General features: G+C 41.3%; 1 protein-coding gene across 2 annotated transcripts; it reads left to right on the top strand.

Moving 5' to 3' along the window:
• Nucleotides 1-52,425: 52,425 nt before the first annotated feature.
• On the top strand, nt 52,426-114,975 carry SLC44A1 (solute carrier family 44 member 1). 2 transcript variants are annotated; one of them, XM_075137853.1, is made up of 16 exons: nt 52,426-52,651; nt 69,529-69,618; nt 72,081-72,223; nt 80,295-80,431; nt 91,495-91,588; nt 95,910-96,079; nt 97,963-98,052; nt 100,078-100,205; nt 101,093-101,279; nt 103,261-103,426; nt 105,434-105,590; nt 105,845-105,928; nt 106,982-107,119; nt 108,440-108,676; nt 110,204-110,284; nt 112,409-114,975. In XM_075137853.1, the coding sequence occupies exons 1-16, from the start codon at nt 52,625-52,627 to the stop codon at nt 112,430-112,432; spliced, it is 1,953 nt and encodes a 650-aa protein (XP_074993954.1). In that variant the 5' UTR covers nt 52,426-52,624; the 3' UTR covers nt 112,433-114,975. The 2 variants fall into 2 exon arrangements, with proteins under 2 accessions (XP_074993954.1, XP_074993953.1); XM_075137852.1 differs by lacking the exon at nt 112,409-114,975 and having other exon boundaries at nt 110,204-110,869.
• The last annotated feature ends 20,668 nt before the right edge of the window (nt 114,976-135,643 follow it).

Raw genomic sequence — 135,643 nt, forward strand, 5'->3', positions numbered from 1 at the left:
GTTGGTTGGTTTTGTTGTTGGGTTTTTGTTTTTTGTTGGGTTTTTTTCCCTTGAGATAGCAAACTAATTCCCTTTTATATAAGACCTAAGTATAATTTTGGAGGTAGCTCACTCTGGTCAAAAGGCATCCTGGATAAGACAGCATCAGGTCTGCCATATATAATCTTCTAGTCATATCCCAGAAGGTTTTGCACCCTCAAAACACACGCCCTCTACATGCCCTCATATTACAGCCTAAGGCATGCCACATACCATTTCAGTTTCATGCTAAAAAAATGTTACGCTGCCAGGCTGGAAAAACGCTGACCACCGTGGAAAACAGTTTCTGCCTTATGCCCTCAGGGAAGCAGTACACCAAGTGCTTATGCAGTGTCCATGTGACCCCCGTGGTTTAGAGTCCCCAGCAACTGTGGACATCACTTGAGCTGAAGGCCAGGAGCTGGATGCAGCCAGCCAGGATATAGAGCCAAAAACTCTTCCCATTATCAACTGACTTGACACTTCATCAAGCTTATCTTAATATTGAAGTTGAGCAGTAACCTCAAATGCTTTTGAAATAAAGCTCAGTAGAAGACTGAGCTATGTGTTGTGCTGTTGCATCTGCTTGAAGAGGAAGTGAAAGTCTCTGAGCACTTGAACTGTATCCTGGATAAGACAATATCAGGTCTCACCACAATCCTATGCAGGGAAAGAGAAAGGGAAGTTGGTCTCCAGTTTTACACCGGGCCTTGTTTACTGCAGCAAAGTGAAAGCAGTAAGACTCAAAGGGAATTTCTTGTTAGTAACTTTTCTCTTGGTGTGGTATTTCCACGCTTATCAAGGTGGTAAATACTGAGATGCAGACCACAGCTGCTACTGTCAAGGTTTTTATGTATATATCCTCCCAGTCCTGTTAGCTTTAGCTCAGTGTGGAATGACCTAGTGTATTGGTTTGGTCAGCAGATGGTTTATTCCAGCGACAAGTAAGTAAAATGTAACTGGTGATTTGCCATTGTGCCATAATTTTCAGAGCAGGACTTTGAAGGTCTCCAAGTCTGTGTGTTAACAGAAGAACAACAGGATGGTTGCACCAGTCAGACCAGAGCTCTGTCTCCCTCGGTGTCCAGAGGGCAGTAGCAGGCACCTAAAGATGAATATAAAAAGAGAGCAAGCATATAGTGGTATTTCCCTGGCATAACCTCTCGGTCTCCAGTGACCGAAACTCAGGGATGTCAGGGTCCCTTTAAGTTTTAAAAAGGAAAAAAAAAAAAAGTTTTAAATTAATGCTTTAAAAACAGAAGATCCTCACTGGCATGATGGCTGAGTTTGAAACCTGCCCGGGACTGTACTACTGATAGCATACGCTGCAGTAATAATTCCTACCTATCTACTTTGGCTTCTACAGGAGGAATTCGGTCTTCTTCTGTGGGGATTTATGGACTACAGCTGTAGCATTAAGGAGAAGAGGCCTTGGAGTGGAGTTTAGTGGTTATAAAGAGTGTTAAAAAAAAGCATATTTACATGAAGGTGAAAGAGTATGTCAGGTCTGGTTTGAAGGCTTGGGCTGTATAAAGGTTCTTTATCAGCTCTCTGATAGCTCCTTTGCGAAGTGGGAGGATGGCTTATGTATGGCTGCCTTCCACAACTCTGGCTCGTGCGCTGGTCTACAATAAGGGGTGTGAAGTTCATTTGAATGAAAGTGACCGTCTAGAGAGGCAGATCCTGCTTTGAGGTGCAGGGCAACAGGATGAGACAGGATGTAATGGGCACGAGCTGCAACTTGAGAAACTCTAATATGGTATTAGGAAAAATGTTTCATTATGAGGGTGGTCAGCCCCTGGAACAGGGGCCCAGAGAGGCCTGTTGGGGATCTCCATTCTTCAAAACTCAACTGGGTAACGTCCCGAGCAACCTGATGTAGTTGACCTGCTTTGAGCAAGCAATGAGACCAGAGACCTCCAGAGCTTCCTTTCCACCTCAGTAACTCTAGGAATCAATGATTCTTTCAAGTTTGTGGAAACTTCAATGAGAAAATGTGGTTCACTGGGAAAAGAAGAACACACTATTCTCTCTCAATCAAACCAATTTGCATCAAAGCACCAAGAAAAAATATAATTGCAATCTCTCCATGATTTATTTTTACTTTTTAAAAGGATTATTAACAAAGTATTGATTAACCATATCGGCAGAGACACACCCAGCAAGACTGTAGCTATTGATGTGCACTTTACCAGTTTTTTTGGTTTCTGAGATTTTCAATTATATTTGGTTCATAGACTCTAAAGCCTTCTCCATCAGAAGAGTTGGAAATACCTTCAGAAAAAGTAAGAGTGAAAACTGTGATTGCCAGTCACAAGAATCCTATTCTTCCTTTGATGATAACATACAATCTAGATCTCCTCCAGTGTTCTTCATCCATGTATCTCAAAGCGTTTTATAAAAGATACTGTAAACATTGCCTTCATTTTATAAAAAGAGAGGTGAATACGGAAGGAAGTGTTCAAGGTCACACTGAAAAGTACTGGTAGGAACTGAGGTAGGAACTGAACCTGTCTCTCCTAATTCAGAGTAAACAAATACTGAACTTTCTATTTGACGATCACACCAACAGCTGGGGAAGTAATCACTCTGGTTCAACCCAAACCAAAAGATATGTTGGTAAATTATCAAATTAGTGCTGAAATGCAAAGTACAAGTTACAACATTTCCCACTGTTTTTCTAGCCAAAACATTTTCTTGAACTCAACCCAGATTTGGAACTGTTGTCCGTTTTCTACTTGGTGACTGTAATTATTTTTGCTAGTACTAGGTGAGAGCTCCAGTTCAGAGTGTTACTTGGCCACAAATATCCCCAACACAGTACAAGTGTAACATCATAGAGACAGATGCTAAAAGAGAAGCCTGAACTTCTTTCTCTTTCAAAGGACAATCAGTAAAAAATGCTAGATATTAAAATAATCTGATAAATAACCTGAAAAACAGAGCATTATTTTCTTTTGCCTAGAATAGTTTCTGAGGTACAAAGAGAAAGTGGACTAGATCTTCCATCTGTGCAACTTTTCTGGAAAGGTCAGAAGAACAAGAAAGGTGCCAAAAGAGCACAATGCATTCGAAGTTGTTGTCTAAAGAAACCATAATGAAAATTGCACCACTACAAGAGATGCAAGATGTCAACAACAATCCGACTCTGTCATATATCAACTTCTAGGTTGACAGCTACAAATATGAGATAGACCAAATGCCCATTGATTCAGTATCTTGCCTCAGACAAGAGCCAAAGACAAGAGTTTAGGAAAAAAAATACAATAATAGGACAAGCATATAGAAATATTTTCCCTGATACACTGTCATCGTTCAGTGGTTTGAGATTAGGGAGAAACTATATCCTCACCTTTGTGTTTATTAGCTCGTGATGGACTTCCATTAATTCATCTAATGAAATTTAAACCATTGCCATCAGGGGTGATGCAGCATGACCATCATGTGTAATGTAAGAACACACACTGCACTGGCAAACATTCATATGGAGAAGGGCTAACACTACTACAATCCCTTGTAAATCTGGACCTGGTGCTAGACATACCTTTACAAATAAAGGCATCACCCATTTTGCTGATAATGTTCCAAAGCTGGGCTTTGGCTAGTTGTTCTTGTTTTCAAAACAACTGACCAACACAGTGACATACCTTTGTGACCTATGTTTCGAGTAACACATGAAGAGTATTGAAAGAGTATTGTCATAAGAGGTGTTGGAAGCTACTGATCTGCGCCTACAGCCTTTTGCTGTGAACACTTCCTCTCCCCCCGCCCCGCCCGGACAGAAGACGGCTGTCATCTCCTCAGCTAAACTAAGAATTATCTGGGAACACTGAATTATCACTACCCTTTGATGTGGGTGCTGCCTTAGTCATTTCTGGCGTTGAATCCCTGCCTTTACAATGAAGCCTCTACAGGCAATACTCTGCAAGTGTTAATAAACTCTCTACAAAAAAAAGGCCAAAACAATTAAAGCAAGGAACAAATACTTACCAGCTCAGTAATTCACTTGCATACCTTCAACAATCTGTCTTTCGATGGGAAACACTGTCTACAACTGCAGGGACACTCATCTGTCCTTGGACTATGCAAATGTTGGAAGAAAAGATTAGTCTAATCTCCTGTACACAAGACTCTTGTTTAATCCAGGATGTGGCTGATACCGTTCACACTGAATTTACGTAATGCCGGAAACAAAGGGTGAGCAAACCCAGCTGCCATGCTTTCTCTCTCTTTCTTGTACATAAGTTATTACATGAGATGACCGACCAAATTTTTAAATCCTTTAAAGGGTTTTAGGGGCCTGGTTCTTTTTTTTTATTATTGTTATAAATTTTAAGCTAAGGCATTGCAAACAGCAAACATTTTCATACAAATTGCTCGTGTTCCTAATTCAGCACTTTGGACAATGTTTTATTGGAAGGGAGGAGCAGGAAGGGGGAAGGATTTCAGCCAGATGCACCATTAAGTTTAGATGCTACTGACCCAAATACTGTATTCAAAGATACTGAACGTTGCATGAACATATCTGATTTGTGTGGTTAAGTATAAGGACATACATATAGTGTAAATATAAAGTCTTTTTTAAAACTCTCACTATATGACAGATTTCCAGAGCTGGTGTCACATGTAGCTGTCACTAGCCTCCTTGGGAAATGTACATACACAGCATCTGGAAATCAGACTACTTTTGTTAATTTTTTCAGCTTCAGGTCCTGGACACTAGAGTTTTGCTCATTGTTCTATATGTATGAGGAACACAGAATGGTAAAGCTAAGAAAGAGAAAAGAAACTAAAAAGCCAAGCTATCACTGTGGGGGTTTTTTTAACTCAAGTAATTTCTAGTCAGTCATGAAGTCCATTTTCTCTTGTTCAGCTTTAGTAACGTTGTCAACTCTTAATTTTCCAGGAAAACACAAACAATTTTGTGGTCAGTGAAATATACCCCAGTGAGTTCACCTCCTATTGCCAGGAAGTACTTTATTAAAGTAAGAGAACTGAGATTTTGAACGACATATTCATTATAATGAAAGGGCTGGGGATCCTGAAAGGGTGGAACAACACCAGAAAGAAGACATCTCTTTTGTCTGTCAATTATTTTGTTGTAAACAGGATGACTCAGGGCATGAGCCACAATAAAAGCTGACAATACAGAGGAAGATGTTCTACTTCCCTGCTGGCTACTGGCTAATCTTTCAGTGCCTAGGAAAGGATGGAGCTTTCATCCTGTGCCACTTGCTGTTTTTTTCAATGTTGTCTTTGGAGAATGACTCAGCACTGTCTGTTACTCTTTCAGTGCTTGTAAAATTCCCATCCCACAAATAAAATGACCAGCAGCGATATTTGTTTCTTGCCTGCCTGCTGATCAACAAGCAGGTCTGGGTCAGCCTTACTTTGAATATAAACATCCATTTGCCGTTCAATAATTTGTATTCAAAAATCAGTGTCAAGGGCTCTGTGCAAACTTGCAGGAGATGTATGTTATAAAAGCTTTGTTTAAAATAAAAGTGTGGCTTTCCCCAGTTGTGCATGAGATGTCGGAATTGTGTGGTCAGAGCTGTGTACCTGTGATGGTTCCTGCTTACCATTGTTAAACAAGGCTACCACCTGGCTGGGGTTGGTAGCTGTGGGCGTATTCTGATTGTTGCTAATACTACAAGCCATAAGCACCTAATAAACTCCAGTTCTGAAGCAGTTTGAACATACAAACCAACAGGGAAATCCTGTCTCTTTCAAAGCAAAGGAGAGGGGAGGAGGCCCATTAGCACCTCTGGTATTTATCCACAGCCTAACCTGTATGTTACAAGTTGGCAGATCTCAGCCAGTTAGCTTGTGGAATAATTTATATCTGCAGACATGACTCTCAAAGAAAATTCTCCACATCACTCCGCTCTCACCTTGCACCATCATAAGATGTCCTCACAGAAAGTTTCTTCTGAGAGCCATCCCATTTCTGCTTGCAGCCAGAGGTAATGTATAGGTTGCTTTTACTGCTGGTTGTGGTCACTTTCCTTCTAGCCTTAGTCGGAGCTTGTCCACTCCATTTATATTTGGGGTTTGCTGCTGGAGTGGTTTTCTCTTTTTATAATGAGCCAAGTCAGTTCATAAAGGCTGTGTCACTGCCTGTGCCGGCGCAAGGGGAAACTGCAGGAGTGTGCAGTCAGCAATAGGAAGAGGAAAGATGGGAAGGGGAAGTAATATTATAATAGTAATAGTATATTATTACCTACTCTTTCTAGAACTTTCCTTGTCTCCCCTAGTCTTGGTTACCTTAAATAATTCTGTGTTCTCAGCAGGTTTTGCTGCTTTAATTAGAAAGAGACTTTTAATTTCTAACCAGTAACCAATTTCTAATCCTTCTCAAAGCTTTCTCAGCCTGTGGATTTCAGCCTTTCTTAATAGCTTCTAACAAGGCACTTCAAAAAAGCTATTTAGAAAACTTCACTTCTTTACCATGAATGGTTTGTTTCATCCCCCCTCAGCCTATGTAGGTTGGCCATACACCACTGAAGTCAGGGGACTCTGCTGTTCCATATTTGTTGGGAACCTAGCAGCCAAGAATCTGCCCACTAGTCTTCCTAAGAAATTTACTTCAGAAGCTTGATTTATAAAGGCAGGACTATTTCAACCTCTATTATACTGTTCTCATCACAATGCTATGTAATTCCATGTCTAGTGATTTGCTTCAGAATATTTCCTTCTAACAGTTTTTCTCAGAAGAGTAGTGTAACATGGGTGACTCTCCAGCCAAGCAGCTGTTCTGAACGATAAAGAGCATAATTTTTTGTCACCAGCATAGCTATTTTATTCCTTGGTTCCTTAGGAATTCCCAGGCAAACATCATCCAACCCTGGCAAACACCAATTCCTACAGTTTTTGTGTCACATTTCTTTTTAATGCCTCTCCCTATGACAATGCTCCATCAGCAGACAAGTATCAGCGTATCTTTTCCCTTGTTGTGAGGACCACAGCAAAATGCTCATTTTGCCCCTGCCTTTTGATGTTCTCCCTTGACAGAAAATGTGTACTTTGTCTGGATTCTATTTATTTTTCCTTAGAGGATACAATAAAGAAATAACAAATGTAATGTCCAGAGAAGGAGTCCCTCTCTCTATTTCCATACTATAAGGACAGTGCCAAGGAGAGGGGGAACTACAGCCCTGGCTATGGATGGATATACAACAAATGCCAACAGTTCAGATTATCATTTAATGTAATTTACAATCAGGCAGCCCCATTGATTCCCACTCAGAATCAGAGCCTTATTATGCAAGGTACTGCCAAAGAATTAACCAAGAAGAGAGCTTATGGAGCTTATTCATACCTAGAGAGCTTATGTAATTTCTGGCATTTCCTGTTTCCAGCTGGACTATAAACAATGTTAAACATTTACATCTTCAACGTTTTAATTGCTTTCCGTAGGAATCCGAATGAGATATGTGCTATACCTATTATTATCCATGTTTATGAGCCACAGGAGACAGGAATGGTGAGTTATATAAACACTGATGAGAAGTTCCTGGCATCTACCTGTAAAAGAGGCCACTAGATCTTCTCTCAACATCTGCCTTCTCTCAGCTGCATCGCCTATTCCACCTGCACTAGGAAATGAATGAAGGATGTAATCACATTTTGAGGGTGTAAATATTCATTCACAGGTGGGCTAAAAAGATACCTTCCACTTAAAAATCATCTGGAAAATTACCTGGAATCTCATTACAACCAAATATGTTCAAGATGCCCTTCCCTCTCCTTACATTCTTGTCCGGTATCTTTGCCAGCATACCTGCTGCATGGGCATAATGACAACTTCATGAGGAGGCTCCTGCAGACTGAGTCTGGTGTGCCTGTTCTGCTTGGAAATATATACACGCAGATACCAAGGACTCCCAAGAGTTTTCCTTCTAGAAGCAGCAGCAAAGTTGTGACCAAAGAGCCCGCAAACAGGCAGGTTGTGCAAAGTGGTGGGGAAAGGATGGGTGAGTTTCACCAGCACGCAAGTCCAGAGCACACTGCAGAGTCTACCAGGAGCAGATCAAGGAATGGATGTGGAGCACTGGAAAGACAATGAAATCCTGGGCTGAAGCTGGAAGCATGCCCAAATGCAAAGTATGCCACTTTAGAGTAGAAAACCCTGTTTGCCCATCTGTTGGTCTATGTATCCTGGTGGTGTCCTATGGGAAACCAAGTTTAAGCAGTCACAGGCTGCAGATGTGTGTGTTTTCATTAATAACTTTTGAACCCATAGTCCAATTACAGCCAAATCTAAAGCAATCACAAAGATACAGAATTCCTTCACGTTTTAGAAAATAGGTGAATGGGTGGCACGGTGACTCTATCAGCATGCTCACTAAGGGAAAGGCTGCACTAAACACTGATTAACAGCAAAGGACACACATGAGACAGAGATGCTACCAGTTCCCCAACCACTGGAAAGCTCTAATCAGAGCCATACTTAACTGACCAGAAACACTCACTCTGCAGTCTGTTTACTGATGTCTAATAAGGAGTGAGTTGACAAAGCAGCTTTGATATAACTGTTAAAAAATCAAGCAACTATAAGATGCACGTCCAAAGAAACCAGGATTTATGAACTAATTATTTTGATTCAAGAAATAGGATCTAAAGGGGGCAGCATCACATGTTCACATTTTTATATCTATTCAGTAAATTACCTCAATTCAATGTATAAAAGCACAAGCAGTTAACCTATCCTTGTTCACTTTTCTAGTCCCAAGAACAAAAATTTTAAAAAGACCTAAGCATCTTAGGAGCAAAAGTCACTAAAATGCCCTGGATTTCAGATTTTCAGTCTTCTGTTTCCTGAGTACACCTACAGGCATTTTTTTAAATGTTTGAGACTTACATGAACATAACAAGGGCTGTGTTGTGCCCCTTGCATGGAGCCTTGGAAATTAAAGGGCTAAGATAAAATGTTATGTGAACAACATAACATGACTCCAGAGACTCTGATGAACTTTTCAGGAGATAGTTAACAAGACCAGCCTTGCTATTCCCATTCCATTTCCATTTCCATTTCCATTTCCATTTCCATTACCATTCCCATTCCCATTCCCATTCCCATTCCCATCTAACAGAATTTCTCAGGCTACCACTGACCTTTAGGTTCCTACCTGAACTGTGCTGGCTGTCAATTACTTCCAGAAGTTTTTGAAAAGATCTAGGTCCTGATCTGGAGTGTAGTTTCTCCATTCAGGTAGGCAACATGCAGTCTTTGCTATGGATTCTCTGATTCATTAGTGCTTTAATACCTTACAAATGTAAAACCCCACAATATCTTTCACTCTCCACATTATTATGATCTGATTTTCATTCTACATTTAGCAAAGGTACTCAAGAGGTGTCTGTTCTATTTTTGATCTGCTTTTCCCTATTTGAATCCCAAACTGGAGAGAAATACAGAAAGAGCATCTTTGAATTCTCAGCCTGATAAGCCGATGTTTAATGAGTTAGATTTTTAAAAGAAATATCTTCCTAAGGGAATATTGAAAATATATAAATACAGATTAAAATAAATTCAGCAAGTACTTTTCAAACCTTCTGTGTCTAAAAAGAAACCATAGACTACCATGGCAGAAGTGTCCAAGATAGTTGTATTTCCCTGCCCAGTCTGCAAAAGAATCCTTTGGATGGGCCTTGCCCCAGCACTGCCTTCCTTGTCTCCATGCAGATCATCTGAGGCAGCCAGGAAAGAGGAACCCTACCTGCCTGCATCTTTGCAATGGTCTATCGGTGTGACCCAATGCCAGTAAGGTGACTGTGCCACCAGCTCATAGTCTTTCTGGAGTCTTTCTCCCTTTGAGGCAAGTGTTTCCCCCTGACCTCAACCCTTGTCTAGAGTGCTGTGGATAAATGGTACAATTCAGTTTTCTGATTATTATGAGCCAATGAATGAGAAAAAGTATTTGGGATTAGCGAGTCAACACATGCTGAACATTTTAATCCATCTATTTCTATCATGTTTTTGCCATCCTACAGCTCTGCAGCATGATATGAGAGAAAAAAATATGCAGGATAATGCAGGCCTTAAATAAACTTTCCGTATTTTAAGTCTGATTTCCTAAGAAAATCCAGCTAATACTAAACCACTGGCTATCCATCTGCTTATTCCTACTGGGATGAAACTTTAAAAATGAGCTGATTGACTTGTGGTCTAAGTCCCTAAATATAAAGACCACAGAATGGTCTAGTTGGCAAGGAGAATAGTGCCGTCTGCCTATAAGATGTTCACACTTCTTTCTCAAAAAGCAAACTTATTTAGTACTTACATATCCACAATGAGAAAGGAGAGGAGGGGTTGGATTCATTTGTTGTGCAGATGCTGACTCCGCCAAGTTGAAAATAGCTTGTGATGGGCCAGCATGCTGCACTGGAGGACTGGAGCATCACTGCGGTATGCAAGGCAGAGGCAGTGAAGATCATGGACAAGGGCTTGAGTGGCTGGCATTTCCAGACCCTCACACTTACTACCTCAGAAACAGGAAACTGCAGCGTCAGCAAACAAATTTGCCTGCCTCTTGTTACACCTGAAGAAAGCCAAAAGGGAGGTTGCAAACAAGAAGTAATATTGAGCAATACTCCTGACTCCCTCGAGTGCAGAGCCAGCTCCTCTTCTGTAAGAGAATTGTGCTTTCTGCCTATAAGATGTTTACACTGCTTTTGCATTTCAAAAGTTGAGTGCCAAGCAGCTGGATCTTTCCGCTGTCTTACTTCTGCCAGCTTGTGGGTGAGTCTTCCACATGCCAGTAACGTGTCAGGCAGGATGCAGTCACGAGGAAGCTGGAGGAGAGGGAGAGAGCTTTCTCAGAAAGCTTTCGTACTTTTTAGATTCAGACTGAGCAGGGAGTGGAAGCTTTATTCTGTGCAGTGATGCTGACACTGCCAAACTGGAAACACCTCATGATAACTGGGCCGAAGTGCTGCCATGGAGGATCTTGAGCACCATCTCCTCCACAACCTCTTTAGGTTTTTAATTTCCCAATGGAGGCATAACTAGTATAAAAATGTAACTTGTCCTATACACATCTAAGTAGTATAAAAAACCTGCAAGGAGAAGAAGCTCTACAAAAGAAGCTCTACAGTCCTAAACAACCTCAATAAAGCGTGTTCTCTATTCTCTGTTTGAATAACCTGAAAAAGTAAAAACCATTCAGCTATAGACTGCCAGACAATAGCTGCCAAACTTCATTTGCCAGACCATCAGTGATGGCCTGAACTACAGAGAGAACTAGTGAGGAAATGTTAACCTGTGTATGAGACCAGACAGCTTACAAGGAGGCTTTGTGCCCACTCTAATGCTGCAGTTCAGACACAAAATTTATTTTGGTTTCCTTATTTGACCTTTCTAAATTGACTGCCTTTGGTAAAATATTGTAGTCAGGATTCTGGAGTCACTGGATTCTTCCTTGAATTCCTTCCTGAGATTTATACAGATTGATATGCTATGTTCATAGAACAAGTTAACGCTGGAGAGAATTTTTATTGCAAGCCAGCGCTGGTGTTAACCTGCTGACGTGTTTCGTTTGGTAGTTGTATTACTTTAATCTTAAACAAGTATTATCAAAAGCAGTATAGCTTTGAAGAAATGTTTTCTTGATTTTATAGTTAATAATTTGCATACAATTGGTCCTGAGTTTCCTTTTTTCATGTAAGCAACCGTGAGTCAAGGCATTATAGGCACTTGTAGAGGACATCAGTGATTTAATGTAAAAGCCTCACCAGCACTCCTGATTGGTCTCAGGATCTTACTCTGTCTTTTAAAAAATGCTATCTGTGTCATTAATGCCTATAATTAAGGAGGAATATGACTCCAAAGAAATTATTTATTGTCAAAAATAACGACTAGCTGTGCTATGAGATAAAATACACTTCAGCTCCCCATGATTACGCCATCGGCAAAAGGTGGGGAGAAAAGACATATTCTCCCTAGGCAAATGCAAAGCCTCAAAGGCAATAAGAGCCTGTCAACCTGCTAATCTCAAGTGGTACCAGAATTGGAACTGCCAGGAAGCACTAAATACTTCCCTAATAAATGTTTTTCCACAGTAGACAAAATACCATTGAAAAAACAAAATACTCCACATTAAAAAAAACCAACCACCCACAGCACGATTATTCAGTACAATGCAAATTGAATTCCATGCTTGCCATCTCACTCTTCATTTACTTATGTTAGTGATTATATTCCACTATACAGTGAGCACAAAAGGAAGATTATATGTTGAAGTGTGAGGACATCTTTCAGTCAACATCACTTAATCATACAATAACAGAATAATTCAGATTGGAAGGGACCTCAGGAGCTCTTGAGTTCAACCTCTTTTTCAGAGTTGATGCTAACCAAGAAAGCAAACCAGAATATATGACAATGGGTGGGGAAACTGGCCCAAGTCACTCTTGAGTTAACCTGTCTTTTCAAGTCAACAGAGCAGCACATTATGCTCAAGTAATGGGTAGTAATTAGGCAGAGGGCTTTCTTTAGCTGTAACGGCAGTATGTAGCAAGCAAGAGTTGTACCAGTCTTGTAGCAGGGGGTTACATGTGGAAGGCATTAGGAAGGGGAAGTGGAAGAATAAGGAAGTATTCTCCTTCACTTGATGGAAAGCAACAGAGTTTGCTGGGTTGCATGGTGTGGCCCGTGAAAGGACATGTGGTCGCCCGGTAAAACAGGAAGCAGTGAAATCTGCTGACCTTTGGTTACTGAGGTAGTAAATTACAGAAAAGGGGCAAAGAAGTTGCCATTCTTGCCTCAGGCTAAGTCAGTAAGAAAAGTTCACTGAAGAAAGTCATGCTGCGATGAGTTATCCCAAAATCTCACCTGTGGGATACGTATTTTTCATCCAACTGTGAAGAAGTTAAATTCAAGACAACTTCTAAATTCTTGTTTTGTCCCCAGCTCTTCCCAAAGAAAGGTCTACAAAAAAAATAGCAAGGTCGGTATAGGACAGGGTGACATGGAGAATGAAAGCAAAGGCCAAGGAAGGCATGTTCTAAAGCAACAAACGTGTATAATAACTACAGATAAAGACAGGTAGGTGAGTCATGATGCTTTTGTGGATGCCATAGTTTCACCATTATCTTCTCTGCCACATCTGTCACGCTCCACTCCCACAAAAATTAGTAATGAAACCATGAAGGACCAGAGAACCTACCCAAGTGTACACCAACTGAACATCTGAGCCAAAAGTCAAATATTTGATATCAACTTTGGTAAACTGTTACTTCCCATCAGGTTGGATTTAGTGTTGTTTATCCCCAGGAACACCCATCATACATTGTTTGTATTAGGATAGGCTCAAGAAGAGGAGTGAAACCATGTCAGAATCTCAATCTCTGTGATTATTCTTACCATAAATAGAAAAGAAAGTTTCACAGTAAAGAGCAACAGACATTCTGTGTACAACCTTGCAAACTGGATTTGGTTAAAATCAGAAGCCTTTAATTTCTTTCAAAACAACTCTTGTATCAGTGAACCTAAATAATATGTGAACCTAAATAATAAGTGAACCTAAAGAAATAAAGGTTTTGGGTAAAATCTCTGTCATCTTTTACAGAGCCATAGAAATGGTGCCTGTGACTTTATGAAACCTATGGCCCCTATGTTGACAGCCCATGTTTTATAACAACCAGAGGATGGCTGTTTCACATGACAGGATGAACAGCCAGATAATCCTGTAAGGCAGAACACCTTCCATCTCACTTGGAAGGCATCCTCTAAATGCAGATAACAGCTATTTATCCTACAATGTTCTCCTGTTCATTTGGCAGCAAAAGCGCTGTGAGAATTGAGTAATCCATGCTTTCTGCAGGCCTTTGGTGAACTCTAGTAACCCTTCTGCCTGCCACTACTCACTTGTCATGGACTATACAGGCAGGTTCAAAAATTCCTTGTAGGCTGGCACTGCTCAGAGCCACAATTTTGCAAACAGTTGTTGATCTGGGTGTCTTCCATTGCACTAGAATAACCCCAGGACTGGGACAAAAACACCTATTGATAAATGCCCTCCCAGAGAGACCACATACACAACAATAGCATATGTTCTGCATTTAATTATGATTTTGCAAACATGCACTAGTAGTAAACACATCAGCTAAGCAATAACTATGCATGCAAGTGCAGGCAATGCGGGAGTCCTGTTAAACAAAGAACATCTACTGAAAATTGCACCTACTAACTTAGTGCTTGCTTCCAGCTAATTACTGCAAGTTCCAGGGGATGCTGGCACATGTTAAATCAGTGATTTCTGTTTGTGGTTTTTTAATTGCCATTATTCAAATACAATCTACATGAAATACCATCTTTATCTTTTTTGGTCAAATATGCAAACTGGGCACAATAAGAGGCAACAGGCACCAACAGTGTAACTCAGATTCAACTCCAGTCCCTCTAGCAGTTAGACAATATACCATCAATACAATTACATTGAGAAATGGTTCAGCTAGATCTACTGTCGAGGTTAGAGCAGCCAATACACCAAGCAGCTGAAAGACTTGTACTAGTGTGACCCTTGTTAAAAAAATTTAATATAATATGTACATATATATATATATATATCTGCATATTTAACTGTGCTTTTTAACACAGAAGTATCACCAAAATGTTGAAGACAGCCTAAAAGGAATTCCCAAGAAGGTCATGGGATCATGGGATAATCTAGGTTGGAAGGGAACACTGGAGGTCTCTAGTCCAACCTCCTACTCACAGCAGGGTCAGCCATGAGATTAGTCCAGGGTGCTCAGTTCTTTGTCCAGTCACATTCTGAAATCCTCCAAGGATGGAGACAGCACAACCTCTCTGAGCAGCTTGCTCCACTGCCTGGCTGTCCTATGGTGGTACAGTTTCTCCTTATATCAATCTGGACCTCTCCTGTTTCAAATTATGCTTGTTTCCCGCCCTCTTGCCCTGCATTGCTGTCATCTCATTCAAGTTGCAAAAATCAACACTAGGACTCTGACATTAAACCTTTGTCAATTTGGAGACTCTATTTTTCCAGTGAAAGTACAGATCCCTGTATGGTAAATTTAAGCCTTCTGAACCAGTACTGATATTCTGTAGTCCACTGACAAGTTGTTGAGGACCACCAGCCGTAAAGCACTGTCAAGATACGTTCCAATTAAAGGAGAGAATGGCTTGTCAAGTTTCAGCATGGAAGACTGGGGAGCAGAAGGGTAGAGCACCAGTCTAAGTGGAAAGATGAGACTTGGGAGCAGATGGCTAGCAATGGAGAAACCTTAACATAGCAGATGAAGTAATTTTATTAAGCTGGAGAGGAAAAAGGTATAATAGAGAGAACATAATCTCTGTTCACTAATGAGAAAGAGCTGGCACCCAGACTGCTATAAATCAGTTGAGCTCTAGTTCATTCAGTGGAGATACATGCCTCTTATACCACCTCAGAATTAGGTCTGAAGTATCTTATTCCTTAAGGAGCTATTCCTTGTCTCATTCTATGTATCATCTTCCATGTGCTGGCACATTACACACCAGCAGGGAGTTGCTTGTTACATCTTTACGGTGCTGCACTGCATGGTAATTCATTGCTCACTGACATGTCAGAAATTTTTTTAATAATGTGCCTCTGCTCCAAAATAGGGTGAACTCTGAATATTAAGTTTTATTTACATTCAGCATTCATTTAGATCATGTGGAAAATCCAACAACCTCATGGCATAGCTCAAAATCCTTTTGCCACATTTCTGCTGTTTGAACAAATAATCATTATTCATTTTTCCTTCTTTGGCACAAGTCAAAGGTGGAAAAGTCATTACAAGGACAAACAGTTCTGACAAAACGTTTGTAGGTTGCTAGAAGGAGCACAGGCAGTCTACTTGTGCCGCTGTTTAGTGAGATTGAATGAAGGATACATTAAACAGCTCTTACTTGTCTGCAGAATGGAAGGAAAAATTTGAAGGATCACGTTCAGGTTTAAAATAAGAGCTATCCCAGGGATATGGCAGTGTGTATTTACATTCTAAGTCATGCTGAATTTGCAATCTGATGCAATTCTGGTATCAGTCACTGAGTCAAAAGTCATTCCATGATATCGCTCTAGATCTTTAATTACATCCCCTGTCTAGGCAGGTACTTAAGTACATCTTAAACTCTCACTTCAACAGGTTCACTCACATGCTTCCAAGTTAAGACACATCCTTGACTGAGTGTCTTGCTTAATCGTGGCGGAGCTTGATTAATTTCTAAGTCAAACTAAGTAAAGATTGTGACAGATTAAATGGAGTTTAGATGGGCCCCTCAAACTAGGTAGGCACCAGGATTAAATAGAAGCATGACACAACATGATCACATCGTATTGATTTTTAATGAGGCTGTTAGGTAGATCGTCCACTGATGTAAATCAGCATAGCACCATCAAAGTTGACAAAACAATGCTGATATGCAATTGCTCAGATTTACTAGCCGAACAGTAGGATGGCAAAATGAGGACCACAGAGGTCCAGTATCCCAAGGCTGCACACCAGCTCTCAGCTCTGCCGCCTAATGCCACTGCGGTGCAATTGCAATACAATCTTCAACACTATAATACCTACTCACAAATTCTCTGCATAGCAAATGACAAAGATGAACTACATTAACTGTTATGCTAGCGCTCCTGGTGTAACCTTTCCTCATTCATCAGCATAATATCCGATCCACCTGCTGGACACCAAATGAGTCCAGGTTTCCTAGTGATGTCTCAGTTAATACACACACAGTCAAGCAATTGTCAAGGCATGCAATTTAAATCTGTATGATCTGGCTAAACGAAACTTTTTTGGATTTTTTCCATTGAGCCTAATGGATTATCTCCACTCCAGATTTCAGGTTTCCAGTGTTTCCTGCTGAGATGCTTTAGTCTACTCATAAAAAAATACGCCTTTCTTTATAAACATAAAAGCTAGAAAAAAAGTCTATCCATTGCACCAAACTGTTTCTGCTCAAACTTCCTAAAATAATCCTCTTTCAAGCAGAGTCCAGGTTCAGAACACCTCAGCTCTATAAAAAAAATGAAGCAATCATCATTTTTTTGGAAAAAGATCTTTAGATCAGAAACAATTCGCTTTAATTATAACTTACTTTAGGTTTCAGCTATACCCATTTATAATATTGTAAATCTTAAAGCACTTCAGGAGCATTATAAACCATTTGATAAAGCATTATCAACTGTTTTCCCATTATTTTACAACTAATCAGAAGAATGCATAATCACTGTACAATCAATAAAAGTAAATCACAAATTAATTCCATGCTTACAGCATTGGCTTTGTCTCAAGTATTCCAATTCCACTGTAATGAGATTTGGGATGTGAAATGTTGGGGGTTTTTTGAGGAAGCCAGTATTGAAAGGAAATAAAAATGCTTAGAGAAAATGCTTAGAGAAAAATATTAGAATGTTGCTGTAAGTGACAAACCTGTGCTCTCCCTTATAAACTGTCTCTCCAATACGAAAAAAATATAAATCAGTTATAAGCCCTTGAGATATATGTGAAACTTATCTGGTGTGAGATGCAAAAAATATATCTATTTATATCAAGAATAAAAAGGGAAAAGCGAAGTTCATGCTAAAGCTACATGAATTCATGACAGATATACAGATAATATGCTTTAACCACCCTGCTCTTTTCTCAATTGTCGTAAACAGGAGTCACCACTGTCTGTAAGGCAGGAAGAGATAAAAATGCATTTTAGTATAGCTGATGCTTGGTGCTTACATTCATGAAACATTTATGATAACAAGGGCTTAACAAAATCTCCCAAAAGACCATACATCGACAAACCGGCACAGACTTGCAAATATTTCAAACTAAAAGCTATAACCAGCAGGAATTTGGCTCTGAAGGAGGAGGTAAGCTCCTGTTAACTCTTGTGTGTCTGGACCTCCATATGCATTTTCATCACTGACCATTAAAAAGAGGACTTGCCCAAGAGAGCTAATGAAGACTCCTGGAGTCACCTTAAAGAACTGACACCATTTTAAATTTCCTCCTCCTTAATCCCCCTGCCGTTATGTGGTGTTCATCTTCCTTCCCTCAGCCCACATGAACACAGAATCTCCATAGTTTTAACACCAAATAGAAAGTTAAATTGTATGGAATAGTTATTTTTAGGAAAGCATAAACGCACACAGTGAAACACAAATAAGAAAAGGGCATGTCCCTTGTCTCCAACAAAGGTGGAAACAAAAAGTCCAGTTTTCACCTTTTTTCCACACCTGGTGTAGGAATTGTCACGGAATAAACACACAGTCTACTTTGTGGACTCAGGTCAGACAGAAGCAGTTTATAGCTATAGGAGAGAACGCAGAGCAACAGAGTTCAGCCTTCTATCTATATGAACTCTGATTTAAAAGAAAGTACTAAGGCTTATATAAATTAGAACACATATAAATTGCTCCATGAAGGGGCCTGATAAGGCAGAGCAGCATCTGCATAGAAGGGAAGTTTGTTCCAGCGGATATACCTGTGTGGGTCTGATAACTCAGAATCTGCAGCCTGGCGGCCTTGACATACCTCTGTTCAGCTGGTCCATCTCTCCTTTGTGATGCTGTTGTGTCCTTGACTAGCTTTCAGGCCTAGCAAGGCTTCCACACAATTTATTATCTGAAAAATAACAGTGTTTCAGGCGTCAAAAGATGCTTATTTTGCTTCTCCTGTTGCCAACTAATTTATGAAGACTTACCAATAATTCAAGCCTTTCATATTGTTTTCCTGGCATATGGTATCCAAAGCAGTAGGGGATTTATGGCTTCAGATGTTACTGATGGAGTACAATAGAGCAGTGTTGGTTGTTCCTTACTAAATTCTACTTCTCTTCACTGGTTTTGTAGTTATACAAGCTATTCCCCATCTGACCTGCTTCAGGGACCACTCACCCCAATGCCTACGAGGCAATTCGGTGAATGGAGCCTGCAGGCTGACACAGTACAGTCCTCTTCCCACTTGGCAATCATTTCTGGCATCACCAAGTATCTTCTCTCTAAACTGCTTTCGTTAAATAACTCGCTAATGTAGCAAAGTTAAACTAAAAAGCACATGATCCTCCAGCATGGTAACCCACCTACTGATGTAATGATGCACAAGCCCTCCCCAGCCTCCCACCCGCACACGTTCAGACACCCCATTTTAACTTTCAACAGCCAAGCAATGCCACTTGCCTGAGAGAGAGAGAGCAGGAACAGCCCAAGAACAGCAGGTGGAAAGCTGTACCAGTGCAATGCTGATTTACCTGCAGAGTGACAAGAGGAAAAAGTTAAACATTTCTGTCTTCGGGAATTAAAATGACTGTCTTACTGCTTCGTCTCTGTGTGTGAAGAGCAGCTCATTGGGAAGCTGCAGCTCCCACTGAAGGAGCTGCCCAGCAAGCTTCCAGATGACAGCTGGAGCTGCAAATGGAGGAGCTGCAGCTTAGCAAGAGAACAGGCTGTCTTCAGCTGGTTTTGGAGGCTACAACATCCTGCCATATCTACAAAAATAGGAGGCAAATCCTCAAGTGGTGTAAATCGCGGCGTCAATAACTCCAAAGGATTGGTGCAAGTTTATATAAGAGGACGAGTAATCTCAGGTTTGGCAGACACCCATAAAGGTCTTACAGCAGTAACCATCACTTTGTCCTCTATTTGTACGACTCGAACCACAGTGGTACTTTGGCCCACGTGTGGCCCTTAAGCTGCTAGGGCAACTAGTAACAGTAGTAACTAACAGTTCTCACAAAACACTACACAACACCAAGCAAGCAAAGGGTAAATTAAATGAAAAATTACAGCTTTACCATCCCGTTTGCCCTACAAGACCTACAGAGCAAGGCGTATTGGCAAAGCTATTAATATTTCAGCCACAGACTGCTATATTGATACAGTTATTCAGCTTTTACTTCATATTAGTTTTCCTTCTGCTTTACACGAGATGGTTGCTGTAGCTTAGATGGCCTCAATCAAGTTTTATGCTCTCTGGAAATCTGAGTTCATTTAGAAAACAAAGAAAGATAAGCCAGACTCTCTTTTACATGGTGTTTATAATTCAGCATGCAAAATGATCTCTTGAAATATGTGTATGTATATACTTTCATACCTTTTTTCCTTAACTTTTACCCAATGCAGAGCTCTGATCTATTTAAGACATTTATGCCAGCACAAGAGTCAGGCAGGAAACAGAAAACAGAGAGAGGAGGGAGAATACCAGAACTGGGGCCTGGGAAGGGGAGGGAAGCTTGCAATATCACAGAAATCAAACTGTTTATGGAATAGGTTTTGGGTTTTTTGCTGGCACCAGTCTAAAGCGCTTGTGATATCCTAGCCTAAGTCTCAGCATACCAAATTCTACACCATGAAAAGCAGTCAAAATGCAGAAATGCCATGCCATGCACAGAAAATTCTGGTATTTCAGAATTATTTTCTTCCCAAGTAGCAACAGTGTTGGTAGACTATTTTCTGTAAAAAAAATCTGTAAAAAATCCTTTCTGGAATTACCCGTATCTGACTAGGTTGAAGTGCTTTGTTTAATCTCTGTCGTCTGACATGTTACGCATTGCAGCATGGCATGGCATAACACATTAAACAATGTTTGAAATGTCAAAAAATTAAATGAAAGTTTCTTAAATCATCCAATCCCCCAAACATTTCATTTCTTGCTCCCAGTAACATTGGTTAAATGTTTCTGACTTTGCTGAACTAAGACAACATTGCCATTAAAAATCCTGCTAAGAAGTTTTTATTCTGCTTTGCCTTCTAGTTTTCCTAATCATTCTCAAACGCGTAAAGAGGTGATAAATATGTTTTATATGCTCTGAAACTAGAGTGGAATTATTTTATGCCCTGTTCACCCAGGTGTGAAGGACAGTACAAGGTCCAAGTAGAAGGCCTGGCGAGCCAGGCCTTCAATGAGCTGATGGTGCTTAAAAGGGAGCAGGAGGCAGTACACTCTTGCAACGTGCCGCCACCAGAGCAGCTATTAGTCTGCCGAAAACTGAAATGGCATAGTGATAGAAAAAGCAAATTAGAAACATGCTCAGGTATTGAGTTTTGACCCTCTGTTTGCAAGTCTGATTTAATAAAAGTTCATGTTTTTATTATATCTGGATAGGTTGCAGTTACGTTAAGACAGGTGTAGGAAGTTACGTTGCTCTGATTCTTTCTGGCTCATTTCTTAGCTAGTATTAATACTTGTTAGCTTTTGACAGCTATGGGCAAATTTGTGCCTAGTTCTCCAAGAAGCATTGTCAGTAGTGTGGACTGGACTGCTCACGAAAAGAACTTAATTCATTTTGTCATAGATGAAGCTTGCAATATTACAGAAGTCAAACTGCTTATGCAGCGGCCTTGATCTGGGATACTTTCTGTGCATCTTTCATTATCACGCTGTTTTCCAAAATGAATGAGTAGTCCAGCCTGCAGAATTGATGTTCAGCTTTAATTGCTTAGTGCTGTATCTTTTGCCTTATCACAGACAAACATTCCCATATATTTTAGCCTTGAATTAGTTCAAGTTTCTTTTCATCTGCTGTTAATTCAAAGGCTTTGTTCCAATAGTCACTTTCATTCTCTTTCTCTTTCATCACCTGCCGCTTCCGCTCTTTCTCACTGTCAGTCTTTACCCTATCTCCTAACTGCAGGAAAAAAGAAAACCAACCTCCTCCATGCCAGGGAGGAACACATTTTGAATGACCTACATATTTCCACCTTATCTTGCAATATCTGTTTCTGCGGTGACTGTAATAAATACACACACAAATCATGCAGCCATTTTTTTCACTTTACTTTTCTGTTTTCTGGAGGTGATGAATTTTAATGTGTATGGCTCCAAGAGACCCACAACAATGTCAGGTCACAGCATGGGATCAGGAGAGACAAACACTATCCCAGCTGCTCTACTTACTGCAGTTCTTGCTGTACCAGAAGCTGAGCCTCAGAGACTGGGAGCAGTGCTCCGTGGTATTCAGGCTCTGACTAGGATTTGGGTGTTCCCACACATTGAAAGGTTTCAGTCCCAAACTCTGACATCAGTTTCCTATGTTATCTTGGGAAGTCACCGAACTTCTCTATGCCTTTGTAATGGGAAGTAATAATTCTTCCCTGTCCACTGAAGCATCTTTGAGATGGCAATAATTTTTTATTTTTATTATTAGTCTCTACAATGCCAAACACAACAGAACACTTATCTAGATCTGCAGGAGTGACTGTATCACAAACACTGGGAATATTAGGAATAGCCAGTAATACTGTTTTGTGTTGTGGCTCATGTCAAGTAGTTTCTATTAATTTGTTGGGACTACACAAAGATGGACCACATTGGGATCAGAAAGCAGATATCCTAAACTGTAAGCACAGTAAGAAGATGGCTTCACCTAAATTCCCAGTGAGGTTTTCAATTTCTGAAAATATTAAGTACAAACAAAAGACCTGGGGCATGCTAGGGATTGAGTTTATATGCATCCTATGCTCTGCTGTTAACAGTGCTTTGCAGGGAGCCATACCTACACAGTGGAAATTAAAACAGACAAGGCTGGGACTGTTGATTTACCAGGCTGGTACTTCTGCTGAGGACAGCTGTGTAAATCAACTTGGCAGCTACTCAACTAAGCTAAAGCAGCAAATTTCCCTAGTATAACCCACTGACCAGGTAAGGATGTGAGTCTTTCACAGCCTTGTAGTGTGGAGACTGGCTGTGTAGTGCAGGCTGTAGAGATTGAGAGGAAATGCCTCACTTAATCCCTCGCAGCAGCCATCACATCATCAAAGATTAACCAGCAGCTATCTACATCTTCTAGCAGCTGCCTTTCTTTCAGAAGCAAATAACTCACTCAACAAATTCTCACCAACAGTAGCTGCTAGAAATATTGAGTCCTTTTAAGACAACTTAGAAAAAAAATTAGCCAACAAACAAGCAGTCCAAAATACCACAGCAGGTATTTCATGAAAAGTGGGAGCACTTCCCACATTGAGGATTTAGTTCTGTGAACTCCACTCATCCTGTTCATGATACAGAGTACATGAAGTTACAGTGGCAGATTATGAAAATGTTGGTCAAGTTAATATGCTGGCAACAGCCTCCTCCCATCAATGTTGCATCCTGTGCAAATAAATCTACCACTTAGATCTCTGAAAGTTCAGCTGACTTGAAAGAGCAGATGGCTCCTGTTGGGGAGGACTAAGGCAGCCTGCATAAGGAAGCACTTTGAATAATTCACCATTCACCATCTACTTCCTAGGGGGTTATATGGTCTGTATTATGCAAACACCATGCAGTCTTCCTATTCCAGTGAAGCAGTGGCCTGAGACACTGCTCAATTTATCAGTTTATCTATCAAATATCAAGAAACAAACAATTTGCCAAAGTCACACAGTAAAGCTGATATTAACTAGCTGAATCCTTTCTCTTCCTAACTATTGCAAGGTGCTCCTATGAGGTGCTCTCCCCTTTTGTTGAAAGGCTGACAGTTGTACTATTTTTCTTCTTTCCTTACTCAAATGGCCATTCCCTGATGACCAGCAAGAAGCCACACCCATCCTGTCAGAGTCAGGCTGAGCTACACTGACCCGGCGCTTTTGACTGCCAAGTCTAAATAGCATCAACTGTTATGCCTAACTACAGAACAGATGCCCTTTAAAACAGTCACAGCTGGTTTACTATGCAGCAGGCCATCTGCTCGTGCAAGACAGATGGCTAAGAACAGAGCAGGTCTGGGCTTTGCTCTTTTCCCTGGCTCCAGGTCAAAATGAGATGAGAGTTTTGATCTTCATATTATCAGAGAGATGACCTCCCTCTGACTGAGGAAGGCTTCTGCAACACGTGGGACAGTGCCACGGTCAGCACGGAGAACTGGCAGAGCAGCTGCAGAACGCTCCGGGGGCTGCTCCAGCTACCTGGGACGTTCTCCCAGAGGAGATGAAGATGTCCACACAGCACACCACTCCTCTAAGCACATGCACAGATACAGAAACAAAGAGCTTCCAGGGACCCTCATGTCCTCAGATGTAAGGAGAAAGAAATCTTTTTATGATGACACTTTACAAAATCATGAAACACTCAGATACCACAGCAGTGTCTAAGAGGAGAAAGAGATTCAAAAAAAGAAGCAAGCTGTGAAAATAATGAAAAAAATCTGGCTTGAAGAAAAGTACAGACTATGCCTAAGTCTAGGCTTTACACACTTACACCTCTCATACCTCTCTTTTCACTCATCTGAGATGTATTTAGCTGACTGTGTTGCACTGTTTTATATTCTGAGGCTCCTATTCAGAAACCTAGAGAGTTTGAGCAAGCTTAAAATTTGGTGTCAAGTCCATGGATAATCCAGCTGAAGTAAAAATGGTTACTTACATGCCTAAAGTGAAGCACATGCATAAATGCCTTGCTGAATAGGGATTAAAGTAATCAAGACAATTTCTACCCACAGGTGAAAGATTTGCCACTGATACACATGCATAATGTTCCTGAAGCACACAGCAACATGTGAATTTTACTTCCAGCTTTACAAAAACGCAGCAACTGACAATGACATACAAAATGGATATATGCAAGATAGCTGTTCAGTGGCTAGAAAAAACAGTGAATATGTGCTAAATCTTTAGCATTCTCATTCAAAAATAACCTCATCGTTGGTGTGAGGTAATTACACACAAAGCTGAACATGTACACTTTGCTGAAGTTCCTCCTATTAATGTATGAGGCCTACTGAGATCCTATAAAGACCAAAAAATGCAAGTAGTGGCAGGAAGAATGTTTCTTATTTAAAAACCTGGTGTCTGACTTAGGCCTGGGTCTTAAAGAGTTGCCTGGAGCTCTATATGAACTGAGATAAAACTACATTAATTAGAATTTGAAGGGAACGGGAAGGGTAGGGATACAGCAAAGAACCATGCTCCCAATTCCTGTTGTAAATGGCAAGCAGCGCTGAGATTATTACTCATCTTCACATGAACCCTATTTGCTAGAATAGTGACTTCAGTGTGTTCAATTATCATTTCACTTAAATGGGTAAAGCAACATAACTTACGAGAAATTAATGACTTTGTCTTACACTTCAAAAATGCATCCACAGAGTAGAGTTAACCTGGAATTCACTCTCTGACTTTGATTTCCTAAACCTCAGCATGAGGCAGAATGATGAGCTACAAGTTGAGACTTTGCCAGTGCTTTACAAGAGAATGTCCTCTCTTGCTCCATTCAGGTGAATTTGGGGTCTGGATTGTTTATTCTCAGCACCCTCTATGTTCTGCACATCTTCACAAGTGTCCCTCAGCTCACTCTGAATCAATTTTAATTTCCCCCAGATCACTGTCAGCTTCTGACTTCAGCTGCAGCAAACCAAACAGTCTCAATTCAAAGCCAAAGCAACACTGCAGGTGATTGAAATGAGTAGAAACAGTTCTGCAGAGCATACACAGAGAGAACACCTCCCATTGGCTTTCACTCAGCCAAGACCAGAAGCCCCTTGAGAAATGGCTGACAAAATCTTCAATCTAGTAGTCTAGAAGGCATCTGCTTCTTTTTGTTACCATAGCATGTCAGCATTTCCCATACTTGAACACACATGTCCATGCCACTCCTTAGGAGGTGAGCATGAGTTCTGGAAATTGAGAATTTTCTTGGAACACAGGCATTTTGAAGCTTTAAAAACACTTGCAGCACTTTCATGCTTTGGCTGAGCCTGTCTCTCATTTCCTTGTCTGTTTCTGAGAAGCTGGTGTAAGTCCCTCCACTCTCAAGCCATGTGCACAGTATCAGAGCAGAAGGTCACACAACTCTGACACAGTGAGATTACTAGTAAGTAATCTCCCTCTCTAATGGCCAACAAAGATCTCGTCACTCATTCTGCACTTATCACACATAGCATTCTTACTGGTGTCACTTTATTCTGCATCTAAACTTTCCTGGAAAAATGACTGGAATGCAAAACACGCAAAGACAGCAAAATCAAAATTACAATTACGAGTCAAAACACAGAGAGACTGAAGCCCAAGGCTGCTTACTCTTTTACCATGGAGCTTGTCTGGATTTGCTCCATATAATCAAAGGCAATGTCTAGACAAACGGGACAGTGACTAGAAAAAGAACCAGCACAATGAGAAAGGAAAAAAAAAAATCATACCTGTGAATTTTAGCCTAACTTTCAAGTAACACTTCACAGTTGTTGCCTGTACACAGATGCAGTGATACATTCAACTTCACAGATGCACATGTTCTGTGAAACACTCTCAGGTGAAATTCTCTTATCTAACGAAGTTGTCATTATAACAGTATCCTGGGAACAAGAAGAAGGATAAATGAGATTTACAGTTCCCACTGTGATATTTAATAACACGACAAAAAGTTGATTGGCTAGTTGTTAGTTTAGTAGCAGCTCTCTGCTGCTGGACATTGATCATTCTTTGGGTGACTTGGATTCATGACATTTCCACTCAGTGTTACGTAGCTTGCAGCTCCCAAAACCAAGCTGTTCTCCAGCTGCAAATCCCTGTGCTTTGGGCCTTTAACTGTTTATATTTGCTCACAGGCAAGAACTGATAGAACTATGAAGTCATGCTGCACCTGCTGGCCAGTGTTACGCATATGAATCTTGTTAGGTAAATCTTGTCCAGTGCATAAAGGACCCTGTACAGATAAACTGCTGGCTCTCAATAGCATTTTTCACTGTAGTCTAAGAAGATACTATTTTATAGAAACTCCCTAGTTTCAGGAATTTGCTCTTCCTTAAAAATACAAATGAGAATAGGTCTAGGGTGCTTTTTTTACAAATAGGATCTCAAAAAGGTTTCCTTTGCTGTCTCCTTGAGTTAATGTATATCGTTTTGAATAAAAAGTCCTTTAGGAAATGAGTGGAGACTCTTAACATGGTACTATTAGGAAACATTATGGTACTATGAGAAATGCAGGGACAAGACTATCAACTGAGTCTCCAACTTGAGACTAAACTTGTTCTTTTATATTTCAGATCAGCGACCTAGACAAAAGCAGTGAGATGTAACGCCCTGATGCCTTTCAATTCTGTTCTTCAAAGAGGAGACAGTCCCCACTCCTCCTTCTCTGCTAGACCAAGCTATATGTTTTTGCTATGGCAAGAGATAACAGTTGTTGCTGTTGTTGTGCTCTTACTGTCTTAATTCGGTACTCTGGTGCTGAAATAGAGCTAATTCCTACTCTGTGCGGGTGTTTCTCAAAGACTCTTTCTTCTAAAACTTCAGAGTGCTTCAGGTACTAAATTATTTGCTCCAGCTGAATATTTAATGAAATCTCAAAGTTTTGGACATGAAGAAAACAAGGTCACATTCATGTCTAATGTGGTGGGATGAGAGAAGAACACTAACTGATATTACGCGCACAGTAACATTTGACTGACTACTGGCAAGTAGGCTTGGCAGAATCCCATAGGCATGCACATGGGAGGCAGGATGCACAATTCAGGTCAGCACTTACACTGCCCGAACTGGGACTGGCAAACAATACTTGACAAATTATGAGGCGTTCAGTGGCAGACACGTGTTTGCATGATAAACTGGCAAGTGGCACTAAAAATATATATGTTGCTTAGTTTATTTGAACACAGCTGCCTTCTGAGAATGACATTCTGCTTTGCCTGCTTTCCATTTGAGTCTATAGTTGGAAAGCCAAAGCTTGCTTTCTGAACACTGCTACCATTAAGCAGTGAAGAGAAAGTGGGATTCAGAGTAGCCAGCACTATACTGGCTGGATTGCACCTCTGCAAGACTGCAAAAGAGAAGCTATGAGTTGCAAGAGCATGTTGACTCAGTGGGCAAGTGGGCATATTTGGCACTAGCAGAAGCTTGGAAGCGCTCGTCGAAGTCAGTTCTGTTCAGTTCATAAAACTGAAGTACAGTTTTATGTCTACAGCCAAGATTGGGCATAAATGAAAAGAGGTAATAACTGGCATTTTCAGGTTGTAGAAGAGCTTACAGAAGAGGTTATAAATCCAGATATTTGAGCTTCATAAGATGCAATGAGATTCACTGTTTTTAAGGATACACTTGTAGATATTCCTACTGAATTCATAATGACAATACTTGGTATAGCCAAAGACTGTGGTAAAAACAGGTAGAAACAAGTAGAAATGGGTAGAAAAAGGAAACGTGGAAACAGCCATCCCACTCATGGACATGTCCCCTTCAGCCATCTGGAAGAAATGTTGCTCTCCTACTAACTATCCAACCAGTAAGTATCTCCATCAAGTAATTGGTCAATGACAGGCATACATCGCTTTGAAAAAGACTGGGAAAGCAACGGCAGGTGGATGCTTTCAAAAATGAAATGCCTAGATGGATGCTCTAATCCATCTCTCGTGCAGGTGTTAGTGGCTGCATTCTGTTCCCAGATGCCCATTTCTAATGGAAACTTTACAGAAGAGTCATATGCCTTGTTTCTTCACTTTCATTAAAGCACTGGGCAGGACACAGGAGGCCTTCAGCTGTGTTATGCCACATTAATCTATGCAGAGATTGATGACCAAGAAGAGCAAAGTCGTCAGGCATGACTCAAGGCAAAAAAAAAAATCGGTTCTTTTTTTCTTTTTGTGGTACTACTTCTCTTCCTGCTGCCTGAATCCACAGAGCTGATCAACAGCTCTGAAGCAATTCATATTTTCTGCAGTTTGCTTATCCGATATTGGCTAGTCAAACCTTGCTGTTGCTTGTACTTCATCCCATGACTTCATGGGGTACAAGTAATTAATTTTCCACCTACCTGTTGTAGATGAGAAGCCAGAATTATACACTCAAAAGCGAGCCTGATTATAATTTTAGCATTGCAATTCCAAGCCAAGGCCAATGTCTCTCTACTATCTCCCTGGGAATGGTTTGCAGTTCTTTCTTTGCAGTGCTATGACTAGCTCTTTATATCTTCCTATTCATTTCCTCTTTCAGCTCTTCATCGCCAACTGCATGTGAGACTTTTCAGTACAAGGTTATGAATGCTTTAACTGGACTTCTTGTCTCATTGTTTTTGAAACTGTGCAGCGAGCAGGATATGCTTCTGTTTCAATAAAGTGAACATTCAGTCTTGGTCTAAATGCCAGCAAAGTGAACTAGGGAAAAGAACAATAAGCCAAAACACCCAGAGACAATAAAGTTAAAAGTAGGCTGTCACATTCAGATCTTTGTTGCATACTTCTCTTCATCAAGAACTTTGAATCATGAATCTTAAGCAGGGCAGGGGACGTGTCTAGCATTATTTTCATGGCACTGATGCATGAGCTCATTCAAGATGGGGGGAAAGTAAATATTATGATGCTTGGCACTGGATCCCTATAGCTTTGATGTTCTTTGAAGTTTCATACTGCTTCAAAGCAGGAGGAGTAGTTACTTGTGCTGTTCAGATTACAAAGGCCTGTCAACAGGGGCGTAGCTCACATACTGGTCTATCGAGGTCCTGAGTGGCACTGTCATCTGGCACTCAAGATTCTGCTTCATTTGTTCTCATGCTCACCTTAATAAAAAAGCACTATTGACACTTTTGGGAACTTGTTCATCCAGGGACTGCAAAACACTTTGCAAAAGGTTAGTAAAAATATTGACAACATGTTAATGAGTGCAGAAGTCATCCACAATTTAAAGGGCTTTCTCATAATACTTCAAGGTATTCATTGTATACAATGAGCCCACTGAATTCTCACCAGTCAGCTTTATGGGCTTTTGCATTTTTGCATTGTTATAATATGCTGACAGCTAGCTAGAATAGCCTAGCTATAAAAACACCATCTTCCAAAAAATTAAAGAGTGTGTCACAGAACAGCCATCACAACAATCTAACGGAGACATTGCTATTTTGCTCTCACTGGAGCTCTCCATCGACTATTGCGAAATGGCTTCTCCTTCTTAGTATTTTGTTGGCATCTTAGTTTACCAGCGAACAAAGACGACTGTATACTAAGCCATCTGTTAGGGAAGTCCTTGATTTGAGCAGAGATACATTTATACAGCTAAAGTCATTGTTTGGTACTGCTGGAATGACACAGATTTAATCTCAGGTGAATATTATGCAAGTAGCATTTCAGTGACAGGCAGGCGAGCTGGTACAGATGAGTTTGGGTGCATGTGGACAGAAGAAGAAAAAGTGGATATGAAAACAGGGGAAATAAAGCTGGATTATATAATAATAATAATAATAATAATAATAATAATAATAATAATGCTGAGAAACAATGCTTTTTCATCTGAAACAAACAGCACAAAATATTGAGCAAAGCTCTCAAGGAAAGTTGTTTAGAGAAAGAGAAAACCTTTACCATGAACTGAAACAGCACGTATGTCATTGGTAGGAAAACAGTTAAATGCGAAGATCTCTCCTAACTCCACACAGTCACCTCTTCAATGAGTCAAACTGATGACTTTCTGAAATCAGTGTAATAATAACAAAGTCAAACCTGACCCACTGAGTTTAACCTTAGCTGTCAACTTTAAACAGTGGAAACAGGAGATTAAAGTATGCAAAACATCTCAAAGTCAGAGCTGCTGAAATACATATCTTTCTACTGCAACTGCCTCTCGAGACCTTGTCTGAGCTCCTCAGTGCCAAGCATTATGTAAAAACATTTCCTTTACTGTAGAGTTAACAGTCAAAATCAAGGAAGAGACAAGAATGGGAATGGAGAGAGGACAAGCACATTTCTGAACACCCAATCTTCTTCACAGCCACTATGCAGTATTGTCTGCTTTGTGGATTGTTGTGTAGTTAGTATCAGATTTATTGGAAGACAGAAAATCCGGTAACAGACCATCTTCAGTCTGAATAACACTACATGAAAAGCCAGAGTGTTGCCTGAAAAAAGAATCATATACCCAGTCCTCAGCTTTCACTGATGAAATAATCTCTGACACAGCCTGCCAGAATTAATTGCATCTAATAAACTGAGTGAAAACACAATGGAATCTGTTATAACTGGGTCAGCTTAGACAATTTCAGTTTGATCATTCTGTGCAAATGATCCCTACATCCTGATACACAAAACAAACTCCCCAAATCAGAAACTAAATGCAGTTTGGTGCTGGCTAAGTTCCTCTGTGCTGAGAAGGACCAGCCACATGCTGATGGATTGTAAGTAGGACGCTGAGAAGTTGCAAGACTTTTAGGCTTGCAGCCAGTGGGTAACCAAAAAGATGGGGAACCCTTTCCCTCTTTTGGAATCCTTCCAACATTACTTCAGAGCTGGGAGCTACCACAAGTGCTCTCACTGGCACAGGAGCTGTATCAGCTGAATACACTACGGAAAGACCTGCACAATTGGTGGGCAAGCGAAAGGAGGGAGGAGAGGAATTCTCCCAGGCCTCTGTCCCAGTGTCCTGCAGTCAGAGCCTACAGGAGCACCACAAGCCTGCATTTCTGCTTTCCACAGTGACACTCTTAGAAGAGCACACCCTGCCCACAGCAGCCCCCGCAGAAGGAAATAATGGAAAGACAAGGTGTCTTTGGTGCTCCCCTTTTCCCCACAGTCTGTCCTCAATAACTCTGGCCACTTCCGGAAGAGGTAAATGCTACATGTGCTGTGAAACAGGAGAAATGGGCCTAAAAAATGCCTGCAAGTTCGCTACACAACAATCTACTGACATCAGTGGAGCTAGCTCGCTTCCAGAGTGACTCTCTCCCCACTTCAAAAGCAAGGAGGGGTTTAGAGGCCGTTTAAAGAATCACCGTCAAAGAAACTAGCAGAAAGTGATTTTAATAGAGATTTATAAAGGTGCGACCTAACAGAATTCGATGGCAAGGTTGACTCTATTACTTATTACATGGATGAAACATATAAAGGAAAATCATCTGAGGGTTTATATTTCAGGCACAGTCTAGGGTTCATTCACAATTTAGCAACACTTAATTATCAACTAATCATTTACAAACTTTAGTAACGCTTAATCATTAACTAATACAATATTTGCAAAGTGAGTTAGTAAGTCTACTACAATCACAACTTAATTACAGATTATGCTTACTATCAGTTCACACATACAGACAAACATATATATATAAAAAAATATACAGAAGGTACCTGTTAAAAATTCCCCTCGATTTCAGTGAAGAAATATTCACGTCGAATGTCTAGGCATTCCCTCTCAACGGGCAAAAGGGCTGAGCTTCCAAGGGGACTCTGCCCAGGACCCAGTGGTCCTCCGAATATCGCAGTCCCGAAAGATCGCAAGCTCTGAGAGGCTCCCACTCAGAGGGAGATGCTGGGCGCAGCCGCTGCGGTCCAGGAGAGCTCAAAGGGTCTCACTTAGGACCACTGTTTATAGGTTCGCAAGATGGTTGGCTTTAGTGATCCATAAATTTCCATCCTGGCCACAGTCCCAGGTGGTGATTACTACAAAATTCTCAGGGTTTCGGTGTTGTTCTACTGGGCACCTGGGCAGGCAGTAGGAGGATGTTCCCAGCCTCAGCTGTGCAGAGTTTCTGGTACAGTCAAGGAGCGCTCCACTGCCAGACTTCAATACACCAAGGCCGAGGTTTCATGGAAATTTCTGAGATCAACAAGCGGCCCAGATCAACAAGTGGCCTTGTTGTGTACTGACAACCCATTTCTCCGTCACAGTGTGTTGTTTGTAGCCATTTTTTATGGGTAGTATATAATCTGGTATCCTAAAATAATTTAAGAATATGGCTGTATAAATGATAAAATTCAGCAAACCTATCCCTGAAAGATTGATTTGCCTTTGAAATATCACTTTTCTTTTACATCTCCCCAGCCTTTACTGCCTGAATATTCTTCAGACTTTTTGAACATACTCACATTTGCTTTCAAATGTAACAACTTCCACGCCAAATTATACTTCAAGACAAAAAGGCAGAGCTTACTAATGGAAACAGGTTGCAAGGTGAAAGGCGAAGAGGTTACTTTTTTTCCATTATGCTCTGCGTAGGTGCTTTTACGATATCTATCATATAATGGGAAGCCTTCACAAATGTTCAGTATTTCCAATTCCAAATATTAAAAAATGAACTTGACTCAAATATCATGACACTTTAAAAATGTTGGTTCTATTCATCTGCCTTGTAGTTTTAAGTTTTTAAGTGTTTTCTTTTTCTCCCATTAGGGCCAGAAGTACTTTTACATTCAAAACAAAGGTATTCCTTTGTTTTGAATGTAAAAGGACTCCAGAAAGTCCTTTAAAAAGTAAAAGTAAAAGGACTCCAGAAAGTCCTTGCTCAGCACCTACAGGGACCACATCCCAATTTAGGGAGGTTTTTGAGTCCCAGCAGCAGCAGCCTCCTTGCTTTCCTTGAAACACAGGTAGCCTAACTTCTGCATTTTCTCCTCTCTGCTGCGATGAGGCAAAAGTTGTAAGCTGGCTCTACCCAGCAGCAGAAATAACTCAGGCCACACAGAAAACACAGAGTAGTTAAAGATCTGTAGGAGAAAAATCCCAGAGGCCACATCAATGTCAGCAGAATCTAGGGGACTATTTAAAGATGTTACTGCATCCTTGCTCTGTTCTTAAACTTCTCCCTGAACACTGTTTTGGCTTATGTTGGAGAAAGGGACCTGGGGTCTGACCAAATATGTCTCTCCTCATGCTCTTACAGAATACGACAGGAGGAGAGAAATGCTGTGGTCTCTCTTTGTGAAAGGGCGGACTGGTCACTGATTTAAAATACTCACTTTTTGACCCACTTGCGCATATTGGTGTATTCATACAGGGGTATGGAGTGCTGCTTTCTTCTGCCATAATGGCTTGGAGACATGTCTCCTTTCTTTAGCACACTGTCATCTATTTACTTGCTTGGAGAGGAGAAGAAGATTCTCTTCATTGCTGACTTCATTGCATGCCAACTCCTTGCCCATCCGGCACTGCTCCACTCAACTAAACACATGCAAATAGTTTCTATGTGCTGACTTGCAAAAGCATTGCAAAATACAGGAAGGAAGGGAAAGGCAATGTTATTATGCTGACTGGACAGGGAAAGCAGAGCCATCAGTCCTGTCCATGAGAGCTACACTAATATGCGTGGCAACTGCATGCTAACAATGCAGTAAAACTGCTTTTACTGAGCTGCTTATCTTCCAGTCCTGTCATGTTAAGCAGCATTATTTTCAGGTAAAATAATGGCAACTAGCAGGAAGCAGGAATCCTGACAAACAGTTCAGTGGCTATCTGCAGTAGGGTCCTTCCAGAGACAAATTCCCTCCTCAGAGAAGGCGGGCTTGAGTTATCTCTTTCACTGATATTATAAGGTTAATTCCATCTATCCCAAGTGGTATCAACTCTACTCATGCATTCTGAGATTATCTATTTGACAGGATGTTCCAATTCAAAAACAACCATTGCGCCCAGAAGTAGCCCAATAGCTGGTCCTCAAAGTACCAGGTCAGCAATGCACCAGCCAGACAGTTAACATTACACATGTGCTTAAAGTTAATCATCATTCAGCGAAGCAGTTAAGCACATGGTTGAAATTATCTGCCTGTGTAAAGTGCTTTGCTAGACCAGATCCTAACATCCACCAAGATCTGAGACTGAGTTCTCCTACTAAGATGCCAGACAGGCCTGCAGGAAGGTATAGTGGGAAGCCTTTCTCTTGAAGTTACTTAATTACGTATTAGATAAAGCCACCACGTGTGGAGAGAAAAAAAAAAACCAGAAGCCTGTGGGCATTAATTTTTGGCAATGATCACCTCTGAAAAGTCATCAAAAGTTCTGAAGCATCCTGTTGTCTTCAAAAGCCCAGCAATCAAACAAACCAAGTCTTGTATCACTATATCCTAAACTGGAAAACCTGCCCTGCAAGAACAGAGAAAATACTGGGATATGAAAACTTTGTCATTGCAAAACTATTTTTAATACAGTAGTTAACAACATTTCTGCTGACATCCAAATGCTGGATGTTAAAAATACTTTCCGTCTTCATTCTAGTGCAGAATTTTGGTATGGACAAAGAAAAAGCTTCTGTCTTCTTCGAACACAGAACAGGTCTGACTTCTAAGGCTAGACACTGAAAAAAGGTGGAATCCCTGGGCTGTGAGCGTACTCTTTTATTCTAAGTTAGATATGCAGTTACTGCAGCTGTGTGGCAAATCAGGTCTTTGAATGTTCAAAATGGCAAGATGGCCATCTCACTGCAAATTCCAGATGAGGGTAAGTAGTATTTTTAGAAACTGTACAAATACATTGACCACAGTGTTGTAAGGGACCCTTCCATCCTCTTGAAGATAAAGTATCATAACATTTGAATAGTGAAATGATACTTAAAATATTTTCTCGTGTTAAGCAACAATACTTATAAAATGCACTTATTCCCATAGACAGCAGAAATGGAACAATTGGATCCTCCAGTATTTCAGCCAAACAGCTTGTCTTCAGCAGCTTCCATATATGTCAGAGTCAAACTTGCTTCCATTTCAAATGCATAGGGAGATGCTATTCCTGGTTCCTATCTACAGGCACAATCACAGTATGACTTGAAGCACAAAGATTCTTGCCTATCTTGATGGAGAGAAGAGCAAACTTACTATAAGCCTATAACTATAAGGTTTTCCTTACTCTCAGGTTTTCTTTCTGTACCACTCCCTCCCTTCCAATAACCAGCAGTGATGGCCAGGAATACGAACACAGAAGCTTTGCCTTTGGCTCCTTGATCAGAACATGTAGAAGTCTGACTATTGGGACACAATCCAAGTTCCTGGTGGTGGAAGGCAAGCAGAACTGATGTCTGATGTGATTAGAGTTTGGATTTCATCTTTTGCTATGCACGTTTTGAATTTGAGGGAGGAAAAATGCCGTGCTTTTTTTGTGACTTCTCTTAATATATGTCAGAGATGCCACTTCCATAGAATCATAGAATAGAATCATAGAATCATTTAGGTTGGAAAAGACCCTTAAGAACATCGAGTCCAACTGTAAACCTAATACTACCAAGTCCACCGCTAAACCATGTCCCTAAGGACCACATCTACACGTCTTTTAAATACCTCTAGGGATGGTGACACAACTACTTCCCTGGGCAGCCTGTTCCAAGGCCTGACCACTCTTTCAGTGAAGAAATTTTTCCTAATATCCTAATTGCACCAATATCCACTCCCTTGGTGCAACTTGAGGCCATTTCCTCTCATTCTGTCACTTGCTACTTGGGAGAAGAGACTGACACCCACCTTGCTACAACCTCCTTTCAGTGAGTTAGAGAGAGCGGTAAGGTCTCCCCTCAACCTTCTTTCCTCCAGGCTAAACAGTCCCAGCTCCCTCAGCCACTCCTCATAAAGCTTGTGCTCTAGACCCTTCACCAGCTTCGTTGCCCTTCTTTGGACACACTCCAGCACCTCAATATCTTTCTTTTAGTGAGGGGCCCAAAAAACTGAACGCAGTATTCGAGGTGCGGCCTCACCAGTGCCGAGTACAGGGTGACAATCACTTCCCTAGTCCTGCTGGCCACACTATTTCTCATACAAGTCAGGATGCTATTGGCCTTCTTGGCCACCTGGGCACACTGCTGGCACATATTCAGCCAGCTGTTGACCAACACCCCTAGGTCCTTTTCCTCTGGGCAGCTTTCCAGCCACTCTTCCCCAAGCCTGTAGCGTTGCATGAGGTTGTTGTGACCCAAGTGCAGGACCCGGCACTTGGCCTTGTTGAACCTCATACAGTTGGCCTCAGCCCATCGATCCAGCCTGTCCAGGTCCCTCTGCAGAGCCTTCCTACCCTCCAGCAGATCAACACTCCCGCCCAACTTGGTGTTGTCTGCAAACTTACTGAGGGAGCGCTCGATCCCCTCATCCAGATCGTTGATAAAGATATTGAACAGAACTGGCCCCAATACTGAGCCCTGGGGAACACAGCTCGTGACCGGCCACCAACTGGATTTAACTCCCTTCACCACAACTCTTTGGGTCCGGCCATCCAGCAAGTTTTTTATGCAGTGAAGAATACACCCGTCCAAGCCATGAGCAGCCAGCTTCTCCAGGAGAATGCTGTGGGAAACGGTGTCAAAGGCTTTACTAAAGTCCAGGTAGACCACATCCACAGCCTTTCCCTCATCCACTAAGCAGGTCATCTTGTCATAGAAGGAAATCAGGTTAGTCAAGCAGGACCTGCCTTTCATAAACCCATGCTGACTGGGCCTGATCACCTGGTTGTCCCTTATGTGCCATGTGATGGCACTCAGGATGGCCAGCTCCATAAGCTTCCCTGGCACTGAGGTCAGACTGACAGGCGTGTAGTTCCCTGGATCCTCCTTCCGGCCCTTCTCGTAGATGGGTGTCACATTTGCTAACCTCCAGTCAACTGGGACCTCCCTGGTTAGCCAGGACTGCTGATAAATGATGGAAAGGGCTTGGTGAGCACTTCAGCCAGCTCCCTCAGTACCTTTGGGTGCATCCATCCAGCCCCATAGACTTGTGTGTGTCTAAGTGTTGTAGCAGGTCGCTAACCATTTTCCCTTGGATTATGGGGCCTTCGTTCTGCTCCCCTTCCCTGTCTTCCAGCGCAGCGGGCTGGGTGCCCAGAGAACAACCTGTCTTACTGTTAAAGACTTAGGCAAAGCGGACATTAAGTACCTAAGTATTATACTTTCACATATAATAAATCCTCTTTCTTTTTGCTAAAAAAAAAGAGAAAAAACCTCACTAGAGAAGAATGGTAATAACACATTTGAGTACAAAGACCCAAGGGAAGCAGGAAGAAAATATAAAATTACTTGAATCACCACAGCAAACCAATTTCCTTCAGAGCCTTCAATACTCCTAGCCAGGGGGAATACAGCTGATGAAGGTTAAAAGCATTGAATTGTGCATGCAGCATAATTCTCAGTGGGCTCAAGGCACAGAGTTGGCATCGGGTTTCAAGTCTGAAGACACTGAGATCTGGGAACATGGTTCAGAAGATTATGAAGCTTGTGAAATGCAAAACTGGAGCCAGTTAATACCATAACTTGTTATTGCAGTTGAATTCCCCTCAAGATCCAAAGATTTTGGTTCAAAATCTCGAAATTTCACACAACCTCTGGGAAAGCTTGAAAGGAGTTCTCGTACTAGCAAGCTCTCCTCAAAGGCTGCTACTAGTTTGATGGCTGCTTATTTGGAATGAAATGCAAGGTCAGACAGACATTCCTTGATCAATCCGTATACTGAAATATTATGCTTCCTTGTGGACAGCCAGAAACTTAAGTCAATGGGCAAGTTGTACTCATTCCTCCTCCATTCTATTGGGAGAATTATGGAAGAGTCTCTCTCTCCAAAATGTACAGGACAGCAAAATATGCCAATTACAGGATTAAGGAAGGTGGCAAGAGTGGTTTTTTCTCTATGCTGCATGATAGCCCTAGTGCAGAACAGCTCTTTACTCTGTCCTTCAGACAGCAGTATTTCCAGATCTACCAGGACAGGAAACAGCAGTCTTATTCCAGATTGGGAGATCTTGTTCTCCCCATTTGCTGCTCGTTTTGACCAACCCTTGCTATGGCCAAACACAGAAGAAACAGCAGCTTCAAGATTAATTTATCAAACTAGAAGCTGATTTGATCTGGAGCTGCTTCATGTATCATTATGTTTACCTTTTCTGTAACATATCCAGACTTGGTAAGTTTAAAATCTCTCTGTAAAATCACATTCCTGTTATACATGTTTCTTGGACATTCTCCATTTATCAGAAAGGTGCTTGGAATTAAAAACGTTATTTAAATGTTCTCCCTATATTGTGTGGCCTAAAGATCCAAATCAACCTAAAACACTTTGGCAGAAAGAGGTTAAAGTAAAAAAGCTCTCCAAACCTGAATTTTCCAAGTGCTGTAGCTTAGCGTAAAAAATATATCCCCTATGATCTCGTGTGATGTAGTGTGAGCTTAGATTTCCACTAGTTAAGTTAGCTAAAAGCACTACAGGACATGTCTCAGAGACAGATTCCTCTTGATAAAAAGTGTAAATATTGTTCAGCAAATAGAAGAGTCCCCTGGAATAAGCATTGAACCTCTGTTGACACCAGACCGGCAAATCAAAGCCCGAAAGATTGCATTAACAGGAGAACCTGTCAAATTTGCCCGTCTCTTGTATCCAGCATAATGCAAATGACCCATCAGCTGCAGGACAGATCATATCCTTGAGAGGGAGTCCTGCTTGTTCCTTTCACACAGCTCCCTCTATCAGGACTTAGCAATTCATTTTCAGGGAAAGAGCTGAAGTCGTTTGTAAGCATTGAAAAAAATCCTGCGTGGTTTAATAACGCCAATTCTGCCACCTAGTGACCAAGGAAAATTAACCTAGAGTTTATGAACAGGCTGAGGGAAGATTAGCTCAAACTGCTACAACTGTGCCATAGCTGGCAGATGGGCACTGCCGTAACGCCATCAGTACCCAGGGTTCAGATGCACACTCAGAGCATAAAAGGGAATGAGTGCATGCTGCTCAGCAGTGCATGAGAAGGATGACCAGGCCAGTATGTATAAGCCCAGTCTCAAGGTTCATTTATGAGCGCACATTGGAACTGCTGATGACTAGACCTTGTCTTCAGGGAGCTCAGTAAGTAGTTCAGCTATTGCCTGCACAGAAGCACAACACTGGCAGAGGAGAAGGCAGCAGACACTGATGTTCTTTCCCAGTCCTTTGGCTTACTGGACAGTGAGATTGATTTGGACCCCAATCTCCAGTGTATGGGTGGTGGTTCAGCAGGACCCTCCTGTGTTCAGAATTCAGACAGGAAACTCTTAAAAGTACCTGCTCAGAGTGAAGCTTCACAGACCATTCTCCAGATGAACTGCCAGCAATCAGCACTCTCCATCTCTAAAGCATGTTGGCCATCAATGCAATTTCCTAAATGTAAGATGGAGTCTTCTGAGCTGAGCCATACGTGAAAAGGACAGCATCTGCATCCAGCGGAAATGTACATGCTCTTCTCTGCCCAGGATCTTGTGACCTTATTTTCTTTGTCCAATGCCACGTGCACAGGTTCTAGGAGGAGATAAACCATTTAGGGTGGAAAGTTGCTGTGCCTGCTGTTATGAAGGGAAATGGCAAATAGCATGGTGTTTAGAAATGTGTTTTCAGAGCAAAATCATGTGGGTTAAAACAACTAGCTTCTACACATCTGCCTTGGAAGCATTCCTAGGCTAGATAGGTGTAAACTCATTGCTACCTGCTGCATTTCTCAGTGCTTACCTACAGCAAAACACTCTTCAAGCTTTTATAAAGGGGATGGCAAGTGGATAGAAAACTGCAGTTGAAAGACTTAATGTGCAAAAGTTGAGCTGCTTACAGGCCTGTATTACTAATTAATAAAGTCTGCTACTAATCATTAAAAACTTGGCAGGGCCAGAGCTGCAAATAAAATCTAGGCTTGCCATGTCCATCTTCCTTGCTCTAACAACGTGAAAATCCTTTGTCTCTAGATAGTTTTACATCCTTAGTAACACTGCTATAAAAAAAGCTACTGGAAGTAAAGCTAGCTACAGGGCTTTGGTTTCAGGCAGCTGGTTTGTTCTTCCTTATACATTTGTAACTCAGAAAATTTCATGAGAATCCGTGGAACCAAAACAAGGTGAGAGGAGAGCCCAGTCCAGTGTCTCCAGAATCCTATATCTCATACATCTATTCAGCCTTGTCCCAGGAAAATAAAGGTAGCTATTCAGGAAGGCATTTCTATTGCACTTCAGTATACGCTGGTTGAAGCTATAGCATTTAAGCAGAGCTTTTTCAACTGTGAGCTGGAAAAAAAAAGGGAAGTAAAACAAAAAGTATTTACTCTCTCTGATGAGTGACAGACTTTGTGTCATGCAGCAATTTCTAAAATCTTTGGAAGGCATTCCCTCCTTTTGTACAGCATGTATTTACCACATGAAATCCAAGGCACCTACAATTATCACAGCGATACTGTAAAATATATGTAAATCAACAGCCACTTAGGTTTTTTTCTTCTCTCTACTGTCACGCAAACTAGAAATGCTACATTCTTTGTGATTAAACCATGTATTAGAAGAACTAAACACAAAAAGATTCTGGTAGGAGACAGAAGGATGCCAGATTCTTATTCCACAGTATACATATTTTATCTCCCAGCTCCATCTGGTTTCTCAGCCTGTCCTGTTTTGTTCGGGGAATAGGAAATTCTAGCTACTATTTAAAAGCAGAATCACTAAGGCAGTGTTTGTTTCAGTAACAAATTGGACTCAGAAAATAATGGGGAGGGAAAAGTGGAAAGTTACACAGATACCAGATGAGATCCAAAAAATGTTTTGATTTTTATCTTCTTCTAAGGAACTGAACGGTGCACACATTACTGAAGACAGCAGCTATTTCTTAGGGGCACAGTGGAGCGGGTGTAGAGATTTCTTAAGTGGTCCATCTAAAAGTTCAACTCAGGTAAATGTCTATTATATGTCTCTACTGATACGAATGTGTAGGCAACTTTGGTTTTTTGAACCATACTGTCCTACATCTCCAATTGAAGGATCAAAAATTCTACAGTTAGCCTGGATGAAGATTCCTGGATCTATATGGCAGATGATCCCTAAATAACTCATGATACTGATTCTCCATCCTGAGGTGCCGTTAAGAGATTTGATTTTCAGAGGTCTTACTACGTCTTGCATGCGTATGCATGGTGGCAGTGGTGGTGGTTGTTCATTTTAAATAGAAGTGAACCAAAACACAGATGCCTCTAGAAAGCATGCAGTGAAAAGTCTTATACACAGCTTGACGTTCACTGTGTATTAGTACCACAGTTAAAGCATTTGTAGTTCTTCATACGTCAGAAGAGTCACTAGGCCACAACTCAGAACTGGGTACAACTTTCCTACTCCAGAGCAGTGAGGTGCACTGGAACAGACACAGATATTTTCCTCCCAGAATTCCTTTTTTTTGTCTGATAGAAAGGGGACAAAACACTCCTTTGCAGATGTCACAGTCAGCTCTGCATAAAGTATCACTGAAATGGCTACGATATAAAACAACTATTACCATAACAAACAAGTGCTAATGACTGATACTTCATGCCCACCTACAAACGCACAGGGAGGAACAACTGCTGCCAAGAGGTATTTAGTCAGACCCAGGTAAAAGAACACACAAAACCAGCAGGGGCCAATATCCTCTCTACTTAGAGCAAGGGTTGCTCATCTGCCTCTCCTTTACCAATGTATCACACACAGTGTTTGACACCTGCTTAATGACTTCCATGATGACTCACAGAACAAACCCTCCTCACAACAGAATGAATCTGCACTATAAACGTGGTCCCTCCTGCAAGCTCAGTAGCTGAGGTGGAGGTTATTATTTCTCCAAGCCTGAGAATATGTAGAAATATCACAGGAAAATACTCCATGGGCAATCCACTACCACAGAAGAGTTGTTCTAAAGAAGGACCAAATGCAGTCAGCTCTCCTAATTCTTTCCTAGGTTAGCCTCCCACATGGAAAAAAGTAGATCCACTCATTAGAGGGGTGGAAGAAGTCCCCTCTTGCTGTACCCAGCCACCAGTGCTAAGCAGCAGAATGTGTGCTTTGGAGATGCTGTGGAATTGGTGGCTCTGATCAGAGAAAAACTTCACGGTAGGATGACATTTATTCTAGGAAAGCCTCTAAGGTTGAGCTGTTTGGCAAACGTGATGGAATAAAAGCTGAAAAGGAGGGTAAGTCTCTCGATCATAATTGAAGCTCTTTAAGACTTTTACTTTACCATCACTTCTACTGCAATTGAGTTCTCTTGTTGTTTTAAGAAATATTTTGACTAAGCAGTTTCTCATTGAAAACCGCAAGTTCTTTGAAACTGAAACTTCTTGTGGCAATGCATGAATCTAGCCCTAAATCTGTCAGAAATTAATTCTGCTACCTGAATTACAATGTCTGATCTATACTAGAGTACACCCTTGGTCATTAACCCAAAGATAACCACCTGTTCAAGGATTGAGGCATTAATTTGAAAAACAAGTAAATGGCAGCACCGTACTTCCAACAGCATCTGCAATACCTTAGTAATTAGCTGATCAACTCAAAAAGCAGCTTTTTTATTATTTAAAAAGAGAAAATGTGGAGTCAATTCCTTTTTTTCACACTGCAGAACAAACAGCTACTGAAATCTGTTTTTGTGGGATGGTCACCATTTACCACTGATAAGGAGCTTTTATTGTGTAAAGTCCAACGTCTAATGTATGTAGTCTGAGTCAGAGAACCTGTGTTTTCTCTATTTACTCACAAACCTACCTGCCTTTCGCTGTTTTCATTCATTCATTGCTCCTGTTTTGCCATACCCCCAACCTGTCTCAAATGCACAGTGCATCAGGAAGCCGTGAGGGGAGCAGCTGCTCCGCAAGGAAGGTGAGCTTGTAGCCAGGGGCCTTGTTATGGCTCCCGTGAGCAGGGACCTCACCAAGGAGCCAGGATGCAGAGCAGCAAATCCAGGTCAGGATCAGGGCCAGAGACAGTGATCAGGGTCAGACAGACTAGAGACAAAGCAGTCTGATGCCAAGCCAGGCAGCCCAGCCAGTGGGTCTGGGTCAAGGTGAAGACCAGGTGCTGACCCATCTAATTACACAGCTGTGATGTGGCATAGCAGTAGAACCTCAGCATAAGAGCAGCTCTGAAGGGAGCCTCTGGCCTTCTGTACAACGATTCTTACCAGTGAAGGAGCTGACCTTGAGCTCAGACAGCTAAATTTATCCCAGCCAACTAAACTCCTGGAAGGTGGAGGTGCTCTGGGCTCTACATAATGAAACAAAGAAGTTCCTGACAAACTCTCTAAGACTCAATTTGGAGTTTTATAAAGCAGGTATTCTTTATTGCGACATCGGATGCACAGGGGACCGCTCCACCTAGTGAGCGTACCAAATCACTCAATCATAAAAGTTATATACAATTAGAGTATACATATTCATTACATTTCCGAGAAATAATCTAAATATTCATGTTATTTCCCGTCTTTGATGCATGCGCCCTTGTGTTCATTGGTGGTCTTTCAGGATCTCCCTGTGGTCTTTTAGGGTCCTCTGGTAGTCGTCGATAGTCTTCCTCACAGTGTCCTTTAGTTGAACTCAGCCTTTATGCATGCTCAGTTTTAACTCTTGGCTTAATTAGTACAATTCTCATTATCACAAACTAGCCCTACCCCCTTATCTATTTTACTCAAGATACAAGGTTAGCTTCTTTTTCTATTTTATGCAGAATACTAAGTTTCAAGGCCTTTTTATCTACTGGATGTCCGGCCTGTCTATTCACGAAGCATTACTAACCATCTGCAAAATTTCGACCAAAGAACCGTATGTCTCTTCACTGTTCCTTTGTATTTGGTATCAATCCCTATCATAATGAAGATCTGAAGCAAGAAGGGAGAGGTTTCCTCATCTACCTGTAAAACTTGCAAGAGGCTTTCTGGTAATGAGCTATTACAAGCATCCACCTTGGATAGACTTGGTGGATAGACTCCACCTCTCTTAAGTATACAACATTCCCATAGCACTTTAAAAAAATGTTTTCCATCTTTCAGCTTGAAAACTGTCTCACCAAATCTTTTGAATTTCAAAGTGACACATTTTTCACTCTTCCCCAATCCCTCCTACCAGAAACAGCTACAAGAGCATCCCTACCAGACACTGCATCCTGCCCTGGGGTTTTTCCAGTGTGCCATGGAAACCGATAAAGCTGCACTGTTTGTACCCAGGATCCGTTGGAGACTCTGTGGTCAACACCTTAGTAGCTGCCTTGGTCAGATTTCTGGAATCTAATCAGCAAGGTAACAGGGACAGGAGAAATAAAGAAAACCTCTTCAGTCAGTTATTAGCACTCATCCCATCTTCCCCCATGTTCTTAGCCTGCTGCCTGAGTCCATTCACCCCAATATCTCAGTTCTGTGTCAATAATCACATGCTCATTAGTCCTGCAACAGAAGTTACACGCTTCCGCTTGTCTGCCGCAACTGTGATGATGTCACAGCTAAAGAGCTATTTCTCAGTGTCACCTGCTCAACAGTGTCATGGTTTAACCCCAGCCAGCAAATAAACCCCACGCAGCCGGTCGCTCACCCCCCACCTCCGGTGGGATGGGGGAGAGAATCAGGAGGGCAAAAGTAGGAAAACTCGCGGGTTGAGGTAAAAACAGTTTAATAATGGAAATAAAACGAAGTAGAACAGTAATAATAACAATGATAACAACAACAATAGCAGAATATACAAAGCAGGCAATGCACAATGCAACTGCTCACCGACTGCTGACCGCGTGTCACAAACAGGAACGAGCCCCCACCCCAACCCCCACCCCACCCCTGGTTTTTGTACTGAGCATGACATCACATGGTATAGAATACCCCATTGGCCAGCTGGGTCAATCATCCCGGCTATGATCCCCCCCTGCCCCCCACAGCTTCCCCTGCACTTGGCAGGGCATGGGAGGCCGAAAAGGTGCAAGCACCACCCAGCAACAGCCAAAGCGTCAATGGGCCATCAACGCTCCTCTCATACCAAACCCACAACACAGCACACCCCCCAAGCTACTGGGAAGAAAGTTAACTCTGTCCCAGCCAGAACCAGGACAAACAGTGATGTATCTTCAAGTGAAGCAACAACATGTTTGGCATGTCAGCCTACTATCTACAGGCAAACTGTTTCTGCTTCTATTTTCCAAGTATTCTCCCACATGGGAACTTAAAACAACTGTTGACGGAAGCATTAATAGCAGGAAAAACTGGTGCAGGTGACTAGAGGCTGGAGTTTGAATGGTGTCAGGAAGAAGCAAAGAGCAACCGGAACATCCTGGAGTTAAGTTTAGTTAATGGTTATGGGAAAGGCAGAGAAAAAAAACTCCCGCAGATAAATCCCGGCTTTCTACACATTATAAAACAATTTACTTGGTGGGTATTATTCCAGTATTTAGGGGAATACTTTGCCAAATGAAACAGATGTAGCCAGAACAAACCAAACCAAACCAAACCTAAAAAAACATTGACTGATTGTGTTCCTGTAAAATACTTCTGAGTTTGAATGAACAATCAGAAGCAACTGTATCTTCTGCAGGCGAACCAGGGCCTCCAGGTAATCAAAGACCTGGTAATCAAAGATAAAGTGCTGACAAAAAATCCTTGAAGAAGTTAATAGGACTTACTCTTCTCAAGAATACTGTCAACCAATGTTTCTTCTTTGGCGTTTATACCACAGTGAGTATGAGGCCGTATCAGCCAGCACAAGCCTGATCAAGGGACACAGGGAGCCTGATATCTGATACTGCTGAGAAGATGCAACCTACATCTACTAGAGCACATACGTTGTTCACAGTACCATCCAGCTGTCCAGGACCAGTAAGGATGGAAACTCTCCAGCTAGACCAGCTAGGTCACACAACCTCTAACACTTGCAAAGTTTAAATTATTTTCTTAAATAAGCAATGAGCTTTTTTTCAAAAAGGAAGTCAAGATTAACAGGAACTGATGGATGCACAGAACTTCTGAAAGTCTCCATCTCTTCTGCGAGCCAGAAAAATTAACATAACACCAGATTTTCAACCATTCTTATTATCACTCACAGGCTTTCACTAAGCAAAGCACTTTTTATGAGTTTAAAGTTAAGCATGTCTACATGTGTAGGAAACATGCAAATTGAGATCCTCAATCTCAAATAAATCGTGATGCTTCTTTATATATATGTATACTTATTTTTGTAATTGGAGTGGTGGGCATTGTACAAAAAGAAATTGCTTTTCAAATTTTTTAATTCACCTCATTTTAAAGGTGAACATGAGTGACTCAAAGAATAACGAAGGCTGGGACCTTTAAAACCCATCCTAGAAGGAAAACGTCCAGTGAAATTCAGTGTGAAGCCCCTCATCTCTTCTCCTGTTAGCTGTCACTGCCAGCTGCATTGGCTGTATGTATACTGCCAACTGTAGTATGGAGCTGAATTACGCTGAGGCCTGTGACAGTCCCATCCCTCTATCCACCCTGCTGGTTTAACTCAGCCTCAAAGTTTCAAAGGAATACTTTCAAGGACTCACGCACAGGATAGCCACCAATATTTTGAGCTCCATCAGTGTCTATTCACTTACATTGAGGATATGAATGCTTTACCCATGATAAAGCACTGTTTGGTCTTAAGTCCGCATCTGAGTTGAATGCCAGTTCTGAGCCCACTGTAGATGTTCTCCACAACCAATAGTCCAGTGCCAGTCTAAGCAACCTCTAGTTGACCATTACTATAACTTAGCTATAAAATCCATCACAGCCTAAGTCACCCTTTGGAGAGTCATGTGTCTACTCCTTCTCTCTCATACAAAATACTATTCAGAAAGCCAGAGGACACAACACATTGAATATTGCCGTGTCTCCTTTCTTGTCTTACTCTGAGAAAAAGCTGAATCTTCCTCGATGAATGCTTCCTTGCATAATGTTAAGGAGCGTAGAATGGAATAGCACGTCCCTGCACAGCCTCTTTTCCCATCTTCCCTAAGAAAACAAATGGCAGGTCCCTTTAGCATAGTTTTTTTTAGGTAATGACTTTTCTCCAAGAGATTTACTGCAGCAGCCTTACAAGAGATTTGTAGCAGGCAGTCCTCCATCTGTAGTCTTACATTTTCACTGAGAGCGCCATAATTCTCCCAGAGTGAAATGACAGGAGATCATAATGGCTAATCATGTAATATGATGATACTGTCTCTACAGGAAGGATTGCACTTGGCTTTCTGTGTCTCCTTTGGGCAACACAAAACTTTCTTACCAAGCTGAAATAAATTACATTTTTCTGGTTGCTACTGTGACATCAGTTGGACACTCCACCCTCCCACATGCAACAGCACTGTCCCAGCTATTTTAAAGAACATTTTCTGAAAAGTGGATTTCTCAGATGTTTGGATACTGGATATGGAACACTTCAGCTGCAAATTGCTAGCATGACTCTGGCTCAGGCTGATAACAATGTAAAAGTGTGACGGGTGTTTCACTTGCGTGAAATGATCTATTCATACAGTTCTTCATGCACAGGTGTCCAACATGAGAATGAAGTCCAACAAGTATTAAGTAGTGCAAAGCAACATGTTTTAATACAGAAAGGACATCTACTTTATTTTCATTATGGCATGAATGGACTACTATAGGCATAAAACATACGCTTAGAATGCCATTTTGCCAACACACCAAAATATTATTCTTCTAATGAGTCTTGACATTTTTGATAGCCACCAACGGACAGGACCTCCACTGTACACCTCTGTCCTCTCACCAAAAAGTTACATCAGTACAACGGAACAAAATTTTGATTTACAACTGGGAAAAGAAGATTTCACTCTCCCAATTCATTCAAAAAACTCTCTGCTGCTTTCTCTTTCCCTGGAGTCTCCGGTTCTTAAATTGAAAGAGACCTAACGTGACCAATTTATGGGGCTGCAGCGCAAAGTAGAATCACAGCAGGTTTTTTGACTTTCCCAGTAAGTTCACTGAATTGACCTGTTCCTCTGTGGTCAGACAAGGCAGCAAGAAGAAAATCTTAGCTTTAACTTGTGAGAGCTCAGACTTACTGAGCAATATGCAACTTTTCTTTTTTGGAGATGAAAAAGTCTGCATGAATCCTGCCATTCTAACTGCAAAGCAGGATCACTTGAATGCTTTTGCCATGACTGACGAGAATTCATAACTGATATTATCTTTGGTGTACAAGCTGGAGTTTGTAAGTTACAATTACAGAGTTACAATTCTCTGCTTTGTAACTGGTGTCCTATGTGACTTGACAAAAGCACCCATCCTGTAATTCCGCAGCAGTAAAAAAGTGCAATGGCATAGCTGAACTTTTCAGGAAGACAATTGGTTTCAGGTGGATTCTGAGATATACAAGATAATGGGGCCACAAGGCTCTGAGTGGGTCAGTGACTTTATCCCCCCATTGCTCATAGCGGTGGGATGACATCCTATTTGCCATGTGTTTGCTGGAATGCTTTCTCATGTTTTACTTTCATTAGTATTCTGTTGAAAACAGCAGAATCGCTCCTAATCCTGCACTGATACACATGTATGAAAGCTAACAGTTTGTTCACTGGGCACACTATGGAGGGAATGTGTGTGATTCTGGATTTAAATAGATTAAAAAAACAAAACAAAACAAAACAGGAATATTGAGGCTAAGCACACAGGATAGGATTTTTAAAAATGCAGAGTGGTTGCCAAGCATTCATAGGTGCAGATTTATGGGTAGGTGGAAGAAGCCAGCAGAATGAGAAGAAGCTGAGTTTGTCTATTAGAAGAGGGACATGAACACACGGACTGTAACAACACTTTGCTGGTACAATACTCAATTTTTAGTCTGCATGATGCAACTCTTCCCTTTCATTATCAGCAAGGCCAGGTTTGGACTACCTCTTGATTGAGCAGTCAGCCCAGTACTAAACCTGTTTGAAAACTCCATCCTAAACCTCATACTGAAGAACATATCCAAATGGTCTGAATTTTATCTACTGCTATTTTAAAGGTATTTCTCTCATTAATATGGAACAAAAGCTATAGATTGTTTTGTACCTTGGAAAATCCCTAGGTGTTTAAACATGGGTGCCTAAGCTCAGGATCTACACCTAGTGAGAAAAGGTAAATATTATCACACAATTCATTGTTTCTGGAATGTTTCCTTTTTTTTTTTTTTTTTTGTCCTCCCCACACTTCCCAGAGCGGAAGCAGCCTGGATACAACTTACAATTTACTGAACTCAAGTAATAAAGGCATTTTTGTCATTTTAGGGCCTTCTCTCTGTTGCTGTCTCTCAGTATCAGATGGTACTTCAAAAACTCTAACCTGTCATTCTGAGTCTAGCAATGAAATGAAAATAGAGATAAAAGCTCATCCTTTTTGGCTGAGAGGAGAAGGGCAGACTCAAATCTGTATAGAAAAAAAGCTAGATTCTTATTAACACGAAATCTGGGCACTTCAGCACTTTAGCAAATCTGGGCATAGATTTGCACTTTAGCAGCTTGTGATGTAACCATGCCTTAGAGCAGATTAAGATCAGCGTCAGAAAGGAATCCATAAAGCACAATTCAAAAAATGCACTTAGGCATATGCTTAAAGTTCAACTTCTGTATTACTGAATTAATATTCAGCAATTCCCATTTCAATCCCTTCCAGTTTCTTCCTGAAATACTAATCTGAATAAATATAAAAGTAAGTACAATCATGAATAAGCAAGAACCTTTTAACTTTTCCTCTCCTTTGTGTGACTGGCCAAACAAAGCACAGTTAAACTAATGAAAGCCAGACATCTACCGCTGCTGCTATTACCGCATCCCTGTCAAAAACGCAACTAATTTCCTCAGGCCAGAAGCAGAGATAAGGGCAATTACTCTGGAGATTATTTCTAACACTTAGATTTGTCCAAATACTTTCTAGAGTTGTCACATACTTACACTAAATGCCAGTTACCTATGCTACAGCCGGTATGTCTTTACAAGCTTTTCCATAAAGGCTCCCCAGCCAACGAAGGACTGGCATTTTCTAATCACTATGAAGCTACCATTCCTCCTACGCAGCTGCACAAAGCTTTTAATTATTGGCTAGAATGCCTTTTTTTTTTTTTTTAGAGAGTCCACAAATTTGGGGGGCAGAGACTGTGTTTTAATCCATTACTATCTTCTGATAATCGTACTGAATGTGTTTAGTCTACATGCAAAAAGTAGGAGGCAGTATTTAATTAGTATGACAATACTCTGAGGTCCTAAACTAAACTATTGAAATAAAAGTCCTAAATGAAGGAGCTATTTCAAAAAATTAAATTTGGTCTATTTAACAGACTGACTAAATCACATCTATGGCACAGACATCATGCTGTTGTTACCCAAGCAAGCTAAAAACACAAACACTGGAATAAAAGTCAATTTTAGAAATGGCAAAACTGAGGAACAGAGAAAATGAAGTGACATGTCCAAAGTTACACAAGAATTGACTACGGATTTCTTGTTAACTGTTCTTGTGTCAATCCCAAAAGAAACATGCCTTCTAGACAGTGTTCCTGCAAAACAGTTCTTTGATGGTCACACCTGTGTATACAACAGAAATATTTGGACAGGATAAGGTGGAACAATAAGAAGTAACAGCAATGTACATATAAGCAGTAAAAAGGTATTTTAACCAGGTGTTAGAAAATATGAAAATTGTGAGAAGTGATGTTACTTGCCATTAAACCAAGAAGAGCTAAAAAAAAAAGTATGATTCACAATTCACCCACACGCCAGTTCTTGTTCTATTTTGGAAGCCTAACGAGACTCCTCCTCTAGTCACAAGGCCTCTTGTGCCTCATTCTGCCTGTTAAAGGATCATTTTAAACTTCAGTCATTGCGGTATTATTTCTAATCATGGATATTCTATTATATTGATAGAATTAAACCTGCTACAGAGTTAAGATTCAGCAAAAAATATCTTAACTTAGAGTATCACTTAATACGTTTAGGCCATGTTCAAACACAACTACTGGGCCAGTACACTTACCTTAAGAGGGACTCCCAGTTTCCAAAGAGAACTCTTTCATTCTGAAAAAAATGCCTTTGTGGCCAATAATGACTACAAAATGCAGCCATGTAGTAACTTCACTAGTTCAGAAGTTCTGAGGCATTTGTTGCTACTTGCATGGCTTAGGAACATGGTCCAGCCAATGGTTCTGAGACTGGACTTGTATCAGTTAACTACACAGCAAGCATCATTCTGATGGTTCATGAAGCCCGTTTTTTGTAGTTATTGAGGCACACACCTCAAAAGAATGACACCTACATTTGTGCCTCTGGGAAGGCTACAAAACTTGCCAAAGCCAGCTGCAAAAATATAGCAATCAGCTGTGAATCCAGGGGACAGATTCACATCTTTTGCAATCACTCAAGGGTACCATTTCAGATGACTGGGTACTCCACACGTTGCACCACTCATAGGAGCTAGTTTGAAGAATTGGATAAACCACAGTAAAGGCAGCATAAGACACAGGCCTGGCAGGCTGTGGATTTCTCCAGCATCTCTCACTGGCAAGAAGAGGCACCTAAGTCCCCTCTCACGCCTGCAAGTACTGCAGGGCCACGCAAGCAGCTCTCTTCTCCCTTTCAGGGAGTACCAGCCACTTGGAAACTACCCTGACCGGAGCACGGCCTTCCCACGCAGCTATCTCCCATGCTGTCCCCGCACTAGGCAGTGCCCCCTCCTCCGGGGGGTCGAGGAGAAAAAGAGGGAGGAACGTCTGACCACGTCGAGCTCCGGAAAGGCGGCAGCCAGGGCCGCCGGGCCGGGCCGGGCCGGGCCGGGCCGGGCCGGGCCGGGCCTGCCGCCAGCCGCCCGCCACCAGCCCTACCGTCGCCTTAGCGACCGGGCAAAAGCGATTGCGCAGCGGAAGCAACCCGCGGCGCGCGGGGCAGGGCGGGGCGGAAGCGGGGGGCGGTGCCACCCGGCCGGGCAGGTACCCCCCGCGCTGCAGTACCCTGGCCCCGCCCCCGAAGGCTCCGCCCGCCGCAGGCCCCGCCCCCTTCCCCTCAGTCGCGGCCGCCGCCGCCGCGGGGGGAGGATGAGGGGGCGTCGCGGCGGGGTTGGTGCTGCAGCCGCGCTCGCCTGATCGGGCCCGGCGGTTCCCCGGCGCTCCTCCGCGCCGCCTCGCACCTCGCCGCCGCCGGGGCGGTACGTCGCGGCGAGTGGATGCCCAGCGCCTGCCCGCCGCCGGGCGCCTAGCGGGCACCGCCAGGGCAGAGACCCGCGGACGCCATGGGCTGCTGCAGCTCTGCCGCGCAGGTGAGCGGCCCGCGCCAGCCGCGGGGCCCTGCAGCCCCCCCTCCCTTCTCCTGCCCTCCCCTCCCCTGGCCCTGCTGCCCCCCGCTGCCGGGCCCTGTTACACCCGCCTGCAGGCCTACTGTCCCCCACGGCAGTGCCCCCCCACCCCTTCCGCCGTCCCTGGCTCTGCCTCTCATGCTGTCCCATGGCTGTGCACCCGCTTGTTCCCCCTATAGCCGTGCTCTTCGGTGGCCGTGCATCCCCTTTTACCCCTCATAGCCCCGCTCTCCCATGGCTGTGCACCGCTTTCCTCCCTCCCACCACCGCAGCCCGCTATCCTATGGCTGTGCATCCCCTTGCCACACCTGTAGCCCCGCTCTCCCATGGCTGCGCACTTGCTTGCATCCCCTGTAACCATACTCTCCCATGGCTGTGAACCCCTTGCTTTCCCTTCCCCCCTCACGCCCCGCCAACAGCTCTGCTCTCCCATGGCTGTGAACCCATTGCTCTCCCCTCCCATAGTCCTGCTCTCTCGTGGCTGTGAACCCCTTTACACACACCCCCCCGCCCCTCCCAAGCTTTGATGCACATAACTGTGCAGCATTTTGCTCCCCCCTGTAGCTCTGCTCTTCCCTCTTATGGCTGTGCACCCCTTGTTCACCTCTCATAGCCTTGCTTCCATCATGCTACGCACTTCCACCCTCTGCATTGCTCTGCACACTGTTCTGTGCACTGCTTTCCCTGTGGATCAGCATCATCTTGTCCCTTCTTCCCTCAGCCGTGCTATGGCTTTACAATCTTTGCCATACTCTGCTCCAGTCCCCCGCCAAGGCTGCAGCTGCGTACCTTCAGCTCTCCCCTGCCATCCCCATACTGCCTTGCACCCCTGTCCTATGGCTCTGCACTCCCTCCTTCCCTCTGCCATGCCTTGATGCGACCCACTATATAGCTCTGCACTCCTTCCCCTTCCGTGCAGCTTTTCCTTTGGGGTCCCTGCTGCCCCACCCGAGAGACAGTAGCCACCTCATGGTAGGAAACTTGCCATGTCCAGGGCCTCCCCCAGGTCCACTGCCTCTGGAAAGGGAGATGGTCCTGATCCCAGCCCCCTTCCCCACTCCATGGCCAAGGGTTCAGGTGCCTCCCTGCATTCTTTTCCCTCTGTGTGCTTGGCCCCATGCACATCTCTTATTTCCGAGCTCGGTTTTCCTTTCTTCCCCCTCCCCCTTTGCTCTGCTTTGCCCTTACTGACTCCTTTTTTTTCCCCCAGAGTGGTGCTGCCAAGCAAGGCACAATCGTGAGCTCCACCCAGCGCTCCAGTTTGCAGCTCTGCTTCCCGTTTTAACTTTCCCTTTGAACAACATGACCAGGGCTATACTGTTTTTTGCTTAATTCCTTTCTGAACGCTGTAGGACAAGCGATCATGACTAACGCTATGGCTGTGCTTTGCTTGCTTGTAAATGTTCATTTCCTTTGGCTGTGTCACTTGCGGTGGCTGAATCCAGCTTCCAGCAGACTGCTTATGTGGGAAAGTCCGTCTCTGCTGTCCCAGATGACTCATCACAGAGATGAGTTTTTGTTCAGGCAGACTTTTTTTTTTTTTTAATAAGGGCTCTGTCCTTCCAATGCAAAACACTGCAGAGAGCTGTCCAGTTGCAATAGGGAACATCCTTTCCACAAAGCAAATTTTGCTGCAAAGAGGAAGGCAATCAGCTTTATGGTGCATGAAGAAATGGTTTGATTTCAGAGAGGGAGATATATGCCAAATGTTATGGGAAGATTTTAAAATTGTTTGGTCACTGCAGTAGACTCCAGGAGAGATTGTGGACTCTGTATTTTTTGAGGTTTGCTAAAAAACATGTTAGATAAACATCTGTCAGGAATGGCTTAAGGGGAGCTGATACAGACTTGGAGCACTGAGAGTGAAGTTGATGTTTTGAAGTAATGTTTTGAAGTCTTTTCCAACCTTATTTTCTGTGATTCCTACCGAAATTGCTTTTCTTAAGTGTTTAATAGTTCCTTTCTAGCTCTTCTTTATGAATTTGAATTGCTGTTCACTGTTATGTTCTTTTCTTAAACGAAAATGCAGGCCTATTTGTAGGTATCATTAGACCAAAAGCAGAAGAAATAAGAGGATCAGATGGTTTAAATGTCTGGCTTGTTCATAGGTTTCAACTAACTGATCTTGTTTTTCAGTGAAATTTGTGTTCCGCTGTCAGGGCGCATGATGTTAATAGTATGCTACTGAACCTTTCGTTTGCTTTTCTTATGTGTGGCATGATATGGTACAGTAATTAAGCTTTGTACCCCATATATATAACTGAAGTATAAAGAATGTTGTTTGTTTAATTTTTTAGCCATGAGCAATTGTGTGTCTCAGGAAATCCAAATCAAAGGCTAGTTGCTGAATATTTTATCAGCAACAGTTTTGTCTGGTATATCGGTTGCAGAAACCTTGCTACCAACAATACAGCATTGCATTAGAGCCTAATGTCTGTCTTATCTTCCCTTTTATCATTTACAATAAATGTTGTGTTCCTCATCTACCATTGTCTTTATACTTCCCCCTCCGTTATTTCCTCTTAAGCTTTCCTTGAGCAGGGGTCCATCAGACCCCTTCATGTTGCCTCACTTACTTCTTGCTTCTCCCTGTGTAGCTTCATCTTAGTCTTTGACATACAGTCTCTCCTCTTATCATGGACTCTTTACCCTTATTTCTTCTGACTTTGTTTTTCAAGTTGATTTCTCATTAAGTTTATTCTTCAGCTCTCTAGCCTATTTGATGTTCATCTGCTAATCCCCATTTCTGTTTCTGAGAGAAGTGATTACTTCTGTTTTGATTTTGCCAGCCCTCTGATTACTGCACCTCCAAGTCCCTTTCTCGTGACTGCCACCTCCTCATCTCATTTATGATAATGCACCTACCTGTGACTGGTTGTTGATTTGACATCTTCTTCCTAACTCTTATTTCATACTCAATTATCCTTTTTTTTTTTCCCCCTGAATGCATTTCCCAGTTCCTTTGCTTTGCAGGCAAAGAGCTCTGCCTTAGGCTTTTCCCTGTATTGCTTCCCCTGCAGAATCTAAAGGTTTCCAGAGCAAAACTGATTAGAATTGGCATGTTTACCTTTGCTCAGCACTCTTGCCTGCTACTTACAGTGATGGATTTTCGTGTTTGCTCTCTGCTTTTTCTGCCTTTACCTGCTTAGCCTGACCCCAAAGCCCCATTCATTCAATTTTTCTATTTTAATTCCAAATTTCTGTTTTTTACCTCTTGCTGCCATCTTATTCCCTTCCTAATTTCATTCGGAGTTCCTATCCTCCATCATTAAAGCTGACAGTCAACTCTAGTCTTCTTCCCTTCTTTTCCAAGCTCCTGGAATAGAAAAATTTACATTTGTTGTTGTACATTCTCTCCCCTTTCTTCGTACTAAATTCATTCCAATCCAGGTTCTGTGCTTTGCTGAAATTGCCTTCATTAAGATCTCCACAGGCTCCTTCTGGCTAAGTTGCAAGGATTCCCCTCCTTTCTTACTCTCCTTGATCTCTGCTGCTTTAAATACTGTTTGTAATCCCTACCACTTGATGTCTTATTCTCCCTGAGCTTCTGTAATATTGTCCTCTTGTTATCCTTCGCTGCCTTCTACCTTCTGATTATTATTTCTTCTTCTTTACTGCTGTCTGTGCTTGTACTTCTGGTCTTTTTTCCCCCCTTTCGTTAATTTACCTCCTATTCTACCAAATTTTTCAACTTGAACTGCTACGAATGATGTTAACTTAAACTTAATACAACCATACCAGGCTTTCTTCCAGCGGTACTCATTCTTTCCTGTTGTTCCACTGCTGTTTTACCTGTTTAGGTGCTTCAGTCTGGAGTACTTCTTTCCAGTGTATTTTTTTTTTCCATTTTGGTCTTATTCCATGCTTGCACGAAGTTCTTTTACTTGCCCTGATGTATCTTCTGTGATCTGCACTTGTTCTTTATTGTCACAACCAGAGTTCTTGTTTACCTGTTGTTCCTTTTCGGTGATACAACTGTGTCATCCTCTTTGTTTCTTTAGCAGCTCATGCTACTCTCTACTTATTTAGCTGGTCTTCGCTGTATTTTTTTGTGCTTGCTGTCTCTTGACTCTCACCATCTTGAAGCTTGAGCTTAGGAAAACCTTGTGCAATGTCAGCTACACCTTACAGTTGTTGTCTTAGAGCAGTCTATGTACTCTTCATTAATTATCATGACCAGATCCTCCTAACACTTCTTTGGACTGTAGTCATTTGGCCTATATGAGATGAAAACCTTGTAAAGGACAGGAGCAAAAAAAACCACCTCAGTGTATCTCCTGTCTTGCTTTTGGTTGTCGGTGCCGTCATGTGATTTCAGCCCACTGTCCTCCCTTGCCATATCTTTATCATGAGCTTTTCAGGATGGATCATTCTGTCTAGGGGCATCTCTTTCATCATGGATCTGCTGTGCAATAAAGCTTAAAAAGTTTTTACTCATTTTTGATACAGGTAGTTTTTTTGTTGTGCTGTTTTGGAATTGATCTTCTCTTCCTAAATGTTGGGATCTTTTGAGCAAATCGTGCTGAAGCTCTGAGTTGATAGAATAATCAAATTTTTTTCAAATCTTTAGTTTCATTAAAGAAGAAAAATGAATCTGCAGTCAAGTGGCAATACTCTCTTCCCTTTCTTTTCATTCTTCTTTCGTTAGTCCATTATAAAACTGGATTTGCAAGAGGTGGTTGTTGGAGTTCATTGCTTCCATGCCACTTTAACCGTTAGACTGCTGTAAATCTGTCTGATTGAAGTAATCCATACAGGTTTTTGGTTTTTTTTGGTGTGGTTTTTTTTTTTAGGCAAGCAAACTTACTTTACGGTGTAACTCATATTGCTCCGCTGATCTGGTTTATAGCACAGCTCCGCAAAGGTTGCATTGTTGTATCTGAGGGGACAGAAATTCGTAGTTCATGAAAGGGAATAAACTGTGGGGAGAATAGAATCATAGAATCATAGAATCATACAGGTTGGAAAAGACCTCTAAGATCATCGTGTCCAACCGTCAACCCAACACCACCATGCCCACTACACCATGTCCCTAAGGGCCTCATCTACACGTCTTTTAAATACCTCCAGGGATGGTGACTCCACCACTTCCCTGGGCAGCCTGTTCCAAGGCCTGACCACTCTTTCAGTAAAGAAATTTTTCCTAATGTTCAATCTAAACCTCCCTTGGCGCAACTTGAGGCCATTTCCTCTTGTCCTATCACTAGTTACTTGGCAGAAGAGACCAACACCCACCTCGCTACAACCTCCTTTCAGGCAGTTGTAGAGCACAATGAGGTCTCCCCTCAGCCTCCTCTTCTCCAGGCTAAACAACCCCAGTTCCCTCAGCCGCTCCTCATAAGGCTTGTGCTCCAGGCCCTTCACCAGCTTCGTTGCCCTCCTCTGGACACGAAGTGGACCTTAAGCTGCTTTCTCTTGGAATAGTTGTGATACAGAATCCATTCTCCCTTCCTGCTCTTCTGCAGTTGAATTGAAGTGGCTGATTGTAGTTAAAAGGCATTTGCTCTGGCTAGGTGTTATAGGAAATAAGGCAACTTATTGAGATCTTGGTCTTTGTTTTGGGACTGGGAAATACTGTGTGTGTTTGTTTATTTTATCCTTACAGCTTTGTATGTTAGTGGCTGAATCTAAGATACGTGTGAGAGAAGCTTGAAATCTTGCTGGAAATTGGAGGCATGACTGGGATAAACAAAGCATGTGTTATTCTTGGTGATTTTAGTGGTGGCCTTGGTTTTTACAAGACTAAAAGAACTTCCCATTATAAGAGGAGATGAATACAGATCATCCATTAGCTTTCCCTTAAGCATCTGCTGTCAAAGCAACACAGAATAAATCTGGAGTTCCTAACTTTTAAAAACATTTCGTAGTTCTGATGAATGTCTCTTCTGAGCTGTTATGGACAATGCAGAGATTCTTGCAGTCCAGTGTCTGAATATAGGGGGCATCAAAACATGCCTGTTTCATTATGGGCGTGGGTATGATCACAGAAGACCGGCTGAATAACGGTGTTGATGGGCACAAACAGAATGAGTTGTGAATTCTACTTCCAGGTGCGAGGAAGCTTGATTTCCCTTTTAACACATTGACAATAGATGAAGCTTCCATTTTAGCCTCTGGCAAGCAGATATAGTATGAAGGGTGAAGCGTACAAGCAGGATCCAAGAACACTGCTAAGGAGTCAGGCGTCCCATGAAGTTGTTGACTACTTTTCTGTATTTCTGGTCTGTGAGCTGTGTTCATTTCCTGTGAAGCATGAGTTGTCCTTTCACAAATGCTGTCACAAGCAACTGCACAACCTGTGCAAATAATTCCTTTTAATCTTAATGTAGAAAGAAATATTTCAACTACATAGATACTTGTAAGTACTCTTTCAAATTCATTGACTTTTTCCCACTGAGGATTAGCTCCTTCTGAAGTTTAGACTATCTTTCAGTTGTATCTCATCTTAAGTTCTAAGTAGCACATTATTTCCTTTACTTTGTCAGGTGACTCAAAGATTGACTCTTGTTTTTTTTAAATGCTTCAAGAAATTGGATTAAGAACAAGCATGGGACATTGCATCCTTACAAGACTTTTTTGTTTGTAAAGTGAGAATAGTTTGAAAAAGATTGATTATCTTGCATTGTTAATAGTGAATGCTAAATCCAGAGCTTATGTTATTGTAATCTAATTGGCATCTAGAATGCTGTCAGCCATCAGACACTTAGGTTAGTAATTGTGAGGATATATTGACTATCATCCAACTGACTGCTTTTATTTTTCATTATGAAGAAATGGCAGTGTTTGTTATGTAGTGGAGTTGTCAGCTGTCTTTATGCTATTTAGTCTAAAGGCGACCTTTGCCCTAAATATGCGTATCTTGTTCTCCTTTGGGTTGACTATAATTTTTGTTCCTTTGAACTTATCTCAGTGGTTTCTTTTGTGAAAATCAAAACTTGCAAACCAACTTGACAGAAACTGTCTTTGTTATTTTGTATTTGAATCTTTCTCACTTGAAGGAGCTGTTAGAATATTGTGTAAATCTTAGGCTTTGCTTCTAAAACACAGTTATGCAGTGTTGCTGGGTGACTTCTACCCGCTGACTAAACTCATTGCTAATTTTTACCTCTCTTTGATGAAACTATACTGAGAGCTGTTTTGTGTATAAATTTAGAGAACAAGTCTGTGTTGGTGAATTTGTAACAGGATTCTTTTAGGTCTTCAAGTCACTAAAGTTTCACAGATTTATGAAGTAAATAAATTTCATTGCATTGATTGGCCTCCTGTCCCTAGGCCAACTCTTTTTTTGTTGGGTTTTTTTTGTTTGTTTGCTTGTTTTTAGTTTGGGGGGGGGTTGTTTGTTTGTTTTGGGTTTTTTTTTGTTTATTTTTTTAAATCTTCTAGGCAAGCAAATTTCTAATGTGGAATGAATGTTTTCTGTTGATTCTTTTAAAAGGGAAAATAATCGTGGATCTGCATGGACCATAAAAATGCTACTTGAAGGCCAAATGGAATACGTCCTTTGTATATGTGTAAAGTATAGTGCTTTATGGAACTGGGGGGGAGAAGCGAATCTCTCCATTGAGTCCATTCAGCAGCAGCATTGTGAAAAGTGTACAATTGTATGACAACAGCCTCAAGAACTTGTGTATACGAATTTAAGAAGAGAGAAGAGTCAACTTCATTTTGAAGTTCAGCTTTACCTAAGATTAATTTTCTCTGCTTTAATATGATTTCAACACCCAGTGTGCAATGCACTGCAAGAATAGGAAATGATTGCAGTATATAGGAAAGCTGAGATTCCATACTGCATTTTACATGCTAGTTTCTAGCTGTCACTATTTTAACCAGTAGTATTGCTAGAATATGGTGGAGGGTCATGGTGAGCAGAACATGGTGACTTGTGCCTGATATCCTCTCTTAACAGATGTGATGTAGTTAAGCAACTGTTTACAGCAGAAATGAACTCTGGCCTGTTTTGGTTTTGGTTTAAATTGAAACCACTCTTGCTGCTCTGCAGATACATTATTTGACTGAGGAAGAGACCTCTGAATATCTTACACAGATCCGCAGAAACAAAACAGGAAACCCATTGAAGTATTTTGTTCAAGGTCAGGATAACCATGTCCTGGGAATGCTTTGTCAGACTCCCCCTAGTTTGCGATGAAAAACTGCAAAATAATTGCCTAGTTATAAGGAAGTATGCTTATGTAATAAGCTAACAGCTTGACACGTTATTTCCCTTTCCCTTCTCCTCCCACTCTTTCTTCCATAAATCAGATAGAGCCTTCTTAGTGTTGGTTCCTGTTAATCTAATACGCTGTCAATGTCCTCAAGTACTGCCCTCTTACTGTAATCCTGAGTGGTTTTCTTTCTTGGCATACCAAAATTTTGGAACTGTAAGTCAGGATTTTGTATTTAAGAAGCTATGTAAGCTTTTCCCTGCTTCCCCCTCCCCCTAATGTAAGATTTAAGTTTTTCTGATTTTCATTAGAGGAAATGGGGAAAAAAGGTCTGTGAAGTTTTTATTGTGCTGACATCCTTTAAATGTGACTGAATATGGCTATTGGGTTCTCCATTTCCAATATAGGTCTGTCTTCCGGCTTTGGTACACAGTGATATGAAAGAATGTATGTGGCCAATGTATGCAACAGTGAGTTCATAGTGTTCAGCGTGGTGCTACAAGGACCACGTTTGTATTGACACAAATGTGCAAATATGAGCCTCTAACCGCGCCGAACCCTCTGCCAAGTAGGCCTTTGCCTTCAAAAGGTCGGAAGTTCTTCTGCAAGGATTGTAAATGCAATACAAAAATACATGATTCTACGATTTTCAGTTGACAAACCCGTTTGAATGTAGGATGCATTTTGAAAGAATACTTAGCAAACTGCTATGAATGTCTCTAGTAAGTGGCAACATGGTTATTTTTCACAGCAGTACTGTGCAGGCCACGAGTTCTTAAAGAGCTGTCATGTTGGTCTTGAATTCTGGCTTTAGACACTTCAAAAGGGTGAAGAAATTCTTTTAGAGAAAATTACTCATCACACATGAAGAGAGGGCAAATAACAGGGGCAGCGTTTTCTGTGGAATGTCCTTCATCTTCTGTGGAGACCACTAATTGGGGAGTTCTGCTGTGGTTTTTCTTCTTCTACTAATGTCATATTGTGATAAAGCTAACACATTTGGAAGCAAAGCGTGTATTATAGTTGGACAATGTTTTACTAGTCCGAAGTTTGAAAATATTTTGTAATTTGGGACTTGCAGTCTCGTAGTAAGAATAAAATCTGAGAATCTGTTAAACAGATTGATGTACAAGTAGAAAATTCAATGTAATGAAGTAACTTGGTAGGTGCAAAGTATCTTCAAAAGTGAAATGTTGGTTTGTTTGGGTTTTTTTTTTTGGCGTGACTGCTTTTTTTAAATAATTAAGAACGATGGAGGTACCAAACATGCATTGAAATGGAAATTTTAATCCCCTGAAAAATATTACTGTGATATTTGTAAAGTGTCCTTATTTATTGCTGCTTTCAGAGAAGTACATAACAACTTGTAATGAAGAAAAGAAACAATAACTAAATACTTTGAGGGTTAAAAACTGGGCTTTTATCTGCAGATGGCCTTATTTCTAAACTTCAAAATCTCAGCAGGTGTGCTGATCATGTCAGCTCTTCATTTAATCAGCTGTGTTATGTTTCAAGATAAATATTTAAGTTGTAGACTGTGGTCGAAGCATGTAATAAAGGAGTTTTAGAAGCAATGTTTAATATGAGTTGACTGAAAAGATGAGTGGAAGATGATATACAACACTGCATATGCCAGATTCATCAGCGAAATCTCCATGTATGAGTTTTCAGGGTAAACATCTTTATATTACACCATCAATAATGGTCTAAGTGCTGTCTTACGTGCTCTCAATTTTGTTTACATTATGATGAAAACTCATAAATACTGTGTGTGGAGTATGAGAACATTAGTGAAGTAGCAGGTGTGGACACCTTGAATTGGTGGTATGCTTAGTCTCTGAAGAGAAGCAACGTATAAATTCATTACCCTTTGGCGGATAACTTTAAAGCAATGTTACACGGTCAGAAAACTTTCAGGAGTTTCATTCTTACAAAGAGCAGATACATCTTTTCAGTGGACAAGGCATCCGCGAACAAGTGGCGATGTGGAGTTACTAGGCAAATAAGGATGTGGGAGCTTACTAGCATGCAGTTCTCAGTAAAATCCAAAAGCATGACGAACGTCTGCTTTGCAGTAAATTGAAAAATAAAGTGCTTTGGAATGAGTTTGAAGTAGAAATTCCACAAAAACGGGCATTGGACACCACCATGATTTGCATGTTCTGTAATGCAGTCCCTTTTGGAATTGCCCAGAGGCGTTTGGGCTTATTATCCAGAGGACAGTGTCATCATGGAGGGCACTTGCAGGGAACAGTGTGTATTGTTTTCCTTTCTTTCTAGAAACGACTGCACTTGTAGCTGTAGTATGTAGCTGTATTACAGTCAAAAGCTCACTTGCCCCTGGAACTGGGAGACCTAGCTTTGGTTCTGTAAGTTTGAGGGAATTCAAGCCTTTGCCGCTCACGAGAATGCTACCATCAGCAGGCTCTTTGGGCGAGGAGCAATACACTGCTCTTCCCCAGAGGTGGATCCAGGACAAGTCTACACTAAGAATTTTTTTGGTGTGTTTATGAAGATATTTTTGTTGATACAGCATGGTTCATTCTTCCATGGAGCTGGTGTAGTTTAGTAAAAAAGGTTTGCTGGTGCATGTTCCTCGTCTAGTAACGGAGGCATACCAATAATTTGCTATATAATAAATCAGTTTTATTGTGAACCTGAGAGAATAATCTGAATTCGTGATAAACTGTAGTAAGGTACTGCTTGGTGGTTTATCTGAACATCTGTAGGTCATGCACTTTAAGTCTGTAGGTAATGGTGAGCATTTTAACTAGGGCAACTTCGCACAGTGTTGTTATGCTTCATGGTGCAGTAAACTAAGGTTTTTCTATTAAAAAAATTGTAAGATAGTTGATGAAGTCATGAACCGAAGATCGTTTTTAACACATCAAGGCTTTGCTTTGGACACTTAAACAGAGGGTGTTCACCACGTGAAGATTTTCTATAGAGAGCTAGTGTACTTGAGTTGCTACTTTTGTTCTCAGAAGTGTACTTGTGTGGGGAAGCCAGTGTGGTTTTTTGGGGGCTTTAGGTTTTTGGGCTTCTTTAGGAACAGTGTCATCCAATCTTCAGAGTAATAGAAGATCCTAGAATAATTATAGACTTCGTTCTCCCTAGAGGTAAGAAACACAGACCTTTACATTGGCATGGTCAGGGACTCTAGGCTCTGTTTATTTGTGAGGGTATTAGAAAATGTCCATGTCTTTTCCCTCCCTCTCGGTATGAATTCCTTTGTGCAGTGTCTTTAACAGGTTAAAAGTTGCCTAATGCCTTTGCTTGAAAATGTGAAACAACTTGCTAGATTTTAATTTTATATTCTGATGTTTTACACACTTGTTCAGATCAGTCATTATCTACTCAGTTGGCTGTGTATGCGGAGAAGTGCTCTGGTTTTCCTGATTCATGTTTATAGTGAGACACACTTAGTCTACACCTATAATTGGTATCACGTATGTTTTAACCACTTTGTGGTCAAAATGTAGTTCAGATGCAGTATACTGGTCATCTTATTCACTGCAGTTTAACATTCATAATGAAAGGAGAGGAATGGCTGGTAACTTCATTTGAGGTCAAAACGGCTGCAGCTGCTTATGGAATAGGAGACTTATGTCTTGGTTTTAGGCTTCAGGTTAGAGAGATCTAGAAACATCCTAAACTGTTCATGCTTGAGATCAGGACTCATTTCCTCTTCCTCTTTAGGCTCCAGAATTAAGATCTGTTCAGAGGTGGAAGAAGTTTAATTAGGACAACATTCAGTTGCTGCTAGTTCTTCTCTTAAGCACCTGAATAGTGTAGAAAGCTGTGCCATGTCTTGGACAGAAAAATGCCATGCTCTCTGATAAACTGGAGAACTACATTCTTGCGTTGGAAACATTTTGGTAAACTAGTAAATTATGGTTCCTCTTTTTCATATGTGGTATGCTTCATGGTAAAGGCCAGCATGTGACTGGGACTGTTCTTCAGCTTGTAAAGATATGTAAAATGAGTAGAGAATCAGCTCCTTAAATGGTCCTTAGGAAACCAATGTTTCAAGACAAATGTTTCAAGAATTGTCTTTTTTTGGCAATGTGGGGATGTTTCAATAGCATGTGAAGTTGTTGTTTTAAACTTAGCTTGCAGGACAACTTCTGGACTGGATGACTTTTTGGTAGCAACCTCTTTTAACCTGGGGCCCATTTCGCAGGCGGGACTCAAGCATGGACCATGCCTTACCTTTCATTTTGTGGTGTGCACAGTATTGCGAATGGACCCACCGATTCTGAAGCATCGAACTTGCATTGTAGGTGTAAAATGACTGTATTATTTACTCACTGGGCTATTGGAATAAACTGAATGCTATTCATACAATCAGTTGAATCTCCGGCACTTTATCAGAACCAACCTTCCTTCTAGGAAAGGTAGGTTCTGCAGGACTCAGTGGCAGTTTCCCACAAAAGATCCCGGTCAGGATGAGTATCCTTTTTTTGTCCTTAACTACCTGAATGAAGCTATGACTGAATTCTTACAACCTATGTGTTCATATGCAAATCAAAATAGTCGTATACTCTCCAGTTGCTAGCTTAAGCTCACTAGCCGAAATAAAGTGTGGAATCTGGCCTCTCCCTGCATCTCCTTTTCATCCAGTGCATCTTACTCAGGCCAGTTACTCACTGGGTTGTCCTTAATTCAGCCCATCTGTCTCAGTAGTAGCTTCATTTTCTTCTTCCTGAAACATACGATCTGATCACCACAAGATTCTAGGATTTCCACTGCCTTTCTCATGATGTTGCAACATCCTCTGTTGATGGCAAATTCCATCCTTATCCTGATGTTATTCATATCTTTGCTACTTACCCACAGCTTGATTATCCATATATATAATACTGCAGATGTTCTTTACTCGGCTTCTTGCTTCAGTCACGTAACTCACAAATTGTACATTGCATGAGACATTTTGTGTTTAAAAAAAATTCCCTGTAACTCCTTGCATCTGTAGTTTCCTGCTGATATGCCACATTTTTTACACTTTTTTGTGCCCTCATGTGTGTGTTGCGCTCTGGTTGGGGCAGGTGAGTGCTTGTATGGTAGCATCCTGTACAGCTATTACAGTTAACAGTGAAAGTGGTAACCATTGGTTTTGTGCTATGCTGATACCTGTAAAGAAGTATGTTACAGTACGCATAAGAGATGTAAATTCAGACCTGCTATTGGTGCTGCAAAGGTATATTTTGCAAGTGGCAGGGGGAAAGAAATCTGGGGGGGAAGGGGTTCTATGTTTCTTCCGAAGTGATTGGATGCAATGAATACCAAGAAAATAACCCCTTTTTATTTTGCATTTGCGTACAAGTACTTGCTGTCTTGAGACCATGTAGCTCTGAATTCAACTAGAAGAGCCAACAGCTAATGTGGTGGCATTCTTGATACTTCTCTTCAGCAAGAGAAAGCCTAACTTTAAACATCCAACTTTCTAGGTGTGGAATTAAGACGTAATTGTAAAATTGTGCTGCGCCCAACAGTTCTGATTTGTTTTTGAGAAGCATTAAGTTTGCTAAATCTTCTGCAAAATAGACAGATGTAAACTTCTGAACACACTCATTTGGCCTCTTGAGTAAATAACACAAAATCAGTGCAGAAGAGCTGTGATGGGCCGGAAGAGTGTTCCCAACCTGCAAGTCTGTCTTGGAGAGACAGGCTCTTTTGCCTGCTTTCCACTCTTGACTGATAGTGCTTCTGATTCGCTGTGCTGTCATAACAGTGCACAGGTGCTTTGTTAATGGCAAGAATGTCCATAGAGAGCATAGCAAAAATTATGAAAGCTCTGTTTTAAGAGAAAACTTAAGATTAATCAAATAATTTCAAAATATTTTCTTCTTCCTCTAGGTTATCTAGCTTTTTTGCATCAGCAAATCCTGAAGGCTCTTAATCTGTCTGGAGGAAAGACTGAAATCAGTAGAAGCGCTGATTTAGGATTGCAGGCAAAGCATATCTGCTAAAATTTTATGGTATTTCAGTTACAGCGGAGACAAAGCATAGTTTCCAGACTGCAGAACAAACAACATTTGTTAGACCTTATGTTGACCATAGATTAGCAATTTGTGTTGCCCAACCATGAATATCACGGTCTGAGTAAATGTCTACGGGTGTACAGTGGACAGGGAGCAGTCACTAGAGAGACAGACACCAACATCAAAGATGAGGATGAAGGGCTGTGAAGCTATGGAGGAAGATTCAGTGGGAATCCAGAACACAAGGAAGCAACTGAGAAGTAAACAGGTAGATAATGGCAGCTAGCTTGGGTTGTAGCAAGGTCTGGAGAGAAGAAAGATTGGACATGCTACTAGAGAAGGGTGTTGTTCTAAAGATGTATAATTTCACACCATGTTAGTGTGCTAGGTAGTGAAATGCAGTGTTGGTAAGTACTTAGTGCGTTTTGAGTTGCCTCCAAGCATACTTTTCGTTTAAAATACCTTTCTTTTTTGTGTGGTTTTGTTTGTTTGTTTGTTTGTTTGTTTTTTAATATTATGTTTTGGAGCAGAGTAAAGACTATGGGCACAGAATTCCTCTGTGTAATCTTCTAATTAGGTGCCTCACCATGGCATTTCAAGCTTCTTTTTGACATATAAATTGCAGTTCACTTAGTAAATAAAATGGATTACTTATGATAACTGTGACTGGTCAGACAACGTAAATCTTTCCCTGAGCTATTCCAGAGCATGTCCAGTGGCTTTTAAAAATCCTATTAAAAGATTTTGTTTGCAGATGGTACAGAAAGGATAAAAAAACCCAACAAAACAAACAAACCACACTATGTGGTCCATCTTACTGCTCCCTCTTTTGTCAAGGGCAGCTTACTCCTAAGATGCAGCTATAGCTGAACTTTATCTCTGCTGTTTGTAAATAAAAGTAAATCTCTAAAGAATCCAGAGTTCTTGAGTGGATTTAGGAATAGGAAGTATGAAGCTTTACATATTTTATGCAATTATGATTATGCTAATTATAACAATATAAATGTCACAATCTTGTTGTAAATGTTAAGTTTGAATAGTGTGTTAGTTTTAAGTGTGAACTGCCAGGATCAGAACACAGTTTTGTTGAATGAGTGTAGTAGAGTGCATAATGTGACCTTTTCGTACCTCTCACTACTGATTATTGAGTAAAATAAAAAGAAGTTTGACTGTTCAGAACTCACAGCGAATTTGCACAGTTTGAATTACAAATATAAATATAACATCTGCGAGTGGAACTTCCTTAATACAAGACTGCAAAAGTAGTGAGGAATTCCCTAATGCAAAGCCAGACTACTTAGAAAACTGTGCTTTTTGAAGCGTGGTGCATGCAGGATTTCATTTATATTGTACCCAGTTTATAGGTTTCTAATGGTAGTATTTGAAAAGGTTGCTTTGTGCTTGTGAATTAGCAAAAACCAAAGTAATGAATACCAAAAAAGCCACCTTGCTAATATCACGAGTTACATGCTATAGCTTTTTTGGATAAAAATCTGCAAAAATACATACTGGAGATAAAAGCTGTTGACATTTCATGCAACCGTTCTGTTTTAATTCAGTACTGACATGGGCTGCCTTGTCAACAAAGTCCTGAAGATGCTTCAGAGTCTTGAGAGGAAAAAGGTTCAAAATTTGAATAGGTTACCCCTTTTGCTCTGTCTCTGAAGAGCGCTGTTCTGTATTCTCACTGTATCAATCTCCTTTTCTTCCTCAAGTATGAAAACGTGTGCATTTTTGGGGTTTTAGTAGACATATGTGAACAGTTAGTATTTGGGAGCTAATTGAAAAAGCTTGTCTGTGTAACTGTGTATTTTTAGAAGTAGCTATAATAAACATTTTTGTTACAATAAATTTTGATACAGTGGTTAGTTTTGTGCTACAGCCAATGCTCATTCTTTTCTTAAAATCATTCTTTTCTTAAAAACATTTTGTCTAGATGGCAAAATGACTGGTTTTAACAGACTTTAATTATCTTAGCAGTGTATACACACTTGAGAAATTTTACCTCATGAGCAGCAAACTATTTGAATTGCTTACAACTGCCTCTTTATATTTTGCAATAGAGCCTCCATCATTGAGTATTTCAACCTTCAAGTACATGACTTTCCTTTCTGGCACCTGGGCAATACTGACTAGGAATTTCTTTGTTGAAATGTTAAGCTCAGCTGCCTCTTGGCAGGTAGAGAACTATTCCTTTAACAGCAATTTATTACCTCCTTTCTACATGCGCTGTACTTGTTAAACCTGCCAATAGTGTTTTAAAACTTTGGAGCTTTGGAAAAGTTTAACCTTTTATCCTTCTTGGAAAGCAGATTACTGGAAGGTAGCTGTGGAAAACTGCAATAGCAGATATTGTTGATTCCATGTCGTTAGCTTCTCTTTTCTGTTAATAAAAAAATAAATGAAAATAACCTGTTTTGTGGACAAATACCTGTAAATTGCTGGGTAAATCACCTGTTTTCTGGATAAATAATTCTTTGTTGATCTAGCTTCCAGTGGGGGCACTTCTTTTGAAGTGTCTTTCATGCGCTTACCATTTAAGTTTTTTGACCAAGCTGTTTCACTTATATCGGAGTTTAAAGATAACTCCTACTGTATGTTCATGCCCTGGAGAATCGTTTTCTGCCTTTTTCTATTATGAGCAGAAGACAATTTAAAAAGTGTTGTTAACCTCATCTCTCTCTTCTCACACAAGAGCTCTAAACGAGAGTGGAAGCCTCTGGAGGACCACAGCTGCACCGATGTACCATGGCTGCTTTTATTCATCCTCTTCTGCGTAGGAATGGTGAGTAAAACTCAAAGGATTCTGTGAACATGGAGTTGAAGAGTTTGCATTCATTAGAAAGAAGTTTTAAAACCCTTCAGTAATGTAGTCACTGGGTAAGGTCAGGGTATACTGGCATGGAAACCATCAGCTGTAGAACAGAAATCAGTAGTAAGGACATATTCAAGGCCTTTGGTAGGGATCCATAATTTATTGTTTGTGCCAGTTCTTGCTCCAGCTCCTCTTCCTCTGAAACTCCAGTTTCATTTGTAAGTGATTTTCAGCACGGTGAGGTATCACTTGACTCACGTTCCTTATGGGACTGTGGATGTCCCAGAAATGATAGCTTTGAGTCTGGTAAACGATTCTGTGAATCACAGTAAACTTTTTGCTGAGAAACAAAGATTCTGAATATCAAACAATTGTTTTTTTCTTGGATGCTTAGTTACTAATGGTAACATCTTTCTTTCCAAGTTATCCCAGCTTTGTCCTGTGTGATGAAACTGTCACCTTCCTGAAGACAGCCTCACAACACTGTGCACTTTATGTTAAAAAAACAAACCTCCAAGAGCTACAGATTAGTGAAAACTAGAAATACACTTCTTTTCCTCTTGTTTTGTTTCATGGACCTACATATGCTGTTCTTCCTAAACACAGAATGTCTGTCACTGTCTTGTACTGCTGTGTTCCAAGCAGTAGCCCTTAGGAGTTTGGGACTTCTGTGCTGTCAGCTTTCTTTTCTACTGTCCCTTGATCTCTGGTCTTTGGAATTATTCCATTGAAAAGTTTCTTTTTCTTTCCCCAAAGCGTTTGTCATTGGCTGTGCTTCAAATGCAAAGTTGATAATGTTTTGTTTAAATCATATGAATAATATCCTTACTGTAATGTGAATATCTTGAAGTCGTAATGTGAATATCTTAAAGTTGTAAAAAGCACAGTACTTCCTGAAACAAGCAGCTCTTTTTTGTGGTTGTTTTTTTCCTGCCTTTGTTGATGTTCCCTGGTTACTCAGTCTACACCTACCTGTTCCCCCAATTATAAATTAGTCTGCTGTGGGTGAGTGTCCCAGATTTTCCTGTCTAAGCAATATGATACACAGAGCAATTATCCTCTTGGGTCAAATACCCTGTTAGTTACTGTTCTAGGGGACTTCACTTGAAGAGTCAGGTACCATGATGGGTCAGGAGGGCATCCCTGCACTGTTGTAAATTTGCTTAGATGGGGGAGGAATTGCATGATTTCCCTTACCCTGTGTATAGGGGAAAAATTCTTGAACCAGCCAAGAACTGAGTACTATTGTATGTAAAATGCATGCTAGTATGTCCTTTGCAGAATAGTAAGGGATCCGAGAAATTGGAAGTGAGTGCTGGAAATCAGCTTTAATTATTACTTGTGATAGCCTTTTGCTCACTTTGCCCTTGTTTTCACTTTGAGTATTAAGTCTATAAGTGCATTAGTGCATTGGCAAGAGAAAGATACTGACAGGCTTGCTGTCTGGAATTTCTCTATAGTGATAGCCTGTCCGTCAGAGAAGGTGACTCTCCTTTATCTTCAGACCTTTAAAACCACCCACATTTTAACTGTTCCATGCCGACTTCATTACCTGTTGTCATCGCCTCATCTGATCCTCTTGCTGCCATCTGATGCTCCGCGCATTTGTCTCAGCTGTTTACTCTGCTTCCCCTTCTCAAATCTTAGCCTGTAAAAAAACAGTTCATTGATGGTAGTGGAGCGAGCCAATGGTTCACTCCTCCCTGTCAGCCGTGTTGCTAGAGAGCTAATGATTCCTTTGGGCCAGTCTCCTGTTTGCATAATCACCACTTGATCTTGGTTTTGCTAGTGAAATATCTCTGAAAGTTCATAGCAAGACCTGCCTGACATTGGGTATTTTCCACATTACTCTGTGTGAGCCATTTTGCATTCTCTTGCTCTCTCTGTTGCTTTCCTGCATTTGAACCCAGCACCTGGAAGCATAGTGGCCATGACCTGGTCACTTGTTTAAGAGGATTTCCTTAACAGGGACTTATGTCAGATAGGCCTCTTCATTCTAGTTCACCTTTGAAAGCACATAATTTGAAGGAGAAAAAAAAGCTTAAAGCAAGAAAATCTGGACTGTCTGGAGTCCTCTAAGATGCATACTAACCCTTAACAACTCCAGCTCTGCTTGTAGCTCTCCATCACTTCCTGCCCTTGGCCTCCCTTCTGCTTCATGCACCACTTGCTGACAATATGACTCCCAAAAAAACACCTACAAGATTCTTAACTATGCTTGGATAATGTGCAGTGTTAGATGCCTGAACCCTCTTTTGGCTTGCGTTCCATTTTATAATTGCACAGCAGTTCTCTGTGGATGGTCCTTGTCTTTCCTTTTTCAGTCTGAGAGAATTTTTAAAGAACCTCTGCTTAGAAACAAATGAATTAAACTGACTTTGCCCAGCCGTCAAACAGAGTATTACTAAACTGTGGGGTTTTTTCTCCTCCAGGGTTTTATCTGTGGCTTTTCAATAGCTACAGGAGCAGCTGCAAGACTGCTTTCAGGATATGATAGTTATGGAAATATTTGTGGACAGAAAAACGTCAAGGTGGAGGGAATAGTCAACAGTGGTCTGGACCTCACACACAAGAAGTGAGTATGTGATTCAATCGCTTCATTCTGTAAACCAGGAAAAGCAAAACCTTTATTTCTTTGAGAGTGATTTTCACTAAAATGGGAAACGGGATATTTTAACTCATTCCTACTTGTCCTTCTCCACTCTTCTCCCCTAGAGAACAACAATCTTTTGTAACCATGAGCAGTAGTACCTGGAGAGTGTATGTTGGCAGATGTGCAATATGAGTACAGCTAAGACATTGAGGATTTTTCCTTTCTTAGCATCCACTTCGTGTAGGAGATTGTATAGGGCCACCAAAGGATCTTGTTAGAGTTTTAGGTATGACAAATCTCCAGATTTGAGAGCAGACCTTTGATATCTATGTAGAAATGGTTTGCTTTTGATGTTGTATACTCAGTGTCTGCCACTGAGTTTAGGGGGAGATGGGATATGTCCGACGCATTAAAATGAGACTTCAAAATTTAAACTGTAAGCAGAATATATAGAAGTGGCTTGTGGAGAAAATGCACAAAACTATTAAGCAGCATACAGCTCTTATTAAGCAGTGTCATGTTAAAACACATACAGGTCAGAATCAGCACAAGTATTTTCTACCTATTGTGCAGAAAAACATCATACATACAGTTGAGTAACAAGAATTCTGGGCTGATAGATTGAAAACTGTGAACGTCTGTTGAGGTCTGTCTGACAGTCAGTGCTCAGAGTGCATTTGTACAATTTGGGTGACTTTAGAAAGTAAACTATTTAGTCTAACCTTAGAACAGTGGTATTAATTGACAAAAACTATGTTTCTTTCACTGTTGATTACTTCAAAGAACTAAAAAGTCTTTAATTTCTGAGTATAATAGCCTTTTACTTCACACTTTACTTTCAGACTAACAGAAAGTCCATAATTTGCATGAATTATTTTGGAAGGATGCTTTCCTACGATCTGCTTTTTTTGAGTTGCTATACTAAAGATTTCTAAATACCTGATTTAAGATTTAATGTGGCTAGGTAATTGGTGTGTTACCAGAAGAAGTTATGTTAAATAAAATAGCCTGAAACTTTTTACAGATTTCTTCTGTAAAAAGAATAATTTCTTAATCTAGTCGTAGCTTTCAGGAGGGTTGAAGGGCTTAAAACTTACGCAGCATAATCTTCCTACTTTTTTATATAAATAATTTAGTGTTTTCTAAAATCAGGTGTATTCAGTACAAAATTGTCATTCTTGTGTTGCGAGAGAAAATACAATTTTAAAATTATAATTTTAAACTTACCTTTAGAAAGAAATGGTGTCTGAATTTGTGTGAAGGTGGAGAAACTCAGACAGCTTATTGAAATGTAACGATTAAAAGTGTAATAGTCTCCTACATGTGACAGAAATCAGGCCATCATGAGGAGAAACATCTATGACTGCTAAGTGATCTCCTCTTGTAAAGGCAAGATCAAAAGACAGCAAATAAAAATAGAGACTATTTTTAATACAGTTAATAGACAGAGCCCATTGCTTGTCAAAGTCTTAATAAGGTTCAAAAGCATTATGTTTTTCTAATAAAGGTGTCGTGGCTTGAGGCATGACCTAAGCAAATGAATGGATACACTCATATGGGATATCATCATCTCTCTTTGGTTGAGAGTGAGAGAAAAACTTCTACCGAGGCTGATTATTCTGTAACTGTTCACAGTGAAGTGCCTGATAGAGTCCAGGGTACACAGCTTTGGAAGAGGCCAGTTCTTTTATAAGCGAGTGATCCTTCCCGCTCTTTTTTCAGAAGAAACTATCTGCTTTGCATCTGTCTCTAGCAGAATGAATTCCTGCAGTGTCTGAGGTGCAGTTCACGGGAGTATTTCATGCTATTTTATAGGGTACTTTTCAGACAGATTGTAAAAATAAACTCTTCTGCCTGCCTGTACATTTCAGTTTGTATAGGGAAAGAAAAGGCTTTAAACTCTACAAATGTGGTTCTGGAAACATGAAGTTACTCTCTTTTCATTCTGCTTGTAGGCTAATTCTGTCTTCATTTCCCAGTCCAAGGCAGAAAAGCTGAATCATCTGTAAAAATAACATCTTCTTCCTTGTAAATGACAGCAACCCATAGGCACTGTAATGAGGAAATGAAATGGATGTGGGCTGTGTGGACATGGAAATCTGGGTGGTAAGGGTGAGGAGCAGAATCCTCACAGGGATATGATTTGATCCGTGTGCATCAGATATGCTGAAACCAGCAAGATGAAATGTTGGAAAGGAGGATTTTACAGCCTGGTCTTGTCAACAAAGAGTGAATCAGGCATCCTCTTATTTTTGCAAGGGAAACACAGTACAGCTTTAATAGGCTGTGCTCTAGAGTCAGAGATGGGATTATAGACTAGTCCTGGCAGTGAATTCTCATTAAAACTATCTGCTTCAAATAAGCTCCTTGCTTTTCAAGTTCTGGCAGTTTTAAGGGAGTTTAAAAATGACCTTTTATTTGCAAATAAATAATGACCATGGCAACCAAATAAAAGTCCCTGAAATGCTAGTTCAGTCTTGTTTTTGATCACCAATACTTTGCTGCTTGGACAGAATTCAGTTTGTGCTGTTCACTCAAGTACAAGAAGATGTGCATGTGCTGCTATAGGGAAGAGTTAGGGTGGCATTCCACCTTAATAAATGACTTTGACTCAAGAAAATGCTTAGGGTTTAGGTAGTGAGAAAACCCAGGGAGGGTTTGTAGCACGCATACAGAGAATTTGGTTGAGTGAAACTGTGTATGCCTTATCCATAATTTGTTTAGAGCAGGCGTGATCACTTAATTCACTTCTCCATTATTGTGATAAGATGCTTGTAGATCACAGCAAACAGTTGTTCTGTAAAGTACTCATTTCCCTACAAAGAGATGCCTTGAGGGCTGACAGAAAATCAGTGACACTGGCAAATGTAAGAGTGTACAAAATACTTGAAGGTAGGACAGGCTTGTTCATATGATTTGCCACAGTGCTTCCAGAATCAAGGTGTAGTATACAAAATGATGATGCTTTGTCTTCCTGTTTTTGCAAGGAGGGAGAAGACTGCTGTATTTCTGATGGGCATGAATAGGTAATAGGACATTTGTCTAGTAAGCTACTAGTCCGAAGCCAAAATTGTTGATGGCTTTTTGTTTTTTTAACCTCTGGTCATTTTGAAATTGTATTTTTAATTACTTGCCTAGAAATCTGGATTTTTCTTTGAGAAAAAAGAAACACATTGCAATATAAGCTCAAAATGGTAGTAAAGTATAAGGAAGGTTATCCTATAGATCTGTAAAAAAAAAATGTTATGATGCATTTTGAAAAGTTGTACTGAAGTTCATTTTGAATGACATGCCTCAGGGTGGACAACTTGACCTTATTTTCAGACACCTTGGCTTTTGAAAGGTTAAATAAACTCCTTCCTTATTTTCCTTTATGTATAGGAATCAGCTTAAAATTAAAGATGAGCTTAAAATTTTTATTTTTATTACGGTGACAGGAGGTAGACGTATTAAAAATTACATGCAGTTATTTTTACTCAAGTAACTTTTTTATCATGCCATATTTCAGAGGTTCTTTTAACAAACTTAGATTTTCAGAAAAGTGGATTGTTAAGATCAAAGAATCATAAAACCATAGAATGATTTGGGTTTGAAGGGATCTTTAAAGATCCAACCCCCAACCAACTTTGAAGTCCAACTCCGCTGCCATGGGCAAAGACATCTTCAACTAGATCAGGTTGTTCAAAGCCCTGTCCAACCTGACCATGAATGCTTCCAGGCAACTTCTCTGGGCAGCCTGGTCCAGTGTCTCACCACCTTCATAGTAAAGAATTTCTTCCTTATATCTAATTTAAATCTACCCTCTTTTAGTTTAAAACTGTTACTCCTTGTACTACCACTACAGGCCTTTGTAAAAAGCCCCTCTGCATCTTTTCTATAAGCCCCCTTTAAGTACTGGAAGGCCACAATAAGGTCTTCCCAGAGCCTTCTCTTCTCCAGGCTGAACAAGCCCAACTCTCTCAGCCTTTCTTCATAGGAGAGGTCTTCTATCCCTCTGATCATTTTCATAGACTTCCTCTGGACCCGCTCCAACAGGTCGATGTCTTATCTGTACTGTGGACCCCAGAGCTGAACGCAGTACTCCAGGTGGTGTCCCATGAGAGCGGCGTGGAGGGGGAGTATTCACATCCCTTGCCTTGCAGCCCATGCTTCTTTTGATGCAGCCCAGGATATGGTTGGCTTTCTCAGCTGCAAGCACATATTGCCAGCTCATGTCTGGCAATTTTTCATCCACCAGTACCCCCAAGTCCTTCTCTGAAGGGCTGATACTTGATAAAGATGCATAAAGATGCTTCCTAGGTTGTAAATCTGATATAGTGAACTTCCTATAGCAAACTACTTTCATTGTTGAAGCATCTCTAACAATATGATTATTTTGTTTATTTCACTCTTTGTATTGCTGATCTAACTTACGTTCTTATCAACAAATTAGTCTATTGTTAATTCTAAATAACTGACATTGCAGCACAAAGCATGTAAGTACATTCTTCTAGTGAGAAACAAAACCTGTTCTAAGGTGACACAGTATGGAATTTTCTGCAGTAAAATCACTTACTTTCAATAAGTAAGCTTTAAAAACAAAAACCAAAATGCTGGTGCCTAGCATTTTGATTCTTGTTTTAGCTGCTAGAAATAAAAAAAAAAAATCTTCCTTCTGTCTTCCTAGACCATGGATTGAAGCCACAAATTTGATAGCTTGAAGTTTGCTTTGCAGCTGCCTTATTGCTGTCAGAACTGTCTCTGAACCATGCAATGCGGTGTTTGAATTTATATGTATCTGTTGAAGGGTACGCCGACACAGCACACTTTTGTCAAAACTGCATTGTATTTTGTAAATTTCCAGGCTTGAGTTAAAATTGTAGTGTTTATTTTACAAAATACTGTAATTCTTCTGGCCACTAATATTGTAGCTTGGCTCTTGAGTTTAAATCACTGTAGAAATGGGCTGGATTCTAGCTTGTTAATGCCGACATTCCTGACTTGGTTTTCTTAGGTAATATGTGTTAAGGGACATTCGGAGGACCCTCCTGTCCGGCCACTGGAGCCCAGCCCAGTACAGCCCAGGACCCAGGGTCTCTGCCTGGGCTGAGGGATGTGGATGGACAGACAGGCATGGGACACTGACACAGCTGGTTACACAGACTGGCACTGACAAGGCGCTGCCTTCAACAGTGCCCACAATGCGGGATTTAAATAAACACAAGCATAGACAGCCACATCCCCTCTTCCTTCTCGGCTGGCAGACAGAAGGTCACTAGTGCAGGCACACAGATGACACTCTCCAGGTTCACAAGCACGTGCATGTTACGGATCCCCCCAGGTACCAGCACAGCCCCTCTGCCCACCCGGCACCTCTGCCCTGATCCCAGGCCCCCTTACCTACCCCATGGGTTCCCCCTACTCGGCAGCTGGTCCAGCTTGGTGCTCACTAACAAACACTCACACACTTATCCAACAGGCACTCCACGCTCACAGGTCCCCCCCAATACCAGCACAGACCCTCCACCCACTTGACACCTCTGCCTGGACTCAGAGCCTCCTACTCACCAACTGGTACAGCTTGGAGTTTACTGGCAAGTTACACATGCACACACCGGCTTTGGGGAAGGTACAGGCGCTCAGCCCCTGCCAACAGCCAGCACCACATGTGCTGTGACCCACAGTCCTGCTCCACCCGCCTACGCTGAGCCCTTCACCTCTGCAGATGTTTTTTTTTGGACACACATTGTTCCCACCCCAGCGGCTGGTGGACAAGACCCCTCCCTGCCCCAGTCATTGGCACTGAGACCCCACTCACGTTGGTAGCTGACACCACAGGCTTGGGGCACCCCTTGGTCTGACTCCAGTTGCTGGCACCAAATCCACCACTCCAGTCCCCCCAGGACCTGGCACTTAGTCCTTGCAGCACTTGCAGCATCTGTGCACATGGGATAGAGACTGGAATTATGCAGAGAGAGAGAGTTAAGAAAGGATTTAGTAAAAGGGTAGGACAGACTGCAGTGATCAGGCACCAGGCTCGGTCAGACCAGTGTACTGACCAACATTGGCTTACATGCCGCCATCCCCTTTTACACCCCCTTCTGTCTGCTCTCCCTCTTTGTTTCTCCCTGAATCCTGTCCCATGCACATTCCCTCAGTAGCTGGCACAGCCCCACTGACCCCTCCAGCATCCTGCACTTTCGGGTTTGCATCCTCGTCAGTTGCAAAGTCCCTGCCTGCAGTTTCTTGATAGCCTACCAATTATTGTGGTTGACCGAGTTTGTTTCTGGTTATTGTTTTCATTAACACTAATTGTTCAAGTTCCGTGTCTGAGTGTCTCCCTCCTTCTCCTTATCATCACAACTTGGCAAGGTGCTTAGCCAAATAACCCTACTGAAAGATAAGTATTCTCACACTCCACATATCCTTACCAATTAGTGCGACTGACCAGGTTCGTTCCCATCACAACCTCCCTTACCACGCGTCGGTCAGATTTGACTCTGTAGATTCTTTTTTGTAGCTCCTTTGACCAGATACCCTCAAAGGAGCAGACGCTCTCCTTCCACGTACCCTTACGGTGTGGAATGGCAACTGCAGGAACTTGCCCTTATGAAGAGGAACCTATAACAGGAGTGTCCAGTTGACATAAGTATTGTATGTCTTGGTATCAATGAAATAAAAGAAAACTGTGTAATTGGTGGCTTGTTGCTCAGATGCAGTTACTTTGGCTGTATCTCCAGGACAGAAGTTTTCATGTTTGCACTTACTTCTTAGACCTTCATGATCTATGTCCTGAGATATGTAGTATGTATTAAGTAAAAAACAGAAGTAGTACTGGGTAATTTTCATAGAGGTGTGGACAAGGACAGAGAATGTTTTAAGAATGCAGGTAGTGTATTACCACATTACAGTTGATACAGATGACATGGGCTTTGATGGACTTTCAGGAAGTAAGACTGTACTAAGTACAAATAATTCTTGTATACTGAGACTGGATAACAGAACTATCTTTCTGTGGGGGAAAGTTAGACAGCAGTTGGCGTATAGACTGGAAGTGTTCAGGCAGGACCTAAATGCTTTCTAGGGGCAGAAGGGATTTTTATTGATTACCCATGAATAAATTCCCATCGTGAGGACTGCAAAAATAGAAATGAGATTTTATATGGCGGTTTGGTGTTGTTTTCTTATAATGATGTTAGATAATATGAAGGGAGTATTTCAATGCATAGTATGTCTCTAGCATTGTAGGAATTTGAAAGACTTGTTCACCTTCAGAATGGAAAAACATTCTGCATCTGTATTATACCATGAATAGACAATATTGTAGGGTTAGTGTTTGTGACGAAATGTGTATAGCCAGGAGAAGATGTTAGCTAGGAAGCTGTAATACATACGTCACGCATTGGGTTTTTAAATGACTGTGATTCATCATGGAAAGTTAGCAAATAGAATCTCTTTAAAATACTGCACTTGAACATTAGATAGTTCTACTTGAAATATCCGAACAATTTTTATTTCAAAATAAATGCTGAAGTAATCCGCTCAGTCATATGGACCAGTGGTGTGGAAAATCAATCTAAACCAAAAAGCTGTTCTTATTTACTGGTATTATATGTGTTCATTAAAATAGCCGTGGACTTTGTCCTTTTTGCAGCGTAAGTATAACCTTATGGGGTTTGTTGCGTCTTTTTGGAAAAAGTTGGAAATCTTGAAGTCAAGTTTAGTGTTGGAGTGAAGCTTTGTTTGTGAATGTTTAGACTCGTATCTGTGAAGAGGCATGGTAGAAGTGCTGCTGTTTTTATGAACAGCACCATTTGAATGGACTTGAATCTGGTAGAGTTAAACATCCTTTCTGGGTGATGCAGACATATATAAATATCCATATATTTGTGATGCATATGTTGAGTACATGCATTCTTTTGACCCACGCAGTTATGGTAATATCAAATTTCCTGTGTTTCTGGGTAGAATGAAGGTTAGTCTTGGCTGAATACTTTGGTTTGAAATGAAATTGATTTTGTTCAGTGTAATTGTTAATTAAAATAGAAGTAATTTACCTTTTTTTCTTTCCTAGGTATGTGTTCTTCTTGGATCCATGCAACATTGATCTAGTACATCAGAGGATCAAGTCTCTTGCTTTGTGTGTATCAGCTTGCCCAAGGAAAGAACTAAAAACTCTGGCTGATATTCAGAAATTCGCAGAAACTAACGGTATGCAAAAAGCATGTCTCTTTTTGTTCATGTACAGATACTTTCATAGGCTTAAGAAAGACTAGTGCATTAGCTGAACTAAAAATGAAATATGTATTAATAAGTATCAATAGAAATAATGTGATATTTTTGTTAATATGTATTAATATGCTCCTGTGCAGCTCCACACATGCTGTATTAATATGCTCCTCTCTGTCATGTCTTGGACAGTTTTGAAAGCTCATTGTTAGAACAGTAGTACGAAGTGTAAACAAGAATTTGAGGGAATGTCTGACTATAGGGTATGTTTTCAAATCCTATGGAAATGTTTTGGCATTGCTGCTCAACATAATGCTGTTGAAGTGTCCTCATGTATATGGGGTTAGTGAGAGCAATGCTGCTACTGAACGGCACTTACTGCACAGAGTATGTCTGTGGATGTGAAAATATTCCTGCTTTCATTCAGTGCTACAGTGCAGTTCCTGTTTTTTTTGCTTTCTTACACTTTTCTTTTTTAAAGAAATGTAAAGGAAACTAACTGTATTAACAAATGAAATATTGTACCCCATGTCCCCTAAGAGCAGTACTTTTTCTTTGTAGTAATAATACTGATTATTACTCAATTCATTGCTCAATTCATATTTTAACACTGTATGGAATAAAATGCATGAAAGGTAACCAACTTTGGACTTTCCAAAAGAAAGAAAGATAAGAACTTAATTTGAGGAAATTTCAGGGGTTTTCAGCTATTCAAGTGGGATCCTAAACTTTCCTACTTTATCTTTTAAAATGCTGCAGTAAGATTTCTTTGCAAGATACTTGGCTAATGATGAATCAGTCTGGGTGACCAAGTTCAAAGCAGTAAAACTGATTACTTTTCACAGAAGGAAATGAAATGTTGATTTCCTGTTCTGGAACAGGTTATGGGAGCACCTCTTGTTTGAAAGCAGAGCGAGTTGAAGTGCCCTTGGGTCTCCCACTGCATTGTGCCTGCACACCTGGGTGTCTGACAGCCTGAATCGGGGAGCTGAACTATCACTTGGCATTACAGCATGCGTGGAGCTGCACAAACAGCTGTGCCAGCACAGTGCAGTGGCTGGTCTGAGAATGGCGGCTTCCTCACGTGATCTGTGCACTGTTGTCAAATGCAAGCCCGCAGTGAAACTAGCCAGTATCTACAGTTTTACTCTTTACCCCTTATCTAAGCATGCTGTGTTTTTCTTAACTAATGCAGGCCAGTTATTTGTTGGTGTGAAGTCAAGGTCATTAGTAGTGGAGTTTCCTAAATACGTCTTGAAATAATGAAATGCAGCCATGCCCTGTTTTACCACAAACATTGTTTCTATGTTTATAAGTCAAGTCTCGTATTAACTGTGCCTGACACATGCTCAGTATAACCATCTTTTAAAGTACACCAACATACACTCTTCCTGAAACATCCTATGCCTTGTCCTCATGATTCTCCATTCTAACTGTATCTCCCTAAGTGTTTTAGATTTTAAAACCTAAAGATAATTTTTTAAAAAAAAATTAATATCACAGCCAATTGTTTCAGTTTAGAGAAGCTTGGTCAAAAATATGAAACCTGGTGTTACAGTAGGACAGAATCATCGAGTTCAATTCCTAATTTTCATTATATGATATTTGGCTTATCAGAAACAGGTGCTAAACTAAACTGAGTTTTCCTTTTGTAGATGAACTCTGTGCAAGACTGGAATCACACAGTCAGAGAAATATTGTCATCCTCATGGTTTATGTTTCTGCTTAAATGTTCACCAACCTGTACAGGTTCCAAAAAGTGATAGTTTGCAGCAAATGAACAGCTTAAGTATTGATCCCCTTAAGTGTTGCATATGTATAGTAAAAGTTCAAGCGGGATTCAATCTTGCAATAGAGCAAGAACAGTGAATTAGTACCAAAACTGTAGTATTCAGTAAACGGAATCATTTTTCTGAGAGCCACTTTGTAACCATGAGAATGGGTTTAAATTAATTAATACTAGGATTATGTTTGGCAGTCTGTTTCAAGTGACCATAGACTCCACTGTAAAAAGGATAATAAGGAAATTTGGGGACTTTGAACATGACTGCACAGAGCTTAATTGCAATTTCTATGTTTGTGATGATATCTAGTTAGAATTTAGAGTTCAGCTGTCAAGTTCTGAAAAAGAAGGAGGGCAAGATATATGTGTTTGGTTTCGTGTGATAATCAATGCTGAATTTTCCCAGGCTTGCAACCTCTAACACTCAACAAGAAAATCACCTTAATGTTTTAAATTTATGGGTAGAGAATGCAGTCAACTCTTAATTTTGTTCTGCTGAGTCTTTCTGAAAGCTTTAACTCTTCCTGCAACCTGAAAATTGCAATTGTGCTGGAGATAGTCTCTGTGTAGGTTGTTGCATGTGCAATTGAAGAGTTAGCCATTTTCACCTGGCTCACATGCCATCCCTGAAATCACCTTACTTGTCCACGCACCTTGGAATTCTTTCATAAATTACTGTTTAAGAACCCTTCCATCCCAAAGAAAGTGCATCATTATTGATACAAGCTGTCCCACTTTGGGAAAGTGTCCCACTTTTGGGACAGGCACTTGATTGCCTGTACACAACATGGCAGAACGGCCAACCCCTAAGGTTCAGAGCAATTATGGCAGAGCTCTTAACTTATTGTGCAGTACAGCTTGTATTTTTCTGTAAGCAAGATTATAAATAAGCATTTAGGGCAGGGAAAATGCTTGCATGAGGCATGAACATCATTTCATGACAAAGCAGCCTTTTGGCTTCCTGAATCAGTAATGATGCACTTGCTATTCTGCTGTAATTTGGGAAAAGGAGCTGATTTGGTGAATAATGCTGCACCATTTCAGGACAGTAACTTCACTCCCACCCCCACCCCACTTGCTTTTCCACAGTCAGGTCGTGCATTTGCAGTCTCTTCCCATCTAAGAAGAGGAGACGTCTGTTCCTCACAAAGCCTAGCTGATTTTAGAACACAGGAAAGCGTGCGCCTTTCATGTGTTCAGAATAATTGACACCCGCAACACTGGGAACCAGTTGGGACCTTTTACAAGAGGAGGAAAAAGGGAAAGAAAAAGCGGGGCAGTTCACCGCTCAGATCTTCAGCCTGTGCAAATGTGCAAGTTGTAAAATACAGGAATGTTCTGGAGCAACTCCTGGAGGTGATGCAGAAAGGTGCAGTGTTGGCTGAGAACATGTTCAGCCATGCTGATACTTGAGTTTGTAGAGCTATGGATTGGACACAACTGAGAAAGTTGTATATTGTGAACTGACTGCTAGTGGTCTACCCAGGATTTTCTCACCCAGCAGAACACCTTAGGCAGGGAGTACTTGGGATTCAATGTTTTTGTTGGTCTTGGCACTTAAAAAACAATGTGTTTTGAGTAATGTGACTGAAAGATGTTTTTTCCAGAAAGCTGATCGATGCTTCAAAACTTAATGTCCATAAAATATTGCAGTGCTGCTTTCAAGGACTTGCCAAAGCATTTAGAAATATCCTTGAAGATATAATTCATATATGACTGTGCCAAATGAATAATAAAATGGCATTATTAAAAAGAAACACTAAATAGGTGGCCATAATTTCTGTCATGTTTAATTCAGTGATAGCTATACTGACAGGACATTGTGGGAACTAATGTTCCTATCTGTTGTGTAAATGACTGGATGCAGATTTAGGAACCTAAAATGAAATTTCTATTTTACAACGTGTTGGCAGACATCTTGGTTGTCAGAATTCTGTAGCTAGGCCAGGCTAGTTGAGGTCCAGGTGGACTTAGAGCCAGAGGTAAAGCTACATTAAGTCTGCTACAGAGACTGACCTGAAAGAAATCAATAAAGGAAATCCATCTGGCTAAGTCAGAGCTCGTCATCTTTCTGAGCTATGGGAAGGAACCATAGGGGAGACAAAAAGGATTTTTCTTTTGTCTGAAGGTAATGACATCTTCATGTATAGTAATCAAAGTACGTCTTTGTAGTTACCGTTGGTACTTGCCTTAGAAATAGCAGTTACATCGGTTGCTGCCAGCTTCTGACATTTTTCTTCTGTTCCCGTTCCCCACACACTTTGTTTTTAGTGAAAGTGTGCTGGTTAAAACTTAATCCTTTGCTCGTGATTTTCCTGAAGCCTGTCGTACCATATTAGTTATAGACATCTTATGGTTAAAGAGATTCTGCACCACTACGTCTTTGGGAACCTGGGTATGTTAATTCCGAGTGTCATTTTTTGAATGGCTGGAATAAAAGTACACTATAACTGGTTTTGAGATATGGAATCATCCACTGCTACTCTACCTTGTTACCAGAACTGTCCGTCAGGTTTGCCTTGTGTTGGAAATGGATCCTCTAGTCAGAATGAAATCTTTTTCACAACAGAAAGTGGCTGCACGTGGAGTCCTTCAGTAATATTGTGTTGTGTTATTGATTACATTAATAAACCATTTGGAAAAGGGGAGGAACAGTGAGGTAATAAATCTCTCTGCGGCTACTGAATTATTTAGAATTACATGAAAAAAATCTGATACCAATTGCAGTGGAATAAAATGTCAAATGGAAAGGAATGCCTGCAGAACGAAGGGGTGGGAAACAACTATTGTTATGCATTTACCGTTCTACTTTAAAATGGTTATTGCTACGTGGGAAAGAGATTGTGAAGCTACTGAGGATAGCGAGAGGATTGGGTGGAAGCACAGCATTGTCCGGAAGTGTAATGTTTTTTAATTGTGAAGAGAAAAAAAACAGGGACTGTATTTTGTGTAAACTCATGCTCTGTTGGCATCATAAAGGCTGTGACAAAACGTTTTCTTAATTTTTTTTAAAGTTATACACATACACACACATATATGTGTATTCTCAATACGTATACACATACTGAGAAGGGATACAATGATGATCACAAGAAAAGACCAATGGTTCTCTGGAAAAAAGAAAATTATCAGGAAGAGTAAGGTGATTAAAAGCAGGAATAGCTTAGAGAAGGTTAAAAAAATACTATTGCTTCATCTCATAACCTAAGTAATATGAAACTAGAGGTCAAAAATGAAATTACTAGGCATCAAACAGCCAGATTTTTTTCCACACGAGTTATGGTTAATTCACAAAACTTACTGCCATGAGGATATTTTAGATACCAAAAGGTAAACTGTTAGACTAATAGTGTTTGGATATTTAATAAGAGGTTAGTACTCAAGGATATCCTTGAGCTATAAGTGGTGGAGAGCTAAAGATACAGTAGGGGAAACATCTGCTACTGGACTAGATGGATTTTTAATTTGATTCCAGAATAGCTGTTTTTATTTAGCACTGGAAGAAATATGAGTGGAGGAATGGGTAAATTCGTATTTGTTTTCAACTTTCTGTACTGTTCATAACAATGGGGGTTAGAGAAAAGAATAGTCTGGGCTTTTTAATTACAACTCAAAATACATGTATATGAATTCTGACTCTAGGATTTTATTTTTATTTTTTGTTTTTACATACGGTTAGTTGTAACAGCCACTGTGCTTAGCTGTCTCTTTGTGGTCTTCAATTCTGGAGACATTTACAGAACTAAGTAATGGGGTTTTGTGTTGGATTTTTCTTGGCACCTTCTTGCAGGCACTGGAGAATACTTACTTTCACTTCAGTCGCACTTTATTTATAAAAGCAAGCTGTAATTTCTCCTGCCCTCTGCTCTCTTAAAGAAGTGATGGTATGTCCCTCTGCAACAACTAGAAGTTCAGATATATACGGTCCTTACTTTCCTTCCTTTAAAACACACACAGTGCTTCTGGAAGGCAACAGTGGATAGATCTAGAGAATGAAGCTTGCTTTCTTCACTGAGAACAAATCTGTCATATTAATCTGAGAAGTCCTGACTGCAAAGTGGTCTGTCCTATGCCTTCTTGCTCATATCAAGGCATCACTATTTTTCTAGGCTCTACTAGGACCCAGACATTAGGTTTAGATGTAAGGTTCAGCTCTATCCTTGTTTGGCCTTCTGCCTCTATTCCCGCACCATTTGCAAAAAGCGTAGCTGCAATGTTTAGTATGTTTGTGCAGTCCTCTGACGCTTCCACATTAACTGCTACTTCAGGCCATATTCAAATCAATGGCTAAGAAGCGAAGTTCTTGTTTTCTCACTCATTTCCAGCTCTGTTGCTAACCTATGCACTGCTAAATGCTCCTTCATTCCTAAATGAAGCATCAAATGTGAACTTGTCTGCTTCTGGAATGCTTTTGTTGTTCTAAAAACCCCATAGGCAAATAGGAAATTTATACAAACCTAAACTTTATGTATTTTTAGTGCTTGTGTTCTGAATACAATTACTTCCTGTAGTTGTAGACAGGGTATAATTACCGTTGTTAGAGCTAGCAGACAAAGAATGAAGAAAGTCTGGTAAGCATCGGTGTATTTCCTTTCATGATGGCCTGAACCATTTTCCACTTGGCAGGAGTTCATGAAGAGAGGGTCTTGTTATTACTCCCCATAGGCACGCTATATCTGAGGTCATGCGACATTGTTCTCTGTTACTGGCAGAAGTCAGCAATGGATAGTAACTTGCCACCTTCTGTGGAAGTAGTGCTTCGCATCCTACTTCTTTTGTGGTTTTTGGCTGTGGAATTTGCAGCAGAATTCCCTACAGATACACGAGCCAGTGTCTTAAGCTTCCACTTTTCTATGCCATGTTGCTGGTCCATAATACGGTAAGATAATATGCAATTATTGGTAGCATACCAAGTTGTCTCATTGCATGAAGCTTTGGACTGGTAATGTGGTTCAGATTTAACAGTTTGGAGCTGATACAGTTCGACAGGTAGATTTGAGTCAAGCTCTGGAGTGAGGAAAGTAGAGAACTGTTAAGAATTTCATCCTTGTGAGAGTCTGGGAGCCTTGTTCTTCCTGAATACCAGTGAACTCCACCTCTGTCAATATCGACCTTAGCTTGTATTGTGTGGGTTGGTCAAGCATAATCATCTGTGAGTCATGTATTCACAATGTTAGCTATGTTTTAATTGGTGACACTTGCTCATAAAACTCCCAGAGGAATTAGCACTGGGCTGAAAGTACAGAGGCCAATAGTTGTGATTTAAACAGTCTCACTCCTGCTAACATGTCTGCACGTTTCTGTACCTGTGATTACCTGGAGTTTGATTCCTGTATTAGAGGACTTACGTTACTGATGAACTAATAGGATGTTGCTTGAGAAGGAGAGAGAATGCTTAAAATGAAATAAGATTTGAGTTTTTTAACTGTAATCTCTGCTTCATCATACGGTCTTTTAGAAGTCAGTTATGTCACATAGGTGCACAATATGTGTATACTGTCAGTGAGATTCGGAACAGTGAGACTGTACATGGAAGATCATATAAATTACCTTACCAAAGTGGTTCCTAGTCTCTCAGGCTATGCTTTGCCATGTGCCTGTGAAAAGGAGTATGTGGAGCTGCTTGGGGCTGTGCCCAATTTGAGCAGAACATACTCCCAAAGCAACTGCTGTTAGGAAGTCTTACCATTTCTCAAGCTGTAGACTTTTATATTGATAGTGATGCTGATGTAGCAGAGGTTTTGTGTGTTTGTTTACAACACAGCAAGTACAGGAAGGGAAGCTGTACTGGAGGTCTGGTCTTTAAAAGTAGTTTTATCTGACCACCTCGGGGTAGTATGGAACTTCCCATTTACTCTACTGCTGTGGCAATCAGGGGGTTCTTGTTCTGTGCGCTGTGTCCTTTGAGCACACAAGATCTTTAATAATTTGCCTTCTCAGTTGGAAAGAATCTTTGAAATAAGAATTTGGTCCCCCATCTTTGTCCTGGCTTTCTACAGCATGTTTACATAATTTGTGCTAATTGTAGTTGTTTTTAAGAACGCCAAGGGTAATGGCTGTTCAGCTCCTTACTAATCCAAGCCTACTCAAAACAGAAAGAAAGCTTTTAAAGGAAGTGGTGGCTTTCGCTCCTATGGCTAGGTTAAGGTTGAAAGGAAGGTTTGTCTTTTGAGATACTTTGCTCCAGTCATGGCCCCAAAATACTCTAACAGCTGGAGCAACTCTGTTCATGGAAAAGAAACCACGGAACAGAAGCTGTGTTGTGTCTGCAGAATACCACTTTGTAGGTGAAAGCACCAAATACAGCACTGTGGGACCAGTGAACTGTGTGCTTACCAGTAGCCCGGCAACTGTTGCTCTCCATAGTTCAGAAGTATTTTTCTTTAAGGCTACAACACGTTGGGATCTCAAATCCAATCCCTGGACTGTTAGATGATTTCTCCAGAAGAAATATGTGCACTGCTATAGGAAGCAAAGGATGTATTACTTTAATGTTTTTTTATTTTGTTCTCTGAATTCTACCCATAATGTTTTTGAAACATTTACAAGTGATAATAATTCAGGAATAATAATAGTGTCTTTGGTAAACTAATTATCTCAGCAAGGTAGACACTTCAAGTTCTTCTTTAAGCTTTTGCAGGCCTTGCAAACTCAAACAGCAATAATAAGACTGGCTGTGCAAAGACAGAATAAGTAGTATGGGGTGTATGGGTTTGACAAAGCAGTCCATTCCTCCCACTGTCACCTTATAAAATTCAAACTTTTATTTATTGATGCACAGGGACTCTTTTGTTAAGAAATCGATTTAATTTTGATGTAAAGCGATACATTACTCAAGTGCACGTTTGCGTTGTAGAACTCTCCCACACAGTATTACAGAAGTCAGAAGGTTTTCAAATAAATATTTATGGGAATAGTAAAAATTTATTCTGCCTAATTATATAGGACAAAAGGACAAATGAGTCTCATGGGCATCGTTTCAGCTATTGGACTGGTAGTTTGTTTAGATGCAGGGTGGTTAATGTTCGTTGTCTGACAAGCTCCATGAAAATATTTTTCTGCTTGGCTGTGGGTCTAAAGAAGCACACTACAGCTGTGAGGTGGACAGCTGAAGGGAAGAGATCCAAAAGAGCCCCAAGAGCAGTTCCCAGGCAAGAGGTAATAGTGGCAGCCAGAGTTGTCCACTGCCAAGGTGCTGCCAGTTTCCTCCACAGCCAGGGGTTTGTTGGGTTACCCTAGTCTACAAGTACTAGTTGAATGGCTTGTGACCTGTGTTACAGATCAGGATCTGGCATTTGGTTTTGCTTGACTTACGTTTGTGATACAAACAGAAGGTCTTCAGGTACATATTTGTGCAAAGAATCTAGATCCTCCTTCCCTGGCCGTAGCAAATCCTGCCCTTTTTCCCTTCCGCCTGAGCTGCTAGAAGTCACAAGGAAGCGTTGGCATCCACAGATCGGTCATGTCTCTTAGACTTACTTAGGTGTGGGGGCCTCTGCGTAAGATACTTAAACTGTAGTTCAACATTAGTAGTGTTGAATGGCAAAATTACCAAGCTGGCACCGAACATTCTGTATCATGAATCTGTATACAGTTGTCCATATATAGCCCCCCCACTTCTTCCTATAGGACTTCTTATTCTACTCATCTTTACAAGTTAGCTTTTGGCCTATATTCAAAGCAGAATAAAATAAATGTAGATGTCTGCAATCTTCTTTTTCTTCTGTTTTTAAGATAAACATGTGACTCTCTCTACTGCTGCCCCTCCCATTAAATTCTGGAATTGTTTGTAAACGCACTTGATCCGGAAGTTTTCGTATCTACGAGAACAGATAAAAAATTTTGCAGCAGTATAGAGCCTTTTGTCCAAAAAGAATAATAATTACTTCTAGATACTATGTTTACAACTATGATGTAAGGAAGGTAGTTTTGTCTCATGTCTGTTTATCTGATGCCATGTTTTCCACATAAGCAAGTAGAGGCATAAGGATTCATATAAACAGTATAATTGAAAATGGCGTTCAGATGTTTTACCTGATACCTTCTCTTTGCAGGAAATCGTAACTTTCTTCAATGGTATATTTGGTGTTTAGGACCTGCTCCCAAAAAAACTAATTCGTAGAAGTGGTATTTAAGTAGCGTTCCAGAGACTGCATGGGATAACCTGCTCAGCTGCTCTCTGTCTTCTCTTTCAGTCTATAAATAGAAGATGTCTCTTCATAGAGGTAGCAATGTGGCAATGGTAAACAAGATTTCTGCAAATAATATTCTACAATTTCTACAGATAATACTTCTGCTTGGTGTCATGCAGGCCAAGATATGGTTGTTTGTCGAAAGTCTTGGTTTAATTTGGGTAAAAGTGTGTATGTATCCAGAGCCCTTGCACTGGGAAGTAAGCAATCTGTTAGCAAACAAGCTTGGAAAGAAACTCGTCTTTGGATAGGCAGCTTATACCTTTAGAAGCTTTTTTACCTCTTCCTCCAGTTTCTGAGAGACCGCTGCTCCAACCTGATTTGGCAGTTGCTATACTCCTAGAAGCATTGGCTTAGATTTTCAGTATCTTCATTATAGACAAATGGGAAGAGATCTGTCTGGGTAATGTGCTTCCATTAGGAAAGTGTCACATACTACGGAAAGCTTAAATTATATTTTAATTTGGTTGTAGGCAACTCGATCTTTATTGTGCTGTACCAATTTGTTTATAGAGAGAGTTCAGCTTCGTTAAAAGCTTTGGACATCTAATGCGGTCAGAGCTTGTGTTATTTTTCAGCCAGCTTTCTAACCTCAGCAGTTTGGTTCCTTTGTTCCTTGCCTGAAATCTATAGACCAGTTGTATTTTGAAAACACCCAAAAAAACCCCCCAAAAAACACTGTATGTTTTCTTTCTATAATGAATGTTGTTTTATGCAACATTCACACACCAAAAATGATAAAGAAAAAGCATGGTGGAGTAGCAGGGGAGGGTGACTTCAAAGTGCTTTGTGTCCTTCTCTTTTACACTGCATTGTGAATTAGCCTTTTCGAATACACAAATGTTGGAAGACCCAAAGCTGGATGAAGAGTATCATTCTGTGACACCTGAAGCCTGTGTTGGGCTTGATTCACTGTGCCATTACAGGAGGAACTGTAGCATAACTTTGTGGTAATAACATGAGGAGCTGCAGAATCGGGACATATATCAGTTTTAATACTGTTTGCAAAGAATAGGAATATTTGATTTTTATTTTTTTTCCCCATCAATCTTTTTTCTTCCTCTCAACAGGATCCACTCTGTGTAGCTATGAACTACAGCCATCAGAATACACTACAGACCCAAGGGCCGCCAAGTTATGTCCTAAATATCCTGTTCCAGAGAGGTAATATTAACATCTTGTCTGATGGGAAGTGGAGGGAGCAGAGATTTGTTTTGTTCATGACAGTTCTTTAGAAAATATGCAGCACAAATTTATTCTTAGTGTTTTATTGCCACGTATTTTTAAAAGATGTTTTGAAAGCAACTCTTGAAGAAAAACCTAAACTATCCACGCATGTGTTACTGAGAGTATTGAGCTGGTATCTTCAAGTTCTGTTCTGTCTCATGTAACTGACACTGTGCTGAGTATCAGCTGTTTTACTGCCTTTCACCCTATAGCCAGCTGCCTGTCAGCAATGCAGATCAGAGACAATTATGGAGCACTTTGGATCTTTGGGAGGAAAAAGAATATATTCACACGCAGCTCTCTGCAGTGTTCACTTCTTACACCTTACCTCAGCCAGTCAGATTTAGCAAATTGCTTCTTTTTTTTATTTTTTCAGTGCCCAAATGATCAATATGGGGATGGTCAAGTACCAAAAAGAGGGCTGTATTTTATAAACAGATTGATTTGATTTTTATTGTTTAAAATATTTTACTAGACTGCTTTTTGTGAAGTAGGAGAGGAAAGTTTATAGCTCCAGAAACTCTGCTAGCTATGCTGGCTGGAACTGTGGACATGAGCACTGGTGAGAAAAGAAGCGATCTGTTTGCTGTTGTGCATACCCTTCTGTCAGTAATTCCACTCAAGAAGAATCATGTTGTGTTTTCTCAAAATGTAGCTTCTCAAACATACTCAGTAGTGGGTTGTAATTGCAGTCTTGCCCTATGCATAGTTTTCTGTTATGGTTTTATTAAATGTTATAATTGTGTCAGTTCTAAAAACTTTGATTTTAAGTCTGTCTTGTCTGCATGGTAGCATCTCCAGTGAATAGTTTTTTTGTATTGTAGTAACAATAAGTAGCAGCTGGAATATTAACTTTTTTTTCACTTTTCCCCACAGCAGATTAATATTCCATGCAGCTAACCAGCTGTTATAGCTGCAATACAAAAACAAATGAAAACTTCAGTGCCAGCTTGCATACTGAAAAGGCTTGTCAGTCTTAATTTTTGCCAGAATTATATTGACTTTTCTCACTGTGTGTTCCCATATCATTCAGTCTGAATGAATATAGCTTAATAAGAAAACAGGAGGATAGAACAGTGTGTCAGAGCTCTAATGACATTATGTAAATTCTGAAGAGTTATTTTTGAAACGCTATTGTATAGGTGGAGTATTTCCCTTTTTTTTATTTGATATGAATAAAATGCTCAATATGTTTGAATATTTTCTGAGATTGAAAAGTCTGCACTTAATGCCCTAAAGCAAAAAAGGCCAATATTGTATCTGCAAACCACTCTTTTTCAGATTTTTATAGTTAAATTATTTGAATAAATTAGTGTAATTTGGAGGGAAAATGGAATCCTGTGTCAACAAACAAATGAACACCCAACATCCAAGTATGAGGCATGAGGCTGAGGCATTCAGGGAGAACTTACCTAACCACTCCTGTTTTCAGATTTGATCTGTCAGAGGTATGAACCATCATCTGACTCCCATTAGGTCCATGGGATGGAGATAACGTATGCTACGAGGACTGTACCTTGATGTTTTCTGTTTGATGACCAGGCTTCTTCACGCCCTTCAGTTGAGGCTCCACACCTCAGTGGACTCTGATCCTCCAGCTTCAAGGCACTATGTCCAACTTTGACACAGCAGTGCCATCTAGCAGTGCAGCCAACGATACATGTGTCTTCCAGAAACTGTGTCTAGCACATCTCAGCCTCAGTAGAGCATGACTTTGGAGTTTAGTTTTGAAGTAGAGGACCCTAGAGGAAAACCTATCCAGCTTTTCCCTGCAGCATTTATCAAACAGTTGTGTCGAGCTGTGCCAAGGGGCTGTTCTATAGAGGTTATAAGGAGCAGGTAGCAATGGCACTCCAACCAGGCTCCCCACACGCAGGTTGCGATATATGCCCAGATGTAGTAGTGAGAGGAAAACGCTTTCCTCTGAAATCTAATACTTGAACAATGAGATGGGTCTCTCAACTTCATTTGAATATTGCTTTAAAAACACAATTTTTAACATCATCATCTGCTGGCTTGAACTTTACTTGCTCTTCTTCATGATTAAGTATCATGTTGTTATTCTCAGAAACGTGTAATTCCATTTTGGTATGTAATATACCAAGTTATAATCAAAGGCCATTTAAAATAGCCCAGGTCACCGAGAATAGATCTATTACTGTATTTTTTATTAAACAAGACACCCTACCTCGCCCATTTATTCAGTCAGAACCACTGAAATAGCAGCAGATCTCAAAAGGTGGATTCTCAGGAGACCTATTTACTCAAGAAAGCTTGTAGGAACCACTAACCTCATTTTTTTTTTATTAATTACAAAAAAGTTAGAAATTAATTATTGCACACGAAAATAGGTAACTTAAAATGTGTAGTGAAATTGCTAGAGCTTAAGGGACGTTAGGTGGGTGATATAAACTCTGGTATGCAAAAAGCATTTTTTCCTCTGTTGCGATGTATTTTGGAACAGTATTTTAATCCCATTAGCTTCCCTTTCCAAAATGGGTATTTTCATATTTGGATGCAGGAATGACAATCTTTTGCCTACTCCCAGCTCAGAATTTGTGCTTTGTTACTGATATTGACAACTTCTAAATACTCTAGGCTTTCTGCAAAGTTGGAGCAGTTAACAATTAAATTTTTCAGTATTTCCCAGTATTACTGCATATAATGAACTGCAGTATGCTGCATATTCCAAAACAGGCTATGTTGTATGAGACTGAGAGGATACACGGGTGGCCTTTTAAACAGGGCAGCCAGCATTATGGGTTTAGTTTGGTTTTTAACAACTGTGACTAATTCATAATTACTTTGCTGTACTTAACTGCTGTCTTCATTACTACCTAAAAGTAGACCATCAATATAAGCATCTCCAAATGCATTTACCTACTCAGCACAGTAAGTTTAAAACCCTGTAATTTACAATCGTCAGTCACTTCAAACAAAAAAATAGGATCTATTAATTACCTAGGTATGGCAGGTGATCATAATTTCTCCTGAATTCTCTGCAGAATAATTACACACTAATGGTTTTCAGCATCTTGTCTTTTTTCCCCAAAAAACAATGCATAGAAAGGATGTGCCTAAGGCAGCTGTTTTACTCGCTACGTGTTTAAAATGACTGTTAGAATTTTGGAAATGCTTGGGCTTAACAAATAGTTATTGAGTACAGAAAATTACTGGTTTATAGGTCACTGCTGAAATGGGGAAACTGCAAAAGATTATGAGCATTGCAGCTACAGTCCACTGGAATCTTTTAAGTGAGGAAGATTGGGGAGGGTGAAACAAATTTAGAGATTAGAAGAAAAGACTGACTTAATACGAAAAACATTTCTTTCATTGGATACAGTTACAGGAAGGAATATGTAATGCATGGAACATGTGTCTGAGGTGTAATTGGGAAGATCGATCAAAATATGTAATAGGCCACTTTGAGATCTGACGTAGTTTATGAGCAAGAAAGGCAGCTACTTAATGGGAAACATTTGGAAAACAAAATTACCCACTTTTAAAGTGAAGTTTTTGCTCTCTTCTGTCTTCCTCTGATGGACTTGATAACAGGTTCTGCTGAGCATTCTGCAAAGTTTAATGCATAGCGTCAGTATTTTTGGGAAGGATGCTTCCAAAACAGTTCAGGAATAATGGAACAGTAGAGGCATCTTTGCATGTTTTGCAAACAATGTAGTGCATAATTTTAGCAAAGTTAATGAAAGTAAACACTGTGATTGTAATCCTCAATACGAGAGCAAGCTTAGTACGGGGAAAGACTAAGAATACATACATTGGTTTTGCTCGGCAGCAGTTGTAAGTGCTGATGTCTTTTAGCATAACATGTATGCTTGCAAGAAGAGTATTGTCATTCTGGGATTTCTTTTGCTGCAAATATGGGCCAGTATTCCATTCTAACACAAGTCAAACGCATTATTTCAGCTGCTGGTTCACCACCTGACACTTGAATGAGACACGTTTAAGCGGAAATAGGAACATGTATTTTCTGAGCCTTGCCATTTAAGGGTGGGAGGGTAATAATATCTTACCGGACTGTGCACTCCAGCCTCACAGGGTTACTTGTAAGAACTGCATCACTTCCCATTATGATCATCCTCATTCCAGCAGCACTTGTGCATTCAACACATGGTTTCTGGTTATGATGTTATGAGGGTGGAGTGGTTGCATCTATTCACCTTTCATTTGTGTGTTGATGTGGCATTTATATTAAGTAGGAGTAATTTTTTTTTCTGATTTTTTTTTCTTGTGTCACCAGTGCACCTATTCCATTCTTCCATCGCTGTGCTCCTGTGAACATTTCCTGCTATGCCAAGTTTGCAGAGGCCCTGATCACCTTTGTCAGTGACAGTAGTGTCTTACACAGGCTGATTAGTGGAGTTATGACCAGCAAAGAGATTATAATGGGACTTTGCTTGTTATCACTAGGTAATTGTTTTTCTCATTACTAGCTATTTCTTAGTACTGCATTAGGAAATTGTTAACACCCTCTAACCACAATATGAGCAAAAAAATGTATGATAGAAATGAGCCCTTAGAAAATGGTTCAGAATGCTTTTTTAAAATGTTATTTGACAGCTGGATAACTTATTCGGAAGCAATATACATATGCATTCCTGTTTTTTCTCCTCTTCTGCTGATTATGAGATATAGAGGATGTGTGGCAATTGATTAGCCAACATTAGTTTTGGTATAGTTAACAGAGCATCCCCATTATCCTAATTTTTATTATAAAATTCACCTTTCCCTTTTCTAATATTCATTTTCTGCTAGCCCAAGTCCAATAAACCCTTTCCAAACAAAAAGGACAGGGTGAGAAGTGCACAATAGCACACTCTTCTAAAATGTAGGGGGTATAGTTTGTTTCATTTAACATACTTGTGCAGGGATATGAGAACTTTCAGAGGGAAAACACGCAAGTTAGGTGCCCATTTTTTGTATTGTATGTTACCTACTTCTTCCCCTTCCCCCAAAGTTAAAAACTTCAGGCCTTTGAAAATCTCAGCCTTGTCTGAAGAGCTGGAAATTCCCAGCAGTATAGAGGTGCTGAATTGTTTCTACGGTTGTGAGATACTCTGGTCTATAGAGTGACACATTGCACTACACTGAAGTGCTGTTTTAACATATTCTTGTGAATTAAGGTGGAATGCTACTCACCCACTTTCCTAATGAGTTTATTTTACTCCTACCAAGTATAAAATCTGAAATCCTAAAATGGGAAGCTCCAGATACTGTCCATGTATATGAGCAGTGTGTGGTTTAGAAACAAACACTGCGAAGCTGTACTAGTTAAAGAATCCCTTTGTTTTCAGACTGCCTTTGTGTTTTTTTTTTTTTGAAAAAAAGGAGGATGCTCGATACCATTAAAAACAAAAAACCACACAAAAGACTATTGAGTATCTTTTCAAATATAATTGGAAAGCTGTTTATTCTTTTATCTTGACAGCTGCAGTATTTGATAATAATGGTAGAAAGACTGTTCTGAATCTGAAAGCTAGTGGCTGATTAGCAGTGCTACTGCTGGGTTAGAGTCAGAAGTTACTACAAAGTTTTACATACAGTTAATTTGCAAAATATTTTTCATACCTTCATAGTTAAACAGAATTTATTTATTTTTAAACAATGAGTAAGATTGTGTGATTCAGAAAGCCAGGTTCCAGTGGTTTTCATGTAACTGCTGTACACAGATAAGTATATGCAAAAACATGTGCATGCACTTACGCACACCACTCACTGAATCTTACTTGGCTGAGATTGTAGGGGGCTTTTTAACATGCAGTTCCTGAATGGCAGTGGGGCTATACGAACAAAGCTTACTAAAGAACTCATTTTGAATGTTGAAAATAAAGTAGTAATTTTTTTACTTTTTACTTGATGTAAAATGACATTTTGGAATACACAGGTGTCACATTATCTACACTTGTTTGACAAGTGAATTTGAGTGCAAATTCTGCTCTGGTCCTCAGGAGGTGTGCTCATGTTACCAGACGTGGAGTACTATCACGTCTTGCTGTCTGTTTTGTCATTGTCTAAGTACATCTCTGTCTGTATGTATGCATTATGTCTTGTATTTAATGTACCATGTCAATGTATTTATGCTCGCTTTGTTTTAATCAATAGTATCAAAGCAGAAGGTGTAAAGGTGCCTAATTTCCTTAACTATCTGTGCAGCGAGTTTGTAGGCCCCAGAAAATACATCTCTGTCTAAAAATTCTGTTAGAAGGCAGTTATCTTAGTACAGTGGGAGAATTAGGAAGGCTATTTCTACTTGAACTAATTGCTCTACTTATTTTATTTGTCTTCTTTTGCAGTGTTGTCCATGATTTTGATGGTTATAATCAGGTACATTTCAAGAGTACTTGTCTGGATTTTAACAATTCTTGTCATTCTGGGATCACTTGGTAAGTTTTGTTTGTCTCCCAGTTTCTGAGTGCCCAGTTCTAATCTTTGTGCTCCATGTCATCAGGCCAGCCACATCCTGCACAGATCTTGGACCACGCATTTGCCTTCAGCTTTCTTTGAGTCCCTTGCAAGACAAATGTCAAAAATGCTACCTTTGTAATTGCAGTCCTCTCCCAGGGAGTACTTTGTTCCTTAGAGATTTGCTGCACTGCCTGCTTGGCTGGCAAGCTTTGTGTCAGCCTATCTCACTAGAGCCCACATAGGCAATGCGGGATATTCCTCACAGCACTTGTAGCACAGCCCTGAACGTTGCCTACTTCTTAACCTGCCTTCCAAACATGTGAGCAAGACAGCTAGTCTGGGTGCGTCTGATGGCATACCCAGCCGCTGGGCGTCTTCAAGCATGCAGGAATCAAAGAGCAACTATTGTTTGTGCAGCCTCAGGGGACCCTTAGGATGTAGATGTGTCTATACAACCCTGACAGGTTCATCAGCCCCTTCAGTCCTCCAAATAGCTCTGTAGATGTATTTAAGATCTGTTCTTAAGGAGAGGAAGCAAAGGTGCTTTTCTAGCATTTCTAATAAAATCTTTGTATTTCCATATGACTCAAAATCCTGCATGACCGAGGTCGTGTAGGAAATGCAACCAGCCATGCCATCTTGGGAATGACCAAAGGTTGTCTCATCCAAAATGATTTAGCTTGCATGAAGATAGCCTTGCTTTATCACATTAACTTTTACATTTGTAAAACTAAAGTTTTCTATTACTGATACTCAATAGCAAAGCCAAAATGTATGGGCAGATGACTGTAGGGAAGGAACAAAAATAGCATAATTAAATTAGGAAGTATTAGCAATTTAATTCTTGCAATGCATGACTGCAAGGGATGGAAAAAAATCAGCAGACCATCTATGTGTTTTCAGCATCACTTGGTTTTTCTGCTTACTCTTCACAGGATCTCTGACCACAGAAAAGGGGAAAAAATAGGGTTGGGTTTTTTTTCATTTATATTCTCTTTAGAAGCTGAGCCAACTACGTTGCCATCTGCTATTACGTTCTAAAAAATTGCATCCGTTACACAGGCTGAATAAGAACATGTCATTTGTGAGACATACTGTTTATTCGGTATTCATTGTTTGTTTAGGAGATGCCAAAAGAGCATCCTCCACTTTAGACCTGAACGGAGTACACTCAGCAAAGACTTGTGATCTCTAGATGAGCTTATGCAGCTGATTCAGAAATAACAACAGAACAGAGAAGGATACTCAAAAGAGATACTCAAAGCCTCCCTGAGGGGATGGAGTCTTGTATTTAAGAAAAGTTCTACCCTGGAAAGTTAGCTAGAATATGAGAATGAAATTCTGGTCGTAACAGGCGTTAGAAGAAAGTACCTCAACTGTATTGGCCTCCTGAGCCTTTCACTGATGTTTTTTCCAGTGCCCAGAAGACATTGGCTGATGCAGGTGTAGCTATGTGTCATTAACCTGAGGTGCTGTTTTCAATATCAGGGCTGTTCCTTCTCTTCTCGATCAGTTTTCCCAGGAGTTGTAGGCTCCTTCTTCTGTTACTCTTGATATTTTGCGTCCTAATCCAAAAGTCCCTCTCTGTTCCCTCTCCTAAATTCTTACTCCCTACCATATTATACACATATATACATACGTTCTACCATATAACTCTTTATTCTTCTTTTTGTTACGCTATTGCCTGTCTAATGGGAGCTGTGATCTTCATTGTTAGGGCTCCCCATGAACTAGTCCTCCCATGCACTTCACCCTGCAAGTCTTTTAAGTGGTCATAGTGGGGTGAGACTGTGAGAAGAGTATATCCACTTGAGGAGAGGGCGCTTCTCCATCCTCAGAAGTTCCTGATGGCTGTTGGGTTAGCCATCAGTGCCCTTGAGCATTCTGTACCAGACTAGACTTAAAAGAAGAAACTGTTTAGTTCCTTTGGTACTAGGTAGTATAACTGTCACACAGAAGGAGCATTTTTCAGTTATCCTTTTTTTTTTTTCTCTAAAACATAGGTGGTACAGGAGTCCTGTGGTGGCTCTATGCTAAGCAACGAATATCTGCCAGTGCTGTTGAGACTCAAATAGCCAAAGACAATCTTCAGGCTCTTCTGATCTATGCCATTTCAGCTACAGTCTTCACGGTATGCTTTGCTAATGGCTATATTATTTTTTTGTTCTGTCTTCCTGGTTGTCTTTATTTTTTTATTCAGGTGAAAGGTTTATATTGCACACATTTTTGAAAAGTTTATTTCTACTGCAAGCTCTTTTGCAGTGATTTTTTATTTTTTTGCTTCCACACAGTGTTCTGTAATATCTGTTTTTGACTCAGGAGAGAGTTCCTGACCCTGCAGCTACTCTCCTCAACTGTAAATTGTCCACAGGGACTTCCATGAGTTGGTACAATATTGAACTCCCAATTCAGTTTCTTACGAGAGTTTTGTTAGGTTCCCAGTTCAGAGGTACTTCATAATTTCAGTTTATTTGAAAGTCCGTAGACCATTCCTGCTTCTGAAATCGGTTGTTCTCAAACTTTTTCCACTTACAGAAGGATCATTGTGAACTAAAATACTAAAAATTTTTACTGAACCAATTTATCTTCTTCAGGCCTTGCTATTCATTTTGGAGTTACTGACTTTACTACTAAAAATTGACAATGTTTGACTAACTTATGTGACAAGTCCACCACACCATGCCCAAATATAGATATTAAATTGTATTCTTTGTTAAATCTTGCTGATTTCACTGGTTAATAAAACCTAATTGAGGATAGAATCTGGTATAATCTCATAAGCTTGAGGCTGCTGATGATTCCAAATACATAATTATGAGATTGCAATTCCCTAAAAGTGTAATTTGGAAAGTAATTTTATCACCAGAAGAAGCTAATAGAAGTTTTACATTTTGATCTTGTGATCTTATAGATAAAGCATGTGTTAATTTGCTGTGTTTGAATATCCTAGCTGTGCAAAATGACAGCTTGCTTATTTTTCAATTCTCTAAAATGTGATTTGGAAACTTCTCCCTCTAGGTTATCTTGTTCTTGATAATGTTAGTTATGCGCAAACGAGTAGCTCTCACCATTGCCTTGTTCCATGTGGCCGGCAAGGTCTTCATTCACCTGCCACTGCTAGTCTTCCAGCCATTTTGGACATTCTTTGTGCTTATCCTCTTCTGGACTTACTGGATCACAGTCCTGCTTTTCCTTGGTACTACAGGTAAGCAGCTACCAGGCTCATTTTAAATAAATTCCACTTCATTTTTGTATGATTTCAGGCAGAGTTGGTTAAAAATAATGTGGGAACCTCTAGAAAAAAACCCACATATTATGCTTCTGTTGTTGTCTGCTTAGTGACTTCAAAACACTTGTTTCAAGTAAATTGTGGTGCATTCAAGTCTGTGTGCCTTAGGCCAGCTTTTTGATTTGATGCAAGTTGGCATGTTGCAACCACAAGACTCCGTTAATGAGACTGCTATAACAATTTTTCAAATAATTCCCTCTAAGTTTACATAAACAGGTGAAAGCCAGCTAATCTTACAGCTAATTTGATAAGGTATTGTATTGTAGCCAGTACTCACACAGATGAAGACATATAATGAAAGGGCTGTTGCACACATTTACTGTCTCCCAAAATGTAAAGTAGTGTTCAGTTGTTCATAACTTAGGTGTCTAGTATTATTTCAGCATTTTCCAGGATTATTAGGGAGATTTTTCTGCTGTTTGTACACCATATTCTGAGAGCAGCCAATGTACTCTCAATTTCTGCCTGCTGTGACGCGCGGAGAAGATGAGAGCTTTGTTTGTGTTCAGGGTCTGACAAGAGCTTCTAGAATTAGTCGATCCTGTAGGTTCAAATCTTAGTTACTTCAGCAGAGAAACCTAGCAACTGCTTTTTAAAATGGGAGATGTCTGTGTTATTTTGCAGTAAGTTGTAGACAATACGGACCATCATTCATTATTAAAACCTTAGAATTTTGAAATTTATTCTTTACTGCTCATCCAAAAGTAGCAGTGTTTCAGGTCACAGAGCTATTTCAGGATAATACAAGATAAATATTTTTCATTTCATAGCCTGAATTCATAGCAAGGGATGGAGGTAATAGAATTAATGTGTTCTTGTTCTCATTACTGTTGAAATTTTTAGTTTTCATTACATGCTGTGCTATGTGCAGAAAATGTTCACCTCTGAAAGTGAGTGAAGTCTCAGTCGCATGCTTCACTCTGTGAGTTAAAGACCACTGCACAGGAACTAAATTTGTAGCAGAATTTAAGCTGATATTATATTTTTCTGACAGAACGCTTCAATTGGCCTTGATTCTGCAAAGACTAATTTATGCTTGTAGCTTTATATGCACTCAATATCTTCACTGATACCAGTTAAACAAAATCTTTGTGCAAATAGGGCCAGGTTTTTTCAATCCAAACCAGGAGAACTGAAAAAGTTTAAATTATCTATGTAGGAGACGAAGCCTACACTTATGAAGAGCTTGTTTACTAAAACCAAAATTATTTCAATAGTTCAATTTATTCACAAGAAAATACTAATTTTTGTATAAGCATAAAAGCATAGCTAAGAAGGTGAAGAAGGTGCTATCAATATTAATTCTAAACAATGGTTTTCAAGGTTTCAAGCATTTTATACACGTGATGTTACTTTCAGGATTTTTCTGAATCTCATCAGGCGTTCACAGAACTGTTGTATAAGATGAAACATCTCAATGTGGGTTAACACATGGAAAAGAGCTTATCCTAGGAGGGTTCTGGCATGTATTGTCTGACTCAACACATGGTATAGCTATTCAGATGAGAAAAAGAGTCAATGGATTTTGGATGTATGAAATCATATGTTTAAAATCTCTGCTCCTTATGTACTATTATGTTTAATTATAAGAATTTTTCCTATTTGGTGGTAGTTAGTTTTGGAAATTTTCAGTGAGGCTATAAATTAAACGAAGTATTGCGGGATTTTGAGTACACTCATAATATTTTTTTAGTGCTTTTTTCAAATGCCATTACACTGATTGTCTCAAAAGCTGTATCTTTCTTATAAACAGTCTTCCTAAACATGACATTTAGTAGTGTTAGTAGAAGCTCGAGGGGTTCTGCTGTAGATGGTTATGAACTGCGAACACTATATGCTTCCTTCTTTCTGAGTTGATGTAAGCACCATTTCCTTTTTTACCTTCATTTATTTCTAGGTAGTCCTATCCCAAATGAAGAAGGATTTGTTGAATTTCGGATGGTAGGCCCTTTGAAATACATGTGGTGGTACCATGTAGTGGGACTGATCTGGATCAGCGAGTTTATCCTAGCCTGTCAGCAGATGACAGTAGCAGGGGCTGTTGTGACGTACTATTTTACAAGGTAAGGACAACTTAGTGGGCACCCTAGATACTTAGCAATGGTGGTTTACTTAAGAAGGGAAAACCAAGATGTTGGAGTGATACCATCCCCGAGAAGTATCCTAAATACACATGTAGTTCAGCTAGTGGTTTTTGGTCTATGTTTTTAGCTTTTAATATAAAGAATATGGTATATAAAAACTTCTAATGATATCTAGCAGCCACACTCTGTTCTTAAGAGCCAAGTGCTTTTAAGAGTCTGCTTTTCAAAAAAATGGGTTTTTAAATAATGCATGCAGAAGTTTTTCAAGTGCATGATTCAGATCACAAATGTTTAATTCGTTTGTCTTTTAATTGAGACTTTTATCTGAATTACATTTGACTCCTTATCTGCCCTAGTCTTCAAAACAATATCAAAGGCAAGGAATTAATTTACTGTGCTGACAGAAATTCTGTTATTTTATTAATGATGAAGTGCTCCAGTATACCAATGAAATACATCTGTGAAGTTATTACAAGATGTTACAAGCATGTAATCTTGTGAATAATTAAACTAGATTGAATAACAAACTAGGAAGCTACAGAGGAGAGAGGATAACTTCGCATTGAAGTAGATCACTTAGTCATGTGTAGCCTTCATCTGTAAGTTTATGTATTTTCTATCACCTGAGGGTGAATGATTTTTCTTTTAACTATACCCTAACAGGAGTTTTATTTTAAGTTAGTAAGTACCCATTTCTCCCTACTTGTTATCCTTTTCTGCATTTTAAGGTACAATTCTAATCTGAAAAGTGACTTAGTAAGAAAGGAAAGGACACTAATTTGGACTTCCCCATTATTTTGCATATTAGCAGCTCTCCACAGCAAAAGAGGTGAAGTTCTCTATTGAGAAATGTTTTATATGTGTTCACTGTTCATTGACCTTAGCTGGATGGATTCCTTTCAACTCAGGCAATAACAGACCTCAAGATGTTCTGCATTACAGGTGCTACCCTCAGTTACATTTACCTCAAAAGGAGGAAGTGGTTGGGTTGTCTGCGTGTAAGGCTCAGGCCTTTTATGTGATTGTGCCCAAAAGGGAATAGAATTTGGCTTACCCCAGCTGAGCTCTAAAAATTAATTGGGAAAAAATACAGGGTAAACCTATTTTAGTCATTAACATCTCAGGATTAAGTTACGCAGATATTAGTTTCATGGAATGAAGACTCTACTTTTTTATCTTTTTGAATGAAATTCACATGAAAATAACTTTCACCCAAGCTGAGGAGATATTTTATGTTTGGAATGTTAGCACTTGTTCCTCTAATATGCTTAGTACTATGTTCATATTTCTAATAAAGAAGAATAACCATTTTTTAAATGTTGAATAAAGCTGTTCTTTGACAGCGAAATAGAAGTGGCTTCCTTGATAGGAAATATAAATAAAAATTTTAAGAGGGAATTGCTTCAAAATTGTGAAAGTGAGTATTGATCTGATAGATTAAAAATAGTCTAGCCACGTTGCAATAAAATAGCTTGTTTTAAGGCTTAATACTTGGTTCCTTTAGGATGTAATAGCTAAATCAGAAATGCAAAACATCTGAGAAGAGAATTTACCTAATAAATAACAGTAGTAATATCCTCTCCAAAGTCTCCACAAAGCCTCCAACAGAACAGGAGAGATGGGGAAGGCAAGTTTATCAGTACTCTGAAAAAATGTTGACTTTGTTTCTCACTTTTTTGGAAGGTTTTGAATTGCACACCATCAAATGTAGTTTTATAGATACTGATAGTTCGCGATAGCCGTAATGCAGCCAACTGCTGGTAAGACTACCCTTAAGACATACTGATTCCTTACCCTATTCCTATTCCTAAGCCAAAACTGTGACTTGCACAGACTGTCAGTGTGGAGTGAACAATATACACTGAAAGCTAGATTAAGGATAATACATTTCTTTTGCACATTAGTTTACTGAGAATTGGTAGTACTTCTAGGTGATACTAAATACATATTGATCATTCTACTTTATTCTTTTTCTCTTTTGAACAGGGAGAAAAGGAATCTGCCATTTACTCCTATTCTGGCATCTGTTAATCGCCTTGTTTGTTACCACCTAGGAACGGTGGCAAAGGGGTCTTTCATTATCACGCTCGTGAAGATACCACGAATGATTCTTATGTATATTCATACACAACTCAAAGGAAAAGTAAGAAAAATAGATTCCATATTCTTATTGAAACTCGATGCCTGACATGTTTACAGCTAATTTAATTGGCTAATGTGTGGGGGCTGAAAGTCTTGTTGTGGAATATTTGGTCTTTAAAGGACCGTGGGACTGAGAGGGACTGCCTAAGGTACCAAGCTGAGTATCAGTTACTGAAACACAAAGGAGTACTGTTTTCTTAAGATCTGTTGGTTTTACTCTTTATCTTTGTTTTCCCACACTCTCTGCTTTCCTAGGAGAATGCTTGTGCTCGCTGTATGCTCAAAGCCTGCATCTGCTGCCTTTGGTGTCTAGAAAAGTGCCTGACCTACTTAAATCAGGTAAGATTTTCAATATTCAAGTTTTATGTAAGGGCTGATAATATATGTGATTCCCAGAATGCAGTCTGAGGCTGACACATAAGGTATTGTACTTTGGAACTAAACTTCAATGAAGGTACTTCAGTCTTGTCTCCATTACTGAAATTACACTGCAAATCACTATGTTAGTCATTGTTTACCTTGTAAAAGTGAAAAATAGCTGGTATTCATCTTTGTGAACATGGTATCTCAACTTTATAACAACTTGTTTAGTGGTTGGAGATGTTCCTCCTTATGCCCACTCTATCAGTGTACATCTGAGTTTCAAAATATGTTTGTTGTGAAAAGAGAATGAAGCTTTTCGAGGTGTAATATTTAAGGTTCACAAAATTGAAAATGTATATAACATCAAATTGTTGTCATCATCTACAAAGTGGAGGAAGAGTTGCAAGTTGCGACACACTGACTGTCAGACCCCCTTGTAAAAGAGATTTTATTGGCCTGTGGTTCCACCTCTGTTAAGTACAGCTCTAAATATCTCTCTAATATCACTTTCACTGGTTTTCATTTTTTTGCTTGTGGAAATACAGAAATAAAAGCAGGAGGCGGCATTTAAAAAAAAACCCAGTATAATCCTTGAAAATTGTCCTGGCTAACTTTGAATGCAGTCTAGTGAATTATCTAGAAATTATCTTGGTGGACTTATATGACTCTCAAACTCTTTTATATTTCCAGATATATATTTTCTTACTACTTAATTGCTGTAGTTATGCCACTGCTCCCCTCCTCCTGCAGAGAAATTGCAAATTCTGTTTAATTAGTTTTTTGGAATAAACTTGTTGGTGCATAAATGATGAGCAGGGGAGGAGAAGAATAGTAATTCTGTACCTCATATAGTCTTCTGTCAGCTGGTACATACTGCTTGATTCAACAACTCTCAAGGGAATCTTTGTTCATTAACATCATGTGACTTATGTGACTTATTCAGAAGCCGTATCTTCTCCCCCTTCTTCCCCACCTCCATCTGAAATATCTGATCACTCCATGAGTAAATCTTCAATCTGCTTTTCCCAGAACGCATATACAGCCACAGCTATCAACAGCACCAACTTCTGCACCTCAGCAAAGGATGCCTTTGTTATTCTTGTGGAAAATGCTTTGCGAGTGGCTGCCATAAACACAGTCGGGGATTTTATGCTGTTTCTAGGAAAGGTATGTCTGCTGCATACCGTTGTTGCTGACCTACACAGTAGCAAGCTTTCCTTAGCTGTGGCTTGCACCCCAGGTTCAAAATGCTTTCAGAATCCTGTTTCTTAGCATGCACTTTATCACATCTAGCTGCATCATACCAGGAAGGGACTGTCCAGGATAAGGAGGATAAACAGATGACCCACTTATGTTAAGTAAAAGTGATCAGAAAGAAATAGCTGAAGATGATGACACCTTTTGCATTAATTTATTTTTAGGGAGTCAAGAGGAAAATGATTATTAGAAGTTCCGAGTTTTTGATTGGTTTTGTGGTTAAAACCTAGAATTGTAAGGAAAGGAAGCACTTCCTCCAAATTCTGTTTAGTAAGGGCTCTCCAGGTTTATGTTGAAAATTGGCACATTATTGATCACCATTTATGACAAAGCTGGACTGGAAGATAGTATAGGAGCCTACTGTGAGGAACTGTCAGCTTGGACTGAACTGTCTTCCTTATTACATTCCTATACTTTTATTAGTGGGCTGAACTTTTAATCCAGTAATTAATTCAATAAGATGTGAGAAGAAATAAACACATAATGAAGATATAGGTGCTTGGGAGACCATGAAATTACACAATGTGGTTTTATGGAGGTGTCTGAAAGGTGTTAGGAAACATCTCCCTGAAAAAATGTCTTTCAAATTACTAGAGAAATGCACAGGTGACGGGAATATTAAAATGAACAGTGCAGCGTGTAAAAAATAGTATCAGCTAAAACAGTGCTAGGCTGCCAGCCTGACTCCTCTTTCAGTGCAACCTGGTATTTTCATAATACGGTAAAGGTGACCTATTTTACAATTTTGTGTTTAGCTGCCATTCGTAATAATAGATTCAGAAATGGTAAAAATGTTGAGTGGCCACAACAATTGTTATAGTCCTTTTGTTATTCCCAAAGACCAAACTGGTACTGAGTGAAATATCTGTTAGGGCCTCACACATCGTATAGTTCTGTGGAGACTGTTACATGAGGTGCCTCACATGGATTCTGATGTACTTTCCCTGTATGGACATGAGACAGAAATAAGGCAAGCTTGGAAGCTGCTTCCGCCAGCAAAATGAAAAACATTCCATCCCTCCAAGACCTGCCTTCCCCCCTCTCTCTCCCCATGTCATTTACACTCAGGGATATGGGGAATCCAGGAGGTAAAGATGTTGTTACCACTAGCATATATAACCCCTAGTTCTAGCCCTGGCAGAGCAAGAAGCACATAGGTTAAAACCAAACCAAACCAAAAAAAAATCAAAAGCCTCCTGCCATTAGAGTTGTCTTCGTTTTCTTCCGTAGGTCCTGATTGTCTGCAGTACAGGTTTGGCCGGGATTATGTTGCTGAATTACCAACGAGATTACACCATCTGGGTGCTGCCACTCATCATTGTCTGCCTCTTTGCATTCCTGGTTGCTCACTGCTTCCTTTCCATTTATGAAATGGTTGTTGATGTCCTTTTCTTATGTTTTGCCATCGATACAAAATACAATGATGGGAGCCCCGGGAGGGAATTCTACATGGATAAAGTTCTCATGGTAAGTTTCCCCTTGCGCCCTAGGCTAAGGATATGATTTCAGAAGATGGGTGTTTTAAGAGTGGAGTGAACTCCCTAGCTAAGTTTAATACTATATTTTTTTTACCTGGGTTACCTTGCTGACTTGTTCATGGCTTGATCAGCAAACAGTGTGATCTTGTGAGCATCAGATAAGTAATGATGCTTCCTTCCCTTGATGTCACTGGTGCTGGCTTCTATACGCTGGCTGTGAGATGAGCAGTTGTCTTGCAGAATCATACCTTTGGGTATCATTTCTTGTAAATGATACACTGCAGAATGGAAAGAAGCAAAACAAGGGTAAAGGCTTTTGTACTTGCCTGAGAAGGACCTTTCTTGAGACATGGAAGAGAAAAAATATTAGGGCATTCTACCCAACACGCAGATAGTGACCACACTGGAGTTTTTCTTTTTTCAGGTAGACAGGAACCAGAATTTGCTTCTCGGTCTGTCATGCACAGAAACAACAGATACTATGTTCTGTCCTGGAGCCTAGATGCTATGTCAAGGCCCTTTGCACAATTCAGTTCTTATTTGTTTGTCCTGTCTTATTCCCTATTCACTCTAGCTAGACACCAAGATACAAAATTCTGCTCCTCAAACCATTCAGTTTGTTGTTGAGTAGGTAATTTTCTTGATAATGTTTTTAACTGGCAACCGTAGAATATGTCCCTGTAAAACGTATGCACATGTGTAAGCTAGAGGAAGACTCTCATGACTTCTTAGCATAACTTTTTTTTCTGATTACTTGTTGGAAAAACATGTCAAGAATTTAACGTTAAATTTTTGGTAAAACACTACAGAATCTAGACTATATAATAAATGGTAATTGATGAGTTGTTTTTTTGCACAGAGTAAGAGTAAAATGCAGCATGCTGTCTTAGAAGACAGTACAGATGAATCATAAAAGCATTGTGGGTTTCTTTAGTGAACAGTCAATAGCAGAAAACACTAGCAGCTAAAATTTATTGAAATTTGCTATAGAATGCTTGCCTTTAACAAAAAAATTACATAAAATGGAACTAGCACCTTTGCTAATCTTTGTGAGTAGGTGATTCTGATCCGGTGAAAAATTTGAGAGTTTGAATTGAGGGAAGGTAGCAAAATCAACAAGACCTTGTACATAATTATCTCCAAGTGCCTCTGTTTAATGGAGTTCTAACATTACAAGCAGTTCACAGGATAGGATGTAATAACTAGGATCTCTGGTTTTTTTGACAACCACCCTCCTACCTTCTTTCCCTGTAAAGGAGAGCATTGTGTGGTAAATGTGGAAGTTGTAATACCACACAAGGCAAATACCTGTCTGGCTTCCAGAATTAAATGAGGGAGACCCTTGTGGCTATTTGGCAGGCTCTTTTGGTACTTTGTAGATGAGTCTGACCAAGAGAAGTGGGAGGAGCAAGTTGTGTTGACATTTTGGGTAGTTAGATCTTGAAGTTTTGTATTGAGATTTGATGTTTAAAGTCTGCTCTAAGAAAGCACTTTTCACTTTATTACTATTTTTCAGGAGTTTGTGGAGAATAGCAGGAAATCTATGAAAGAAGCAAGCCGGGGAGGTGGAGCTGAGGGCAGAGAGCTAAAACCAATGGTAGGTGCAGATGAGGAGGTGGCGATCCTCCAAGAGTTTCACTTTTACTTCTTCTCCCTCTTTGTCTTTACTGACTGCACTTCTTCAGGAGAAGTTTTTGTTCTCTGTATCACTCAAGATGTTCTGCTTTTTCTGTTTGTGAGCTTGCCTATCACCTGGATGGCAGAGTTTTTGTCACAGCTGAGACCATCTCCTGTAAAAGTAAGATGAAAGGAACTGTGTCATATGAAACAAACGCAGTATCATTTCATTAGGATTACTATGCATGCTATGTGGTGTACACAGACAGCCCCAACTGCTGAGTACTCCCAAAATAAGATGACTCTGGAATTCATTGGGCTATTCTGACTTTAATACTCTTTTCAGTCCTGAACTGAACAATTTTTGTTCATCTTACGTTTTCCGTAAAAGCCTGAAGAACACTACTGAGCGCATCCATTGTTGCAAAGTAGGACCAGGCATTTAAAGCTCTCACCAAATTATTTTATACAGTGCCAAGGAATTGGATACGGTGATTCCTTTCAACCTGCTCAAATAACATTTCTCCCAGTTGTTTGTTTTTATTGCTAACTACTTATGTTGCTTGTCTCTTGTGTGCTCTTTCCATCTCACACTGTCAGATACACAGACAGTGAACAATGCATCATTTATGCTTCTGCAGCCTGTTTTACTTATGGTGTGCCTGTTAGGAAGGCATTGCATGTCTGAGTAGCCTGGAACAGCTATACATGGTACAGATAACAGATAGGAGGATGAGTTTGGAAGGTGGAGAGCTGAGAGCATATGATGGAGACCCAGGCTGGACAAGGTATGACTTGTCATCGTGCAATATGACTTTGTGAAATAAAATATTTTTCCATCATTACTTTCTCGGAGTATTTGGGGCCTGATGCAGTTCCTTACCATGGGAACAGTTTTTTAACCTAATGGAACCTAAATAAGTGTACGCTAACAGTAGAATTTTAAAAAAATTATTTATGTGAAGCCATGTTGCATGAGCACTTTTTGACCTAGCTGGAATGGGTTCCTGCTGTAGAATGGATAGATGTGTAGCTTTGCGTGTTTTGCTATCTCATTATAGCATACCAGTTTCTAGATTTGCTTATGCCTAAATGCTGCTGTGTTTGTACATCTAAAAACTAATTCTATGCTCATTTACTGTTTTATGCTGGGAGTAATTCTAGCTGTTCGAACAGACACAAATGTTGGGATTTTCAGAGTGGTCTAAACACTGTAAATGTAAAGCTGCCGTTAAAATGATTGAGAATTGGGTTTGCAAACCCTCTAGTCACACTCAGACTGTTGTACTTGACTGCCTCAAGCTTGGATGTTAAAACTTTTATTCCTCCCCCCTTGTAAAAGGGCAAACCAAGTACTTGCAAGTCAAAGGTGGTCTTGTTCTCTTAGGAACTTGACTCTAGGCACTTGGGCGTGGCACTGGCTGAAAGTCCTCCTAGGACTGCTGGAGAAGATGCTGAGCGCTTGGGGCTCAGCCTGAGAGTCACCTGCTGAATTACTCCCAGTTCTGCTGCTCATGCGATAGACTTGTTTGGAACTGACTGGGCCTTGTTTTCTCAAGTGGTCTTTTGTTTTGAGGCGTTCAGCTCCAGTTGAATATGGTCTGAAATATTAGCATCTCACTTCCTAACAAGCACAGGACACAGCAGTTACCTCTGTGAAATTTCTGATACCTTTCCCCAAAGCATTGATAAAGGCCTCAGTTACATCTGGAATAGGGTAATTCATAAGTCTATTCTGTACTAGTAGCGCCTGTAGTCCCAAAATTGGGTGTTTGAAAATTAGATTATTTTTTCTTTTTTTTTTCCTTCTTTTTTAAAAAATAGAGTCTTTACTGTTTTGTTTCAGTCTCCTTGAAATGCGGATATTTCTTAGACGTGACAATTAGTTCTAAAAGTGAAATGCCCTGAGTGCCATTGTATTTTAAATAGGTATTAATAGCAGAGATGAGGAAGCATTTAGGACCTTCTGTTCTTGTATCAAGCACAAGAAAAAGAAAACCTTTTCACACGTCTTTCTTTATGGTTTCCAGTGACCCCTTTGACTCAGTTTCTCCTTGTCTTTTGGCATTTGTCTAAGACTGTGCTGTATGACTTTGTTTTCTAGGCCTCTGGAGCAAGTTCATCTTGAAACTAGCCAGCCATATTGGAACCCATTGACATTCCAAAACAGTATATATATACATATATACATACATATATATATATATATAAAAATAAGCAGCCAAAATCAGAGAAAAGGAACAGGGATTTAATACTTTTTTTAACAATTATTTTTGTGAAACATGTACTCTTTTCATACGGGTGGCTTTTACAAGCAGCTTTATCATTGTTCCATTTTTTAAATTATTCATTGTGGTCATGGAAAAGTTGATTCTTATCTGCTTGATATTTTAGAATCTGGAGGAGGTATCATTGTAAAGATAATCTGAAACGATGACTGGGTTTAGAGACAGATTTCCCATGACACTGCTAATCTGCTAAGAGTTCTACTTGTTTAGTTTGTTTAAATTTGCATTAAATTCAGGACAGTTACATGTAAGGAAGACCTTCAAGAAAAGTCTCAAATTTAGTTTTTCAAAAGGTGGTTTCAGTGAGAGTTCATTCAGTTTGAATGGGTTTGTAAGCAGTTGTTTTACTTTTCAGCCCTGGTGGGGCACAGTTTTGTTTATCAGTATCAGATATCACAATAACCAACTCCTCAGGTATTCAGGTGTGTGGGAGCCCTTGCATCTCCTATTAAACAGAAACTAGAAAATGGGGACAGATGATTTTTATATGCAATTAACTTCCTGTTTTACCCTACTCATTCCTCTTACCTGTTGCCCGCTATCCTCTCCTTGGGTTCAGTAGCCTCCTTCACACTTCAGCAGTGCTCCTTTGAAGGGTATGGATTCTCCATATGAGCAATTGAAGTAACAGATTGTTAAAGCTCAGTCTTAGCCATACTCATGATTAATTCATGACTAGATGTAACGATGCTGAGGATGGGAAGAGAAATGAACTGTACTACTGTACAAAAAAGTACTGTATGCTTCATTTCATTTAATGCCGGAGAGCTTTGGGAGGTGGAAGGGACCATTCCTTGCCTGTTGTTTCATCCATATTTGTATGTACTGTAGCGGGTGGCTAAAACAGGAAAGGGCAGAGAAACATTTCTTTGGAAGTGTAACTGCCAGGATAGTTATCTAAAGTTATCAAATAACGACAAAGAGAACGTGCTTTTTTATTATTCTTCTTAGATATTTACATTTCTTTTCAGTCTGGAAGTTCGCCAGATATGAATGCTAATATTCAATTCTTCAGCATATTGTAATGGTAAATGCTTAAAAGTGTATTTGCTAAGAGTTCATGATCTGTCTATGCTATATACTCCTTTTGTTACAATTTTTTTAAGAAAACTATTTTTGTTAATGTAAAGTTAATATTTCAGAGCAGAGTTTTTAAACTTATTGCACTAAATATAAGCTCTGTACAAATAAATAATGCCTCAATGGTTCGATCACTCCATTCAAGAAAATCTTTTGAAAGAGAAAAGCCCGTCTACAGAAGCTTTGTAATGGAGTGGAGAGATATGTCTAGGTAGAGACATGCACAACTCATGTTACCAAGGCTTAATAAGTAAGCAGTTCTCTGTGCTTCCTTTCAGAAGATCAGGCTTTTAAATTGCTGTCGAAAGTTTAAAAAAATATGTAGTACCATGTAGCTAACCAGTGCTCTTACCTTTTGGCAAGAGTGAAATATTTCACTCTTGCTTCTAGAAGTCATTTAATAACTTAAATTTGTTTAGTTTTCTTTCGGTAAGCCAATTAAAAGGATTTACTCTTTTCATATCACAGAACCCAAACTATACGAAATGTATGAAAATAAAAATACATTTAGAAATTATAGCTGCTGGGGAGGCAGGGAGAGAGAATTATCCAGTCCTGCAAGCACTTAGACACTTGTTTAAGTGAACCATATCAGTAGCTCCACTGACATCAGGAGGGCTCTGTAAGTATGGAAGTTTTAAGTTATACATCTGTGTAAGTGCTAACTGGACTAAAGCTTCAACGTAGGGATTCAAACTGGAGCACTGGCAAGGCCTCTCAGTGCAAGTTAGAGGTCAGACTATCTAGAAGCAGCACTGGAGCAGTTTGTGGAGAGGAGGCATTCCTGCTGTACCAGCGGCTAAGACAGCAGTGGCACTGAACACCGATATTTGTGTAGATCAGTGTGGTTTAGCAACAGAAATTTAAGAACTGGCTCAGATGAATGCTAGAAACTGGATTCCAAGGCTAAGACACTTATGTACGCAGTTGCTTCCGTCTTGTCTGGAAGTTATTTGGAGGTGCTTTGATTGAAGCCTTGGATTCTGCACATTTTGACAACAAATTTCTGCCATGACCAGTTCCGCAAGTTTGTGTTCTCTGCTCACTGGAAGGCCTGGGTGGGGGCTTTTCTCTGCAATTGCAACTAGGACTGCAGTTGGAAACAAATTTTGTATTTTTGTATGACTTGACTGTGCACCATTTTTATAGCAGTTTATCCTGTCTTAAAAAGAAATTTGTTTTATTTACATGGTGTTTAAAAGATACAGGCAACACTTTTCTATGGTTAGTTGTAATGTTTAAGTGACAAATCTATATCATTATAAAGTTCTTAATAAAATTATGTGCACCATTCTTGCGTGTATATCCGGCATGCAGAGCTTTTCAGTCATGCCAAAGAGGCATTCCATCCACACGCAGGCTTTCCAGTGGCCATTTGGAATATCCTTTGAAGTTCATTTGCAACCAAACTACAAGCTGCCCTTTCCAGCTCTGTCTTGTGCAAGGAGATAAGCAGAAGACTGACGTCTGAAGAGACAACTTTTCAGGACAAATTTAGACTCTACTTTCCTTCCCTAGTGAGGATAGTGGAGTAGGAGAACACTTGACACGTAAATCCCCAGTTGGCAGTAAAGGTGCTGGGGGCTGCCAGTTGTGATGGATTAGATATTTTTTTTGCCAGCTGGTTATTAAAATCAATACATGGAGTGCTTTGTGGGAAGCAGTCTAGACTAACTAGAGAGTGATGCTGCACTGGGAATAACACTGCAGGAGGAGCAGTGAGACAGCTGAGATAGAGAAATAATCTCCTTGGAAAGTCCACTGAAGCAAGCAGAGATTGAGGACTGGAGATTCAGGCTGGGCAGTTGGGGTTTAAAAACCAAGCCAATGGGATTACTGATTCCCAGCATTTGGTTTCTGCAGATGGTCTGCATCATAGCCTCTGATTAGCTAGGTTTCAAAGAAAACCGTACTTTAAATTGTTTATTTTTTTTCCACATCATTTTACTCTCTGTTCTGTTTGGAAGCTGAGCAGCAGTGTGTTGTCTTTTTTGCTTCTTCCAGCCCTAGAGAATTTTTTTTGTTCTTTTAGCTCTCATTTCTGTATTGCTCTTTCAGCAAAGGAGTGCCAAGTGGCAGAGTGTCAGCTCCCCTTTGTCCCACCGATCTTAGCACATGCGTTCTCAGCTTCCCGAGGCAATGATTCAGGATATCACCTGGACTGAATGGGAGGGGGAGTAGGTGCTGAGCTGAAGTTCTGAGGTGGGTTTTTTTGTATGATACCACTCCATCACTGTGCTTGCTGTGGTTAGGAGTGCAGCCCATCACTTCTACGGTTTCAGTAGCTGCTGCACAGTTAGATTAAATATATGGCATGACCGGCTTAGAATTGCATCTTCAGCCTTCCAGTAGCTTGTGTTCACACTCCCAGCTGCCAAAAACAGGATTGGGTTTTACATGTGGCCTTAGCTTGCCATGGTGACCCAAGGACTTTCTGCATTAGGAAAGCACGTCCTGGAAGGGAGAGTGTAAAGTGGAAAACCCAGTTACAGGTTGTGGTGGGTTGGCCCTGGCTGGCAGGTAAGCCCCTACTCTGTCGGGGCTTGCTCACTTCCCCTAGTAGGATGGGAGAAAGCGTTGGAAAGGCAAAAGCAAGAAAACTCATGCATCGAGATAAAGACAGTTCATTAAGTAAAGGGAAAAAAAAAAGAAAAAGAAACCCCAGTGATGCAAAGGCAATCACTCACCACCTCCCACCAGCAGGTCAGTGCCCAGCCAGTCTCCGAGCAGTGGCTACTTTGGAAAGCTTCACCCTCCTCCCTCCCTCCCCACTTCCAATTTTATTGCTAAGCATGACATTGTATGGTATGGAATATTTCTGCAGTCTGTTCAGGTCAGCTGTCCTGGCTGTGTGCCCTCCTAGCCTCTTGCCCAACCCCAGCCTTCTCTGCAGGGGCGGCAGAGTGAGAAGCAGAGAAGGCCTTGACCCTGTGCAAGCACTGCTCAGCAACAGGTAAAACACTGTTGTGTTATCAACACTGTTTTGGTTGCAAATATAAAACACAGCACCATACGGGCTGCTGTGAAGAAAATTAACTCCATCAGCCTAACCCAGTACACAGGTCCACTTAACCAAGAGTTAATCCAAGACTCGCTCTCTGCGTTTCTGTACAGCACCTTCTCAGGGTGGTTACTACTTTCTGAAAGGGCTTTTTCAGCAGCAGGCAATTAGCCTGCTCCACAGTGCTCCCTTTCATGGAGGGAGCAGGGGATGCTAGCTCTTACTCTTTCAGCACAAAATGGGGATATAAAGCAGAAATGAGCCCTTTCTGTATCAGTGTTCTGGCAATTGAGCAGCCAGTGTTGGAGACAACATACTTAATGTGCCCTCAGGGCATGCACTTTAGTGGTTTGCTCTGAGTGGTTATGATGTATTCTATGAATGTATGTTATAGAGTCAGAATAAAATGCATGTAGCAGACATATACTCATCATCAACATCCAGTGATCATTTGGTTCCGAGTGCATATTACATGCTGTATTGAACATGGCACTGTCATTTTAAGAAACACTCTTTAAGATTTAAAAGTAGATACCTAAGAGCATCCCTGTTTTTTAAATCATGGCTTTGCCTGTGCAGATACTGTTTACTAAATCTAAACATCACGAGTCCATTGTTTCTTGAACAGTTTGTGTGTCACATTATCACCACAGAAATCCTATGTCATCGTTGTGGAAAAAAACCCTCGTGTTTCCCACAAAGCCCAACAGACTTATTTGAAGCATTTCTTGCACTCAGCTTGTTTGTTGGGATGATGGAAGTTTACTCTAAATATTCCATTTTTAAATGCTTTTTCAACTATTTCATCTCTGCTGTTATTTCCATCACATAACAAGAGATTATGGAGACTAGTAAATTTGTATTTCTTGTGTTCTGTAGCAAATACTGTTCTCAAGGTATTTTTTTTCTTCTATAATTAGAGAGATAAGAGAAGAGATGAAACTTGTCTCCTGTGATGTGGGTCATGTATAAAAGGCAGAATTTCTGTTCTGGGATGGAGCTGTGATGTGTCTTGCAGTGTTTGCAAGCTGATGCAATCAAGCCAAAGCTCTTCAGAGACATTAGGATTATGAAAATATTTCTAGGGACAACAGGTAGCACGAATCCATCTAAAAATACCCATTTGGAGGTTACACTACCTGGCATTCATTTGACAGAGATCAGTTAAAACAGAACTAGCAGAAAACCAGCAAACACCATCAGATTCTACTCCCCTGCTCACTGATGTGGTCAAGTGATGTGTGAATATGATGAGCAGAATTTGGTGTTTTAAGCATTCGATACTTTTCTGTAGAAACATGGGACTCCCCTTAGAACTGAAGTTTGCAAGAATTCAGAGGAAAAGTAGCAGCTGACTTTAGCAGAACTAGCCTAATTTCAGTAACTTTAAAGACAGCTCTGGCCTCTCTAAATACGTGATGGAAGACGCTGGCAGCATAGCTGGCTACCATTCCTCAAGTGCACCACCGCTCCCCTCTGCCTTGAGTGAAGTGGGGGTAGCTAGGGAGTATGTCAGAAAGGTTTTGTGAGATTAGGAAGCTGGTTACTCCTGAAACCCATCAGAAGTTGGGCACTGACTGGAGTTCCCACGAAAGTCGTGATTTTTAACTCTGAAATAAATACTGCGTGTGCTCCAGTGTTAGCATTGGTTGGGTCCCTCCCTGCTCAAACTGAAAAGGGAGAATATCTCTTATTAGAAAAATAGTGCTGCAGTCAGTGAGGTAGTGTCTCCTAGGGGAGCGAGGGAGGGGAAAACAGAAAGGTGGTTTTCTTTCTAATGTAGGCCAGAAAGCAGCTGCCAGAGGTTAGGTGGAGCCATGGAGAGCGGGATTTCACAGGTAGAAAAAATTCCACAGGATCTTCACAGTAGTTAAGAAAATTGACATTCCGATTCACAGACATCTCACAGCAACATCCTCTGTGCCCTGCTTTTATTTTGCTCTGGAGCTCTTCAGAGCAAGAAAGAAGGTGGAATCCTATACCTATAGAAAGGAATCATTTCTATACGGTGGATTGTGTTGCTGATTACAGCAACTACCCTAAGGAAAAAGGAAAATCTTCTGAACAGATTTTAAAGGCTTGATAGTAATTGCATTGTCATAATCCATCAATGCTTCATCTGAAAACAGTTTTTTCATCCTGTTTCACTCATACGTCTAACAGGGCAGTCAAACCCCTGAACTGGTTTAGTGATTTACATTGAATCAAGATCAACTGACAAGTGCTCCTTTTTCCAGTGGAATGCCACCTCCTTTGGGAATGGGAAAAGTAAATGTGACACTGTTTATTGTTGTCTGAGAACTTGAAATGTTTTATACTGCGAGCTGTGAATGCAGGAAGAGAAGGGAAATTAACAGTGCTGATCTAATCTTAGATTTTCTGTGTAAACTGACATTGTGCCAGAATACTGATGCAAAACTGTATTTTAGTCTAAGAAATGTATAGATTTTTTAATGTATCAAAATAAAGGTTTTCTTTTTAAGTAAGAAAGATGTTTCTGTGTCTTCCCTATGGGGTGCTAAGCCCTGCTCTTCCTCTTAGGGATACTATCTGACAGCCCTGAAAGCAAGCAAAGTCCATCCAGATCTTTGCTCAAGCTTTGCTTAGCTCTGCCCTTTAGCTGCATACCCGCAGTAGTGCTGGGCATGCCTTCTTGGCTCTCTCACTATCCTGGTGCCAAGAGAAGTGTTGTGATGCTAAAGTTTTGTTGAGCTGGGGTGGGGTGAATGGGATTTTGTAGAGCAAAGGCAGTCCCTTATATGGACAGCTTAGGGGGAGTGCAGAGCAGGGAGGGATGAAGCAAATCTCGTTGTGTATTATGAGAGCTGTGCAAACTGCACATACCAGCACAGCACCTCTTACAGGGCCACCTCCGTGTTCTGCAAGGTCCTGTATGTGCTCCCTGCTCCCAAAGCAGGATCCCCGTTCTGCGGAGGTGTTCTAAAAAGCCTGGATAGCTGAAGACTGATGGTGAATAGAAGCAATTGATAACTGCACCTGTATAATCCTGCTAGCAGAGGCATGTGCAATCACAAAGATTCCTTCCCTTCTCTTCTCCCTCCCGTGGGCACAGCAAACTTCTGCTTTCTTTACTGCCAGTTTTTTGATACACTAATAAGCCAAGCTGAACAATGTTTTCTTGCTTGTATTACTCTTTACTGCAAACCACTTCAGCACTGCATTTGCATAAGGTGATTTACTTTATCTGGGAACCACTGTCACTTCCGAACCCGAGGCTGAAGCTGTTGTGGCAAATTACGAAATATAGTTAGGATGAAAAGGACCAGCCAGCCCATCAGACAGGACCTCTGCCCACAGGCAGGGTCCCATGCTGTGGATCCAAGTGTTTTGCTGCACATCTCAGTGTTCTGCAGTTCCTCTGAAGGTGTGTCCCCATGGCTCCGAGTGTCTTTTTCATGGTTTATTAAGGGTGAAGCTAGATGGGTTTAGTTGCATGGAGCAAAAGAGACTCCGGAGATGCCCTTCTTCATCAGTAGAGGTGTAAGGGGCAGGAGGCAGGTCGCATACAGGTTATGAAAACCCTGCCTGGTTTCCACTGGGTTTTGCCTGTGTCGGAACCACAGAACAGGAGCTCTTGGCCTCTCCTTAACGTTGCCAGCGGTGAGGGACTGAAGCGCTGTCTGGGGAGAGCAATGATGATGCCCCCAGCTCTGAAACAAGAGAGTTTTATGGCTTCCAGGGAAAAAAATAAAAAAAGGAAGGGGCTAAAGATGAGCCAGGGAGGGCTAGTGAGAGAAGCATGTGCAGGGAGAACAGAATGGGACATGAGACTTGAAATGGAAGGAAAACCTGAGGGCACTGGGGTGGAGTGGGCAAGAAAACCCAGGAAGCTATTGGCAGGCAGGAGAACAGGGACCTGGAAACAGAGGGGACTGGAGCTGCAAAAGCAGGATTTGTCCTTCGGCCACACAGCAGTTCCCACTGCCCAGACACTCTGCAGGCAATGAGCCCATACCTCTAGCCTCGGATCCCTGCTCCCCCAGCCACCCTGCTCCCCCACCACAGCTGAAGGACCCATCTCCTTGCTTGCAGGACAGCACAGCTCCCTGGCTGCCAAAGGAGCTCTCTTGCCTCGCGCGGAGGATGGGGCCCTCTGCGTGCAACCCTCGGCACGCAGCAAATCGTTTCCTAGCCACCAAGGCCAGATCCTGCGCTGCTGAAGTCTGGCATGGCTCCTTCCTCCCACTGGGGACCACTGAGGAGCTGACCCAGTTTTAGTCGCTGGTATTTAGATGTTTAATGAAGATTAGCTGGTGCCCAGGGAGAGATTATTTAGAATTTCTAATTACTATTTAAATTATGAATGTTCGAAATGGATGGAGCTTGCACTCCCGCACACAGAGCACCTAAAAAAGCAGGTTTTCTTTTTGTGACATCTACTGCCATATTCTCCATATAATGCTCAGTCCTTGTTTACCTTGGATACACTAAAAATAAAGTGGAAGAAAATCCAGCATCAGGGCAGATTTTCTGAGACCCTTGCTAGAGCAGTCAAAGCTAGAACTAAAGCTTATGACAGAAACTACTGAATTGTTTTATCTAGCCACCTCAGCTGACAGTAATCGAGTGGGAGACAAATAAATGGGTGAGCAGGTATTTCACACTGCGATGCTTTGAAGAAGAAATCACAGGCCTGAACCCTGTGCCCTGCCAAAAAAAAAGAAAAGAGTGAAAGTCTGCCACAGTCCCAGAAACATTGATAAGATGTCCCTTGATTTTAATTACTTTTCTGACAGCTCTTAGCTGTATTCTAGTTTTAAATACTATGTCCTGGAGGAATACAAAAATACAAACCTTGGGCAAAAAACATTCAGTAGGCATTTGCAATGTCAGACGGAGCAGGGTGATCTGGCCACCTCTCCTGATTGCGGGACCTGCCACGTCCCCCCATCTTTGCTCCAGGGGCTTCCAGGTAAGAGAGGGGCAGCTCAAAGATGTGGACACCTGCCCGGGGCCAAGGCGCTGCTGCTCCACCCCAGAGCTCCTCTGTAGCCTGGGGCTCATCACTTGCTGTCTTTGTGCCTCCCTTTCCCCGCAGGTGGGGATGCCCTGAAGGTGAGTACATTAAGGATCCGCAGGCACTCAGGTACTGCGGGAGCAGGGACACGTGAGTGAAACAGGGGCAGGTAAGGCAGTGGGGGAAGTTGGGATGTGAAAACGCCGCTCTGCCTCTAATTCAGGGGCACTGAATTAGGCCGAAGTTGCAAAGCTTGAACATGCTTCTGAAGAGGGAATTTTGGGGGTCTGCAGCTCTGCAGGAGGGCGACCAGCAGGTTATGGCAGATGAGAGAAATGATACAGACATGGACACCTGAGACTCATCCCTCTTCTGATGCTTAAATATCTGAACACTCAATCCTCCTCTAGCAAACCTCCTCCAGTCCTTCAGTGGGCCTTGGTAGCTCATTAGATACATGAAGTCATCCTGATTTCCTTTCACCAGAAGCCATCTACTGATTTGTTTCTGACACTTCTGGTATCAGTGAAAGCTCTCCTGGCACAGGATGTGATTCAACATCCCCCTGCTTCTCTGCATTGGGATTCATTGCCCTGACTTTTCATCAACAGAAGGATGGAGCAGCAAGAACAGTAACAATGTCAATCCCAGGGAAGGAGGGGGAGAGGGCTCAGAAGAATATCTTGAGAGAACCCCGGATTTTATTTTGTTTTTTAAGCCTCTGATAACTGAAAGCAAACCATGCACCAAGCACTCTGACAGAACTGGACTGAAACAAGATGTCTCAAATCTCAGGCCAGGAACACCACCGCAAGAGCCTGCAAGAAGAAAAATTCACTTGTCGGAAGGCACTGCTGGGTCCCTTCCAAACCTCTCCAAATTGCGCTACCCCTAATGACAACAACAAAACTTGACTTGAATACCTAACGTTGGAACATTGCTAGAGACAGTAAAGGGATTTCAAAGCGTGAGTTTGCTGCCTGTTTCGTAAAGCCTGGTAGGAGGACTGCGGAGGACTGCCTCATTCCTATGAGCCCAGAAGCCCTGCTGCCTCCAGGCAAGAAGCACCACAGCTTGCCTTTGAAAGCTCTCTCATGTTGCATCTATTCATCATGAGACAACACGAGGACAAGAAACCTCAGAAGGCCCTGTATTGCATCACAGCAGAAGACCAGCCTGCCAGAAGAGCATTTGAGGTCCATGCTGTATACGATGAGGAGGAAGCTTGAGAGCTTTATCAAAACAGAATTTGCTCCCAAAAATCCCAGCACAAGAGTGTGCAGGTCTGAATTTCCCAGAAGATGCACAGCTTGAAGAGCTGTTACGCTTCAGAAGGAAATAAAAGCAAGCAAAGCTTGAATGAAGGATGTAGGAGAACTATACACAAACCTGACATTTATGTTCACATCATTGTGTTTATAGGCCAGGGCCCACAACCTTCCCATAATCATAATTTGGACTTACTTTAAGAATAACACATAGCAAGACAAGTAAGAAGTGTCCATCAAGTTTCTGAGCCATGGGGGCAAGGAAACTGTTGTTTGAAGCCAGTTGAACATTTGATATGTGGCCACAAACTGGGCTTGGCCTCCAGAAGGGCCCCAGCCATGACACGGTGAAGAAAGTGGGAGGAAGGAGGGAACGGACTGATGACCTGCCAAGCCAGAGGCAGGAAGTCAACAGGAGTAAGTCCCAGCAATGGCAAAGCCTTGCTCAGTGTCCAGGCTGCAGAGCGCCTTGTATTTGCACCTTGTAGCTACGCCCTCCCCCTCTGAGCACTTGCAGATGTTTTCCAGCTAATCCTTCTGGAGGGATCGGGCTAGAAAGGCAGTACGTAGGGAAAAGGTAATAAATAAATATGGAAATATGGAAAAGGCAGTAAGCATTAAATGAGATGCCAGAATACAGAGACCCTCCTCAGAAGCGGGCTGCAGGAAAGCTCAGAGGGGATCCAAGAGCATTACCCCTGCCTCACTTACTGGAGGGATGGCAGCAGTGCGTTTCTTTGCAGGGTGTGTATTTGTGCTTGCCTCTACCAATTACAGCTACCCTGGGTGAATACAACTGCTGCTGCTGATAATTACAAAGAATTAGGTTGTCTTTGGCGAGAATTAAGCGTTTGCATGGAGGTGTCTGGGAAAACTGTATGAAGACAGATGAGCCCCTGCAGTCTGAGGATCATTGGATTTACAGCAGATGGGCTTCTGGAGAGACCCTCCCTTGCTGGTCTTACTTTTGCAAGGGGGCAAAGCTGTCCTTGCTGCCCGTTCTGATAGAAAAACTGTTACGAAGGTCTGGTAAGAAATGATGCACCCCTGCAGGCCAGGACACACAGCATCTTGCTGTGCTAGCAGTAACACAGCAGGCAAGTGGTACTGAGCATGTCACATATATGCAGATACACCTATGGTGTGCTTGTGCGTTACCTAGTACAAACTATTATAAACAATAAGCACTTCACACTGAAGTAGGCTACTCTTTAGAAAAAAGAGCAGCTGCTCCTGAGCCAAAGGGTTAAATTTTTTTTGTATTAAAAAAGCCTAGACAAATACAAAATTTGAGTTTTCACTCTTCCAGATGAGGCCTGCCAACTTGCTCAGCCTAAGGGCACAGCTCAGTACAAGGCACAGGCAGGATCATGAGCCTAAACAGTAACAGCTTCATCTGCTGTTCTGTTCCTTCCTTTGCAGTCACAATAATGAAATCCAGGGGGAATTAGAAGTATTCTGGCTGCAGAGCCCATCAGCCAACCATTGTAATTTGGCCATGAAATAAACAACCCTAGACTAGCAAGCACAATTAGCTAATAAGATCGGTGGTGCTTCATCATAACCCCATTTTAACCAGGCTGCTGATAGAGTAATTTTGACATCAAAATAGCATCGCAGGAAAAGCATATTCCCTGAAACTCATTGTGTGTTCAATTAAGCAGCATTACAAAGAAGCCAGCAAGTGATTTTCATCGCGGGCTGTCACCGGGAGGAATTTCTCTGCAGAAAGCTGTGCTCAGTCCTATGCTGACCAGCAAATTTTCTGTGTCGTACCCTTCCCCCGAGCACAGCCAGGAGCGCACGGTTACAAGTGCTAGCTGGGAAGGTTTTAGGCAGCCCACAGCTCTCCCCACGGACCTCAGCTGGGAGAGGCGCCGCGGCCGTCCGGCTGCACGCTCGGCTCTGTGATATCCGCCATAAATAACTACATTCAGTTCAACTCGGCATGCTTTGAGCCACGTTTATTCCTCTGGGGCACTACAGGCCTGCTCTTTCCTTACGCGTGAGGATGAGGAAACCCAACCGGCCGTGCTCATTTCACTGCAGACTATTTAAGTGAGCTCCTAGAAAACAGAGTTTGCTGGGGCTGCTGGATCTCACTAGCAGCTCAGAGCTCATCGCGGAATCTAATTTAATGCCCCGGCAATGTGCAGCTGCTCCCCAGAAACAAGCATGGGGGCACGGTGCTCCCTGGGTTTGGAAGTCCCCCAGCAATGGTGCTTCCACTGTCCCGACTGGAGACTGAGTGCCGCGCTCTGAAAGGAAATTCCAATGTTTTTTTTCTCCTCTAGCTTCTCCTGTAAGAGCAAACTGCTCACTTTTATATCTATTCTAAGCCTCTAACAAACCAGCAAAAGGCAGTTCATCTCCTGAGAGCCCACGGCATGAAATCTTTCACCACAAAAATAATCCTGGTGCAATGAAGTCTCCAATCTTCAAAGGTGCCTCCTGGACAGCTCGAGTTCTGGACAGCCCTGTTCTGAGGTGAGCTGCGGTGCTGCAGCTGGGCGGCTTGGCTTCAGACGACCCTTCCTGCGACCTGTTATCTCAGTGCCCCGTGTGTGTCCCCCACCTCCCTCCTCCTCCAAGGGGGGCTGACTTGTGTCAGCCTGTGCCCCCCGCAGCCCGTGGTCCAGGCACCGGGCGTGATGTCCGTGTTGGACGCAGCCAGCCTCTGAGCGCCGCGAGGAGCGTGAACAGATAAGAAGTTCGCCTCTCAACTGGCCCAGCCCAGAGTCAGGAGATGGTGCACAAGGCACCCGCGTTGCCGGTACCTGACCTCCCGCAGGGGGTTATTGCTCTCCAACGGGTAGCAGGAAATTACCCTTCGGGGCAAAGGTGATCTGCTCCCTTTGTGTTTCAGTTACGGTAAATGTAGGACAGGGTCAGAACACCCATTTCACACTCCCCAGCTTCTTGTGCTTAAGGAGAGTTACGGCTTATCATACCCAACCATACCGTGTTTTTTTTCTGCTGCCAATCTTCTTCTGTCGTGGTTTAACCTGGCAGGCAGCCAAATACCACGCAGCTGCTCGCTCACTCCCCCCACCCCCAGTGAGACGGGGAGAGAATCGGAAGGGTGAGGGTGAGGAAAACTCGTAGGTTGAGATAAAGACAGTTTAATAGAACAGAAAAGGGAAAATAATAATGATAATGATAGAATATACAAAGTGAGTGATGCACAATGCAATTGCTCACCACCTGCGCTGACCCATAACCAAGTAGCGATCGCTACTTCCTGGATCACGCCTACCAGTCATATACTGAGCATGACATCATATGGTATGGAATACCCCGTTGGCCAGCTGGGTTAGCTGTCCTGGCTGTGCTCCCTCCCCAACGCTTCTTTTGTTTTGTTTTGTTTTGTTTTCTTGAGCTGAATGTCCTTGACTAACAGGGTACTTAGCAACAACTGAAAACATCAGTGTGTTATCAACATTTTTCTCATATTAAATCCAAAACACAGCACTAGGAAGAAATTTAACTCTATCCCAGCCAAAACCAGGACAGCTGTGCAACCAGACTTCGCTGCAAGATACGGGAAGTTAAGGGATCAGATCCATCATCCATTGCCGCTCTCCTAAGTGGGCACACAAACATGCACAACACTGCCTTCATAGAGCTGCAGAAATGTAACTTTCAACCCTTTTATAATTCTCTTCTTGTCCTTGAGACTCACATCGCCTCAATCACCTTTTTTACCTCACCTCAATCACTGCCATCCTATTTCTTCCTTTTCTTTGAACAGAGAGGAGATCTTCATGCCACAGATAAAACTTGGTCTGTACTTCTGCTGTCCATATGCTCAGCCGCTTTCCTTCTCCCCGTCTGCCTTACACCCCTTCTCTTCCTCCATGCTCTTACCCAAGCATCAGAGGTTGTGCCTCCCTTTGATTCTCTGCTGTCCCCTGTGATTTTCCCAGATCAAGCCCTTGGCCCCAGCCTTGCACGCCGTGTATGATCCCCACCTCTCCTGGGTCTCCACCCCAGACCTTCCCTCCACGACACCCCTCTGCTTTTCCAGCTCAGACCTGAGGTGTCACAGAGCCATGGCTGCTCACCCCAACTCTTGCTCCTGCAATCTTTCTCCTGCTATCTCTGTCCGTTGTCAAGCTAGATACCCAATTTATCTGTCTCACAGTTTAAGCAGCCCTTGGGGAAAGAAAATGGAAGCTGTCTCCATTCTGCAACTCTGGCTTGCCTCGATAACTTCAGTGAAGATAGGCAGATGGACAACAGCTTCAAATCTCTGCCCTGCCTTTTACAAGATCAGTTGCTGACCATGTAGTTCTGCTGCTATTTTAAGCTTTAATCTCCTTGCTTTGTAGCTAACTGCTGGCAACAGAGAACACGGACGTGTTGCTACCTCCTTGCATGTCCATGCTGTGGTTCCTGTGTCTGTGTAGGTGGGTCATTGCGTAGCGCTTGGTAAACGAGCGGTCCCACTCTAATACAAAATGTTACTGGTGGAATTTCAATTGCGCTTGGCTCTGCCCCCCCTTAACTGCACTACAAGCGGCGTGGAGAACAGAAATGCCCTTTCAAGTGCTTTTAAACATCTCACCCTAAAATGATTTGAACAAGGACCCAAAGGCCACATGTGTGGTGGTTTTCAACTTCATTCTTCAAGTAGCATTTAAGTGAAAGTGCTAGATGCAGGGTCCCTCGTTGGCACGGCATGCTGCACGTGGCGACACAACCGCAAATACAAGCAGCAATCTGTTCACATTTCATTCAGCGATAGAGCTTAGACTCAGATCTAAACAACCCTAAAGCTTTGTTTTAGAGTGTGTTTTGCCTTGGGTCCAATTATAATTTAAATACTATAGTGTATTTGAAGTGCTCCCTTTGAGGAGACAGGAGGAAGTTACGCACTCCACTCCGGCTCCAGTTCAGGTAACAAGGGGAGACTCGCATTGATTTCTGCAGGATTTCACTGCACTTTTCAACTGAAACCCGAGACCACCCTAAAGTGACTAGTGTTTTCAGTACCTGGCATTTTTTACTTAAAACTTCCTTCAGGTAGTGACATTAGCAGAGCATAGTGCCACGTGTTGTTACCCACCTCTCCTGCAAAGGACCACAGCTGGCGGGTGGCAGACTCCCCATGATCCTGGGCACACAGACCATCGTACCTGCAAGCTCTTCTGATGGCAGCTGTGTCCCTGCAGCGGTCTCACGGCATCCTCTTCTGCGCGGACCCTCGGCATCCCTGGTGTGTGAGAGGCACAGTGCCAGGCAGGTGCCCGCAAGAGCAGGGACTGAGAGAGCCTGGGGCACGGGTGGGGACAGGGAGCGCAGCAATGGGTGCTGCTGATACCCTGGGTCTGGGGGTGCTTGTGGGGATGTGGCACAAGTGCTGGGATAATACATGTTGCTACAAAGCTGGCAACGGTGCTTGCAAATTCTCATCCCCCATCTCTCTGCCTTGTCTTTGCTCTTCAAATCTTTTACGAAGTTCTTCAAATGTCCCCAACAACTTCGGTAAACTCTATTTGCCTGAGCAAAACTGCAGCCACTGCAGAAGAGGACATGTCCCCAGGAGGATCCAGTAAAAAACACTATTAATCATAAATGCCTGTCACTGATCAGCAAGCTACCCATTTGGCCAGCTGGCCAGCAAATGGCAGGCTCTTCAAGCCAGGCACATCCAAATCGCATTAGGCAGCAGGCAGCTGTTTCTGTGAAGAAAGGCATGCACGATGCACAGACATTTTCTCAAGGACCACAACAGCCTGCTTTCCATTGCAGGTCCCTGGCAACAGCTGCGCCCTTCTAGAGGAGCACATTGTGGAGCTTTACTGTGGAGTTTCACTGGTGGCCATCCCACCCTGTGGAGGGAGCCGGCAGGCCACGATGGGCACGGGATGTCTCTAACCGGTTGCAGCAGGGCTCATCCTGCCCCAGAGAGCAGGCAGGCACTGTGGGGAAGGGAAACAGGTCTGCTTGGCCACAGGTTGTGAATGAGGAGTGGGTGCACCTCCTCCTTTGCAGGAGAGTGCTGGTGGTGTTGGGGTGGAGCTGGAGCTGGCTGTCCTTGGGACAAAGGTGTGGGGCTGTCACCAGCAGCTCCTCCGGCTTTCGGACCATCCGCAGCCCCCAAGACGAGAGCCAGGATTGCCACCCACGCCACAGCCTCCAGCTCCATTACGCCCAGGCTACGGTCTCTGTGTGTGCAAGAGCTTCCTCTTGTGCAAAGCCTTCAGACCCCACCACCCTGTTCAGCAAACTAGCGGTAAGGAGCAGATAAAAACGACAGGTCATGCACCACCTTTGGAGCTACAGCATTTCTGCTACACACTGATCACAGGCAGGTAACCCACCGCTCTCCTGTGGCCAGGCAGACTGATGAAGACACAGTGCCATCAGCTGGGCATTTGCAGCCACCTGCCTGTCACCGGAGCCCGGGAGACTTTCCTACCTACGAAGGCAGGGGCTTCATATAACCACATCTCTTGTACTCGACAAGCTCTTTGTGACGGACAGCAGTGCACACAGAGCGTGTGCCTGCCCTAGGTGAGGAGAGCAACCAGTCTGCAGCACAAAAACAAGATTAGGAGGTCTTGAGTACATTAAGAGGCTAATCCTCGCTATGAAGCAGCTTTAGGGAGCCTTGCGTCCTCCATGGCACGCTCCACCATCCACCAGCACTTCCTCGCTGCCTGAAGGCAGGCATGGCAGCAGCGGTGCCCCTGGCACTAGCAGCAGTCTGCCACGGAGCTGAAAGCCTTTGCCGGTGATTTGCTTTGGGAACCTCTTATAAGGAAAGGGGAGGTCCAGGTGGCAAGCTGGAAAAGTAGTATTCCTTAACTTTTAACAGCCAGAGGAGTGCAGCTGACCGTAAAGCCCAGCAAAGTGCAGCCAGCCTTGAAAACCTTATTAATTATGCTCCCTCTCTTCCAAACTGCAACTGGCCTCTCCACTGGAGTATGCCAGCACACCTCTCCCTGGAGGTTAGAGCTCATATTTCCTCATCTCCTCTTACCTCTTGCTCCATCATTCTCTACTGGAAAAATAGGCAGCGGCAGACCCTTTTTCCCAGGTGTGCTTGGTTTTATGCCATGTGAAAAAAGCTCCTTTTCTCTGCTCTTTCTCCTGCTGCTGCTTCTGCTCCTCCCCAGTTTATCTCCTCACTCTGTCTGTCTTCTTTCTGCTCCTGGCTGGCTGCAGGGCTTCTCAAAATCTGGTTTTAAAATGTGAAGTGACTTCTGGACTATGTGGCTCTGGGCCAAGCCTTCATAGGCAGTGGCTAAGAAAATGTACTTATTCACTGCTTTTCGACATGGGTCAAAGCTTATTCCAATAGGCACTTCAGCATGAGAGGAGCATCTTCAGAAACTGACAAAATGATGTGATTTGAAGAACTCAGCCTTCATCTTCATGGATGGGTGACTCCTGAACAATATACTTAACTTTGTTTTCATATAATGGCTCTTTCGTTTCTTTCCAGCAGCTCTCATGAACTCCCCTGACTCTGCTTCGAGCGGTGTATTGGGTATATCCTACCTATACAGATACATCCTGTGTCCTGAAAAGTTCCTCTCTCTCTCGGGGGGGGGGAGGGGGAAAAAAAGAAGAAAGACATTCACAGCAGTTAAGCAAAACTGAAGGCCAAACTAGACTGAGCTGGGTCATTTTGAAACTTACCTCACCCAACAGAAAGAGTCAGTAGTAAGAGAACAAAATTCACAGAGGGGCAGGGTCCTAGAGATGGCACAGGCTCGGTGCCATGCCGAGGCACTGATGTGCTGCTGGAGAGCTGGTACCAGCACAGGGCAATGGCCTGCCATTAACAGAACTGGTCTTACTAGTCTTGCATGCTCCCTTTTATTACTCCCACAGCTCATGTATTTTAATGTAAGGCCAGTGTGCTGGGATGGAGGATGGGTATTTTCTTTCAGTCCTAGTTATCATGAGCTGTGACAATTTGTGGCACTGAAGGGGTATTTTCTGTAGGCTTAAGTGTACCCAAAATGTGCATGACCCATCTCTGTTCAGTTTCCTCTGCAGCCACATAGAGTTTTTATTATCGCCCTACTGATCTGAACAAAACTGTGACCCAGGGCATGGCTACAAGCGTCTCTGTGATACTTCTGGCACCATGGCATGGGCTGGGAGTCAGGGGGTTTGGGAGCCTGCCCCAAGGGAAATACGCTCTGACAGTGATGGACAGAGGGGCTGACTTAAAATAAGGGTGCGCAATGGTATGTGGTATATGTGGGAGGGTCATGCATGGTAGCAATATCGAGAATATGAAACTTATGGATATGGAAATAAGTGGGTGAGAAAAGAAATGTGGAATTTAACAGTAAAAGGTACTCTGTAGAAGAACACAAGGTGTCTAACTGGTTAGCTTAGGTATAATTTTCTCGCTTCTTCAGAAGTTTTTTAAAGCAGGTTTTGGGGCACATGCAGATAATAACCTTCGTAAGAACATGTGGAGTGCCAGGACCGTGTGTACAGGCCCTTTCACTGAAACCACAAAATTAATTTGCACGGGGCAGGATGTTCAGGTCTTCTGGAAGAGGTTGTGGTTCATCAGCAGGCTGGCAATACTCCCCTCCCCGAGCTACAGGACCACTTGCTGGGTAGCCTGTTGTGCATCCATCGCCTTCCCAGCTACTTGTGCTCACAGAAGTCATGTTTCTACACAGGCAAACAGCAAAACCTTCAGATCCAAGTGCTGTGGCTCATCAAAACGATGCTCTGTGCCACATTTCTTCTTTTTTCCTTATTTTCCTTTCCTCTCAGAAATATCCAAGGCTTGAACCCCAGGCTGCATGGAGCAAGGGAGAGGGAGCCAGCACAGGCACTCTGCTACCTGGTGCAGGATGTGTCCTTAATGGGTTCAGGCTCCAAGCTTTTCTGTAACAGTGACGATGTCAAGTTGGAGCTGGAGTGAAAAAGACTTCATCCTGCCTATCCTGATTTATTGTATACCAAGTGGCGACGGTGGTTTTTACACCAATCACACGAAACTCCTTTCCTCCTTCCTCGCAATTCAGTGCCACTAAAGACAGATTCACTACTGACGTATAGTGCTTTAAATGAGAAAATATTATTTAAAAAGCTTCAAAATCTCATTTGACATGTTATTTACACTGGCATGAAAGTATCATTAAGTGAAGAGCAATTCAAGTCTCAGTTCTTCTTTGTTTGTTTGTTTTTAATTCTAGTGTTTTTTTTTTTTAAATGAATGCCTTAGTGTGTATAAAACCAGCAATGCAGTAGATTTTAATGTGCATTCCAGGGGAGGAAAATCAGTTGTTCAAGTCTCAGAACACATTTTACTCTCCTCCCTTTCTAACTGGAAGACTACTAAGAAAATTCATCAAAAATCAAAGCCTTACTATACTAAGTATACGTATGTAACACACAGTTCTTATCTCAAAGGAATGTTTGTGTGTACATTTTAATTCTATGGTTGCAGAGCCTGTTGAAACAATAAAGCGGATTTGATAGCCACAGCCTTCTCTGCATGCGTAAATAAAACCTCACTGTGTTTTCTTCAGTGCAGTGACTAGCTGATTCAAAGAACAGTGGGAAAGCCTGTTTTCCTCTGCCCACTGCTCTCTTCTTGATATGAAGCAGAACACTCTGAGAGAGGCGCACCTCTACCAGTTTGGGAATACCAGAGGGCATTTTAATCAAAATTTCTTAGTTCAGTTCTTTAACTGCAGCTGATAGATTCTTTGTTTCAAAAAACCAAAAACGTTCAGAAGTTGTTAGTGGGGAGAAGGAAATTGCACAAATCTTATTTTCTTGAGTCATAATAGAAACAGTGCAGTAATTACATTTAATATAATAAGCCATCACCGGACTGACTTCTGAGGCTTTGGTGTTCATCAAGCTAATGAAGTGATAATCAAGCTCTGAAGGAGCAGCACTGTCATGATCTCTCAGCCCACCCACAGTGACTCTCAGGAAGCTCTGGGCATGGCCCACGAAAACCCTCCTATCCAGCCCCGCTACTTTCAGGTAGCTTGCTGGGAGGGAAGCCAGGGAAGTGTTTATTGTTCTTCACTTGTTCGGGCAGACCAGGTCCCATACACCAAGGCATCCAGGCTTCTCTGCTGGAAGATCTTCCTCTGACTGACTGGTTGTGCTGGTGGTTTCTGACCACCTGCTCAAAAAGAAAAAAGAAGAAAAAATTGATGCAGCAAGAAAAGTCTGCATCAATGAGAAGCCTGTTGGGGCAGTTTGTCTGGGACTCGCCCCTTGCTTTGGTACATGCCCACGCACATACCCTCAAAAGCACAAAAGGATTCCAGGTCGATGGTGGGAGTGAGCTGCCTTGTTTTCTTAAGACACGAAAAGATGGCCTTTTCAAAATAACAGGTCATGGTCACTTTGAGCTGCACAAGGAGAGGGGTTAGTTGATGCCAGAGCCACACCAAGTTGCACGTAAGCAACTCCAATGTCTGTAGCAGTCATCACAGGGTCCAGCCCTTCTCAAATCCAGCACAAAGCAAATATACTGTGTTATAAAGGCCATCCACAGCAATCCTTCTACCTTGTTATTTGCTAGCTTGGTTTCTCAGAGAGAGTTTTAGTATTAGTTTTAACTACTTCCAAGCGTTCTTCCATGCAGAAATGCCATAACCTGCTGCCTCTTTCTCACACGATACACAGATGTATCTGGCACTGCAAATAAATAAAAGTACTACAGTCCAACTATTGTTTGAAGATAATACAATAATGGCATAATCTTACACTTGGAGATGGAAGAAAAGAATATTAATATTGTAATTCTCGTGAGTTTCAAGATAGTAAGCGCTCTTAGGAGGTGGCCAGGTAAGGCTAAAGCTTGCTTTATGCTTCAGGTGTTAAACTGTAAGGAAGCAGTACTTCTGGCAGTTTGGTGCCAGAAGAAAGTTGCTCTGGGGCAAGGTCCTTCCTTAAATTTCTAACCTCTGTTTTAAAGACAAATTTGATAAATAGATGTATCTCATTTACCATCCTGTATGGAGACAGATCAAATCCAACCTCTACCTTTATTACCCTGTGATTACCCAAGCTGGTCCATTCTTGTTTAAGAGAGATGAAGTATTTCTTCCTCCTCTAACTTCTTGCCGTTGTTTCCTTTGAGTCTTCTTCCTGTGACATCTCTTTTTGGCCTAAAATAGGCTAAGAGCTTTAACTTAGAAGATACTCTCCATCCCCCCTAGCATCCTGCCAGCAGCGTTTCTGCTCATACGTTAGCTTAGTGACCATCTGCTTGTCAGGCACCCTACCTAACTCAAAAACCTAAGGGTTTTTGTCCAGGACGCAGGTTCGCAAGGGCTGCCACGCATCTGCACACATGTTCCTGCCATGTTCCCCGAATTCCCAGTGTATAAAGCAGCAATATGTCATTACAGGTTCCGTTAGGGCCAGTTCTAGTGATCTGAAATATTTCTTCTCACCAGTCCTTCCTCTTTTAAAAATCTCCCATCACGGAAAAAAAGAACATGAACAACTCTAGAGAAAATCTTCTTAGTAGATATTTTGTTGATCAATTTATGTTCACAAGAGTGCTGAAAGAACCCATAAAACCGTGGAATTGTTTCCCGATGGTGACCCCTCCCTTGCATTTGCAGTTTTGAAATGAGAAAGCACATAGGAATTTGTGTGGTTGAATCTTTCTACATAATCCAGACCTGGAATTAAGAAGTGGGCCCACAACACACTGCGAACGGTTTCAGAGCTGAATGTGCCCCTTTCTGAGGCTGGCATTACTGGCACCCCGGGTGTCTGACCACAGGCACTACTTTTGACCCAGCTGCCAACTTCTCTCCTAGGCCAAGACATTAAAAATCCTTTTGAATTTTAGAGTTTTGTTGCTAAACTGTTTGGGGAAAACAGCATTGATGCCTCTTGCCTTTCATTCATAGATTTATAGTCATGGTAACTCTGCAGTCTCCATAAGAAGTTGTGTTTAGAAATGTAGGCACTAAGTTCATTTTAAGAGCCATAGCTGTCTTCTTGAAAAGCTTTAGTATGGTTTTTACCCTCGGGAAGATACGACAGGTAAATCCTGTTCTGAAAAGATGAAATCACTAAGAAGATGAAACCACTTCCCAACTTTGAAACCCCTTGCTGCCAGTCTGGTATGAAACAGGACGTATATGAAGGGAGGATGGCCAGACAGGTTGCAACGGAGCAGTCCCAGTTATCATTCAGACCTACAGCTTCCCCGTTCGCCACCACCAGCCACGTCCCCTAGCAGCTGCAGGCTGCCGCCTTCTGTAGTGGTAGCCATGCCCTGTACTCCAAACGGTCTGAAACCATTCCAAGAGATTTACAGGGTCTCCTCAAGCCAAAGGCTGCTGGGGTTTTCTATTCAGGACCAGCAAAATCAGCAGGCGTGCAAGGCAGAGCCAGACCCTCTGCCCTGGCTAGCCAGCGGGTATGTCCTGGTCCCAGCAGTAAGTGTTTTTCCTGCGGGTGTAAGATTCCTTGTCAGCCTGAGGTGTGGCACGGCCTGACATGGTTTTTCTTCCTCTTCTTTCAAACGAAGGTGTCCAATGGAAACTACTAGCACAGGCTGAGGGTGTTAATTGGGACAAATAAAATATCAGGTACCTGGAAGATATAATAAATATTTAAACTGCAGGCAAGGCCCAGCCCGTGCCAGGTAACGTAGCCCCAGGAGACGTCTGGATGGAGCTGGGAAGACTGGAGCTACGCCTCTTGGCCGGTCACATCACCTCGCTGCTTCTGCATTTCCTCTTGCCTTGTG

The sequence above is a fragment of the Calonectris borealis genome, chromosome Z (genome assembly GCF_964195595.1).
Source record: "Calonectris borealis chromosome Z, bCalBor7.hap1.2, whole genome shotgun sequence".
NCBI classification, from domain to species: domain Eukaryota; kingdom Metazoa; phylum Chordata; class Aves; order Procellariiformes; family Procellariidae; genus Calonectris; species Calonectris borealis.

What these genes read in the sequence shown, in the direction of transcription:
- SLC44A1 (XM_075137852.1), top strand. Translation starts at nt 52,625, where the DNA reads ATGGGCTGCTGCAGCTCTGCCGCGCAG. An exon ending in CTGGACCTCACACACAAGAA is followed by an intron (nt 72,224 to 80,294) that starts GTGAGTATGTGA and finishes TTTCTTTCCTAG; the next exon opens with GTATGTGTTCTTCTTGGATC. An exon ending in GTGACGTACTATTTTACAAG is followed by an intron (nt 103,427 to 105,433) that starts GTAAGGACAACT and finishes TCTTTTGAACAG; the next exon opens with GGAGAAAAGGAATCTGCCAT.